The following is a 144,179-nucleotide window of genomic DNA, read 5'->3' on the forward strand; positions in this document are numbered from 1 at the left end:
TGTGGACTTCAGTTCCCAGAATTCCTCAGCCAGCTTTGCTGCAATTGAGCCCATGCTGGCTGAGGAATTCTGGGAGTTGAAGTCCACAAGTCTTAAAAGTTGCCAAGGTTGGAGATCCCTGCTCTAAAGGGTGCATTTGAGAGCCCATCATGTACAGGTAGTTCTCAAATTCAACCATTTGTTTAGGGACCATCTGAACTTACAACAGCACTGAAAAAAGTGACTTATGATTCTTTTTTCCACTTTTGACTGTTGAAGCATCCTCATGGGTCAGACACTTGGCAACTGATAGTTGCAGTATCCTGGGGTCATGTGATCACCTTTTATGATATGATGAGCAAAGTCAATGAAGAAGTGGGATTCCCTTAACCATTGCAGTGATTCACTTAACCGGCAAGAAAGGTTGTAAAATGGGCAAAACTCACTTAACAGCTGTCTTGGTTAGCAATGGAAATTTTGGGTTTAATTGGGGATCTAAGTTGAGGACTACCTATCCACACCCAACCCTGCTGACTGAAAAGTTTTACTCTTTTTTTCAAAAAGGGGATAGAATTAGAAGTTCAGGAAATAAGGTTTGTTGCGAGTGGGAGTTTTCCATTTCCCTGAATTTTCCAGAAGCTGGTAAAGTCCAAGTCATTCACAGAAGAACATTTAATTTAGGAAATCTTTATGCCTGTAGAAACAGTAAAAAAATATAGCAAGGGACGTGTGTTACATTTTTATTCCCATTTTTTATTTTGTGTTATTCTCAAGTTCTTTATTTTTGTACACAAGTGAGGTAACTGGATGTAATTTCAGCTTTTATTCATACTTCAGGATATGTAGCGTATAAGAAAATGGCTTTTCTTTAGAACCTGCTTGTGGTTTGTAATAATAATCCCCAGTGTGAGAGATTGTAGTAGGAGGATGGAAAGGAATAAGAGAGCAGATATAAACAATTAAAAAGAATGCATGAATCAGTTGATAGAATATTTTCCAGGTAGAAAACAGGTTTCAAATCATTCAGAGATACAGAAAAATTTTGCTTGATTGATATTCAGCAGAAAAACAGCCATCCTTTGTGTAAGATTTTCTTTTTTTTTTAATAAAAAAGTTTTATTTTTACAAATCTTTGTGTAAGATTTTCATGAACCAATTGCTGATTCAGAATTACTTCCAGATACAGAAAATTGAAGTTGATATATCATGGAATCAATAAGCTTCTGTATCAACTGTCACTACATCTGACTAAGAGAAAACAGTTTTAGCATCCATTTACTCAGAATAAAAAGTTAAATCTCTGTTCAGACTTCACCCTAAGGTCAAGAAAGAAGATGTATAGAAAAGAGTTCTTCCTTCTCCACGGAGAACTGCTTTGCAGTCTATCATCTTTAAGAGCTTTCCTTTTTGAAAAAAAGCCTGATAACAAAATATCCACCTTAATTTAATGCATACTAAAGAGCTTCCTTGGAAAAATTCAATTACAGTTTTAATTCTGTATGGCACAAATTTGTTTATCATTGTATCTGATTTTGAACAAGATTTTCGCACATGCTCTTTCTACAATAAAAGGAAAAAATAGATATGTAGATTGCATTTCCAGCTCCAAAACCAATTGTAAATGTCTAGAAGTATCTTCAATAAATGTAATCTTCAACATACACACTGAAAGTCCATAATGGAGTCTCAAACGTCTTTCAAAGGGATTAAAATGGCAACAACTACTCCTTTAATAAGTGAAAATCAGTCACGCACACAAAATCCACATACTGTTCCTGAGTAAAACATGCGCGTGAAAGTATATCAACAGAAAATTAATTTTTGTATTTTTTAATTGAAATCCATGAGCAAAGTATCATCTTACTGTTTTGCTAAGATTAGAAAACCCAATGCCAACACAGGTCATTAAGACTTTTTCACCTCCCTTTCGTTCATCTTCAAACGGTTTGGTTTCAATTTTAAACATAACCTGGAAATAACTTCTCAAATGTTGTAGGAATTCAATTCTAAAAGGAAAGGAAAAAACAACTATAAGTATACATCTTTTTTTCTAAACTGTAGTCAACACAAAGAACATCTGCATTTCAAAAGGTGTACCTATTCATGAAAAATGTCTACCTGATTATTTGCAAAATACATTACTTTGCCATTGTCAAATGTTATAAAAAGTAAAAATAAATAAATATATAGGTGAGCAAAACTGCTTATCTCCAAAGTAAAGTTTCCTATTCATTAAAAGACAGATGAAATTAAAAATCATTTATGAATAATATTTAGAGAATTTTTTAAAAAGTCTGCACGGAATTTTAACATTTCCAAAATATTACTCGGAGAAGTTGGCTTCATAAGCTTATTACCAGTTTAAAAAAGATTTTTTAATGACTAAGCCATGCAGAATGTTTGCACTTTCCTATATTACTAATGGACTATTATCCATCAATGAGGCATACAAGTTCTTCCTCTCCTTCTTCTATCTCAAAAACTCCTGATTGACTCTCAAAAGCATATAACAATGCCCGGCAGTAATTTCATAGTACAACCCATTTCATTGTGATGGCACGATCATTCTTCAGTTATCACAGTACTGTACCTTTCATACATACAGCACCGGTACCATGATAACCGAAAAAGGACAGTTCACAGTCTAGTACACCGAAATACGATAGTCACACTGCAGTAAGAAGAAAAACTTGATCCATATGAAGGCCAACACCAGCTAAAGAACTGGCAGCCGTAATTTCACATTGTTGTGCTTATAATAACTACTGTGCCTTTCTTTTATACAATTCAAGGCAATGTATTTAATTTTTATCTTGCCTTTATTATTTATTTTACAAGAAAAGTCAGCTTATACATATATATTATATATATATATACTACTCCTACCTGCTTATTTTCCCTTCAACTAAATTCCTGTAAGGCGAGCTGAGCTGTGAGGAAATGACTGGCTGAAAGTCACCCAGCTGGTTTCCATGCCTAAGGAAGGATTAGAACTCACAGACTCCCTGGTTCTATCTAGTCCAGTGTCCTTACCACTACACCAAACTGGCTCTCGGATCCAAACAGAATGGATCTGTTTCTCTTGAATACAGGTAGTCCTCAACTAATGACCATAATTGAGCCCAAAATTTCTATTAAGTTAGACATTTGTTAAGTGAGTTTTGCCCCATTTTAGGACCTTCCTTGCTGCAGTTGTTTCAAGTGAATCACTGCAGTTGATAAATTAGTAACCTGGTTGTTAAATGAGCCTGGCTTCTCCATTGACTTTGCTTGTGAGAAGGTTGCAAAGGGTGATCATATGGCCCTAAGACATAGCAATTGTTATACATATGAACCAATTGCCAAGCATCTGAATTTTGATCACATGATCATGGGCATACTCCAAAGGTGGTAACTGTGAAAAATGGTCATAAGTCACATTTTTCAGTGCCACTGTAACTTTGAACAGTCACTAAATGAACTGCTGTAAGTTTAGGACTACCTGTACTGGTAGTCCTGAAATTTGCTGAAATGCTGAAATTTGCTGCACAAATGCTGAAAGTTGTGACATGAACATCTGCTATTTCAAAATACCTCCTACTCAAAGTCATTGCTATCAAAATTGCAAGCCAGGGAGTTACTCCTGGTAACAGACACTTTACAAAGGAACATGTCACCATAGGTATATAATTCATGTTGGCCTTTGTCTATATAAGCAATTGCAATCTGTCCCTGCAAGCTTCATTAGCTTGATTCAGTGAATTGATAAGAAAGTTATTTGATGGCATTATATAAACAGTAATAACATATTGCATGGCATCTTCTAAACATTAGCGTAAGTAGTTCTTTTGGCAGCCATTAACTGTTCCAAGCAGCAGCTATTAAATGGCTTCCTGTCACTTCAGTTAACAAACTGAGCAAGAATAAGTAGTCATGGGTGTGGATGAGAAAACTTACGTGTAAGGTGATAATGGTCCTAGAAGAACTTTGGAGACATCTTGCTGCCCAAGAGTCATAAGAAGTAGAATGAGGCTTTGGTTTATGGAGTCCACGCAGCCTCCCTGCGAAGGAAATGCTTTAATCATTAAGCTTTGTGGTAGCCACAAACTATAGATAAAAGGGGAAAAGGAAATTGGGAGACAGCATAGGGGAACTCTGCTCTTACATTTCAAAAGTCAAAAGATAAACAATTATTTTCACAAATCCGATTGCACAGCAGTATATTCAAAATTATATCTGAGATGTCTGTATATCTTTAAATAATCCTACAACTGCTTCCCAAAATTGAAATTGTGACACACTGTTATCTCACACTGCAGTGCAATGGTGCAACAGAAGGCATATGGCAATCTGTTTCACAAGGACAGCTTGTTCCATGCAGCCCAACTCAGCCTGGGTGCATGTGAAATACAAAACAAACAAAATCAGAAACTGAAGCGCCCTCAGTCACATAATCAAAACTCTGGTGTTTGGCAGCAACCCAACAAGACAGACACAGATTTCAGAGGATAATTAGAACTGCATAAAAACAATTGCTACTAACTTGCCTTCCATTGAGAACCTGTATACTGCACGAGTCAAAAAGAGGGCTGTGAAAATATTTACAGACCCCTGTAAAGAAACTGTTTCAACTCCTACCCTCAAAACAACACTATAGAGCACTACACACCAGAACAACTAGACACAAGAACAGTTTTTCCCCGAACGCCATTACACTGCTAAACAAATAATACCCTCAACACTGTCAAACTATTTACTAAGTCTGCACTACTAGTAATCTTCTCATCATTCCCACCACCCATCCCCTTCCAATTATGACTGTAACTTTGTTGCTTGTATCCTTACGATTTATATTGATATTGTTTCCTGATTGCTAATTTGTAGCTTATGACTATCACTAAGTGTTGTACCTTATGATTCTTGATGAATGTATCTTTTCTTTTACGTACTCGGAGAGCATATGCACCAGGACAAATTCCTTGTGTGTCCAATAACACTTGGCCAATAAAAAATTCTATTCTATTTTCTATTCTATTCTATTCTATTCTATTCTATTCCATTCCATTCCATTCCATTCCATTCCATTCCATTCCATTCCATTCCATTCTATTCTTAACAACTGCAGGGGCACTTTGACTATCTCTCCCCCAACTTCCATCTCTGCCCATTTGGCCATCTTGGATCGTGCACAGTGACAGTGCCAGCATCAGAAGTATTAGGCCTTAAGTAGAGGCCTGGGTTCTTTTCCTATCTGGGCCCCTACCCCGGTCCCAGTGCCACTACCTCAAGCCCCACACTGTGGCTAGACTTCCCAGCTGCCACCACCACCTGCGTTCCTTAGGCCCTGTCACCTCCACCTGACCTTCAGCATTTTTTGCTGTTGAGAAGGCATACATGGCCTGGCTCTTTGCAAGACAGGTGCTGGCCATACCAGGCCTTCTTTCTGAGACTGCATGAACTTTCTCCAAATCACAAATGGCCTTCTTGCAATGCTTGCCAAAACATTCTGAGATGGATATATACAATTTGGGGAGGGATGGGCTTGGTTAGCAGCTGCTTTGCATAGAGTCAGGCTGGGCACGTCTTGTCAAAAGTGGGAGGAAGACAGTGAAAGTCAACTGGGCATAGCATGGCCCACTGCACACATCTCAGTGGCAGCTGGGGTACACTTTGGTGGCTGATCACAGCGCGGGGCTTGAGGTGGCTCTCCTTGGTCTGAAATAGAGGCCTGGGGTGGGAATGGCTGGCTGAGAAAGCTGAAGGCCTTAGTGTTGCTGGTGCCACTGCTGCTAAGGAGTGCCACTGTTCTGGGTAGCCAAAGGAGCAGATTTTGAGAGAAGGGGTGAAATAGGCCATAGACCAGTTGAAGGAATTCAAGAGGAGCAGTTCCTTATCTTACCAGGGCCCAGATTTGGGAGGGCCCAAGCTAGGAATGACTTTGATGGAGTGGATCCTTGCCCAATGACTGGTGGAACTTGGTTAATGGGGACTCCAGGGACTTCCTTCACTCCATGGCATGGGACCAGGTTACTTACGGGGCCGCCTACTGCCTCCAATAGCCTCCCATCGACCTGTGCGCTCTCACAGAGAGGGCCTTCTCAGGGTGCCGTCAGCCAAACAATGTTGGCTGGCGGCCCCCAGGGGAAGAGCCTTTTCTGTGGGAGCACCTACCCTGTGGAATGAATTACCTTTGGGACTACGCCTACTCCCTGACCTCTGGACCTTTAAGCGCGAGCTCAAGACCTTCTTGTTTCACCGAGCAGGGCTGGCCTAAGGGCAATTTTAATGGGTGGTTTTATTGATGGTTTTGGGTTTTATAGTTTTACTTGTTATTTTAATATTTTGGCCTATGGAATCAGATTTTTAATTGAAATATTGTGCTTTAATTTTTGTATATGTCTTTTTAACTTGGCTGTAAACCGCCCTGAGTCTTCGGAGAAGGGCGGTATAGAAATGCAAATAACAAATAAACAAATAAATAAATAAATAAGTCATGAATTCAGATGACATCACTCTTTACAACTGCCTCACGTAGCAATGGAAATTCCTCTCCCAATTACTATTGTAACCCTGAGGATCTTCTTTACAGACTTCTTCTAGTTGCTAACCAAAAGAAAGGTGCATTTTATTTGTTGTATTTGGAAAAAAAGCCTTTATATACAACTCTGCTGTTGCCGCTGCCTAGAAAATATAAAGCTTATATCATAATAAAATATGGGCAGAATTAAAATGATATAACTAAAATTACATAAACGTAAATATGCACAGAACAAAAATACATAGGATGATGAGGGAGGCATTAGCACAGGCTTCCTCAGCTTGGTGCCAGACTTTCCAACCAGCATGGAAGAACTCATGAACGAATGTGAGCTTCTAAAAGAGTCTTCCCATCTCTGATGCCTTCCTGATATTTGGGGATCACCACATCCGGATGGCCAGAATTCTGGAAGTTCAGATTTCAACATATATGGAGGGCACCAGGTGTGAGGATGGCCTAGCAATTATTCTTCAGAAGAGCCCTAGAATCAGCCACTTACTCGGTGGATCTCTTCAAGAAGTAACTTCGCACAGTTCACACCAAGGTCTTCTGGAAGTACAGCAGCACCCTGGCCCTGGGGATTAGAGGCCAGTTCAGCACTAAGGAAAGTCCCATTTGTAGTCTCAGCCACGAGAGACAGACCAAAGCCAGGAGACCTGAAAGAAAGATGGGTGCAGAGGAGAAGCTGAAGGGAAAGGTGTTTTTTAAAATGTATTTAAAAATACATTTTTTAAATGTAGTTACTCTTTGACATAAGGGTCCAAACCTTGACAGCCAAGGTGGTTTCTTAATCACACACAAGTATTTAAAAATAGACGATAGCCAATCCAAACATCGACCATAAATTTGATGTCATTCATTTTTCTTGTTATCTAGGAACATAACAAGCAGCCTACCACTGGGTCAAGCAATTGGCTCACTAAGCCAGCAATTGCTATTCTGACCAGCAACAGCTTTCCAAGAAGTCTAACAAGGGCATCTATTAGTCCCTGCTGCTAACTCTAACCCTTTTAAATCAGGATCAAATCAAAGACTTCTGTGGGCAATGCACCTGCTCGACCACTCAATGGTTCAGTTACAAATGATGAGGGAGTCAAAGGAAATCCTTTCCTATAAGTTTTGAAAACAGATGGGCTCTATCAGCTCTAATCAGAAGGTCTCTAAGTTGTCAGAAAGATGGGAGATAGCTTGCTAGCAGGTTCAAGAAAGAGAGGGCAAGCTCCTTCTCCAAAGAGGTTATCCTAGGTAGTTATTCCAAAATGAGGTTATATGATCTAATGGCTAAGTAATTAAAAGTCTATATTAAAATAGACTAAAACAGGCATAAGCCACCCTTGGTCTACATTAAGTTCCCCTTTGGCATCCACAAAGAATTCCTAGATTGTACTGCTGATAACCCTTGATAGCAATAGATACTGTTAAGACAGTATTGTGATTGCATGAAAATCTCTGAAGCCATAATATATACATTCAAAAGAATTATCTGAAAACTTACTTTCCAGAGCTGGTCCCTTTCATATGATCTGTATGAATGTAGATATCTGGTAGGAATTTATTCAAGATGCTCCTTGCAGAATCCACCATTCGGTTTGCTATCTGGGGAGACACCCTGACCGAATAGCTGGTTTAAGAAGCTAAGGAAATATTTCCGAATACATTTGAAAACAAAAAAAGGGTCAAGTACCAGAAGAGGGTGCCTGGGGCATTTCCTTCATGAATACATGCACATCTATGCACAATCCACATTTGAATATTTTGCAACCACGAAAAGCAAATTGTAAACCACACTATGCATGTACTATTTATAAGAATGCTTTTTCTGGTTCAAAAGTTCATACCAAATCCAATGACTATGATAGTAACCCTGTAGAAAGTCACTGTAGACAAACTCCAGACAAATTACCAACTTCAAAACAGCCAACTCAACATGGAAAAAGTGGTGGCAACACCTAACCTGGATTTGATGTTGAGGAGATGGCTCATGTGGCCTGATGTTAACCAATAATTTAATGTTAACAACAACAACGAGAAATCAGGTGGTAGTTACCCATCCCCTGCAAATAATATCTGAACTTAGCTCCAGTATAGTCATTATTTATGAGAGATAAAGTTGGAAGGATGAAGATCACACAGGAAAGTACTGTTCTCTATCTTCATGCATTCTTCTCTGGTGAGTTAACAACTGGATTATCTTTTTATTATTTTGTCACGCTATCTCATTGTGTTTTATTAGTAACAGATAACAGTAAAAAAGCTCAGCCATAGTTAATTTACTGATATTAATCCAATTAAACAAGGAATTTAGATATGAATGGACTCATGAGGAATTAAATGCTTGCATGATCAAGCATTGTTTTAGGACTTTGTTCCACAGCTCAGGAAAAATATTGTAATTGACCCATCTGAATTCCACCTGCTCACTATATCTTGTGAAAGTGAATATTTTGCTAGAAAGTTCAGGCTATTTATTCACAACTCAGTTATTGATGTTCTTGTACTTCACATCCGTCATGCGCAGAATCACATCTAATACTGCAAAGCATCCTGTTCTAACTTATCATTTGCTTAATTGTATAAACTATAATTGGTTGAACCTGAATAATATGCTAAACCATAAATCATGGCTCTTAAAAAGCTTAGGTTGGGCTCATATAACACAGTAAGCTAATCACATTTTTTAAATTGTGTTTTGATTCCATCTTTTCTGGGAAGCTTAATTTCTTCCCTAAGTCTATCCCACCATATCAGCAACCCAAAGAGAAGATTGATCCAAAGTCAGTCAGTGAGTTCCAGGGTAACCGATCACACTATATTGACCCAGTGTGACGTGTGAACTCAGTAATTGATCTCAACAGGGATTACTTATACGTTAAGCCAGGCATTCTGACTTTTGGGCTGCCTGGGTCACACTGGGAATTGTCTTGGGCCACACATAAAATATATAATATAGTTAATGTATATAAATAACAAACTTCTTTGATTTTTATTACAATCTTCTGGGGTTGCATTCTAGTTATCCAGGGCCACATGCAGCCCATGGGCCGCAGGTTAGACATGTCCGCATTAAGTGGATATTGAACTAAATCTTCGAATGAAAAGAGCATCTAGAATTCTCTTCAGATACGTTCAAAGAAGGATACGCCATACCTCTGATACGCTTAATTTTACCAGGGTCAATGTATTGAATAGGTTTTAATATTTTCTTCACAGGACAAGCAAATATCACTTCCCCTCCTCCTTTGGGGGGCATACCCCGCCTTATTATCTGTAAACAATAAAAAACAGCCTTGATTGTCTGTCAAAAATCCAGAGGATTGATAAGATTCTACTAAATTAATGCAGCTGCCAAAATGAAGAGGAAGAAGATGGGGCCACCAATACTATGGACAAATATGAACTCATAGAAATTTATTTTATAAAGACATTTCTTAAGTGCAGTGACGTCCTGACCAATAGCAAATTCTTACCTTCAATTCTAATTCTTCACCATCAATTCCAAATCTTTTCAACAAAGGTAGAGCAGTTGCCTTCAGAACATCCACCTGAAATATTCATTACAAAACCATTTTTTATTACGTGAGAACACTTTCAATATTGAGACAAGAAATCGAAAGTCCATGATGAAAAAAAAAATAAAGTTTGTATATTAACTGACAAGTTAAAAAAGACAAGATCACGTATTAGCAATCAATAAATTATATAAAGAATCTCTCTCAATCCTGATGCACAAATTAGCTACTAATCCATTCTTGTTTCACAGGCACTGAATGCCACAATAGTCCACCATTTCTATGAAAGAAAGTGAAGTTATTCTTGGAGTACATTCATATGTGTAGTCCTTGCTGCTCTCTGAGCTTGGTGGTTTTCTTGCAGGCATTTCTTTACCAACTAGGTAACATCATTAATGCTAAGAGGGAGAGGAATTTGCTATCTGTTTCTATAGTAGTGGCTTGCTCTGTCATGTTGGTGGGAGTATTGTTTTGTTCTGAATAGTTCCTTGGACAATTCTTCCCACCAACACTGACAGGGCAAGGCAGTGGGGATAATATTTTGGCATCCAGTTAGTCATTTTATCCAACAACACTGAACACTCCACTCTGCACAATCAGCTAACCAAGCCGATATTGGAAAGGGGAGGCAACTGGCCAAAAAGGAAAATGTTCGGTAATTGGAACTCATCCGTTTTTATAAACGGTTTAAAAGGAGAAGGATGCAGTTTGCACCACTTCTCTCCTTCTCGTCTGTTTTATCCGAAATGTAAGAAAAGGTAAAAGTGCAGAGGGTCCATCTGGTGGAGAGTCTCAGAACCTGTACATGTCTTTCCCTGGCTTGCATTTGTAGACTTGTAGATTCATTAAGGCGTTGGTGAAGACATACATGGAATCCTCAAAATGGATTGCCTTTTCAGTTATGTTTATGTTGGTCAAGATCAACTTATAAGGACCAATGCAGAGTATATCTGAGCTGATTGGGGCAAGCAAAGTACTCAGGGATTCTCCCTAATGCTGTTTTTCCTTGAGACTTACTGACATTGACATTTAAAAAGGAGAGTCACATAATACTGCATCCTGACCCCAAGGCCACCCCTTTACAGACTTTTTTCTATATAAATTACATTATACGGGAAGACAGAAAAAGAATCTGCAATAATGAAAATATACATTGGTCCGAGCAGGGGTGGGCTGCTGGGGGTTTGCAGAGGTTCGGGAGAACCTCTAGCTAAGATTCTGTGCAGTTCAGAGAACCCCCAAATCCCACATCTGGCTGGCTCCACCCACCCCGTCCGGCCCCGCCCACCCCACCCGGCCTCACCTCTCCCAAGAGTCCCCATACAGCCCATTTTGTATGCAGGGAAGTGCAGGGTGCGTGCAGAGGCTCCAGGATAGTGAAAAAATGGGCCTACCATCAGGAAGGCCGGAAACGGGCCCATTTGTGGCCTCCAGAGCCTGGGGAGGCTATTTTCGCCTTCCCGGAGGTTCAACGAAAGCCTACAGAGCCTGGGAAGGGCAAAAACGCACCCCCCATTGTGGTGCAGGAGGCCAAGGACTACTTGCACTGAAGTCCCACCTCATTTTTATATGCAATGTGACCCACACAGAAAAAGGATTCATTGATTCCACAGGCACAATTTTCTTGAATATGTAGCTCCCCTGTGGAATTCCCTTACGAAAACCCCACCTGCAAATGAGGCCACGCCCACTATGGCCACGCCCACCCAGCAACCAGGCAGAGAACCCCTTGCTAAAAAATTTTAAGCCCATCTCTGGGTCCGAGCATATGAAGAAATCTCACATTGTTCTTGGGAGCCATCATATAAAAAAACTGCATGGCTCCTTATCAATGGCCTATCCATCTTTCTTCTATGGCAAGGGTCCCCAAACTTGGCAGCTTTAAGACTTGTGGACTTCAACTCCAGCTATGCTGTTAGGAGAATTCTGGGAGTTGAAGTCCACAAATCTTAAAACTGCCAAGTTTGAAGATCTCTGTTCTATGGGCTTCTCTATGCACTCGATGGAGCACTGCAGCATTTGATAGTATGCTGCCTCTCTCTAATGCCCAAATCCTCATTTGCAGGTGGGGTTTTTGTAAGGGAATTCCACAGGGAGCTACATATTCAAGAAAATTGTGCCTGTGGAATCAATGAATCCTTTTTCTGTGTGGGTCACATTGCATATAAAAATGAGGTGGGACTTCAGTGCAAGTAGTCCTTGGCTTATGACTACAATTGGGACCATCATTTCCACCGCTAAGTAAAGTAGTTGTTTAGTGATTCATGGCTGAGTTATGACTTTTTTTGGTCACGATTGTGAAACGAATCACCCAGTTATTAAGTGAATCATGCAGTCATTAAGCAAATCCAGTTTTCTCCATTGACTTTGTCTTCAGAAGCTGGCTGAGAAGATCACAATTATGATCACAAGATCCCAGGATGCTGCAATCGTTGTAAATTCAAGCTGGCTGCCAAGCGTCTAAATTTTGATCATGTGAGAGTAGGGATGCTGCGCCGGTCGCAAATGTGAGGACCAATTATAAGTCACTTTTTTCAGGGCCAGTGTAACTCTGAATGGTTGCTAAACAAATGGTTGCAAGTTGAGAACTACTGTCCCTATAGTGTGGATGCATGCTATTTTGACTCCCACCCACCCCATTCCTACAAGATGTCCCTGACTCTATCCCATCCCCTTTCACAATTCTATGAAAGTACTGTATGAACAATGTGCTAGGAATAGGAAAAGATGAATTGGTAGACCTTCAACTTACTGATGGATCTATCTGATCATTGGTTATGCCTCTGAGGACAATTCTTAGTGCATGTTTCATGAATGGGGCTAAGCAGAGAAGACTCTCTAGATAATATCCAATGCTACGATTTTCGCTGCAATCATGTTCCAGTGAACCTCCGTGAAGCAGACCAGGCTGGTAGTACAAAGTTGTTCCTGTTAAAAAAAAACCAACAGGAATGTTATTGTAAAAGCTGTGCAATAGAGGCAAAAAGCAACACATATGTCTTGCCTGTCAATCAATCTCTATCATATGCGAACCTACAGAAGAGCTTTGTGGTAGTTAATTCTCACTATGCAACCAGGACATTATAGCAATGGGTGGGAAAGAAATTAAAGGTCAGGAATAGGAAAATGCACAGAAAGGAAGTGTTAGGTCTCTCTCTCTCTCTCTCACACACACACACACATACAAAATCACATATACACACCCACGACTTGCATTGTCCAGTAAGCAAATCAAAAATAAAAGAAAGCCTTAGAAAATAAGAAAATACATACTCCCTTAGTAGATATCATTTACAGAAATGGGAAAATTGATTTGCTTCAGTAGGGAAAAGATAATAACTATATTTGTTAGCAATTGGAAACCATTTATGGACCTTTTGCTGACAATACGAAAAAAAAACCTTGTGATTTATGGGCTCGATTATTAGAAAGGGTAGAACATGGAAAGAAGGGAGTCACAGTGTACCGCGAGAGAGAAAGGATAAAGTACAAATGCATTTGTAACTGCTGCAAAGAAAATTGGAAGTCACTTCTTTACATTTGTCTTTGTTTTTCTCCCCTTCCTCTTTTATTTCTTTTCTATTTACTTTTTATTGCTTAACTTTACTTTTGCTTTTTTTAAATTTTGTATTGTTTTTACTTTGCAAATGTTTCTATAATAAAAATGAATAATAATAATAATAATAAAAGAAAATACACATTCCCTTTCCCAGATCTTTAAATCTACAAGCTTAAGCACTTGCAACTGACATACTCACTTTTTTTTTCATCCACTGTATCAATTCTATATTTCCTCCCATAGCTACTTTCCTATTGAAAGGTGTAACTCTTCAATGGAAGCCCTCTTGTGCTCTGCAAAGTTAGGTTCCCAGTATGGTACATGATGACACAAATATGACTATGGGCACCTCCCTTAGCAGCCATCAAGTTCTGTGAGACATCTCTCTTTATGTTGCTTTAATTTTAAAAAATCAGAAGCTAGCCTAAGTGGACCCTTTTAACTTTTTTTAAAGAAAAAAATGATGTCGCTATATAATGCTTAGTCTGGCCACAGATCCAATTGCCTAGAAAAAGGACTACTTGAGAAGAAGTAGAAGGAAGGAAGATAACCATCAAAACAAATGGTAGGATAAAAGGAAAGACAGATAATGTATTAGTAAAATAGTGCTTTTCAAATGATTATCTTCTCTGAAGTTCCAAATATGCCACCAGCTCCAAAAGACTGGAGTTCCATTTATGCTGATAGCACCAAATATAAAAGAATTACCTGTTTGGTTTATTTCAATCCTAGAACCATTGGTTATCTTGTCAATCAGCCTGAGAAAGTTTGCCTCAAAATCTGTCAAGAGAAGCACACATCAGATTAGATTGCTAGTATTCATCAGCAATTCCAAGAATCTTTAGGGCAATCTTCACAAATCAAACAGCATGTAATTGTGGTCATATTACAGTTAAAATAGTTTGTTAATCATGTGATTAAAATAGCCAAAATGAATAAAATCTACTCCGATTTTAGGATAGAAATAATCAATAACAGTAAGATTATTTTCCCTCCAAAAATCTCCTATTTGCCATTCTATGCATACAGTCACACAACAAACCTCTCCTCCAAGAAAGTATTCAACGATTTCAGTTGGACTGGACTTCCCAATGTTGCAAAATAAAATATGCACTATTGTTCTAACCCAGTTCCATTTTTCTATTTAACCAGTTTCTGACTTTTTTAAAAAAAGAAGTAGATGAAAATAAAGAATGAAATAGAGGTAATTTATCTACCAGACACCTCTAACTCTTGTTCCTTATTTTAGGAAAAAGGGGAGAAAATAATGCCAGTGAAATCTATCACTTTTGTAATGAAACATCAGAAGCTTCTGGAAGGAAGGGAGGGTACTATCAAGTGTCAGTGCAGAGATGGACAATTATCATGCTTTTGTGCTTGGTTTTACTTAGAAAGATAATGTAAAGAGACCCATGCAACCACTGTAGCTGAAAATATTGCAACACCATAAGACCACCAAATAAGCAAAAATCATTAATTACTTATATTCTAGTTCCAAATCTTTTCGCTTTCATTCCTGCTGTCCTTATTTTTTCTCACCTGTTAGATTTGAATTTATACCTTACTGTAGTGAAAAAGCAAACTCACCATCCTCCTTTAAGAAATAAATTTGAGAAGCAGGTCAGTGCTACCAATGCCTGTTCTAATAGTCCTAAACTGGATATACAATATCCAATGCAATTCAGTACTCTTCTCATTCCATTATCTATTTCGTGACTTATTCAATCATAAATTAATTGAACTCAGTGTAAGCGATCATATTGACTTTCAAATGGACTCAGGACTTTGGTGTTAACCTCTTAAGGCAGAAGAGTGAAACTAGTGACTGAAGCACTACAGTCTTCACAGGGCTTATCAAGTCAAGGGCCTTTTTAAAGACAGGGTTTCAAGAAGGCTTTGCTTGTTAAAATCCCCTTATAACATTGACACTCACACTTTGTAGTCCACCCATTCCAGGAAAGGCACTGGGTCCTACAACAGGTACTGCCATGCCTCATTTTCTACAATCCTGATTTTGCAACAAGAGAAAACACTAGAGAACAAGTACCCAGAGTGCAGTCTCGCCTTACATTTGATTGTTTGCAATCATAAAATTGTAGAATGGCAATACTTCATTTAAAACATCCTTTAACTACTCTATATCTGCCCATATGACAATAAAAAGTAATAGGTTCTGGAGGTTTTGGACACTAATGTTTCTTTAGAGAACAACAGTGAGTTTAGTTAGTTATTGATATTGCAATGCTCAAAATGCAACTTCACTTCCTATGATGTGGGTCAGTGGTAGTCAACCTGGTCCCTACCGCCCACTAGTGGGCGTTCCAGCTTTCATGGTGGGCGGTAGGGGTTTTGTCCGATACTGAAGCATTTTCCTTTTTTTAAATTTAATTGACTTTTTAAAAAAAATTCAAAGCATTATTTGAAAACATTTTCATTAGGTTTTCATAAAATTCCCCGTGACAATTAAAATTTCTGAAAATATACTATTTGTATTGCCCACGCATAAGTTTAGTTCATGTTACATAAGTGAAACTAAATGGCATTACAGTGCGACTGCAAACAAAAGACCCTCGTCCCAGTATAGCTCACGCATCTCGCCCCACATCACCCAGCCGTAACAGACAAGCAGAGCTAGTAGCCGGCCCCCCCCCCAACCCAATCCACAATGCGCGAGAGGCATGCGCAGATGACGATACACGGCACATTACTGTGGAACCAGTGGGCAGTAAGAAAATTTTACTACTAACAGAGATACAAAAGTGGGCGGTAGGTATAAAAAGGTTGACTACCCCTGATATGGGTCATGCACTATACAGGTTTTGGGGAAGGAAGGAAGGAGAATAAAGGTTATTATATATAAATTATTTTAGAAGATTCATTGCTGTTGTAAATGTTCCTTTGATTTATTTCCAGTAGATAATAGAAGAGCAGGCTTTTATTGTTGCAAATAATCAGTGCAAGGTTGGAATCACACTCATTCTCTGTCAGTTATAAATAGTCTGAAAACCCCATCTGTCTCTCTACACTTAAATGGCCTTTCTACTGCTGAGAGTCTTATTCTGAAGACTATTCATAAATTTGGGGTTTGCATATATTGATACCCTTAATTTTCTTTCTTTCCGGTAAGTCACTTGGCTTAATAGTAATTAAAATTTCTGCTCATAAAGAAGTCATATGGAAGAAAAAGTAGCTCATTAAAAAAAAGAAATAACACATTTACAAAGCAGTGTTATCATTATACAATTATTTGGTGATAACAGTTGTTACACAATTGATTTCCATAATTAGCTGCACTTGAATGGGCTGATGATTAATTTGCATCAGACTCTAGGGTAATTATAACCTGTAGTTTGTATTGCTGCAGTTATTCCCTGTTTTGTTATCTGGAGTACCGATAGGAGAGAAAATGTTCTCTCTTATTCCACAATTGGGAATATGAGGGGGGAAAAAACCCCCATGAAATTTCAGGTTTTTTCCTCAGCTGGCAAAGAAGCAAGTATGAGTCATCTTCCATCTAGCCTGAGGAAGACTCATTAAGTGTTAAGTGATTTCCTTTCCACAGTTTAAGGGAAATAGGTTTCCCTGGTTATAAAAGGGATGTCTGCATGTCCAAATATCTATGGCTTACAGCATTTCCCCCTTCTGTTTGGCATTAGAAAAGCCATCAAAGAGCCCATCCAAAATATCTTCCACTGACTTGAAGGTACCTGATGGCGTTGTCACCAGTTTTCAGACGCTGCTATCAGCTTCAGTTGCCCTCCCACGTGCTCCCAGGATAGGAATTGCTGGGAAAATGAAAGTACCATGATTGGAGTACAGCACCCCAAAAAAATGGGGAGGACAAGCAGGATTTCTGAGTGTATTGAAAGAATCAGGAATTTAAGGAAGAAAAAAATAACAGAGGAAAATCTAAAAGAAACAAGGTGCAATGAGACTATCAGAGAGGACAAGAGGAAAAAAGAGAGGAAGAAAGGAAATACCAATAAAGTCATTAGGGGACGGAAAAGAATACAGGAAGTCCTTGACTTACAATCATTTGTTTAGTGACCATTCAAAGTTACGACAGCACTGAAAAAAGTGACCTAAGACTATTTTTCACACATACAATTGCTGCAGCATCCCCTGCAGTCATGTGATCAAAATTTGGATGGATGGCAATCGGCTCATATTTATGATGGTTTCAGTGTTCTGGGCTCAGGTGATCATCTTTTGCAACTTTCTGACAAGCAAAGTCAATGGGAGAAGCCAGATTCACTTTACAACCATATTAACTTAACAACCACAGCGATTCACTTAACAACTGTGGCAAGAAAGGTTGTAAAATGGGGCAAAATTCACTTCACAACTGTATTCTTCACTTCAGAACAGCAACTGAAATTTTGGGTTCAATTTTTGTCATAAGTCAAGGACTATCTGTATATCTCCTCTACAATATAAAGGAAAAAATGGCGGCAGCGTAATAGAATAAGGGGAACTATGGTTGCAAAAACAGGGAATATAAAAGAAAGACATTTGGGCAAGAAAGAAGGCTGAATTAACAGAAAGCAATACAGGTAGTCCTCGACTTATGACCACAATTGAGCCCAAAATGTATACTGTCTAATGAGACATCTGTTAAGTGAATTTTGCCCCATTTTACAACCTCTCTTGCCATAGTTGTTAAGTGAATCACTGCAGTTGATAAGTTAATCACCCAGTTGTTAAGTGACTCTGGCTTCTTCATTGATTTTACTTGTCAGAAGGTTGCAAAAAGTGATCACATGATCTTTGGATAGAGTAACGGTCATAAATATCAACCATTTGCCAAGAATCTGGACTTTGATCATGTGACCATCGGGATGCTGCAAAGGTCATAATTGTGAAAAATGGTCATAACTCACATTTTTCAGTGCCACTGTAACTTTGAATGGTCACTAAACAAACTGTTGTAAGTCAAGGACTACCCATATTCAGAGAAACTTTCACTAGAACAGAGACCGAAGAGAAAGCATGCTGTATCAGAAAAGAAAGAAGCAGGGAATTGTCAATAAAGGATTAATAAGGAAATGCAGTTAAAATGTTTTCCCAGTTTGATTTGGGATGGAAAAACTAAGCCAGACACACGGGAGGACAGAGGTACCACACAGCAAGCAAAAGTCAGGCACAGTAGGAATTTCCATATTTGCTTCTATCAATTTTCTTCCAAACATCATAGGATTAAAGGAGGCTATATATTTTCAAACCGTCAGTGTTTATTAAATTGGCTCCCACAAACACTTCATGTGGCTTATGAGTAGATCTTGAATGCCGACCTTAGCTCACATTTTGCACTAGTTGCTTTGGGGTCCCTGGCAATTTATTCCGCAGGCGTGCAAGCAGAAAATGTTTTACAGAAATGGTGAACGGCAACTACTAACATAAGGCCAGTAGAGAAAGAAAGAAAAATAGGACGCTAATTGAGAAAGGATTGGGGGGGGAAAAGGTGTGGAACTTGGGAATCCCAGGCCAACAAGGCTCCTCAAAGCAACTTTGGGTGCAGCACTATAGCCGCTGCCAATTTCTGTCAAATTGCAATGAAAATGTGATAGAAGGAGCACATTTGGTAAATAATTGAGTATAATATTCATTGCAGTTAATACCCTGGTTTCTCTTCAAATGACGCAAATCTTGTCGTTTATATCTTCTGCTGAATGCCGGATGCCTGCAATTTGGCAGTTCAAATCTCACCAGGTTCAAGGCTGACTCATCCTTCCAGAGGTGGGAAAAATGAGGGCCCAGATTGTTGGGGGCAATTCTGATTCTGCTGATTCTGTAAACCGCTTAGAGAGGGCTGTAAAGAACTGTGGAGCAGTATATAAGTCTAAGTGCTATTGCTATTGTTATTGAATATAAATAAGAGCCAAATCATCTTAATTCCACAATTGTGACTCAGATACAAAAAAGATGAAATGCAACCCTCAGGCAGAAAAAGTTTGTGTATTTTTCTATTAAATTGTGTTTATGTTTATATTCCTACAGAAGTTCAGCCTGCATGGATTCATTTCATTCTCAAGTCCAGTCTGCAGGTTAGATTTAAGACATATCAACTGGCCAAAGTGTCACTTCTTATAAATTTGAACTCAGGCGTCCCCCATCCATCACACCAAGCACTGGGTAGCCCCAGGTGGTCTCCATCCCTTCATAGCTCCTCCTGGCAGCTTGACAATCAATCATTAGTCTATTCTAGTTGTAAATCTCAATTGGGTTAGAAAAGCTACCATTGCCAATATTGGAGATTCTCCAGCCCAATAAAAGCTCTTACTTTCTTAATAAACAATAGTAACAGGAAGAATACAATCTACAGCAGGGGTCTTCAACTTTGGCAACTTTAAGACTTGTGGACTGGAGTTGAAATCCACAAGTCTTAAAGTTGCCAAGGTAGAAGACCCTCGATCTAGAGAAAGTTCAATGGAAGAAAAGATGAATCATCCTCTTTTTTTCTAGTAGTTAAGGCAGTTATGTTTGTATGGGCACACAACTCCTGATCTAGTAGATGTGGGCTTTTAGGCTGATAAATTGCCTACCAGTGTTACAAAGTAGTGATGTAAAAAAGGAGATAGCTACAATTCTGTCTAAAGTGCAAGGAAATACATTTCAGAACTAATTGCTATGTATTCAGAACATAGTACTGAAGTGTTTGGACCTTCATCAATTAACCAAGTCGCTGAGAACTATATTCTTCAGATTATGACAAAGCAATTAAGCAACAAAGTGATTGTAGAAGCAATTGATGAAGTTAAATACCAGCCTATCTAATAAGTGCTAAATTAAGGACACTCTAAAAAATTATGCAACTAAAACTTTTAAAAATATAAAATCAGGAATTGATTCCTACCAAAACATTTTAAAATTGATTTACCTCTAACCTTAGGAGTTGACTGGTTTACAATTTAATAAGAAACATTTGTAAGTGGAACAAATTTTGGCTGCAACACCACATATAATAACAAAGAAATATATTCCCAATAGAGTGGAACTAATGTCCAAGAAAGTACCGTATATACTCGAATATAAGCCGATCCGAGTATAAGCCGAGGTCCCCAATTTTACCCCAAAAACTGGGGTAAACTGGGGACTCGAGTATAAGCCGAGGGTGGGAAATGAGGCACCTACCGGTTGGGGAAAGCCTCCCTCCCTCAGCTGAGAAGGCTGGCGGCTCCCCCGCCCCGCCCTCTCACTGCACCGGCAGGGCTTCCGTCCGGTAAAATGTGAAAAAAAGAAGAAAAAAAAAACTCGAGTATAAGCCGTATATACTCGAGTATAAGCCGAGGGGCTTAAAAAAAAAAAAAAACCTAGAGTATAAGCCGTATAGACCCGAGTATAAGCCGAGGGGACGTTTTTCAGCACAAAAAACGTGCTGAAAAACTCGGCTTATACTCGAGTATATACGGTAAGTATAATTGCACTGAATATCTCATGTAAAAAATCTATATGCCAGATTTTTCATCGCATGAGGCAATATAGAAAATGATTAATTAATGGAAAAGGTCATTTATGGAATAATTCTTTTTGAATTCTGAATGTCTCAGCTGCATGCCCTAATGTGTTCTTAACCCAAACACCACACTGTGCCGAACAGATTCAGTCACATCATCACGCTAATTTATGGTTTGGTAATATTCTTTGCAGGAAGGGGTCTTTCCTGCCGCCTTGAAAGAGGCGGTGGTGAGACCCCTCCTCAAGAAGCCTTCCCTGGACCCAGCTATTTTGGGAAATTATCGTCCAGTCTCCAACCTTCGCTTTGTGGCGAAGGTTGTAGAGAGTGTGGTGGCATGGCAGCTTCCCCGATACCTGGATGAAGCTGTCTATCTAGACCCGTTCCAGTCCGGCTTGCGGCCCGGATATAGTAGGGAGACAGCTTTGGTCGCGTTGGTGGATGATCTCTGGAGGGCCAGAGACAGGGGTTGTTCCTCTGCCCTGGTCCTATTAGATCTCTCAGCGGCTTTCGATGCCATCGACCATGGTATCTTGCTGCACCGGTTGGAGGGGTTGGGAGTGGGAGGCACCGTTTATCGGTGGTTCTCCTCCTATCTCTCTGACCGGTCGCAGACGGTGTTGACAGGGGGGCAGAGATTGACCGCGAGGCGCCTCACTTGTGGGGTGCGGCAGGGATCGATTCTCTCGCCTCTCCTGTTCAACATCTATATGAAGCCACTGGGCGAGATCATCAGTGGCTTTGGGGTGAGATACCAACTGTACGCTGATGATACGCAGCTGTACTTCTCCACCCCAGGCCATCCCAACGAAGCTGTTGAAGTGCTGTCCCGGTGCTTGGAAGCCGTACGGGTCTGGATGGGGAAAAACAGGCTCAAGCTCAATCCCTCCAAGACGGAGTGGCTGTGGATGCCGGCACCCCGGTACAGTCAGCTGCAGTTGCAGCTGACTGTTGGGGGCGAGTCATTGGCCCCAGTGGAAAGGGTGCGCAACTTGGGTGTTCTCCTGGATGGACGGCTGTCGTTTGAAGATCATTTGACGGCCGTCTCCAGGAGAGCTTTTCACCAGGTTTGCCTGGTTCGCCAGTTGCGCCCCTTCCTCGACCGGGATGCCTTATGCACGGTCACTCATGCTCTTGTTACCTCTCGCTTGGATTATTGCAATGCTCTCTACATGGGGCTCCCCTTGAAGTGCACTCGGAGGCTTCAGTTAGTCCAGAATGCAGCTGCGCGGGTTATAGAGGAGCGCACGCGCGCCCGTGTAACACCACTCCTGCGCAGACTGCACTGGCTGCCTGTGGCCTTTCGGGTGCACTTTAAGGTGTTGGTTACTACCTTTAAAGCGCTCCATGGCTTAGGGCCTGGGTACTTACGGGACCGCCTGCTGTTACCTCATGCCTCCCACCGACCCGTACGCTCACACAAAGAGGGACTTCTCAGGGTGCCATCCGCCAAGCAATGTCAGCTGGTGGCCCCCAGGGGAAGAGCCTTCTCTGTAGGGGCCCCTACTCTCTGGAACGAACTTCCCCCTGGCTTGCGCCAATTGCCCGACCTTTGGACCTTTCGCCGCGAGCTGAAGACGTATTTATTTACATCGCGCGGGGATGGCTTAAATTTAAAATTAAAAATTTTTGGGATGTATTTTAATGGGTTTTAAATTTTAATATGTTTTAAATTTTGGCCAATTTTATAATAAGTTTTTTAATTGTTTATTTTAATTGTATTTTGTTACTGTTTTTATTTTGGCTGTACACCGCCCTGAGTCCTTCGGGAGAAGGGCGGTATAAAAATCTAATAAATAATAATAAAATAATAATAATAATATGTGTGAATTTAACATTACAGCTTCGTTAACAAACCATGGTTTGAGAAATTTTGGTTTAGCAAGATATATAGACAGTAAAAAGCAGCATTCTGAGTCCAAGTATTACTACCTTTTATTCTTAGGGAGGAATGGGGCAGTGGAAAGTTACAGCTCCTTTAAGTGATTGTGATTAAATATTTCCTTAATTACCTTGTTTGGTTCAGTGTATTAATTTTGGGCAGGTTGTTGTCTTAGGAACATCTCACCGAGATATGGCCTGCTGCTGCACAGATGGTTCAGGGAAGGATTGAAAAACCCATTGCCATATTCTACCGGTAGTCCTTAACATACAACCATAATTTCTGTTGCTAAGTGAGACATTCATTAAGAGAGTTTTGCCCCATTTTAGGACCTTTCTTGTCACATTTAAGTGTATCACTACAACCAGTAACACAGTTGTTAAGTGAATCCGGTTTCCCCCTTGATTTTCACTTGTCTGAAGATCGCAAAAAGTGATCACGTGACCCCAGGATTCTGCAACTGTCATATATGAGTCTGTTTCCAAGCCTCCAAATGTTGATCAGGTGACCATGGGATATTGTGAGGGACATAACTGTAAAAAATGGTCACAAGTCCCTTTTTTCAGTGCCGTTGTTACTTTGAACGGTCACTAAAGGAATCACTGTAAATCGAGGACTACCTGTAATCTGAAAGGAGGGAAAATCATTTGACATTCTCTAAAGCCCGATGTATGAACAGGGACATGGTGCCTAAGAATTGGTAGTGTGGGACTGGCGTATCACCCCACGGTCCTTTAAGCAGATCGCTAACCCAGTGGATCGAACCGAGCTCTTCTTTCACAGCAGCACACAATCTTGCGGATTCCACAGACTCTTTTTATCAACCGCCTGATAACTCGGGCTCTTCTCCCAGGCAAAACCGAAGAGTCGGCTCCGTCTTTTGCGCACCGATGTGAGGTGCGCACTTAGCCGCCTTCGCCTCCGCGGGAATTCAATCCACCCGCCGATCTCCTTTCAGCGGGGCGAGCCTCCAACAGGCACTCGCAGCAACCGCCCGCCCGCCTCCTTCCCACCAGGCTCAACACCCCCCCCGCACCCCAAATCGTCCCCAGGGATTCGCCTCGCAGCTCCCGCGCTAACCAACCTCTGAGGCCGGGGTTGTCATCCTTGGCCCTGATCTTGCGGATTTTCACCGGCCGGCCGCTCAGCGTGGAGAGCACCAGCCTCTGCCGCAAAAAGTTGCTCCCGACGTAGCTGAGGGAAGGAGCCTGGCTCGCCATTGTTAACTGGCCGGGCGCCGCTGGACACCGGTCGAACCCTTCCCAATCACCCCCCACCCACCCCCCACCCGCCGACCGTTCTGGATGCCGGCCGAGTCAACGGACGCCGAAGCTCGCCCCGTCCTTAGGATCCCCCCCCAGCGCCACCACGGTTTTGCCCCGCAGCGCCCAGCGCGCGTCCACGTGGTTTGGAACAGGAAGATGGAACGCGGAGACAGCGGCGGGGGTCAAAGGAGAGGGGGCGGGGTCTGCGGAAGCGCCGCCAGTGAGCGAGCTCAGGCGATTGGCTCGGCGGGAGGAGGAGGAGGAGCTAACGGGAGAAGGAGAAGGCGCCTTGCTTGGCGAGGCCACTGAGGGCTGGGAGGGTTTGGAGCGCTTTCTACCCGAGGACGGAACGGCCGCCAGCAGCATCTTTTCCCGGGCGAGTGGGAGTAGGTTGTGTGTGCACAGGAGACGGCCAAGCACGAACCAGCCAGTTGATATGACTGGTTGTTCTAGGGCAGTGATGAAATCCATTTTTTTTACTACCGGTTCTGTGGGCGTGGCTTGGTGGGCTGGCAGGGGAAGGATACTGCAAAATCCCCATTCCAACCCCACTCTTGGGCCAGCCGGAGGTGGTATTTGCCGGTTCTCTGAACTACTCAAAATGTCCGCTACCGGTTCTCCAGAACCAGCTGGATTTCAGCTCTGTTCTAGGGCCGATCTAGAGAAAAAAAGAACTAGGGGTGACATGATAGCGGTAATCCAGGATTTGAGGGGCTGCCACAAAGAAGAGGGGGGGGTCAACTTATTTTCCAAAGCACCAGAAAGCAAAACAATGGAGGGAAACGAATCAAGGACAGAAGCACCCTGGAATTAAAGAGAAACTTCCTAACAGTGAGGACAATTAACCAGTGGAGCAGCTTGCTTTCAAGAAGTGGTGGGTGCTTCATCACTGGAGATGTTTAAAGAAAAGACTGGACAGTTGCTTATCTGAAAGGGTATAGGCAGTGGTGAAATCCAAATTTTTTTACTACCAGTTCTATGGGCATGGCGTGGTGTGGCTTGGTGGGCGTGGCAGGGGAAGAATACTGCAAAATCTCCATTACCACCACACTCCAGGGGAAGGATACTGCAAAATCCCCATTCCCTCCCCACTCCTGAGAGAAGGATATTGCAAAATCTCTATTCCCACACCATTCTGGGGCCAGCCAGAGGTGGTATTTGCTGGTTCTCCGAACTGCTCAAAATTTCTGCTACCAGTTCTCCAGAACCTGTCAGAACCTGCTGGATTTCACCCGTAGTATAGGTTCTCCTGCTTCAGCGGGGGCGGCCACCAGAGGCCACTTGCCGCCTCCTGCATCTCAAAAAAATTAAGACACCCCCAAAAAGAAGCCCTAGCCATTTTCGGGGGTCAAAAGCAAATAAGCAAAAGCAAATAAGACCGGGTCTTATTTTCGAGGAAACACAGTATTAACCTACTGCATTGTGTTATCCTAAAAAATGTGATTGAGTAAATCTGGATAAGCTAGCTATTAGTATGTCCTGCAGAAATAGGCAGTATATTTCAAATCAAATTTTGAATCTTTTCTGCTCTTTTTTCCCCTTAAAAAGACAACATTGTACTTTCAGTATTGGAAGAATCACAGCAGGTAAGTGTATGCTGTATGCTCCAAACCAGGGATCTCCAACCTTGGCAACTTTAAGACTTGTGGACTTCAACTCCCAGCTCTGCTGGCTGAGGAATTCTGGGAGTTGAAGTCCACAAGTCTTAAAATTGCCAAGGTTGGAGGCCCCTGTTCCAAACAAACCAATCACATTATGGCTAAGTGCAATGATCTGTTTTGAAAAGAAATTGCAGATAATTGGAGCACACTCATTGCCATCCAAATGCCAGACTCTCTTTCTCATCTTTCTAGTCATCATTATAGCACTCTGGGGTCCTCTGAGAGGAAGAGCACTCTGTTATATAAACAGAATTAATTATACCATTATTAAATCATCATAATCTTCTACTTATAATCCACCCTTCTTCCTTAGTCTCTTCTATTTCCTTTCAATTAAAAATCATTTGAACGGGAAAAGACTTAATTTTTTCCACATAATACTAAGCCATGGTTTGTTTATTTCTATTTACAGGTAGTCCTCAATTTACAACCATTTATTTAGCGACTGTATAAAGTTACAATGGCACTGAAAAAAGTTACTTATGACCATTTTTTGCACTTATAACCATTGCAGCATCCCTGTGGTCATATGATCAAAATTTGGGCAACTGTTATGTACTTATGACAGTTGCAGTTTCATGTGATAACCATTTGTAACCTTCCCAGCCAACTTTTGAACAGTCACTAAACGAAGTGAATTACTTACATGCTTTTCCAGATTGATTCACCTGTTGTTTACTTTATTATTATTTATTGCATTGCAAATACCTTTTATATTCTCACTGGTTGTTATTTCCATTGCTAAATAAAATATTCTAAAATATTTTAATGTTCCGTTAAATAGTTTTATTTTCATGTCTTTGCTGGTTGCTTTGATTTATAGATGTTTTAAAGTTTTAAAATTGATTTTACTGTCTTGGCTTTTGACTTTATTTAAATATTACCTTAAAACTTTCATTTCTTGATTATTAATAATTATATGTATTAAACTTGTATGCCATTCCATTCTAACTAACATCAGAATATAAGGACAATTTTATTCCATAGAATTTGAATAGGATACTATAGAAAAATTGCTGGAGTCAAGTTGTCCATTCCAAAAATTAGTGACACCCACTGGTCAGTGATGGTTTTAACAATTAGATTTTTAAAAATTTAGTGTTGTTCACTTTATCAGCTGAGTAGTGTAAATGGGTGTACTCAGGTGACCCTGATGACACAAACAGAGGGGCCTCAACAACTCTCTAAAAGAATGCAAATGATTGCAAGGTGTATATATCCTTCTATTTCCCACCATCCAGTGGGAGCTGAAGAAGCTTCTTGGATGAGAAACAAAAAGTCTTCAAAGAAAAATCAGAAAGTCCAGTTGCCTCTTGAAAAACCATATTTGGGATAACCATGACCTGGATGACTGAGAATCTCCATAGACAACTAGAAGTCCAGTCTTAATGCAGAATTTAGCAAGTTTAAGATAATTGGGGCAGGACTTAATTAAGTCTTAATCTACAAAGCAGAAAATTTAGGTAAAAATTAAAATACTATATCCCTAAATATGCATCTGTGTATATTTGCAAAACATTCTGAGATTTTTAGATAGCAATGGCAGCATTGTATAATAAATATTCTAAATTCAATAGAGCAAGAGTAAAACATTTATGAACTCTAACTGAAATATTAGTGTCATTGGTTTTAATTTTTCCAAAGTCAAAAAGGAACCCCAGGCCCTTAAGTAATTCTTGAAATCAGTTATTGTACTACTTTTTAGGAGTAGTTTGATGTCACTTTTCTCTTTCATGCTTTGATTTTTCATGGTGAATTTGCAGCTATACAGAGGTACAGTAGTCCTTGACTTATGACCACAGTTGAGCCCAAAATTTCTGTTGTTAAGCAAGACAGATGGTGAGTTTTGCCCCATTCTGGCCACAGTTGTTAAGTGAATCACTGCAGTTAATCACATGGTTAAGTAAATTTGGCTTCCCCATTGACTTTGCTAGTCAGAAGGTCGCAAAAGGTGATCACATGACCATCATAAATTAATGCCAGTTGCCAGGCATCTGAATTTTGATCACATGACCATTGGAATACTACAACAATCATGTGAAAAATGGTCATGTCACATTTTTCACTGCCATTGTAACTTCAAACTGTCACTAAATAGTTATAACTCAAAGACTACCTGTATTTGAAATTTGTAACATTGAATGGTTATGATTTGGTCAGACATTATATTTAGTGATGATCAAAGATGTTTGGATAAGAGTAACTACTTTTTAATTACTCAGTATACCTTTAGCAATCTGCATAAGCTCAGGACATCCTTTAACAAGAGTTCACCATACATGAGAAAGTGACAGACATCTCTTCTCTACATTATTTTAAATGTTATATGTATATGTAACACCAGTTTACACTAATGTAATAATAAAGCTAATGCATGCACATACACAATGCTTTGTCAGATGAATGAAGGATTGTTTACAGCTCCGTATTAGAGTTGCATATAATGGTGAAATGTGATTTCTCTCACCAAAGTGAGAAGCAACTTCATCAATGTGGAATAAAAAGAAGAGTACGTTCATGAGGAAAATTTAAAAGTCACTATGGTATTTTAAAATGTTTGATAGCATAGTGGAAATATTTGTGTAATGCATTAAGTATGTGGAAAAAAAATCTCAAAATATGGCTATATGAGTAATGGTATAATTACGGTAATTATTTCTGCTAATCTTCCTGCTAAGGTCTTATTTTATAAAAAACCATCCATTTTTAAACTAGACCTTTCTTAAATCTATCAGAAGCTGAACAGAGCTGCTATTCATTGGAAAACAGAAGTACAAAACTCAAGCAGTCTCCGTACTTGAGGTAGCTTGGTGGGAACATATAAAAAGTAAAGGTTCCCCTTGCATATATGCACTAGTCATTCCTGACTCTAGGGGGCGGTGCTCATTTCTGTTTCAAAGCAGAAGAGCCAGCGCTGTTGGAAGATGTCTCTGTGGTCACGTGGCCGGCATGACTAAACACCAAAGGTGCATGGAACGCTGTTACCTTCCCACTAAAGTGGTCCCTATTTTTCTACTTGCATTTTTTTACGTGCGTATAGGAGGTTTAAGATAACTTATTTGATCAAAAGAAAAAATGGATGGCACAGTGGTTGTGTTGGATTACAGTGACATTAAAAGGTTGCATAACTTGCCGTGTGCATTAGACCCCTGATTAGAAGCATTGTCAAAAATAGAAACACGGAAAGACTGCTGCCAATTTCCCAGTATAATATGGAGCTTCGCCACAAGTTTGCTTGGCTTCAAATAATTGTAAAGTAAGACAGCAAAATGTATATCCCACAAAATGTTTTCCATTGTAAAGAATGTATTAGGGCTTATCCCTGGGAAGTCCACTTTTTCTCTCTTAACCTTTCTTTCTTTCTTTTTTACAAAATGGAAAGGAATTTTTAGTTTGTTCTTCTACATCTGCTCCCTCACAGCCTGGAGACTTCCAACCCAGAACACCCAGTGGAGTGCAACTGTTATCTGCACACTGATGACAATTGCTCCAAATTTATGTAAAATGACTTCATAAGTAAACAGAGGCTCCATGCAGAAGTTAAAAACATGGGAAACAACTTTGATAGAACTTTGTCTCATCCTAGATCAGCGGTGTTCAACCATGGCAACTTTTAAGATTTTTGGACTTCAATTCCCAGAATTCCCCAGCTGACATGGCTGGCTGCGGAATTCTGAGAGTTGAAGTCCACAGCAATAGCAATAGCACTTAGACTTAAATACTGCTTCATAATGATTTATAGCACTAAAGTTGCCAAGGTTGGACAAACCTAAATAACTGTAGAGCAGTGGTTTTTCCCCCAACTTTGGGCAACTTTAAGATGCAAGCGCTTTAACTCCCAGAATTCCCTAGCTAGGTTGCGGAGGTTGAAAAACATTATCTCCTTGGGTTAATCTGGTTCTACCAGTAACAATGAGAGATAGGAGACAGGCAATTATAGATGTTGTGTTGCATGCAAAAATATTTACAGCACTGAAATACATTATTTTGCAGACAACTTTTACAGGTGAAACACCCAAAGTGCTTACATCAAGTTTATGCTTATGGTTATAAAGTGGTGAGCCTTATACAGTATTTTAATTACCTTATTTCCACAACAAGCTGATTCATATGTTGTGAAAGGAGTGTACTGGAGGCAGACGTTCCCAAAGTGACCAATTGTACTGACTTCAAAGTTCAATCAAATTCCTGGAGAGTTAATAAGTTAGCTCTGTGAGGGAACTGAGCCGAGAAATTAAAACTCAGGCTCCAATAACGTTCAGCCAGATAAATACTGTTTCAAACATTCTGGATTATATTTATCTATTTACTTTATATTTTTCAAGCAACTACCCCCCTTTGCCATTCATTTTGGGTTGGCCAGAATGGACCCAATGCAATGAAATAAATAAACTTCTTGCTGCCCTATTGGTCACCCTGATTTTTTACAGCTCAGATCTAAGAATTCTGACTGATAGTGAATTACTGTACAAGTATTATATCTGTGTGGCATTCCTTTTCATATAGGGGAGAAAGGAAAAAATGGGAGGGAGGGAGGGAGAGGAAAGAAAGGAAGGAAGGAAGGAAGGAAGGAAGGAAGGGGGAGAAAGAAGGAAGGAAACCAGAAGGGAGGAGAGGAAAAGAAAGGAAAGGGAAAGACGGGAGGGGGGAGAGGAAAGAAAGAAAGAGAAGGAAGAGAGAGAGAGAAAAAGAAAAAAGGAAGGAAGGGGGAGAGAAAAAGGAAGGGGAGAAAGAAAGAAGGAAGGAAACCAGAAGGGAGGAGAGAAAAACAAAGGGAAAGAAGGGAGAGAAGGAAGGAAAGGAGGGAGGGAGAGGAAAGAAAAAAGGAAGGAAGAAAAAGAAAGGAAGGGGGAGAAAAAAGTGAAGGAAGGGGAAGAAAGGGAAGGGAGGAAATGAAGGAAGGGAGAGAGAGAGAGATTGCAGACATAAGCGGTGAAACGGGGACAAGAGAGCCCCGCTGACGCCTCCTTTGCAGGGAGGCCTGTTTGCAGCCGGGAGGCCGGGCTTGGGCCCGGGGGAGGAGTCATTCCGGGGCTGCCTCGTCAATCAGGCTGCGGAGACGCCCATTTTCTTGAGTTATTGGGCTGATACCTTTCGGGCCAAGGCCGGGCCCGGCGTAGCCCTCCGGAGGAGATGCTGTGGATTTAGCCGGCGCCGCTGCAAGCCGAGGGAGGGAGTGGGTGGACGCTGGGATTCTGCTTTCGTCCCAATCCGCCAAGCGGCTCGGCCATGGCGGTGCGGGCGGCGCTGATGCGGGCGCTGATCATGGGGGCCCCGGGCTCTGGGAAAGGCACCGTGTCTTCCCGCATCGTCCAGCACTTCGCCCTGAAGCATCTCTCCAGCGGGGACATCCTGAGGGAGAACATGAACAAGAAGACCGGTAAGGAAGGCGAGCGAGGCCGCCACTACATAAAGCGATCTATGTCAGAGACTGCAGAGTCGCTCTTATCTACAAAAGCACAGAAATCCAACGGTTACATTTGTTATTCTAGCAAAGATAAGAGTGGGAAATGAAAACATGCTTTGGGCAAGCCCGGAATTGAGGTGATTTGGTTCACCTATTGTGCTAAGCCAATACTCCACGATTTGCAGAATATGGGAAGCCAGGCGCTCAGCCCCTAGCCTAGTGAACAAAGCCCTGGTTGAGTCTAGATTTAAAATTCTGCATGGGAAGGGTTACAAAATAGTTGAAAATAGTTGCAAGACTTCCTAGAATGAAAAGCTTGCAACTATCATATAAAGCTTTGATCGGCAGGCCTCGTAACAGTATTCTCTTCATGTGGATTTGGGGTTTTTATTTCTCCAACATTTATTTAGTCCGTAGCATATGGTATCCCTGTATCCTGGGTGATATATGTAACTGCCATCAATCATTCTTTCCCAATTGTCACTAAAACACCAGTATTGAAATTAAATGGAGCTACAAGTGCTTTTATTAATGTACCAACTCTTCATTGGTGTCTGATTTATTTTCACTGTTTCACCTCATTGAAGAACTTGAACCAAGCTCAGGTGTTTAACAGACGAAGGACCACATCTGTGGCGCAGCAAACTGAAATTCACTGTAGTCCTCAGAGATCTACTTAGTTATGTTAAGCATAGCTTAGTTGTATTTTTCTGGTGTTTGTAATGCAAGCCATCATGCATCCCAAAGAAGCAACTTATGTGTGTACACTGTGGAGGTACATTTAGTACCTTTTCTAGCAAGCATGCAGTACCTTAATATATTTCAACCTGGTATGGAACACTGGCAGATTCCGTCATTGGGTGGGGAGAAGGCTTCTCTAATTGATTACACTATAATTTAAATAAGGGCTGTCCAATCTTGGCAACTTTAAGACTTGTGGACTTCACTTCCCAGAATTCCCCAGCCAGTATGGGAGTTGAAGTCCACAAGTCTTAAAGTTGCCAAGGTTGGAAACCACTGATCGCAAGGAATTTGACTTCCTTTATACACAATTTTTACCTATATAGTCGATCTGGTTTTGATAATCTTCCTAGTATCTCGGGGATAACAGCATTGGGTAACCTATTTCTGGAAATGGATCCAGTTGCTATCATGGCATTTGATCTGGGGCTGGAGCTAGTTTGTATTAGATGTATTTATCAGTTTAAAATGTCACAACTGTTCTAAAGTAGCATTGCAGTAATTGAAGGTTGTCCTGGAAACTGAACATTATCAAATGTAGTCACTCTAGTCTAGCCATTACTGTCTGCTCAAATACTAAAGAAGAGCAAACTCTGAAAGCAAAGATTGCCCCTCATTCCTGATTTAATAAGGAGTATCTAGGGCTAAGAATGAACTGATTATGTATTTTAAAACACCTAGCTTTATATACAAGATCTGGGGGGAAAAAACCCTAGGATAAATACCTGAGATTTCCCAACTACACTTAAGAGCAGCATCGAAAGCCAAATGTTAGCACCTAATAGCTTCCCATTCAATTAATAAGCTCCTTTCATTTCCTTACCTTATACCAGCCACAGAATAGGGAAACACTTTTAGGGCACTAAATTTGCCTGAATCTAAAATAGAACCTAATGTTAACCAGTTCCCTAGTTGGGCCTTTTCTTTCTTACATTAAATTGTGTCTGAAATTCTCAGAGACTTGCTGAACAAGTCTTAGCAAGGTGTTTTTTTTTTACAAGCTCTGAAATAAAAGGTCTCATAAAACAGTTCAAGCCTAATAAACCTCAGATAATGATTTTATTGCTGCCAAAGTCTTATGCCATAATTGGGAATAATGGGCCTCAGTATTTTTCTTCTCTGTTCATTTACATGGATTGTACCACACAAATGCCCAACAAAAGGGGTCTAACCATTATAGGGTGCTTGTTTATAAACAGGGTACTTCTGAACTGCCTGCTATCGACCCATCAGCCTCTAAGCATAATAAGAAAGCTCTGTGCTAAAGTCAGCACAACAAATTGGCTGCCTAGATTAACTGTTAGAGCATATGGAGGCGGATGTGCAAACTGGCTTTAGAGATGGACGTTATCCTCAACTATGTTCAAGTATGGCAACATTTGGCTGAAAAATATTCATCTAAGACAGACTCTGCCTCCCTTGTCTTAAGGTCTGCATTTGATTTTATTTCCCAGAGCAAAATTGTGGAATGAAGTGATAAATTCTTTTATGATAGATAGATGCCTGCTGCTGTTAATCCATAATCCTTGTGAGAATGCCAATATAAAGAAAGGTTCATTGCAGTATGCAAGGCTATTATGCTAAACAGATCCGAACCCAAAAAACTGTACTTTGCTTTTAACAGAGTAGTATGAAAGCTTTATTTGGCAAAAGTGCATGTGCAATTACTGTTTAGTGCTTAGATGGGACCTTACTGTTATTTTGTCCTATTGCAAAGGGTCTGCTCCGAATTGTTCCAAGTGGCCCCATGTGCTCCTAATATAGTATTAAGTTGGAAGGCAGGATTGACTGAAATTGAAATAGGTTTTGCTTTATTGCATTCTGGTTGAAGCTGTTGTTCTTTTCGGAAAGCTTCAGTTCTTTTTGCAAAGTTTTGTAAATTTTGAATCAACAAGGAATAGAACAATGTAGCAAAAATTGCAGTATTCTGTTTTTCTCCTAGGGAAAATTGTAAATTTCTAACTGATAATTTTCTAATTGTAAATTTCTAATTGATAAAACACTTATTGCATTCAAGCAATGTGCCCAAGATATGGAAACCTAACTGGATCCTTTTGCTCAGGGTCAGCAATACAACTGTCCCTAAACTGTCCCTAAACTCTGGAGAACACTAACCTTAGTAAGAAAGCTACACAGCTCTCCACAAGCTCTGGAGGACATTAACCTTAGCAACTTTTGTCTTCCTGTTTCCATCTGCTCAATTCACATCAATATTTCAATGGACAGTTAATGGATTTACAGACATAGCAGAGTATTACCCTAAGCTCTGGACGACACTAACCTTAGCAAGGTAGCTATGCATAGATAGCTATGCAGTTGACCTAAACTCTGGAGGATACTAACCTTAGCATGATTTAATACACGCTCTACAGGGGTTCTTGAGGGCAGATACAAAATAATTCCTGAACTAAGGCTGTGTCCTTATGAAGAATGGTCCATAAAAAACATAATCCGTGTTCTGCTATATTATGTTTTTTTTCCCTAAGGGTACAATGATCTTTTGATGAAGTGCCCAGGCAATTCTGAAATATTTTATATACAGTTATTACCAGACCAGTATGATTCCATTTCTGTGAATGTGGTTAAATTCTGTTACACTGTCAGTAAAACCAGTCCTTGATTTTATCCCTGATCTAGACATAAACTTTATTTTATTCCATCTGATTGTGGATTCTGATGAGTGACCATATTAAAGGTATGTATGTTTGTATGTATGTATGTATGTATTGGGGTGAAATCTAAATTTTTTTGCCACCGGTTCTGTGGGCATGGCTTGGTGGGCATGTGACTGGGTGGGTGTGGCCAACATGACATCACTGATGTCTTCCTTCCTTCCTTCCTTCCTTCCTTCCTTCCTTCCTTTCTCTCTCTCTCTCTCTCTCTCTCTCTCTCTCACACACACACACACACACACACACCTGAAAGTGTCCCCTGTCATGGGCTGGATGCAGGCAGCAGGACCCGAAGCGGCGGGTGAAGGCAAGGGGCCTGGGGGACCTTCCGGGAAGGCAGCGTGGAAGGCAGTCAAGCATGGCAGGGCTTCGGGGAAGGGAGTAAGCTGCCCCCCCCCGCTTTACCACTCAATCTCTTTCTCCATGCCAGCAGCACCCACTCGGCCAATCTTCCTGCAAACTCGGTCGACACTTCCACACCTTCGCACACTTCCTTTCTTCCCCCCCACCATGACCTCCCCATGCCTGTGCAGCATCTTCTTTGTGCAGTAAGGCAGCCGTGGGAAATTGCCAACCCATCGGCAGGCACCAGGAGCCCAGGCGGAGAAAGCCGCACTTACAAGAAGGGGGACGGTCCTCTCTTCTTTATGGAGCTCAACTTTGCCGGACTCTTCTCTTCTCTGCCCACTCTTAACACCACCAACGCCGATGCTGCTGGGAAAATGGCTGGATGTAGCTGAATGAGGCTTGCTGCCCTGCCACACTTACTAGAAAGTGCCTAAGATCCAGGCTACAATCAGGATTGCAATGGCATTAACCCACATCTGCCTCATTGCAGGACCTCCGGGCTGCCTGGGAGCTCTGAGTCAGCTGAAAAAAGGTTCAGTTCTTGGGGAGATGCTCTCTTTTCTTGTCTCCCCATTCTCCTCTCCTCCTCATTCAGCCACATCCAGCCGGTTTCCCAGCAGCGGTGTTAAGAGTGGGCAGAGAAGAGAAGAGTCTGGCAAAGTCGAGCTCCATAAAGAAGAGAGGACCGTCCCCCGTCTTGTAAGTGCAACTTTCCCCTCCTGCGCTCTTGGTGCCCGCTGATGGGTTAGCGATTCCCATGGCTGCCTTACTGCAAAAACAGATGCTGCACAGGTGTGGGGAGGTCATGGGGGGGGGGGTAGGAAAGGAAGCGTGCTGAGGTATGGAAGCATCGGTCAAGTCTGCAGGAAGATTGGCCAAGTGGATGCTGCTGGCGAGGAGGAAGAGATGGAGTGGTAAAGTGGGGGGGGGAGCTTACTCCCTTCCTCGAAGTCCTGTGTTAAGGGTAATCTGGGCTCACAACCAAGGTTGTGGACTATTGAGCAGAGTACCCTACGCATGAAAACGACTGAGACTGGTTGTGGACAGTAACAGTCACTACACAGACAAACTGGGGTTTGACATTACTTTACTTTTAGGGAAAAAACAAAATCATAGTCCAAGACAATCCAGGTCATACACATATAAAGCCAGTCCAGGGATATTACAAATACCAAGTCTTCTTACCAAATGTAGACCTGCACAACAAACCAGATCTTCTTTAGGAACACAGTTCAATACACAACAGTCAGTAAATATTGAGGAATCAGTAAATAGCCATGATCAAGCCATGATCATGCATAGAGCTCAAATATACAGTTGCAGCATATCAGCAGGTAACAATGCTGTAGAGTCCCCACAAGCCATCATTTAGCTTTCCTTATATACATTGGCTACAGAGCTCAGCCAGTCAGGATGCATGATGATGCAGCACAGCCTTAAAGCAATATAATACCTTTCTTACTGCAAACTTACATAGTTGGTTTATATATTGCCTGGCCAACTAGTTAGACAAATAACAATTTCCTAACACCCTGCCATGCTTGACTGCCTTCCACGGGGGCTTCCACTTGCCTGCCTTCATAAGCTGGCCCCCGGGACTGCAGCGTGGAAGGCAGGCAAGCTTGGCAGGACTGCAGGCCATGGATTGGTTCAGGGGTGTGGCCAGCGAGCCATTGGTCCCGGTTTGGCGAACCAGCCCCAGTCTTCGCTACCTTCTCGCCTGATCCAGTTTGATCCAGTAGCATTTCACCCCTGGTATGTATGTTTGTATGTATGTTCCCTTTTATTGCATCAGTGTAAGTATCCCCATATCCATCCTTTTTAATGCATCAATTTAGTATTTGGGTTAGGGATAGATTGTCCTGGAGAAAAGTTATATGGTTGCTAGGAGTCAAAAATAACTTGATGGCACATCTTAGATTAGCACTGGAAATGTGCAGAGAATAAAGAGCAGTTCCTGTTGAATTGGACCCAAATCCTGCCCTGTTCAAACTTTTCAAGAAAAACATGGTTTGGCAAGCCTTCTGAGACCCAAGGAGTATGTGGATATTGCTGATCTTTTAACTGCTTTTATGATTATTTTTAAGTGTTATCTGAATTGTTAGTTGATTGTAACCTGCTCTTTAATATATTGTAACACAGTGTTTTTTATTTGTACATTTCTAAGTGATGCTTAGAGAGCCAGATTGGTGTAGATCTTAAGGCATTAGGCTAGAAATTAGGAGACTGTGACTTCTAGACCTCCTTAGGCACAAAACTAGCTAGGTGACCTTGGGCCAGTCACTTTCTCTCAGCCCTAGGAAGGAGACAATGGCAAGCTACTTCTGAAATCTTGGCACGAAAACTGCAGGAAAGACTTATCCAGGCAGCCTTGGACATGACTGAAGATAAGAAAAAAAGTGAAGCTTAGAAATATGCTGTGTCTGAAAATCAGTTTACTTCATAATTGATTGGTGTTTGGTTGTTCTACTTTGTTTATAATTTTTCCAATTGAACAGATAGTAGAATCTGTTTAGCGTCTAAGCATCATTCTCTGACGTGTTTTGCATAACATGCCTAAATATATTATATTGCGCAGAACCAGGATATAAGAAGGCTAATGCATAACCTGCAAAGCCTAAGTTTTCTAAATTAACCATTATGATTACTCGCACTACAATAATCCATTAATCTATTAATCTATAATCCATAATCCATATTAGAAAGATGGGTTGCAGGAAAGTTGACAAATGACTCACATCTTGAATTGTGTTTACGAGAATAATTTCCATAATATTATAGCATGGTGAAACAGACTTTGATATTATTTTTAAATTCTACTTTAACCTCATTTTTCCACAGCAAATTTATAAGCAGTACATGTAGTCCTTGACCTACGTCCACAGTTAAGTCCAACACTTCTGTTGTTAAGTGAAACATTCGTTAAGTGAGCTTTGCCTCATTTTATGATTTTTCTTGCAACGGATGTTAGGTGAATCACTAAAATTGCTAAGTTAGTAACACAGTTGTTAAGTGAATTTGGCTTCTTCATTGATTTTGCTCATCAAAAGGACACAGAAGGTGATCAGCTGACTCCAGGACACTGCAACCGTCATAAATATGAATCAGTTGCCAATTTGGAACCCGATCCAAATTTTGATCACATGACCCCAGGGATGCTGTGAAGGTTGTGTGAAAAACGATCATAAATTACTTTTTTATCCTTGTAACAGTCACTAAATAAACTGTTGTAAGTCAAGGTCTACCTGTAATATAAATGGGGAGGAAAAAACAGCCCAAAATATGAATATGTGAAAAAACACAAAGTGTTTTGTAATGTACTGGATTACTTTTTAGATTTCTAAAGATTAGCATAAAGTCACTAAAAGATATTCCCTGTTATTTTGGTTGCAGAATTTCCTCTGCACGCCCTGAAGGCATCTAGCCAGTTTAAATAGTTTCAAGTTCATATAAGTTAAACATTTACTTGTACTGACACTTAAAGGTTAACATCAGTGACTTCGCTGCATTTAAAGTCTTGCTGTTCCTGGAGCATGTTAGCAGCTGCAAAAAGTGTGTTTAATAATAGAGAAGAGAGCACAGATTTAGACTTTTCTTCTTAGGACAGGAAAGATGTTATTTTTTTGAGCAATTCATGAGCTCTCCTTTCTCTATAACAGGGGTGCCAAACTCGATTTCATTGGGGGCCGGATCAGGGTTGTGTTTGACCTCATGGGGCCGGGGGGTGGGCGTAGCTGGGGTGGGCATGGCCCACTCGACGTCACTCATGTCAGGGGCACCTGTGGCGGCCCAAAAGCTCTGCCAGTGAAAACAGGCTTCCGACCTCAGTTTTTGGCTGCGACGTCCTCCTGCAACCCTCCTGCGATGGTGCGCTTCAGTGGTTAAGATGGCCTAGAGATTGGTAGTTGAACATAGATCTTTTTAACATTTCTATTATATTGTGCTCTACTAATCTAGATGAAATGTTTATATGTTGCTAGTCCATGTATGATATGCCATACACTAAATAATAATAAATTACTGTTCCTTTTCTTTGACAAAGTCTCTACTTTATACTAGGAGTTTGAATGGTACATGATGGCTTACATGCAAATTCCAAGGTTATATTTACATTTTGTTAAATTCAGTATATTTTAAAAATTAAACTTACACAGACAGTAAAAAACACTCCTGTGTTCAGGGAAATGTGGTCTCAAGAATTTATGTGTGAGATTATTGGGTGCATTTCCTGCTCTTTGCTATTGAAGCATCATACTAAGTTGCTGACTCCTTCTGTTGGTAGAAACAACTAAATACGCATGCAGCTTCCCCATTTTATAGTTCGTCTTACCTTTATCATTTGTTTAATGTTTCTTTCAGTTTGGAATCATTCTTGATTTCCTGAAAAACCAGAATCAGAAGCAAATGATAAAGTTAAATCTGAAATGACGCAGTTAAAAAAAAAACAGCGATAGTGTGGAAAGGCGTGTTATTTAAAAGGAAACAATTAATGTAAACATGTAATAGCTATTATTATGACAGCCAGTTTGCAAGTGTAGTTATATAGTCTAGGCTCTCTCTACAATTACTAAATGCAGAAGTAAACCACAATAATTCATTAGAACCCTATTTGATCTACCAGTGTTTGTTTAGAAGCTAAAATCATCCCATGTTGTGGAATACTTCCAAACCAAGCTGCATGGCCATAAACAACCTTAATAGCCTATTAAGTAGTTGATCTGGAAAATGTCCACTGAAACAAAATGGAAATTTAATAAAGTGACTTGAACGGGGCAGTAGATGGAATTGAACTGTCTGTAAATATAAAAGGAGAGGAAAGGAATGAATTAGCTATAGGAGCCAAAAAGCAAAGATTTCAGTTATGGAAGGAAAGAGAAACAAGAAGATATCTGTCATCCATAAATACTGAAACTCAAAGAAGAGTTAATATTTTGACGAATGCTTAATTTGAGCAAAGCACAGTTTGATTTTGGTTTAGCAAGAGGATATTTTTTTGGCCTGTATTTCTTTAACCTTTACTGAATGTGTGTCGTGTCCCACTCCTCCGCTGACGGCCGGGTCAGGGAAATCCAAATCAGGTGTGCCTCTGCAGCTCTGCCAAAGTCCTAGCAAAGTCCTCAGGGCAGGCAGGAGACCAGAAAGTGACTTCAGCAAGATATGTTTAGACTTTGCCTGACTCAGAGAATGCCAGAAAGCAGATCCTTTATATAGGCCATGGGGTGTGGCTCCATGACTCAGCACTTATCCAGGCCTGCCCCTCCCTTCCTTCTGTTGCCTCCGCCTATCAAGTCTTCTGACGCGAGGGTCACTCCAATCGGCAGCTGTTGGTAATTGACCTTCCTCAGGCTCACATGCTGTGGAGGAGGGGGAGGGGTCTAGTTGCTCCGTTTGCCTGGGCATGGAGTCAGAGCTGGGGGCTGGAGATACTTGCTCTTCTTCAGCCTGTCTGGGCATGGAGCCAGGGCTGGGGCCGGGAGATGCCCCCTCCTTAGCCTGTCTGGGCATGGAGCCAGGGCTGGGGCCGGGAGGACATTCTTCAGCGTTCGGAAGCAGATAAGCAGACCCCGGCTGCGGTGAGAGCGGGCAAGACACAACAATGTGCTCATCCTTAGTGCAATAGCAACCTTTAGGTGTAGTCTATAATAAGACCCGATTCTCTGGGAAAAATGTTTTTTTAATTGCTCATTTCCCCACCAATAAAAGATGAAAGTTTAGTGAGAGCAAAACAAAACTATATAACACAATTGCCTGCAAGATCCCACCTCATTAAGATTTTTCTGTTCATTCTTGCTTCCACAGAAATTGGCATACTGGCTAAGTCATATATTGAAAAGGGGCAATTGATTCCTGATGACGTCATGACCCAGCTGATGCTAAGTGAGCTGAAAACACTAGATCAGAACCATGTGCTGCTGGATGGTGAGAGCTTGCATTGTACCTTTTTGTAAATGAAAGGTAGTTTCCAGCTAGTGAACCCGATATGTTAAACATAGGATGTTGGTTGGTGATAATAATAATAATAATAATAATAATAATAATAATAATAATAATAATAATAATAATAATAATAATAATAATAATATTTTAATTTGTATACCGCCCTTCTCCCGAAGGACTCAGGGCGGTGAACAGGCAGATAAAATATAAATACACACAATAATTAAAAACATCCCTTAAAAAACTAATTTAAATGCCCAAAATGTTAAAAAACGTACTCCCCCGTAAAATAACAAAATTTTAAAAACCCATCCAATAAAAATAAAAATCAGGCTAGTCCAGCCATACGAAATAAATAAGTTTTAAGTTCGCGGCGAAAGGTCCTAAGGTCAGGTAATTGTCGAAGTCCGAGGGGAAGTTCGTTCCACAGGGTCGGAGCTCCCACAGAGAAGGCCCTCCCCCTGGGGGCCGCCAGTCGACACTGTTTGGCTGACGGCACCCTGAGGAGTCCCTCTCTGTGGGAGCGTACCGGACGATGGGAGATAGAAGCCGGCAGTAGGCGGTCCCGTAGATAGCCCGGTCCTAAGCCATGGAGCGCTTTAAAGGTGGTAACCAATACCTTGAAGCGCACCCGGAAAACAACAGGTAGCCAGTGCAGTCTGCGCAGGATAGGTGTTATGTGGGAGCTCCGAGACGCTCCCTCAATAACCCGCGCAGCCGCGTTCTGAACTAGCTGAAGTCTCCGGGTGCTCTTCAAGGGGAGCCCCATGTAGAGAGCATTGCAGTAGTCCAGGCGAGAGGTAACGAGAGCATGAGTGACTGTGCATAAGGCATCCCGGTCCAGGAAGGGACGCAACTGGCGGATCAGGCGAACCTGATAAAATGCTCTCCTGGAGACGGTCGCCAAATGGTCTTCAAAGGACAACCGACCATCCAGGAGCACGCCCAAGTTGCGTACCTTCTCCATCGGGGCCAATGATTCACCCCCGACAGACAGCTGCATCTGCAGCTGACTGTACCGAGGTGCCGGCATCCACAGCCACTCCGTCTTGGAGGGATTAAGTTTGAGCCTGTTCCTCCCCATCCAGACCCGTACGGCTTCCAGACACCGGGACAGCACTTTGTCAGCTTCACTGGGGTGGCCGGGGTGGAAAAGTACAGCTGGGTGTCATCAGCGTACAGTTGGTATCTCACCCCAAAGCCACTGATGATCTCACCCAGCGGCTTCATATAGATGTTGAACAGGAGGGGTGAGAGAATCGACCCCGCGGCACCCCACACATGAGGCACCTTGAGTCGATCTCTGCCCCCTGTCAACACCGTCTGCGTCCGATCAGAGAGGTAGGAGGAGAACCACCGATAAACGGTGCCTCCCACTCCCAACCCCTCCAACCGGCGCAGCAGGATACCATGGTCGATGGTATCAAAAGCCGCTGAGAGGTCTAATAGGACCAGGGCAGAGGAGTAACCCCTATCCCTGGCCCTCCAGAGATCATCCACCAGTGCGACCAAAGCTGTCTCCGTACTGTATCCGGGCCGGAAGCCGGACTGGAACGGGTCTAGATAGACAGCTTCATCCAGGTACTGGGGTAGCTGACATGCCACCACACTCTCTACAACCTTCGCCGTAAAGCGAAGATTGGAGACTGGCCGGTAGTTCCCTAAAACAGCTGGGTCCAGGGAAGGCTTCTTGAGGAGGGGTCTCACCACCGCCTCTTTCAAGGCCGTGGGAAAGACCCCCTCCCGCAAAGAAGCATTTGTAATCCCCTGGAGCCAGCCTCGTGTCACCTCCTGAGTAGCCAGTACTAACCAGGAGGGGCACGGATCCAGTAAACATGTGGTGGCGTTCAGCCTACCCAGCAACCTGTCCATGTCCTCGGGAGTCACAGGATCAAAGTCATCCCAAACCACCTCAACAAGACGGGCCTCAGAACCCTCGCCTGGATCTACCCAATTTTGATCCAATCCATCCTGAAGCTGAACGATTTTGTCGTACAGATAACCGTTAAACTCCTCGGCACGCCCTTGTAGGGGGTCCTCCCGCCCCTCCTGTTGAAGGAGCGAGCGGGTCACCCGAAACAGGGCGGCCGGGCGGTTATCTGCCGACGCAATGAGGGAGGAAACGTAGGAACGCTTCGCTACCCTCATTGCCACTAGGTAGGTCGTACTATAGGACCTAACTAGTGTCCGGTCAGCCTCAGAGCGGCTGGATCTCCAGGCACTCTCTAGGCGTCTTCTCCGGCGCTTCATCTCCCTCAGCTCCTCGGAGAACCAAGGAGCTGGTTGAGACCGACGCCGGGTCAGAGGCCGCAAAGGCACGACACGGTCCAAAGCTCCAGCCGCGGCCCGTTCCCAGGCCGCAACTAGCTCTTCAGTCGAGTCGTGGGCCAGGTGTTCGGGAAACAGCCCAAGCTCCGTCAGGAACCTCTCCGGGTCCATCAGGCGCCTGGGACGGAACCAACGCATTGGTTCCGTCTCCCTGCGGTGGTGGGTAGCGGTCAGAAAGTCTAGACGAAGGAGAAAATGATCTGACCATGACAAAGGTTCAACAACTAAATCATTTAAAACCAGATCATTAGACCACTGGCCAGAGATAAAAATCAGGTCTAGGGTACCTCCCCCGACGTGGGTAGGGCCGTCAATTAACTGAATCAGGTCCATGGCCGTCATGGAAGCCATGAACTCCTGAGCTGCCGAGGATGCTACGCCGGCTGATGGCAAATTGAAATCCCTCATGACCAACAGTCTGGGGGTTTCAACTGCCAACCCGGCCAGCAACTCCAACAGCTCAGGCAGGGCTGTAGTCACGCAGCAAGGAGCCAGGTACGTGATCAACAAGCCCACCTGAGTTCTACGACCCCACTTCACGAAGAGGGATTCACACCCAGCTATCTGAGGCACAGTGGTTTCCCTCGGCTCAAGACTCTCCTTAATGATAACCGCCACCCCTCCACCCCTACCCTGGGCCCTCGGCTGATGGAATGCTCGGAAGCCTGGTGGGCACATCTCCACTAGGGGGACCCCCCCTTCGGTGCCCAGCCAGGTCTCTGTAATGCCCATAACGTCCGCGGTCCCTTCCTGAATAAGATCTGAAATCAGGGGGGCTTTATTAACCGCGGACCTGGCATTACATAACATCAGCCGGAGGCCCAGGTCCCGATTACCCTGGCCACTCGGGTCACGGGAAATTTCTGGGGGGCCGGAGCACGCAATCGCTCGTAAACAGCGAGGGCGAGCCCCCGAGACCTGATGTGCCCCCCCCCTTCCGTCATATCTGCCTCTCCCACTTACCGTAGTAATAGCTCGACCCTGACAAACTGGAACGACACCCCTCGCCATAACCCCAGGACCTATTAAGTTACCGCCGCGAACACATGGTGGACCTAGCCCCCTCCCTGACGGTTTCCCCCACCCATCCACCCCTCCCAACCCGAACCCGTCAGTTCCCACCCTCCCCTTAAAATTCCCATTAAAACTCCCCTTAAAAAACCGATTAAAACAGTTAATTAAAAATCCCCTGAGTCTCCTATTTTTGGCATGCCACCTCTCGGGGTTCCAAAACCCGTCCTCAAGATGGGCCCTCGATAATGTGGAGGGCCAAACCCGCGAGAGAGGGGAATCTCGCAGGGCAAGAAGGTCGGCCGCTGTAAATGTTCGCATAACAATAATCTGGTAAACCAAAGGGTTGCGTCCACAAATATGTCATGTCATTGAAATCACGAGAAATGGTGGAAAAGCAGTCCTGGTCGGTCAAGTTGTTCAAGAAGATGGTGTAATACACGGGACAGAAATCGGCTGAAAGGAATCCTCGACGACAAAAGAGGTAGACAACGGCCCAAGTGATGGAGAAAGGGCCAGATGATTCAATGTTTATGTAAAAGTAGAGAGTCATCCCCGCTGTCGTCGCCCTCATTACGACGTCAACTGCCATCGGGAAACAATCACCCCCAGAAAGCTGTCCAAAGAGACCCGTGGACCGGCAAGCTATCTGTTCCGCCGACGAGGGGGCAATGACATCAAAATGCCCCCCCCCACCGGCTGCCGTCATCTGCTGGTCGCTTCTGGTCAGTTCTGCAGTTTCAGTTCAGCTAAAAAGCGGGCGAGAGGAGGGCGAGAGTGACAAACGCCCCCTCCAAAGACGAAAGGAGGGCGAGTGTGTCAAATGCCAAGGGGCGAGAAGAGGGCGAGAGTGACAAACGCCCCCTCCGCGGGCGAGAGGAGGGCAAGTGTGTCAAGCGCCAAGGGGCGAGAGGAGGGCGAGAGTGACAAACGCCCCCTCCGCCCCCACCGCAGGCAAGAGGAGGACGAGTGAGAGGAGGGCGAAAACGTCAAACGCCCCTTCCGCCCCCTCCGCCCCCGCCCCCTCCGCCGACCACCGCCGCCGCCGTCAAAAGCGGTGAAAGAAAACGCCGGAGGCCAGCCGCCACCCCAAACGAGCCGGCCGAGCTGGCAGAACATGCCGGCAGCATTTGGGCTCGTCCTGCCGGCCCAGCTCTTCCCGAGGGCAAAAAACCCTCTCCCTGGGTCGGCAGGAGATCAGTTCAACCAGGAAGGGGGGGCAGCGATGTCAAAACGCCCCTCCCTTCTGTCCAGACCGCCGGACAAGAGAGACCACCATCGCCCCGCGAAGTCAATGCGGCGCCATCTTGCGCATGCGTTCTAAATCTAAAACAATCAGGTGTTGGCATGAGTCAAGACGGCCTTGACGGCATACACACACGTATATCCAAGTTGGATTCTTTAAGCATGGACTATAAAAGAGCTTGGATCCAGTTGTAGAAAAAAGATACAAAAGAAAAGTGTCAACATTCATATTACCAGAGCTTTGTTAGACAAAGGATGTAAAAGTCTGTTCAAGCCCTTAATTCATTTTTGTCTGGATCATCTTGAAGGGCTTATTATAAAATCGTTATCTGATAGTAACCTTCTGAGCTATATAAATCAAGATGAAAAAATGCCAGATGAAGGCAATGGAAGGAAATGTTGTCTCGTGGGAATTCTAAAGCCTTTCTTCGATACAAGCAAGAGATAAAGCTTCATTGCCTAATTAAATGGCATAGGGCAGTGATGGCTAACCTTTTTGCCATTGCGTGCCAAAAGCAGGGGAAGCGCGAGGGGGTTGCACACATGTATGCCACACCCATAATTCTATGTGCCCTGCCCCCCCTCCACGCACGCACGTGCGACCCACCCCATGCTCCCCACGCTTTTGGCACCCGATGGCACGGTGGGCCTAGTAGGCCTGTTTTTCAGTCTTCCCAGGCTCCAGAGCCTTTCTAGGAGTCTGGGGTGGGCAAAAATGGCCTCCCCACCACCAGAGGCCCTCCAGAGGCTGGAAATGGCCCATTTGCTGACTTCAGGTGGGACTGGAAGGCCCGAAAATCAGCTGGCCAGCACACACATGTACCGGACCTGAGCTTGCGTGCCCACCAATATGGCTCCACATGCCACCTGTGGCATGCATGCCACAGGTGCACCATCACGGGTATAGGGACTGTCATTTAGATAGCCAAGATAAGCTTTCTGGTCTGACTTTTTCCAAGTTAGGAAGCCTTCCAGTTACATGGCCTTTGACTGTCACAATTTCTTAAACAGTGTGGTTATTATTGAGAATTCTGCAACACTTGGCAAAATAATCCGTGTGAGATTAGATGGCCCCCAAAAAGCACCTTCCGTTGAATTTTGAAGCATATGCTTAGTGAACATAATGGTTAAATATGAATATGGTCCCAATACACCAAGGAGGAGGTGGATTTTGAGATCTGGTTAGAACCAATGATGGTTTGATTGAGTTTTAGTTGAAATGAAGTGTTACATAGAAACTATCAGGGTACTGTATTTTAAATGAAAAGATGCAGCGCTATATGGGAATATTCCAAAATATATCCATTTTTGGCACGGGTGTAAATGTTTCCAATTAATAAGCAGGCCAAGCCATATTCAGTAAGAGAAAAGTGACGATATGTTAGCCATAATATGATATGTTACCAGATATGTAAGCCTGGTGTGCCTTGCCCAAAGAGAACCCAAGTCGGAAAGGTAGACTAAAAGTTTATTTTTTATTTATCTACACAAGCACAGAGGGCACCTCACACATTTGAAGAGCCCCCGCCTAATCAATAAAGGAGAATATCTGTAGCTCAGGGTTGAAATGTGAATGTGCTAGCCGTGATAGCTCAGGCTGTTAGGAGCCTGTTATTAGAACACAGCAGCCTGCAATTACTGCAGGTTCAAGCCCGGCCCGAGGTTGACTCAGCCTTCCATCTTTTATAAGGTAGGTAAAATGAGGACCCAGATTGTTGCGGGGGCAATAAGTTGACTTTGTAAATATACAAATAGAATGAGACTATTCCCTTATACACTGTAAGCCGCCCTGAGTCTTCGGAGAAGGGCGGGATATAAATGTAAATAAAAATAAAAAAATAAATAAAAAAAATAAAAAAAATGGGTGTGTGTGTGTCATTGGTTCTCTTCAAGATTGCTTGTTTTCTAGCAAATGTTTCATTACCCGAACTAGATAACATCATCAGATAACGTTACCTAGCTTGGGTAATGAAAAGTCTGTATAAGTCTGAACCGAAGCTCGGAGAGCACCAAGAACCCCTCATGTGGAGAATCATTTTAACTTTAATCACTTCAATCATAAAGGGTTTGGAGTGAGTTCTTTTGCTGGTTAATATCATTTGACGTATCTCTGATGCATGTAGCATGTAACATCTCATAACTTCTTAGTATGAACGTCTTACTGCTCATCTACATATTCAGGAGGTCTCACATTATAATGAGTTTGCAAGTTACTAAAGTTCAAGTCCATGTGCATGAAAAGAGAATCCTCGCCCTTGGCAAGTTTGAACCAGTTCTCTTATCAGGCTGTACTTGCGTAGCTTTCTTTGTTCCTTCAAGAACTAGCAACATTAATCAAAGAAACATTAAAGAACTAAAAACATTTTACTAAAGATTAAACATGAATGAACTAAAAACAAAGAACTAGAAAAATTAATCAGAGACAGCCAGTTTAGTTTAGGGGTTAAGGCACAAGGCTTGAAAGCAGAAGACTGTGAACAAGTACCACCTTAGTCAGGAAGGCCAGCTGGGGGACTTTGATCCAGTCATTCACTCTCAACCCAACCCACCTCACAGGGTTGTTGTTGTTGTTATGGAGTAAATAGGAGGAAGAAGCTGTGTTGAACATGGTTCACTGCCTTGAGTTGTTTATAAAAATAATGAAGGTAGGATATAAATGTAAATAAAAATAAAAAAATAAATAAAAAAAATAAAAAAAATGGGTGTGTGTGTGTCATTGGTTCTCTTCAAGATTGCTTGTTTTCTAGCAAATGTTTCATTACCCGAACTAGATAACATCATCAGATAACGTTACCTAGCTTGGGTAATGAAAAGTCTGTATAAGTCTGAACCGAAGCTCGGAGAGCACCAAGAACCCCTCATGTGGAGAATCATTTTAACTTTAATCACTTCAATCATAAAGGGTTTGGAGTGAGTTCTTTTGCTGGTTAATATCATTTGACGTATCTCTGATGCATGTAGCATGTAACATCTCATAACTTCTTAGTATGAACGTCTTACTGCTCATCTACATATTCAGGAGGTCTCACATTATAATGAGTTTGCAAGTTACTAAAGTTCAAGTCCATGTGCATGAAAAGAGAATCCTCGCCCTTGGCAAGTTTGAACCAGTTCTCTTATCAGGCTGTACTTGCGTAGCTTTCTTTGTTCTTTCAAGAACTAGCAACATTAATCAAAGAAACATTAAAGAACTAAAAACATTTTACTAAAGATTAAACATGAATGAACTAAAAACAAAGAACTAGAAAAATTAATCAGAGACAGCCAGTTTAGTTTAGGGGTTAAGGCACAAGGCTTGAAAGCAGAAGACTGTGAACAAGTACCACCTTAGTCAGGAAGGCCAGCTGGGGGACTTTGATCCAGTCATTCACTCTCAACCCAACCCAACCCACTTCACAGGGTTGTTGTTGTTGTTATGGAGTAAATAGGAGGAAGAAGCTGTGTTGAACATGGTTCACTGCCTTGAGTTGTTTATAAAAATAATGAAGGTGGGATATAAATAAACAAACAAAATTAATTACTAAAAACATTAATCAAAGAAATCCCCCTCAGTTGCTGCCATCAGTCTACTGACATCATACTGACAACTCGTTTCTGTGCCTTTAGCTATTTGCAGTGACATTTTGTTTTTTTCACAGGCTTCCCCAGGACTGTCCCACAGGCTGAATCGCTGGATAAGGTGTGCCCAATTGACACCGTGATTGTTTTAGATGTGCCTTTTGAGACCATCAAGCAACGTCTGACTGCACGCTGGATTCATCCTGCTAGTGGCAGGGTGTACAATCTTGAATTCAACCCTCCCAAAGTCTCTGTAAGTTGCGCCTATATCTAGGGCAGCCGTGCAAAACCAAATATTGAAAGCTATCTGCTGTTCATTAGTGTTCACCAATTTGTACATCGAATCCCATCGTTTCCAGTCAGCTGCTGAGCTTGGCAAATGTGTGCTAAATGTTGGCTGATCCCCTCTGTTGCTAACCCCTGAAAAAAGTTCATTGCGATTGTAATCAAAATAAAGTTGTGTTGTCTTTAAATAATTCTGTGAGGTAGGCTGGGATTAGAGTTAGAGTTGTTTCTCTTCTGTTGTGAACTATTAATCATAGCTGACATGATTTAACAATATCTGGACAACTATGTTTAGCAATAGCAATAGCCCTTAGACTTATATACTGCTTCACAGTGCTTTACAGCCCTCTCTAAGTGGTTTACAGAGTCAGCATATTGCCCCCAACAATCTGGGTCCTCATTTTACCCAGCTCGGAAGACTGGAAGGCTGAATCAGCCTTGAGCCTGGTGAGATTTGAATTGCCACACTGCTGGCAGCCGGTGATCAGTAGAAGCAGCCTTCAGTACTGCACTCTAACCATTGCGCCATCGTGGCTCATCCCAGTTTAGTTTGAAAATTGCTCATCTTTTGCAATGATCACAATGTAGGGACATAAATTGGCACTTTTCACTTCCAGAAACTGTATACTATTGGTAATTAAAAAAGAAATAGAAGTATCAGCCTGCTGGGTCGAGAAGCTTTTTATGCTGGGCTTCAGACTTAAAAATAAAAGTCATTTTAAAATGGCTGAAATAAACTAACATGAGATTTCAGTTATAATTTTTTTTAAACAATATTCCTTTGGGGATTTTGTGGAGATCTTCTTAAAATGTTGCAGATGCTACAGGAGAGCTTGCTGAGAGTGTCATATTATTTTTTAAATGTTTAATTAAAAGGCAGGGTAAGAATTGATAGTGATGACATTTGAGCAATATTTTCATTAAGAGTATTTTAATCAGACTGTTAATAGTTTTTGTATTTTTTCAAGTGACACAAAATCTAGAAACAGACAATTTACCTTATAGGTAGTAATGCCTCCATAAAGCCATTCTAGTTCATAAATCCGTAACTTGATATTTTTTTTACCAAGGTGCAGTTTTGTTTTTATATTCTTGTACATACAGTAATAATGTTTTATAGAAATGAGCAGTGATCAAACTTAGTAACAATGTTAGCATGCATAAAGAAAGATTGGACACATCTTTTTGAAAGCTCATGTCTTAGGATACAGCCTTTTAATTGCCATAGAAACGTCATTGTTTCCTGCCCAATATTTTAAACCTGTCTGTTAATTGCTCAAGAGATTTCTTGGACTATTGTGCGGGTGCTGAATATCATTTATTAAATATAAAGAATACTGCCTGTTACATGATGTGCTAACTTCTGTGATAAAAATGAGGGCAGGAGTAGCAGCTTATAGCATAACTCAAAAACCAGAGAGCAGACCGATTCCATAGAAGAAAACTTATAGGTGTATAAACTGCTATTGTTCATAGTAGGGAATTTTCCTTTTCCCATCAACAGGGCCGTGATGATCACACAGGGGAGCCTCTTGTTCAGCGTGATGATGATAAACCGGAAACTATCATGAAGAGATTGAAATCTTACGAAGCAGAAACCAAACCTGTCCTGGAGTATTACCGGTAAGCACATTTCAATGTGCAATATTTAGTCTTAATACTTCCTCTTTAACATCTCTGCAACAACATAGGAATGTTTCAAATGTGCTACGCAAGCTGTGAGAAAGGAAGCCGAAGCATTGATTTTGTCTTCTAACTCATGGGGTGGTCTAGGACAGGGATCTGCGAACTTGACTCTTTTAAGACTTGTGGACTTCAACTCCAAGAGCTTTGCTGGCTGAGGAACTCTGGGAGTTGAAATCCACAAGTCTTAAAAGAGCCAAGTTTGCAGACCCTTGGTCTAGGAGAAAAGAGAGAAGCTGTTATGGAGTCTGTGTTTACATCTGAATCTGTATAACTAAGAGCCAATTAAGCTGAGATTAAGTTTGCTCATAATCACACAGGTGTGTCTCATGACTATATATTGATTTTGCATCCTTGTAATCCCTTTTTAAGTCCTGCCTGCATGAAGACTACTACTACTGTCTCCTGTCTTTGCACTCTTTTACCTATAGCTCTTCCTCCATGCTCAGGTTTGATTATATCCATGCTTTCATATTTTCAGAGTGAGTCTTTTAATTTTATATTAGTAGAAAGAGAGGCATTTTGATATAGTGATTAAAGGCACTTGACTAGAAACCAGGAGACTCTGAGTTCTAGTCGTGCCTTAAGCATGAAGCCACCTGAATGGCTTGGGGCCAATAACTTTTTCTGAGCCTAGGAAGAACGCGATTGCAAACAAATTCTGAAAAAACGAGATGACTTTTCCATATATGACATCTGGAATCAAAATTGACTTGAAAACCCCAAAGGGGAAAAAGAGGAATAAGATATATCTTGCTTTCTCTCATTGATGCCTGTACAGGAAATCCTTGACTTATAACTGTAATGGAGACTCTCCGAATACCCATTAGTCACTATGCACTGTTTTTGCCAAAAAAAACCAGAAGTAAATGCCAGTTTTTAGCAAAAATGTCATAACATGTAGTCAGATGTAGTCGATTTCAACTCCCAGAGTTCCTCAACCAGCAAAGCTGTGAGCTGCTGCAAATGGCTGTCAAATCAGGCCAGTTGCCAAGTGCCCACCATGCAGTCGTATAACTATGGGGAAGGATGGCCATCAGAACTTCGGAATGGTACCTTTGAGGGAATCCATTGTAACTTTCTAAGGCCACTAAGTCATAAGTCAAGGAATTGTTGTGAATTTAGATATCTGTTCTTTTTTGTTGCTATGTGTCCATTCTGAGTGAGTTAGAATTAAAAGAGGAAAAGTGCCCAGTAGCCTAGAGGAGAAAGGATATTGAAAAGGGAACCAACATGACAAGACAGTACAATTATTCCTGTTGTTTCATAACTGGGATGAGAGAAGATACATTTAAGGAATGTGTCCTCCTTGCTGAGTTCTTCTGTATCATAGGAGCATGCTGTAGAAAAGGTACTTTAGAGCAGGGGTCTCTAACCTTTCCTGCTTGTGGACTGGCGGAGTGGTAGGGAGAGGGAATGGTTTCATGCAAGCAGTTCCATTAATGAATCTGCCACTCAGATAAATGGAGTTTCAAACGCGAGCACCGCCGCTTGCTCAAATGGAGCTTCCTGCACAAGTACCCGCCGCTCATGCAAATGGAACTGTGCATGTTCACCCAACACTTTCGAATGGGCCATAGCCCAGGGATTGGGGACCTCCACTTTAGAGTCAAATCAACTCTGTTATGGAGTCGCTTGCATTTGTGTAGCACCAAAACAATATTGCATAAATACTGTGTTCTGACAACCAATACAGGACTTGGCCAATGGTTATAATAACTTCCATCATTTCCTAACTAGCCCCTGCAAGACGATTGCTACTGAGAAATGGTCATCTATTATTATTTATTGGTTATCAACTGTTCACTGAGGCGATAACTTTATGACTGTATCCTGTATCTTTATCCTCCAGAGGTTGCTGGTTACGCCATCAGCAGGGCTGTTTTCAGTTGTGGTTATTATTTTACTGATGATTAAAGTTATACTTTGCCTTTTTGTTTGGATAAACAGTCAAAATGGTTTTCAGCCATTAAAATATATCTTAGAAAACACAATCATAAAATTGCTAGAAGTGAAATAAGAGTTAAGTGTTAAAACAGCATCATTAAAGTTTACAAAAGAGACACATTTTGGCCGTTTTCCTAAACCTTGGGAGAGAAGACTAAACACAGCTCTTAGGAAGGGAATCCACTCCGTGATCTGGAAGCTCTACAAGAGAAGAGTCTCTCACACATGCCAAATAATCCAGTTTCTGACTGCAAGGCCATCTTCAAATTTATGTCTCCTGCTGAGCCAAGTAACATGTCCTAAGTATAGACTTCAGGCACAGAATAAGAATTGATGCAAATTATATTAAGAAAGCAATGTAGTTGACAGGTCCACTATGAACGAAACAGTAGGCTTGAAGTAAGGGAAGGCCAAAAGAAAACATGGAAACAGCTTGTAAAGCTGAGGGAGGTTTTAAAGCTACTTAAACGAGTGCAAAAGCAAGTAAGGCAGTCCTCGGCTTACAACAGTTTGTTTAGTGACCATTTGAAGTGACAATAGCACTGAAAAAGTAAGTGACTTATTACTGTTTTTGACACTGCAGCTTCCCCATGATCTCATGATGAAATGCAGCTGCATGGCGACTGACTCATATTTATGACAGTTGCAGTGTCCCGGGTTCATGTGATCCCCTTTTGCGACCTTCTGACAAGAAAAGTCAATGGAGACGCCAGATTCACTTACTAACTTAACAACTGTTAGCAGTATTCCAGTATTTTAAGGGGCTGCCACAAAGAAGAGGGGGGTCAACTTATTTTCCAAAGCACCAGAAGGCAAGACAAGATACAATGGTGGGAAACTAATTAAGGAGAGAAGCAACCTGGAATTAAAGAGAAACTTTCTAACAGTGAGAACAATTAACCAGTGGAACAGCTTCGTTTCAGAAGTTGTAGGTGCTTCATCACTGGAGATTTTTAAGAAAAGACTGGACAATCACCTGTCTGAAGTGGTTTGAGGTCTCCTTTTGAGCAGGGGGCTGGAGTAGAAGACCTTTAAGGTCTTTTCCAGCTCTATTCTGATTAATTGCAGTGTTTCACTTAACAACTGTAGCAAGAAAGGTCATATGAGGCAAAACTCACTTAACAAGTGTCTCACTTAGCAACAGAGATTTTGGGCTCCATTGTGGTCGTAAATTGAATACTACCCATATGCATTTTATAAAACTTGGTATACACGTAGACATAGAATCTTAATTTTTTTGTGCAATTGATTTCTCATTCTGGACTCTCAGAATCGTGAAAAAAACTTTTAATTTGCAAATAACTAATATTACTCGTCTTCTCTCTAGCCGAAAAGGAGTGCTGGAATCTTTTTCTGGAACAGAGACCAACAAAATCTGGCCTCATGTTTATCATTTCCTCCAAACGAAGCTGCCTGAAGTGAGCCAGAAGGGGACTGCTACTCAAAGCTGAACATGTTTCGTTTTACTAATACATGGAAACTACTAATATGTGGCTAAATATCCAGTTTCTAGCAATCTTTGGAATCATAAAAAATTAGGAACGGACTGTGATGGAATTATGAGCTTGATATATAGCTGTCTGAAATTTCTAAAATAACCATGTTTTACTTCTGTGCCAAAGTCTGGTAGGATGATTGACTGCTAGTTTTTTGTACTGGATATACCTGGATTTTGTATAATGTATTTAATAATAAACTCATTTTTAGCAACTCTTAGTTAAAATATCCATGGAGTTTGTCGAGAAAAGGATAGCAGTTTAAAATCAGTCCATTTTGAGAATTTACACAAGACCCCTTAAACAGGATGTAAGGTAAAATCATAGTAAAAAGAATGAGGTAGTCTGTCTTGTACTATATACATGTGCTGGGCACGAGACTTCTATAAATGAATAGTAATTTTGAACATATCAGTTTACTATTTTGGATACTTCCCTGAAGCATCTATATTAAGAATTCAGGCTGAAAACTGTTTAGAACATTTTCAAATGTTTCAAATTTCTAGACTACTTTCATCAATATTTACCACAATGTTCCAATGCTTTGAGCTACTACAGCTGACAGATCTTATTGCTAGCAGTCCTGAAAGTAAACTTTGTACCATTATGGTGTTTATATCAGGGGTAAACACATTTTTTCCTGCCTGGGCATTCAGAATTTAACTTTTTTTTTTCAAATCTCCCAAAAGCTGTAGAGGGTTTTTTCTTTATGTTGATAGTAGTAGTGGAAGAAGATGCCTCTTTTTCTAGTATTCTGAATGGAATTAGTAATTTAAGATTAAAGCAGCCATTTTGCTTCTTCAAATGTACCATAATCTCTTGTTCTATCATAAACCCTTCGCTCCCTATCCCACCATCTTAGAAAAAAAGGAAGACAACCAATTCTATTCAGCCAAAACAGTTAAAACATCATAATGCACAGCTATAAAAAAAACCCCAAAAACATAATAATCAGTTGAGAGGAAAAAAACAACTACCCCCAACAAATGAAGGTAACCATTGCATGGGCTCTGCCATACAGCCACATCCTCAGCGGCAAAACCTTATGTTTTAAGAACTTATGAAAGGGTCCGGGTTGGGGAGAGGAGTGATATCTAAAGGGAGGATACTGTGGCAGCAAATGTCTTTTTGGTCCTGCCATGATGGCACTTTGAAATAGGACAGGGAGTGTCTCTTTTGCTGGATACTATGGCTCGTATAGACATAATTGGGGAGAAGCTTTATAGATCATTATCAGTACCATGAATTGAACCCAGAAGCATACTGGCATCAATGCAACTCCTGGAGCAAAGGTGTAATTGGGATGATGAGGAGAAACATAATTGCCTCTTTATAATGGGCAGAAGAAATAACCTTGAGGAACAGGAGGAAGAGCTGCAACTGAGATATTCGTCAGATGAAAGAAACCTTGAATCCTGGGCAGAAAGGTAATTTGGGAAAGTGTCTTAGGCATGACTCTCCCTAGTTTTCAAGAAGATAAAGGGAGAGAGAGGAGAGATATATTTAGGCTTCCAAAATTCTGTTACCGTAAATATGTAATACAAGTAGTATTCTTAAGTTCAGCTTCCTAGCCTGGTCTACATTACTGCATTCTGTATCACTTATTGATTTTGGATGCTCTTCAGGCCATCCCACCTAAAGCATATTTTGCAAAGGTAACCAAGGCTGATGAGTGATCATGAGCAGAGCCTACCAGTCGAGGAATGGGCAAAATTGGCACAAACAAGAAGTTGCACAAAGGGGCTCCTGGCCATGGCTGCTACCAGTTCTTCAAAAAGAAACCATGAGTCCAGGAGGATTGTACAGATTTTGTTTGGGGGTAGCACAACCCAGAGCAAATCCCTAGAACTAGAAAGCTCTAATATTCATAAGTACTCAATCTTGCTAGAATTGAAGTAAATCAGTTGTTTCCCTTTCAAACCTCACATCCTTGAGACACAAAGATTGAACTTCCACGTTATCATTTGGGCAGGCAGGTACGGTTAAACTGTGTAGCATATTATACTGATACCTCGCCTGTGTTGTGGGATGACCTCATCAATGGATTCATGCAGATTCTAAAAAGGAGTAGAGGCACTTTAAGCCCGGTGGAACAATGCACAGCATGGGAAAAGGGCCTGACTGTTCCCCACCACTCCTCACTGAGTAGAACTGGCTCCAGAGGAAGAAAGAGAATCAGCACTTATATTTTGAATCTGCAATTGAACTCAGAATTGCAGCCAATGGGTAATAATAAAAAACAAAGTACAGACCCCGCCCCCCCATTTGACACTCTTAAAAATGATCCAAAGCTAGTCTCTTAATAGACCTATTTTCCTCATATTAGAGGAAATATTTCTGAATATTTGCAACTTGCCCTTCCATTGTACTTTGGGATACAAGACAAAGTTGAGCTTCTTGTCTTTTGTTTTAGCAAAACACATCAGGCTGGAAGAAATTGAGCTAACATGGGTACACCAAGTTTCAGCTATATCCGAATTACCACATAGAAAAAGAATTTCTAAGCCATTATCAGTTATGTATCGGCCTGTTGCGAAGGGTACCTTGAATCCTTTTGTTCTCTGATCTAACAAAGATGTGAATGCAAGAAGGCGGCAGTAAACTGGGAAGAAATGGGGTTTTCCGTTTTGGAGTTTGGGCATGGGGTGAGGCAAGAGTTAAGGGTATACAGAAAACTAGAGCCTAGTAAGGGAGGTTAGATGAAGTGGCGACAACAGAGAAGATGCAGTCAGAATGATTTCTTTCCTTCCTCCACCATTTTTCTTCACCCTTTCTAAGTTGCTTGCCCCATGTTTCTGAAAGGACAAGTTTACGGCAATATTTTCCCACATAACCACCAGGCCAGGACTGGGCAAGTGAAAAGCCAAGTTTATACCTCAAGCCATCTTTTGTCACACTTTCTGAAAATTGGTGGCAGTTTGATGAAAACTGTAGATAGGAAACATGAACAAACAAACAACATAGAACATTAACATAGAATAGGTTTAACCTGGTTTAAAGAAAATGAAAATCCTCAAACTTTAGAAAGTCAAACGAAAAAAATCCGGAAGATCCCATGGTTTTCCTTCCCCCAACAATCAGCCGGGCCTTTGGCACTCAGTCACCCATTGCCTATCAGTATAACGGACATATAGATCACCTGATTTTTATTTAATGAGTAGGGGGCTGGACTAGAAGACTCCAGGATCCCTTCCAGTTTGTTGTGACCCAGGTTCCTGGACCCGGACTCCTAGACTCGGATGATTCAGAAAGTGAGGGAGAAGACCTGGCAAGCCCTGCTTCTCTTGAGCCCTTTCCCTCCCTGGCACCCATTCAAAGGGAGGAGGAGGGGCCGGCAAAGCCTGATTCCCTGGAGCCTTCTTCTGATTTGGCAACGCCCCAAGAACAGTTTTGGAGTGATGCAAGACTGTGCAGGCGTGACCGGCGCGCGCAGCAGAGGAAGCGTTGGGACAAAGCCAAGTCATAATTGTCATGCAGTGACATCTGCAGAGACTATAAATAGGAGGCGGGACTTCCTGGTTTTTTGTCTTGGACAAAGTAATGAATTTGCGCGGGCAAACTGTATCAATGGAGGGAAGAATATATTTGTGAGTAATTCTGGCCTTATCTGTAATTTCCTTGTTATCTCCAGAAACTTGGCAGGCCCGTGGGTAGACGTGGCCAGGACATTTATATATATGTAAATAAATCAGAAAAGGAGGCCTCTGACTGACTCTTTGCTGGGAGTATTGGGGGAAGGGAAACAGAACACAGCTCTTATTGTATTCTAATTACAAATGGTAAGCTCAAAGTACAACTCCTTAGCAGTTGGGAAAGGTCACAAAGATTTAAGGTAGGTTACAAGATCAAAACAACATGGGCCAGCCAGCCCATGTTGGCAGATATCAGTTAATGTGAAAAAGAAAGCAATGCATTCCCATGCCAACTGCCCTTTCATGAGATGGTTCTACACCATACATTCCTGAACAGAAATGCGCTTCCTTTATTAAAATCATGATTCTGGATAAAGTCTCAAGTCATGATTAAATCAAACACATTACAGCAAAAGTACAGTTATTTTATTAATTGAAACTTATATTTTAATTCCAAACTTCATATGGGGCAATCTTAAATGTACAATATATTTCACACCATGAAGCAAAATTTGCCACGTTGCCCTCTTCTTAAGGCTTTGGAAAAGTGCTCTGCAGCAGTAGAGAGAGGCAGATGTATGGATTTCAACACCCAGAATTCTCAGCAAGGGCCAGGATGGCTGGGTAATCACAAGAGTTGGCCTGCACACCTGGTAGTTTCCAAGATTTGGAGTCACTGCTTTAGAATCTAATGAAGTTACAAGGCAAATTGGCTAGAACTCGGATAAATCAGCAGTTCTCACTTTTCCCCTCAACCAAGTGCTTGAAATATACGGGGTGGCTATGAATCACTGAAAATGGTTTATTCTACAAATCAAAAGGACAAACATAACTCATATTTTAACAAATGTAATCTTGCCTTTAATGAATACACCTTTTTAATAAGCAAAGGACTATGGTGCCAGTATAATTGTTGTCAGTTTTAGCTTTGATCAGTGTCACTGTTCATATTCCTTCTGTATTTGACTTTGAAAACAGCAAAAAAATCAAAATCCCATCCCACACAGGTAAAAAGCCTTGCTTAAAACAGCCTCTGCTACGCTAAATGCCAGTCAAATGGAGGGAAAAATTCAGAATACAGGCCTGACGTCATCTGTCTCAGAACAGAACAAAGTTGCTCAGAGGCTTTAGTTTCAGAATCTTTGGATTATACAACAACTGTAAAAAAAAATTAGTGAAATGATCAACAAAACAAACATGATTGTGAATAAACAGATGTTAGGATGAGAGACAGAATGGAAAAAAATCACAGGCAAAACAATTGTCAGATAAAACACAATTCTTAACTTGTATCAGTTTAATTCTTTCTTTAGCTACGCCCAGAACAATCCAAAGATGAGTATTATTTCCCAACCCATTTTGCAAGCCAGCTAACTAGCAATTTTTAGTGCCCAGATTTTGTACTTGTTATTTTTTGCCTTTAAAAATTGAAATGTCTACACTCCTTGTCTTAATCACATTGCTAGAAAAATAGGTACAAAGCCACACTAGACAGCCATTGCTATTTTTCTATACTATGTGGATGGCCGAATGTTTACATAAAATGGAGCAAACTTCTCTTCTGCCAGATTACTCTCTTGCTTTAAGAATTTATTTCCAACTCAGTTACCATCTTAGAAATAAGCTGAGTTCAGAACATTCTTTCCAATAACAGAGTATTAACTACATAAAGTTGGATACTGCTTTCTCATGTACACTTTAATATTCTTGTGGCTCCCTTGTTTTTATAAATTTTGCCACTGATTCTGCAACATTAGGGTGGTTTTAAATACAGGTAGCTACAGTCATTTCACAAACTTGTTGCTGATTTACTGTGTTGGGATTGGTCTGAAATTCTAAACAATGCAACTCAACCTATCCACAAGAAACCAGATGGAGAATTCTTTTCTATTGCTTGCATTAAAACTGTAAAATAAAATTTAAATGTAACTATCTCAGCCCACTTGCATCTAAATTTGAATTCCATTGGAAAATTTCAGGAGACTGCTTTTGCCAATCTTGCAACACACTATATTTGCTATAGTTGATTTAAATAGAACCCCACCACTCCCATGCTCCAATGAAGTGAGATTTATTTTTGGAAAGAAATACTGATTAGTTTTGCTTCACCCCTCCTAATTTTGTTCTACTTGAATTTTACAAATGCCATTTTTTTTTGTTTTTCTGCTTAAATCATTAGGGGCTTTTTTCCTGCTTGCTCCAAATGACTATGCCAACAGATTAATTTTCCCAAGAGCAGACCTAATGGAAAAGAAATCCAGTTTTTATTCCCAACCATATTTTTCTATTCTCACAGAGCTGAAAACACGACCATGCAAAAGTACCTAGAAATACAGAAAGAGGCCACAAATTTGAAAAGTATAAAAAGTGATCTCTAAGAAAGTATATTACAATGTTACAATGTTAGCAACCATTTAAAATGTTAGCAACCGTATTGGCTGAACTAAAAAGAAGCGATGCTTCCATACAATTCTCCACTTCTCAAGACTTATTTCCTCCATTCCATTATTCTGTAAGCATAATCAACCATTATTTCTCACTCAGTTACAAATCAGAATCACACATAATTGTCTCAACCCAAAAGATCTGATTAAATTGCAATATATAATGTCTGCATAAATTAGGGTCTTAACTGGAATTTTCAGAATTGGTTTCTTGCAAATAAGATTCTCTATGTTACACAGTTAGTATCATCAAGGCCCATCTGATCTTTTGTCATCCGAACCAACTTGTTAAATCCAGACTTCATCATAATTAAACTAACCAAGACCCAAGACCCAGATCACTGGTGGCTTGTTAGCCAATTCTAACATGGATGTTCCCTTGCTACATTTAAAAAAAAGTATCCATGATACCAGGGAGTTGCTAGTGCATAAAATTATCTTCTCAATCAACCACTGAATATTAATTTTAAAATCAGTGTCTCATTTTGCCCTTTCTTTCTGGATTAGATTTTCAGAAATGTGAAATAACTAATCATGATTTACTCTTATGAATACCTCACTATTTGAAGCTATTCTGGGGAACATTCAGAATGATAGATCAGCCTCTACACTTATGACATTTAAAGAAGGAAGCACCCCCAAGTCATAGTACTAAGTGAGACCTAGAGAGATTATGGCTTGCTTTAATCAGAAAACAAACATGAAATTGCATTCAATACAAAAAAGTCAAGACCCAAAGGAACTTTGTCAATTCTTGGAAGATTGTGTGAATGAGTTGAAACTTGGTTATTTTTATTCAGTAGTTCCCACTGTCAAATTCCATTTAAAGGAGAGAAATTTAGGAGGCTAAAGAAAGCAACAAAGCCCTGGTCAATCACATGTCACTCTTACCTTGCATGTCAATACTGCTTCTTAGGGACTTTATCATAGGCAAGTATGTTTTTGGATAGAATCTATAAATCCTTCCTTACTCTAGAACTATGATGCTTCAAGACTACTCATTGAATGCAATTATGTACTGACAGCATTTACAAAGTTGTATTTTAACATACTGCTACATCAAGAGTGATTAATTCAGAAGCAGATGGATAGAATAGTAGAAAAATGTTTCTCATTATTTTGGGCTTTGTAAACGATTTATAATAAAAGGTTTACACAGTCTGATCTAGATGACAACATTTCAGTACCAAGTCTGTACATAAGTAATTTCATGGCTATTTGGGTTGTTTGGTTTTAAAATAGTCACTGATTATTTCTTTTGAGACATTCAAATGTCTCAAAATGTTTACCAAATAAAAGATTATTTATTAGAAGAATAATATTAAAAGAATATTAGATCTGAAGGGGGGGAATCAGAATTTGGCACTGATGAAACACTCAGCAGGGGCTGATGTTTGTCATATTGTTCTTATTTCCAAGATTAAGAAAAGTTAAACTTTCTATGATATATGCAGATCTATCTCCAGAATACTGGTTATAATTCCACTATGGCCACTTACACATCAAGATATGTAAGAATCAAAATAAAATACAGAAGGCTCTCATTCAGAAACAGTAAAAACATCCCTGTAGTATAAATGGCTAGTGCTTTTGTGTGAGCCATCCATAGATGCAACACCAGTAGCAATCATAGATTTATTGCTTTTTGTGATAAAATCAGATTTGAATGCCTAGGATGCAAGCAACAGAACACATTACAATGATCTTTAGTATCCACAGCAACTCTTGGGTAGTATCTAATAAGATTAAAGCAGATTCCTGAAGGAATCAATTGTAAACATTGCAACTGTGCAGATTTCTCATACTTTGATTTCTAAAATTAAAAGGCAAGATTTTAGCAATAGCAGAAAACGTAGTTTCACATTCAGCAACTTACAAGAACATCCCTTTCTTAGAAGTAAGAAACATAGGAAGAAAGATAGCAGCACATTTGTTTTTCAAAGAAAATGATGTGTGTTTCTGCGTTACTCTCTCTCCAAAAGCTCAAAACAAAACAATTCACCCCCCTCCATTCAAAATAAAGTGCAGCACCCATAAAAAGAAGTCTTAAGAAAATTGCCGTATTCTTCTCTTGGAAAGAAGTGTACTTGGCTTCAGTCTTAAGAGTACTATACTGTATCCATCATTTTAGCTTCTTCCTCCTCTCTGTGTACCACTAAACCTTGCAAACTGCAGCCTTGAAGCGATTCTGCGTTCTGCAACGAAGAACACACACAGGTCAGAAATCAATTTCTGAAAAACATTTAATTTAAATCTATGCTTTGTGTTGCTGCAGATTTGTATTTTCTTACACCATGGGTGGGACACGTGGCCACTTCACTCAAGATTCATTGTCATCACATCTCAAACTATACTGGATTAAGGGTAGATAAACTAATTTCCACAAGGAATGGAACCCTTCTGAGATTATGCTAACCAAATTCCTGCCTGTGATTTCCCACCAAAAGCCAACAGGCAATGAATGAAAATAACACTTAATGCTTCTGAATAGTTCTACCCATGTCTTCAATATTATAGTCCATCACAAAAAAAACTGGAAAAGGAGGAATAAGTAAAAATCTCAGAAAGAGAGGGCTATCACAGCATCATTCTCCTGCTGCCTTTAGTACTTCATAAGGGAAATTATATTCAAAAGTTGGCCTGTGTCGTTGACTTCGTGAATCAAGTATGAATTTCCTTCATGTATTACTTCATGTATTACTTCATGTATTACTAAGCAAGTAACTACTCTTTTAAAGTAGTTACTTTTAAAAACTACTCTTTTAAAAAATAATACAATTATTTTATTTTAGCACAGGAACTGGTTACTTAACAGGAACTGACACTCCAAGGAACTGACACTCCAAGAAACTATGTCAGGGAATGCAGAGTCCAAGCAGAGATTACAATGGCGTGCAGTAGACATATATTATGTGAGGAATTCCTCTGCCAGCTGTTCTGGAAATAATCCTGTTCAATACATACACATTAGTGAAGATGGCAGCTGGAGAGCTATAACTTAAATGAATCATCCAATGAACTAAACTGTGAAAAAATGCCCAGTTCACTCTAACGGTCAGAATGATTGGCTTCTTGCTATAATAGGCAACTTTGTAGTAGCCAGAAGCCACACCTAAAAAATAGTGGAAAATACTGCAACAGGGAGACCAGAGGTAGAGAGACAATAGACACCAAGGCAGGATATTTTTGTAATAAATAAATAAATAAATGTAAACATTAGCTTTTGTTCTTTTCATTCAACCTACTTGGTGAAATGATATATATTAATTACTTAACCTTCAAATGAGCCTTAGGTTTCTACCATGGGCTGTGAGAAGGAATGTAGGGAAGTAATACAAAGAAGACGATGGACAGTAAAGATTTTTTTTCTTGATACTCCAATAATAAATACAATTAAACAAAAGCTACCTGAGGTGCAAGTCCACCTATACAATTCAGATCATTGTGAAATAAAGGATTCTGAACAGGCATAGCTTGACAATTCTGGGATTGGGAACAAATCCTCACTCTTGATTTGAATGCTTCCAGTTCATTTTTAAAAGCTTCCGAATAGCCTTCATCCCCTGTCTGTCAAACAAACACAAAAGCAATTAGATAACCCTGCAATTTAATTTTCAATATTTTGTGCTAAAAAATAAGACATTCTAGCCAAGCAGACTAGAGTTAATCATGAAATCTATATCATTCATATAAGATTTTCACATTTTTTAATTTTGTTTTTGTTCTATGTAGGTTTTTTTTTTAGTTTGGCTAATCATAGTGGAGGATTAATCAGTGACAGGTGTTCAAATCCTGATGAAAGTTATTCAAACAATGTAGTTTATAACACAAGCATTCATTCTTCTTCCCCTCCACATCATTTATACCACAGTGCCCATAATTTTCATCAACATAGCCATTCTGGAGGATGTAAGAATGGGATAAATTGCCGCATGAAGAAAAACACCATATAATGACTCCTTTCTTTCTCAATCTTAGAATATACCATTAGACTTGCAAACTACGTAAAAACTTTGTTATACCAAATTTGATATAGAAATATTTTAAAATACTGAACTGTGCTCAGCTGTAATAGATACAATTAACCTCTCTCAATATTTCTTTTAACTTTTCTCTTTAAGGTGTAATTGTATATTGCAAGTGAAACCACTTGTCTAAAATGGTATAGGGTTTCTTGCTTCAGCAGGGCTGGACTAGAAGACCTCCAAGGTCCATTCCAACTCTGTTATTCTGTTATTCCTCTGCCCCTTAAGGAGGTGCCTGCAAAATGGGTTGAGGGGCCACCTCCACCTGATTACATTTGCCTGTCCCATCAGGTCTGGCAGAAAAACCTTTTCATAATCTTTTAAGTGTAAGGCCATCAGTAGATAACTATTTTAGCTATCAGTTTCCTACATTCAGCCCCAAAAGAGACTAAACTAAAAGTATATACTTAGAATGGCAGACTATACCCTAGAGCTATCTAAAGTCTTCTGGCAATTTACTCATATGCACTGAATTAAAAATGAGCTAATCTACAATTATAAAATTACCACTAATTTAAATAAGTGCTAGTAATTACATTTTAAACTTCCTGAAGTCTCAGAAGACATGTTACAGATTTATTCAGCCATTTTAAAGTTATGTCTCCAACGAATATTCTTAGTGGGGAATACATCCAATCTGACCATCCATAAATAGTAAAAGCGCTGCTTACAAAACAAATTTTCCCCCTCCTTATAATCTTTTCAACAGGATGTATGGACACTCACATTTTTGCCATTGTATGATTCATATGTGAATAGCATTCATATTTTCATACATAATTTAGGAAATAATCTTGCATTCACTTAGTCTGTTAAACACAAAACAGTATAAAAATGGGTCCCTATAAAGATGAAGAATCTTTAGAATAGTTTTGGATTGTGCTTGGGGAAGTGAAAAGAGATAAGGAGATACGGAGAATTTAAAGTCCATTTACGTATATAAATTTACTTGTGCGTCATTATGTAGAATCCATCATTCATATTAATGAATTTGCATTACAATGCCCTTTAAAACAGCTTACTCTCAACAGGTATTTGTTGAAAATTGTTACCACACTCACTGATCAAACAATACAACAAAAACCTATGGGATAACAATGTCCATGATTTGGTGAGAATGGTTTTTTTTTTTGTCTTAAAAAGTTTTATTTTGACATTCTTATCCAATAACATATCCAATAACATATTTAATGTACCCTCATATACAATTAATCGGATCTGCCTGGTCACCACCCCCTTCCTTTTCCTTTTACTCTCCTTCTTTACCTTCTTCTACTTTCCATAACCATCCTCCCCCTCTCTTATCTACATCCTCTCCTCTTTCCTCCCTATTCCTTTCTTCTCCCTCTTCCCTCTTCCTTCCTTCCTTTCCTCCTCCTCCTCTTCTCTTTCCTCCTTCTCTCTTCTACTCCTTCTTTCCTTCATTCTAAAGTAGTAACCAGGCAGGTCCGATCTTACATTAATTATACATCTTCAATCATCTTTGTACATTAACTATCAATCCATTTTCTACCCTCCCCTCCCTTCCCTTCCTCCCCACCCCCAGGACTTCCGAGAACCGAGTACAGGGTATAAAACTAACAACAAAATTAAAATCTAGCACAAATCATAATCCATAGTCGTTCCTTAAAACCTCCACTCCCCTTCCAAAGACAAAGAAGATACTTTTCTTCCACTCCATTATATATCAGACCATTCCACTCCTAGAATTCTCCAAAGTTTCCAATTGAGTTAGTGTTTATTCTTGAATAAAGTACGTAGTTTTTAATATCCAACCTTCATCAATCAATATCAAAACAACGTTCCATCTTCCAATATTCACCAAGGTTTCTTCTAAAATGTCTTTCTTACCTTAGCAATCTCTCAAAAATAGTTCATATTTCCAACTTAGTTTCTTTAATTTTTCTGTCCAACCTTCAGGGTAAGCCATAGTCCATCTTTTCACATCTTTAACATTTATATATACAACAAATAATATTACAAATATCCAAAGTGTCAATTGTAATAATTAAAATCTTCACTTTACCTTACTTATGTCAAATAACATTGTTAAAATTACACCTATAACATCCAAAATATATCTATTATAACAATTACATTCTAATTAACATTACATCCATCTCTTAAATATAATATTTAATCCAAGTCCCTAAATTTCACTATCTATCCTCCAAAATTAAACAATATTCCATCTTCCTATTCCTTTATACCTTTAATATATCATATAGTACCCCTAAAACTACACATTCATATCCACAATAAATCATTTACAAACATTAACCATAATCATATTTAATAAAATTAAACATTCTCCTCCTTCTTCTATCTTACACATTTTCAACCATCTATTCACCATTCAACTTAACATCTGTTAACAAAGAATTCCCAATCTTTAATACATTAGTATAAAAATCTCGTGCTTTACAAATTGTATTGAGAAAATACTTTTCTTCCTTTATAATTCAGTGTTAAACCTGCTGGAACCTCCCATCTAAAATATATCTGATGTTTCTTAAGCTCATCCACCAGAAAGGCAAATTCTTTTCTCTTTCTTAACATTTTAGGAGGAATTTCCTTCATCATTATTATATCTTGTCCTAATATTTGAAATTTATTTTTATAAAATGCTTGCAAAATTCCATACCTAATCCTCTTATTTGTAAAATAAATAACCACATCTCTCGGTAAACACTTCTGCCTTGCCCACCAGGAATTAACACGATAAATTTTTTCAATATTAACTTCAAAATCTTCTGGTTCCATTCCTCTATCTGGGCAAAGGCCTGAATAAAAATCTCTTTCAAATTTTCCTCTTTAAATTCTCTTAAACCCCTTACCCTTATAGCATATTCCATTAATTTATATTGTAATATAACCCTTTCTTCCTCTGCCTTATCAGCCTTAACCTGAATATCATCTATTTTATTTTCTAAATTCAAATTAATTTGAACTTCATCTATTTTCCTTTGCAAATCTAAATTAATTTGGTTAAATTCATTCAGTCTTTCTTCTGTCTGTGTACTAGATAACAATAATGGAGTAATTGATTCCTTTAATTTTTTCATCTCCTTACTCTGCTCTTCCACCAAATCTTTAAAATGCAGTATTTCTTTCTCCATTTCATTAAATTTTGATCTATTTCTGAAAGATGAGCCCATAAGCTCCTGTAAAAATTCCTTAGACTGTCTTTAATATCTTCTTTCAATTTCCGCATCTGAAGTGAAGATATTTCCAATAATTTAGAAGTGGTTAAATCTCTTTGCTTAAAAGCCATTTTTAAACTAAGTAATATCAAGAAGAAGAAGAAAAAAAAGGGGGGGAATAAAAAGAAAAAACCCAATAAATTTTTCTTCTTAAACACTGTAAAAAAAAAATAATAAAAAGAAATAGATTTTTTTAAAAAGAATTCCATTTAGAAAAAAAAATCTTGTTATTTTCTTCTTAGAGGTTCCACACCAGCAATTGTAATCAGCATTTCCTTAGCTTTCACTTTCAAAAAACAAAACGCCATCTTTCTTCATCTCCACTCTTCAAATAACTTCTCTGTCAGGGAGTTAAAATCATCTTACAAACAAATGCCAGCCCTCCTGCTTTCGATTCTTCCGTGTTGACAATTTATCAGTAATCCTCTTCAGTCACGGAGATGGACGCCATGCTTTGCTCTGCTTTTGCAGAGGCGTTCTGGACTCTGGAGCTTTTTTTGAACTATCGAAGGAGTGTTCCCATCAAACCACCAGAAATCATTCTGGGGCTTTTCTTGGGGGCTCAAACTTCAGTTCAAATGCTCATCTCCCCCTCTTTGCCCGAGGGCAGAGATTTACGAGCTGTTGACAGAAGATTAGCACTGTCTAAACAGCTCTCACAGAATCACAAAGAACGGGGGGACTGAAATCGCCGCCATTAACACAGCGGAGCCAAACCGGAAGCCGGTGAGAATGGTTTTTAATGGAAGATGATGGATAAAAACATAAGGTCCAACGGAAGAGGCATGATTTGGATTTAATCTATAAAGAAATAATACCTAGGAAGTGCTTTCTGTGGCTGCCATCACGCTTACTTATATGATTATGTTTTAAATTGATTTTTATTTTATCTTATTAGCTATCCAGAGTTACTGTTTTTAAGATGGGTGGCCATTGACTGAAATAATGACAATGAAAACAGTAATAGCAATAATCCCACCAAATTATTCTCTTGGCAAAGCACTTTAGCATCTAACAACCAAGGAGAAAGTCTGGTTAGGCTTCAAAGTGGATTCCTAAAAACTTTTTAAAATGGCCTCCCTCCCCCTCCCTCCATGTTGAACAGAAAGCACCCCTCCTCACCTTAGCTCTTTGGAAAAATAGGCGAAAACATCCTCGGGGATCCACATTACAGCTCTTGGCCATTTCTATAATGAACTGCATCACTACAGCTTGATGAGCTACTTGTTCCATTAGAGCTCCTTTCTATAAAAAAACAATTCAAACAATCTGTAAGAAACAATCAGCATACAAGTAGTCCTCAAACTTATGTCTACATTGGTGCCAGAACATCTGTGATTCAATAAATGGTCATTCAATGGGCCATGCCTGATGTTATGACCTTTTTTTTACTACCATTGTTAAACAAGTCAATGTGGTCATTAAATGAAGCCTTTAAGTTTCCCCTATTGACTTTGCTTGGCAGAAGATCTCAAATGATGATTATGTGAATCTGAGATAATGCAACCATTGTAAACACATGCTGGTCATCAAGCCTCTAATTCTGATTATGTGACTGACTGCTGGGATGCTGAAATGGCTGTGTAAGGACCAATTGTCATATTTTTCAGCAGCTTTATAACTTCAGTCACTAAGTAAATATGTACATTGAGGACTACTTGTACCACATTTGCAAGCTAGTAAAGCAACAATTCAAGAAGCCCATATTAAGTGGATCAAACTAAGTTATGCTCTAGAAAGCACTCCCCTTGATAATCAAAATATATTAGTTAACTGCCAAGAAAGTGTGATGTGAAATACAGGATTCCTGTTGTAATTCGTCCTCCCTCCTCTCCTCAGCTGGGCCCCTCCCGTCTCCAAACAGGCCTGTTATCAGACTCCGAGTCTGATAATGAAGATGAACGGCCTGTCATGCCACATGCCCGGAGAAGATTCCAGGAGTGAACAAACAAGCCCGATAACCCTCACTCCTACGGCGTGTGTTCCTTTGGCTCAGCCGTCAGAGCAAGAAGGCAGCCAGATGCTGGAATTACTCGGCCCTACTCCCTCTGACCCCTCCCTTTCCCAGAAGCTGCCAGCAGATCTAGAGTGGGAGGACCCTCGCTTCCGGAGAGCTGAGAGGCGACGCCAGCAGAAGGAGGGGTGGGGCAGGCCTGGATAAATGCTGAGTCATGGAGCCACACCGCACAGCCTATATAAAGGACCTGCTTGGCATTCCAACCTTGAGTCAAGCAAAGTCTTATCGAGTTTGCTGATACCGGACCCTATCACTGAAGTCACAACTTGGATTCCTGCCTGCCCTGATAAACCTCGAAGGGACTTGGCAAGCTGCAGAGGCTTCGTTGCCAAGTTTGCCACGGACTTCCTTGACTCGTTCATCAGAGTGGGGGGTGGGACACGACAATTCCTATAATTCTTAGAATTATAAGAATTCAATAGTTTTTAGTTTTACAAATAGTACTTGAAGATGTCCATACAATATTAGCTCACAGTATGTTTATAGAAAGACATGCTATAACTACACAGATCCATATGTAAATGTAATACTATAGATAAATCAATATTTCCAAATAACTTGCTGTACAGAAGTAGCTCAGTCTGATTCTGAAAATACATTAGACAATAGAATTATTATGACTGCAGTCATTAGTTTGCAGTTCAGAATAAAAAAATGTTCAAGGCTGATGCTTAATAAAAAGGGCCATTCAAAGCGTTTGGCTGAATGTTGTAACAATGGCCAATTATTAATGTAAACCAAACACTACCTTTCAAAATGTACAAATCTGTGGTTAAAAATCAATCTAGCAATGTTACAGAGTAAATGATTTTGAGATTTCAGTTTAAAAATTAATTGCATTATCCATCCAGAAACTAATTATTTATATAGAGATTATGTACAGTTGATGTGAGCTATTACTAAATAAATGACTTCAGAATTTGACTTTTATATAATTACTGGTTTTATGAAGATTTAGTCAACAAGTAAGAAATCATCTTAAACATGTGATAAACCATTGCAGAATATCTAATTCTCCGTGCTAAAATGAAATACAATTTTCCACTATGTTAGGAAGTTAAAATATTTAAGTCCAGAAGAAAATATGACACTGAAATTAGTAAATTTTCCAAATATGGACAACCTCAATGCAATTCAGGGTAAATAGAAAAACATCTTTGATCCAATTACAACATTGAAACACTGAAATTATACCTGTTCTGCTTCTAGATGAAAACACCATAAAAGGAGATATTTTGCTGTTTCTTCACAGACAAGATATGGGTGATCAGAGAGAAATCTCTGACTATCAAACCATCTGCTCAACATTCCTGAAAAACAATGAGATGCAACAAATAGTCTCCCTAAAACTGAAAAAATACTTGGTTATAACTGAGTCCCATTTATGCTAGACAGGAATAAATTAGGCATTTTGGTACTACCACCCATCCCATAGCAATGAGAAATTAATATTTTGTTTAGTTCAGTTACTCAGAAACAGTGTATCTCAAGGAGCCTACTATGGATTTTAGGCAAAATATTTCACTTGTTAAACTAGAAATAACATTATTACTGTACATGTAGGTCATGAAATGATTCATAAGGAAAAAACTTACCAAAATGTCTTATTTTCTCCTCATGTTTTTGCATGAATGATTTAGATGCATCTTCCTCGGTTTCTTTCCGGTTCTTCTGATTAATAAAACTCTGGCAAACAAAATATGCAATATACTAAAACGTCACATCTGACAGTTGTTAATTAATCATTGCTTACCGTATTTTTCAGAGTATAAGACGCACCTTTTTACCCCCAAAAAGAGGGTGAAAATCTGGGTGCGTCCTATACTCTGAATGTAGTCCCACCCACCCACTGGCCCCCACCTTTTGGACATTTTCGGGTAGTTCCAGGCAGCCGAGATCTGGGTCGGGCCACAGCCTGAGGAACAAACCTCTTTGGGACAGTTGGGGGGGTGGGGGGAATCTGCCCGGCAGCTTTGGTGAACAAGGCGGGCCCCACGGTTTGCAGCTGGTCACCCCTCTGGCTGCCAAGCGGGCAATTCAGGCCGCACAATGGTTGCAATGACTTCACTCCCCAGCAATGTGAGGAGCCACTGCTGCCGCCACCGCCTAAGCCCTCTACACGGCCAGGAGCCAATCCAAGCGGGAGCCCCTAAAGTGAAACATGCCTCCTTTCCAGCCACCACTGCCCATTGGCCCGATTCCCCAATGCAATTCTCAGAGCCGTGTTTCAGGTGGCGGCCAGTTCCCCTGCAATGTGCAGTGCTTAGATCTGGCCTACGGGACCACTATGGAAACAACAAAGGACCAGCCCACAGTGCCTCTGCCAGTGAAAACAGAGCTCGGGAGGGTGGCATGCAGCCCTCCTGAGCTCCGTTTTCACTGGCAGAGGGTTTCAGGAGGCTGTTGCAACCAAAAACAGAGCTCGGGAGCCCGTTTTCGCTGGCAGAGTGCTCAGGCCACTACAGGCCCATGAGTGATGTTGAGCTGGCCACGGCCCCCCTGCCCCCGAGGTCAAACACAACCCTGATGTGACCCTCAATGAAATCAAGTTTGACACCCCTGAGTTAGACCAACTGCACAATACTGCTGTCAATAGTATCAAAGCAGGAAGTGGAGAAAAATGGAATTTTGGTTTCAAAGGATTCATATATCTTGCTGATTTGGAATCAAGCTTTTCCCTCTAGAATATATTCTTCCTACTCTTTTTTTTTTTTTTTTTTTTTTGCAGAGTTGAAGAGAAGATCCAGTAAATCTTCTGGCTACTAGGAAGGCATTCTAGTTTTGCAATAAAGCATTATTAAAGAATCCAACTGTGGAAGCAAGCCTAAATTTAAATACTTTCGATTGCTAATGCCAACAGAAATAAGCCATGTTAACCACTGTAATTCATATATTCCTCTCATGTATCGTAATGTTTTGCTTCAGACCTCAAATTAGCATAGTAGTGCTCTACTATTACCATACTTATAGGATTCAGAAGAAACAAACTTTAGCGACCCAATTCTATGAAGACTTTAGGGATACCTGAAGTTGTTACTTCAGAAACTCAGAAACAAAGAAAACCTGAATACGTATTTTTTTATACAATCTGGATCATTCTATACCTTGTTAAATACCTCTTTGCTAACAAAATCCATATTCCATAAATTCTGTCTCTCTTTCTGTCTTAATACTTCCTCCTTCCGCCGCCATTCTTCTTCTCTCCATCTCAATTCATCAATTTCTGTCTGTGCTTTGGCATGTTCTTGGTCCAGCGATTCTGAATTGTGTAATGCTAAGCTTCCAAGTTTTTGCTGGGCTTCTGCTAAATTCCATTTGCATTCCACAGAACTCTTTACAAATTCTTTTTGCTGTTGGCAAGCCAGTTCGATTCCATCATTATAGGTCTGCAAATTAACGTCTCCATTATTATTTGGAAATAGGACAGGCAAAATTACATGAAACTTGGGGATAAATGAACCAATTTTTAAGATTTCTTAAGAAATTGCATATGAAACAGTTACATGGTATGAATGAGTGAGATGGATGTGCTTCAATTGATCCTGCCTCTGGCCATTCTGTGTGTGTGTGTATGTTTGTGTGTGTCAGAGGGGGGGAGGAATATACACACTGACACTATGATCAGATTTTATTACTTCAGTAGTGAATCTGAATGTCTCACTAAATGTACTTATTTACAATGCACATATGCTAATAACGGTACCATGTTACATTTTATCACATAATTAATGTCAATATAATAAATACTTTTGAACTTGTAGAATGATAGTCAGCAAAGGTTAAAATTTACTTCGTTTCCTTAAATCATTTGGCAAACTGAACTTATTCCACACAGGTTATCTTTGTTGAGAGGAAGGAATTATAACAATGTTCATTAAAAATATATAATCAAGGACTTCATACTCCATCTCATTTTAATACATATACTTGAACTATTTCTAAGTACAAGACAGCTAAAGACATAAAAATTAGTTCCTAGACATGAGTGAAAAAAGCTTAAATTGTCCTTAGGCTGTGTTAATAATAGTATTTTTCCCCTTATTCCAAAGATATCGGTACAATCTATAGAATTTGTTGGGCGTTAGCATTACTTTGAACGGAAATCAGATTACTTCAATGACTTGAAACAGAGACAATAGAGGCACAGAGATTGCCAATGGAGACAGCATATTTCACATCAATATAATTTTCCACCAATTCAAGAGAGACGGACTAACACTTAAAAGCAGCAGTAGGAAAGACCCTTGAATCACAATTGTGGCTTACTGTACTTACAACAAAGTTCAACAGGACTACCTTCTAATTGTGAAAATTAGATTACAGCCCTTAGAAGCAAATTTTCACTTATCTGAGCATAGCTCCAGCACAAATAAATACAGGTAGTTCTCAATTTACAACAATTCATTTAGTGACTGTTCAAAGTTACAATGGCACTGAAAAAAGTGACTTATGACCATTTTTCATACTTGCAACTGCTGCAGTGTTCCCATAATCACATAATCAAAATTCAGGGGACTTCCGCTGGCAACGCAGGCTTCGCGGACGTTCCTTTGGGATCGTCTGCCCTGGGTTTCGTCAAACCGTCCCTGACAGCGTAAATGGGCTGTCAAACGGTTTGGAATTCTCTCCCCCGGTTGAAGGGGGAGGGAAGAGGGGTCAGGTTTTGGGTAGAGCTCCCCGGGATCCCCTGGAATTTAACCAGGGGATCGAAGGGTGAGAGCTCCCCTTTAGCCTGACGAAACTCCGTGCCCAGGGTGCTTCTGTTTATACAGAACGAGAAGCCGCGACCATCTCTGTGTCAAGATTTATTCCTAAAAGAGAATTCAACACAGACAGAACAGAGCAGGAGGACTAGCAAGAATTTGCAAGTAATAAATCTTAACTTCAGTTCTTAAATAGCTTTCCTTTGAATTAACTTTCAACTTGAGTGGATCTAAAATGGCGTTTGCAATATACAAAGGAAAGCGAAACTATAAAGAAGAGCATAACAAGCTATTTTTTTTAAAATGGAATGAACAAGAACTGTTAATGATTTTTTCTCCTTTTACCTTTTCTTTATCACAATGTTTAAGAAGAAAAGTTTATTGATTTTTTTTAGATTTTACAGTTTATGAATGGCTCTTAAGCAAACAGAACTAACTATTAAAATCTTGCAAACTTCTTCATTTCAAATATGGAATTTTTTCCTTTATTTTTTTTTTAATAGAGAATTTGCAAGTAATAAATCTTAACTTCAGTTCTTAAATAGCTTTCCTTTGAACTAACTTTCAACTTGAGTGGATCTAAAATGGCGTTTGCAATATACAAAGGAAAGCGAAATTATAAAGAAGAAGAGCATAACAAGCTATTTTTTAAAATGGAATGAACAAGAATTGTTAATGATTTTTTTCTCCTTTTACCTTTTTCTTTATTACAATGTTTAAGAAGAAAAGTTTATTGGAATTTTTTTTTCTCTTTTTGGTAGATTTTACAGTTTAGGAATGATTCTTAAGCAAACAGAGCTAATTATTAAAATCTTGCAAACTTCTTCATTTCAAGTATGGATTTTTTTTTTTTATTATTATTATTACTTTTTGTTTTGTTTTTTAATAGGAACTTTTGGAGGCTTATCTTTTCTTAATAAGTTTTTAAACAAGAGATTTTTACACCAATATATTAAAGACTGGAAAGTCTTTATTGCTAGATGTTAAGTTGATTGATGAGCAGATGGTGGAAAAAGTGTAAGAAAATGTGTAAGGAAATGTGTAAGATAGAAGACAAGGGGAAGGAGAATGCTTAAGATGTGATTTTGATGGTACTTTCTTTTTTTAACATATATATATAGGGTTTAATTTTTACAACTGACTTATTTTGGGTATATCATTATTTGATATATGTGAGGTATAAAGGAATGGGAAGATGGAATATTGTTTAACCCTTGGAGGATAGAAAAATTTATGGATGTAATGTTGGTATCTGGCTAAATAGAATCTAATTGTTATAATTGATATATTTTGGATATAAGTTATAATCTTAATAATGTTATTTGATAGATGTAAGGTAAATTGAAGAAATATTAATATTTGCAATGTTATTTGATTTATGTAAGTGATATTTTTGGAGATTGAAAATGTGTAAGGAAATGTGTAAGATAGAAGACAAGGGGAAGGAGAATGCTTAAGATGTGATTTTGATGGTATTTATTTTTTTTTAATATATATATAGGGTTTAATTTTTACAACTGACTTATTTTGGGTATATCATTATTTGATATATGTGAGGTATAAAGGAATGGGAAGATGGAATATTGTTTAACCCTTGGAGGATAGAAAAATTTATGGATGTAATGTTGGTATCTGGTTAAATAGAATTTAATTGTTATAATTGATATATTTTGGATATAAGTTATAATCTTAATAATGTTATTTGATAGATGTAAGGTAAATTGAAGGAATATTAATATTTGCAATGTTATTTGATTTATGTAAGTGATATTTTGGAGATTGAAAATGTAAGGAAATGTAAGATAGAAGACAAGGGAAGGAGAATGCTTAAGATGTGATTTTGATGGTATTTTTTTTTCTTTAATATATATATATAGGGTCTAATTTTTATAACTGACATATTTTAGGTATATCACTATTTGATATATGTGAGGTATAAAGGAATGGGAAGATGGAATATTGTTTAACCCTTGGAGGATAGAAAAATTTATGGATGTAATGTTGGTATCTGGTTAAATAGAATTTGTTATAATTGATATATTTTGGATATAAGTTATAATTTTAATAATGTTATTTGATAGATGTAAGGTAAATTGAAGAAATATTAATATTTGCAATGTTATTTGATTTATGTAAGTGATATTTTGGAGATTGAAAATGTGTAAGGAAATGTAAGATAGAAGACAAGGGGAAGGAGAATGCTTAAGATGTGATTTTGATGGTATATATATTTTTTAATATATATATATAGGGTTTAATTTTATAACTGACATATTTTAGGTATATCACTATTTGATATATGTGAGGTATAAAGGAATGGGAAGATGGAATATTGTTTAACCCTTGGAGGATAGAAAAATTTATGGATGTAATGTTGGTATCTGGTTAAATAGAATTTGTTATAATTGATATATTTTGGTTATAAGTTATAATTTTAATAATGTTATCTGACAGATGTATGAAATATTAATATTAGCAATGATATTTGATTTATGTAAGTGATATTAAAGATATGAGAAGATAGAATATTGTTTACTTTTGGAGATTGGATAAAAATTTAAGAATTTAAGCTGGAAATATGAATTATATTTGGGATACTGTTTAAGGAAGAAAGGTATATTATAGAAGAATTTCTGATGAATACTGGAAGATGGAATATCGTTTTGGTCTTGATCGATGAAGATTGGAGATATATTTGGTCTTAATTGATGAAGATATTTTATTGATGAACTGGAAATACTAATTTAATTGGAAGATTCTGAAGATTTTAGGAGTGGAATGGACTGATATATAATGGACTGGAAGAAGAATGTACTTTTCTGTTTTTGGAAGGGGAGTTAAGGTCTTAGAGAGAGGAGTGACTATGGATTTGACTTATGTTGTATTTTAATTTATGATTGTTAATTTTATACCCTGTACTCTGTTCTGGGAAGTCTCGGGGGGTGGGAGGGGGGAAGGGGAGAGGGGGAGATGAAGGAACAATGTAAAGGAATGATTGAAGATATGTAATTAAGAAATAGAAATAATTTGAAATGAAAGCGGGCTGCTCAGCTGCCATTTCAGAAGGAATGAAGAGGAGAGGAGGAGTGAAGGAAGAAAGTAGGTAGGGAAGAGAGAGGTAGAAAAGGGGGAAAGGAGAGGAAGAAGAAAGGGGAAAGAGAGAGGGTTAGAAAGGGTGGAAGAGAAGAGTAGGGAAAGAGGAGAGGATGTAGAAAAGTGAAGGAGAGGAAGGATGAAGAAAGTAGAAGAAAGTAGAGAAGGGAGGAGGAAAGGTTTGTTAAGGAAGGAAGTGGTAGCTGGGCAGGTCCGAATAAGTAACAAATGAAAATTTAATGACTAATGTTGAATAAGAGACTGTATATTGAATAGGTTGTTGGAAAATGAAAATAAAACTTTAAAAAAAAAAAAAAAATTCAGATGCTTGGCAACTAATTCATACTTATGACGGTTGCGATATCCTGGGATCATGTGATCTGTGTTTGTGACCTTCTGACAAGCAAAGTCAATGGGGAAGCCAGATTCACTTAATAACCCTGTAACTTAAGTACAGTGATACAGTAAACAACTGTGGCAAGAAATATCATAAAATGGGGCAAAATTCAGTTAACAAATGTCTCACTTAGCAACAATTTTTGGGCTCAATTATCATAAACTGAGGACTACCCGTATAAGGATAGTTTGCATGATACTTACTAAATGTAGCCCTCACTGCCTGCATGAGTGGAGTATGCAAACAGGAATAGAATTGGATGACATGGTTCTTTTTAGGTGCATTTATTTCAATAGATTATAGGAAAATTAATACAGATGTTTATATATTAGCCATACACAACATATAGAGAGTTTTCTGTGAGCGGTGGATGCCTCACGAAATTAAGTTAATCTTAATCCCTCAAAAAAAAGAGGGTTTTTTTCATTAAACCAAGTCCATTAAGGACAATAGGTCAATACTGAAATGCCTGAGATTATGAGGGAGGGACAGAGGGAGGAAAGGAAGGCGGGAGGGAGGAGAGAAGGAAGAAGGGAGGAAGGGAGGAAAAAAAGGAAGGAGAGAAGGAGGAAGGAGAAAGAAGGGAGGGAAGGAGAGGAGGCAGGGAAGGAGGGAGGAGGAGGAGGGAGGGAGGAGGGAAAGAAGGAAGGAGGGAGGGAAGAAGGAAGGAGAAGGAAGGAGAGAAGGCAGGAGAGGAGAGAAGGAAGGAGGAAGAAAGGAGAGGAGGGAGGGAGAGAGGAGAAAGAGAGGAAGGAGGGAAGGAGAGGAGGGAGGGAGGAGACAGGGAGAAAGGAGGGAAGAAGGCGTCAGGAGAGAAGGAAGGAGAGGAAGGAGGAGGAGGAGAGGAGGAGGAGGAAGGAGGGAAGAAGGAAGGAGAGAAAGGAGGAGGAAGGAAGGAGAGAAGACAGGAGAGAGAAGAGAAGGCAGGAGGGAAGGAGGAAGGAGAAAAGAAGGAAGGAGGAAGAAGAGAAGGAAGAAAGGAGAGAAGGAGGAAGAAAGGTTTGTTAAGGAAGGAAGTGGTAACTGGGCAGGTCCGAATAAGTAACAAATGAAAGTTAATGACTAATATTGAATAAGAGACTGTATATTGAATAGGTTGTTGGAAAATGAAAATAAAACTTTAAAAAAAAAAAAAAAATTCAGATGCTTGGCAACTAATTCATACTTATGACGGTTGCGATATCCTGGGATCATGTGATCTGTGTTTGTGACCTTCTGACAAGCAAAGTCAATGGGGAAGCCAGATTCACTTAATAACCCTGTAACTTAAGTACAGTGATACAGTAAACAACTGTGGCAAGAAATATCATAAAATGGGGCAAAATTCAGTTAACAAATGTCTCACTTAGCAACAATTTTTGGGCTCAATTATCATAAACTGAGGACTACCCGTATAAGGATAGTTTGCATGATACTTACTAAATGTAGCCCTCACTGCCTGCATGAGTGGAGTATGCAAACAGGAATAGAATTGGATGACATGGTTCTTTTTAGGTGCATTTATTTCAATAGATTATAGGAAAATTAATACAGATGTTTATATATTAGCCATACACAACATATAGAGAGTTTTCTGTGAGCGGTGGATGCCTCACTAAATTAAGTTAATCTCAATCCCTCCAAAAAAAAAGGGTTTTTTTCATTAAACCAAGTCCATTAAGGACAATAGGTCAATACTGAAATGCCTGAGATTATGAGGGAGGGACAGAGGGAGGAAAGGAAGGCGGGAGGGAGGAGAGAAGGAAGAAGGGAGGAAGGGAGGAAAAAAAGGAAGGAGAGAAGGAGGAAGGAGAAAGAAGGGAGGGAAGGAGAGGAGGCAGGGAAGGAGGGAGGAGGAGGAGGAGGAGGAGGAGGAAGGAGGGAGGGAAGAAGGAAGGAGAAGGAAGGAGAGAAGGAGGAGGAAGGAGAAGGAAGGAGGAAGAAAGGAGAGGAGGGAGGAGAGGAGAAAGAGAGGAAGGAGGAAGGAGAGGAGGGAGGAGGAGACAGGGAGAAAGGAGGGAAGAAGGCGTCAGGAGAGAAGGAAGAAGAGAAAGCAGGGAGGGAGGAAGGAGAGGAGGGAGGAGAGAAGGAGGAGGAAGGAAGGAGGAGGAGAGAAGGAGGAGGAAGGAAGGAGAGAAGACAGGAGAGAGAAGAGAAGGCAGGAGGGAAGGAGGAAGGAGAAAGAAGGAAGGAGGAAGAAGAGAAGGAAGAAAGGAGAGAAGGAGGAGGAAGGAGAAAGAAAGGAAGGATGGAGAGAAGGAAGGAGAGAAGGAGGGAGGGAGGAGGAAGGAGAAGGAAGGAGAAGGAAGGAGAGAAGGAAGAAAGGAGAGAAGGAAGAAAGGAGAGGAAGAAGAGAAGGAAGGAGGAAGGAGGAAGGAGGAAGAAGAAAGGGGAAAGAGAGAGGGTTAGAAAGGGTGGAAGAGAAGAGTAGGGAAAGAGGAGAGGATGTAGAAAAGTGAAGGAGAGGAAGGATGAAGAAAGTAGAAGAAAGTAGAGAAGGGAGGAGGAAAGGTTTGTTAAGGAAGGAAGTGGTAGCTGGGCAGGTCCGAATAAGTAACAAATGAAAATTTAATGACTAATGTTGAATAAGAGACTGTATATTGAATAAGTTGTTGGAAAATGAAAATAAAACTTTAAAAAAAAAAAAAAAATTCAGATGCTTGGCAACTAATTCATACTTATGACGGTTGCGATGTCCTGGGATCATGTGATCTGTGTTTGTGACCTTCTGACAAGCAAAGTCAATGGGGAAGCCAGATAGTAACCCTGTTACTAACTTAAGTACAGTGATACAGTAAACAACTGTGGCAAGAAATATCATAAAATGGGGCAAAATTCAGTTAACAAATGTCTCACTTAGCAACAATTTTTGGGCTCAATTATCATAAACTGAGGACTACCCGTATAAGGATAGTTTGCATGATACTTACTAAATGTAGCCCTCACTGCCTGCATGAGTGGAGTATGCAAACAGGAATAGAATTGGATGACATGGTTCTTTTTAGGTGCATTTATTTCAATAGATTATAGGAAAATTAATACAGATGTTTATATATTAGCCATACACAACATATAGAGAGTTTTCTGTGAGCGGTGGATGCCTCACTAAATTAAGTTAATCTTAATCCCTCAAAAAAGAGGTTTTTCATTAAACCAAGTCCATTAAGGACAATAGGTCAATACTGAAATGCCTGAGATTATGAGGGAGGGACAGAGGAGGAAGAAGGAAGGAGGGAGGGAGGAGAGAAGGAGAGAAGGAGGAAGGAGGAAGAAGGAAGGAGAGAAGGAGGAAGGAGAAAAGAAGGAAGGAGGGAAGGAGAGGAGGGAGGAAGGAGGGAGGAGGAGGAGGAGGAGGAGGAAGGAGGGAGGAAGGAAGGAGAGAAGGGAGGAGGAGGAAGGAAGGAGAGAAGGCAGGAGAGGAGAGAAGGAAGGAGGAAGAAAGGAGAGGAGGGAGGGAGAGAGGAGAAAGAGAGGAAGGAGGGAAAGGAGAGGAGGGAGGGAGGAGACAGGGAGAAAGGAGGGAAAGAAGGCGTCAGGAGAGAAGGAAGAAGAGAAAGCAGGGAGGGAGGAGAGGTGAGGAGGGAGGAAGGAGGGAAAGAAGGAAGGAGAGAAAGGAGGGAGGAAGGAAGGAGAGAAGACAGGAGAGAGAAGAGAAGGCAGGAGGGAAGGAGGAAGGAGAAAAAGAAGGAAGGAGGAAGAAGAGAAGGAAGAAAGGAGAGAAGGGAGGGAGGAAGGGAGAAAGAAAGGAAGGATGGAGAGAAGGAGAGAGAAAGGAGGGAGGGAGGGAGGAAGGAAAGAGGGAGAGGGTTTAAAGGAAAGAAGGTTGGGGGGAGTAGTCAGAGCAGAATGCGCAGGATGAGGGAGATTCATGTTCCACCTGCAGACAAAGTCTTTTGAGGGGCCGTGAAAGAAGCGGCGTCGCTACGCAGAAAGTGAGCGTACCTGTGCATTTGGGTGAGAAAGGTCTTCAACCCGACCCGAAGGTGCCTCACGAGAACGCGGAGGCCAAAGCTCCATTCTCTCGCCGAAGCCCACCCAAAGGAGAGGACCTCCCCTTCTTCCTCCTCCTCCTCCTTCTGGCTTGAGCCGCTACCCGAAACCGTTGCGGACCCCACCGGAAGCGAGAGTGCAAGTCATTTCCGGCAACAACGAAGCGTCCCCTATTTATGATTTCACCGCGCTGCCTCCCTCCTCTGCCTGACTCGATCGTGACGGCCTCGGCATTGACGGGCGGGGAGGACGTTGCTAGGAGACCGGGGAAGCGCGCTACCACGGCGCGCGCTTGACCAATTTGTGAATTGTGCGCGGCTGCGGCGGATCCGCTGGCAGTCATTTGCCGGCGCAAACTAAGTTTTATCTCGCTTAAAATATAACAGCTATACAAGCGATCCCGCACGCCAGTGTTTCTACATAAGATCCACGGAGGGTTTTTTTTCTTCTTCTAAAGTCACTACACGGGATTGCTGATTTTGTTGCTGTTGCAATATATATATATATATATATACAAACATGTATGGCGCAACATCCATCGATCTGTCAGGTATTTGCGTTGCTGTTCTCCAGATAGGCTGAGCTCCCAGCAGCCCCAATTAGTAGCTGAGCCGACAAATTTAAAGGCTCCCGGTCGGGGAGCCTTGATGGTGCTCCCTTTTTCCTTTTGTTTTTTAGAAGAAATACACCCACACCCGAGACAGGGGAAGAAGAGGGAGAAAGAAAGGCACACGAAGAAAAAAGAAAAGAAAAGGGAAGTTCTCGGTTCATTATAAGACACTTGGAGTCTGGATTGGACCAAATTCGGAAGCGACGGGCCATATAATTCAAGCAACTTTCACAACTTGGTCAATACATCCACTCCCGAGAGAGAGGGAGAAAGGCAAACAAGGAAAAAAGAAAAGAGAAGGGAAGAGAAGAGAAGTTCTCAGTTCATTTTAAAACACCTGGAGTCTCGATTGCACCCAATTGGGAAGCGACGGGCCATTTAATTCAAACCACTTTCAAACAACTTGGTCCGCAATGTAACAGGCTGCACTGAAATCCCTGAACTGTCAATATTGGAAACCTGCTCCAACCACGACAAAGGGCTCGATCGGGGCTGGCGATCCCCTTTCCCGAAGGCTGGGCGAGGAGAAACTGAGCGCGCAAAAAGATCGGCCGCGATCTGCCAGTCTTGCCCAACCGAAGCCGCATCCCCAACGCGACCAGGGATCTTTCCAAACCTCCCCCACCCACCCACCCACGCCTAAAGTTGCGAGGCGACCCGGCCGCTCCTGGCCTGAAGCCTCCCCGAGGCCCCTCCCTTCCCCTCCGCCTAGCCGGGACTGCTGGAACGTTGGCGTCTCCAGGGTGACGCGACGCTTTTTCCTTCCACGGGACAGGTGTCGTGACCGAGCCCCCCTTTTTTGGCGCCGAGACCTCGGGTGGAGAGAGAGCGAGAGAGCTGGTGGGGATGCCACTGAAAGTAGTGGTGGAGCTGCAGATCCATGCGGTGAGAGGGGCACGGAGCCAGCAAGGGGGAATCTTGCAAAGGTAGCTGGAGCGGGAAATGTTTGCAGCCCCCCCCCCGAGAAATGTGCCTTTTCCACTTTCAGTGATTCATGGAAGGTGTGCGGGCGGGGTGGGTGGGGTGGGGTGGGATAGTTGATAGAAGGTCCGTGTCGTTAGATGCCCTGCTTATTCTGCAAAACGGTAGTGAAGTTGCAAAAGAGAATAATTGGAGAAGTTTGGCAATCCCCGAGCTCGGTGATCCAGCTCTGCTGTCCCTTTACATCCCACCCCAAGACATTTTTGCAATCATTATTATAGATTCAGGGTTTTTTTTCTAATCCAAAAATGCATTGAAGAGAAGCAAAAGTCACTTTTTGCTTTTTGTGTTATAGGCACTGCTAAAGTGAGCTCCTCCCGACTTAGGTTAATAGTGTTAAAAATTTTATCCTAACCCTAAACTCAATTTATTAACAAAATTCCGTCAAACATTGCCCTACTTATAAATCTTAATAAATTATAAAACTATAAAATTGCATCCTGATGCTAACCGTCTTGCTAACTTGCTTAACAGATTTCTAACTTCAACCTTTAGCCATTGGATTATTTTCCCAAAGGATTGTTGCAGCATTCAATTTAATTATAATATAAATTTAAAGGAATTCTATGCATTAAAACTGTCTATACCACTACCCCTGATGCTTACTATTGGCATATACTTTCTGCAATCTTTAACCCTAACTTCATCTAGACTCTAATCTTAACCCATAGATAAAAACATATTCACTCCAAAGTGAAACGAAAGAATAATTCTTAGTGGGGGAAATATACATAAAATTAACATGAAGCATAAGAAGTCATTCTAAAGCACAATACAAAATTTGAGCTAGGCCTCAACTAGTCCTAACCTGTACTGTAACTTCCTCCTAGAGCCAATTCAAATATTCACATTAACACTTATTCCAGCAGGCAATTCCCAATATAATAGAACATAAATAGCAAAGTTGGAAAGGACCCCAGAGGCCATCCAATCCAACCCCTTGCTTGAGCAGGAGAGTTTATACCATTTCAGACAAATGACTGTCCAATCTCTTCTTGAAAGCTTCCAGTGATGGGCGCACCCACAACTTCTGAAGGCAAGCCATTCCACTGGTTGATTGTTCTCACTGTTAGGAAATTTCTCCTTAGTTCTAGGTTGCTTCTCTCCTTGATTAGTTTCCATCCATTGTTTCTTGCCTTGCCTTCAGGTACTTTAGTAAATAGTTTGTCTCCCTCATCTTTGTGGCAGCACCTCAAATACTGGAACACTGCTATCATGTCTCCCCTAGTCCTTCTTTTCACTAGACTAGATATACCCAATTCCTGCAATCATTCTTCATATATTTTAGTCTCCAACTGCCTAATCATCTTTGTTGCTCTTCTCTGTACTCTTTCCAGATCTCAGCATCTTTTTTATATTGTGCTAATCAAAACTGGATGCAATATTCCAATTGGGGCCATACTAAGGCTTTGTAAAACAGTACTAATACGTCACATTATGTTTTTTTTATTTCTTTTGTCACAACAGTATACACAAACAATTGTTGATTCTATCCCTCTATTAATGTAACCTAGGATTGCATTTGCTTTTTTGGCTGCTGCCACACATTGTTGACTCATATTTAAGTGATTGTCCACTTGGACTCCAAGATCCCTCTCAAAGTTACTGGCATTGAGCCACGTTTGACCTCATCTGTACCTGTGCAGTTTGTTTTTCTTGCCTATGTAGAACCTTACTTCTACTTCTATTTCTACATTGAATTTCATTTATCAACATTAATCAATATTATTACTAATACTATTAATCAACAATCAATATTTATAATCACTATTTCCCATAAAAATGTATTCCAATCCCAGCCCTCATACTAAAGTTTAATTCATTTTTATTTATTTATTTATTTATTTTATTTTATTTATTTATTTGATTTCTATACCGCCCTTCTCCCGAAGGACTCAGGGCGGTGTACAGGCAAATTTTTAAGGTATCTTGACCCAAACTAGGATGCAGTGCAATTTTATTGTGTTTTAGATTTTTGTTAATGTAAGAACTGAATAATAGGACAATGGATAGGCAAAACTTTTATATGCATTCAATTTTCTTAAACTTAAAATCCATTAAACTATGATAGGATTTTAAAAATGTTTTAACTGCTTTTAATGTTGTAAAGTTGCCTGGAGTCACACAGCCATATAAGTTTGTTTATTTAATAAATAAATAAAATTGGGGAGCATTATACAGTATTTGTTAGGCTTAAAGAGAATCTGCTGGTCACATTTGGGTGAATAGAATCCCAACTCTAACCTAACCATTACTACCTTTACCTAGTTCAAGGAACACTAAACCTAGCTGTATCCTTATCCTTAGGTGTATAAATAATATGTACTTCAAATATTGCTTTAGCACTCTATCTTCCTCATAATATCAACCAAAAGATAGCACTATGCATAAACATTCATGTTCTATTCCCACACTCATTTTTATTATAGATTTCAAGGCAACTTAACCCAAATCTTAACTTAATATAACTTAATGTAATGTTAACTTAATGTAAAGGGTGTGCATAAGTGCACCAGCGTGCCTACCGTCCCTGTCCTAATGTTCCTTTTTATTTACTCTTTTCATGTATTTAAATTATATTTATACTTTTACCTGCTATCTTATATAAATAAATAAATAAATAAATAAATAAATAAATAAACTTCAACTTTAGTCTTTCAGAATATTTTCCCGAAGCATTGCCCCAGCATTCCAACTTAGCTTTAATGTCAATTTTTAAAGCACTGCTATATCCAAAATCTCACCCTAATGCTAATCCTCGGATTTATTTTTACGATAAAACATTTAGAACCCTAACTATGTTTATTCTACCCTTATGTCACACTGTTAAAAGCACTTTAAACAGAAGAGGAACATTCTCTTGCAGATGGAATGCTATGACCTCCAGCAGGTAGAACATCTATCATCCTCAGTCAGCCTAACGTTACATCCATGCAGTATCACACAGCCATGTGTAACACTTCCTGTGTCAGGTCACAGGAAGTCATGCGAAGTGTGGGATGGTTCCCCACCTATTTTATCTGACAGGTCTTCTTTTTCTACCATGGCAAACATTTTCAAGGAAATATCGAAGCCATCCTATGTCTGCGTTACTGTGTCTCATTAGAGCTATACATAATTTTGCAAATGGTAGAAGATGTAGCAATTAGATAATGCTAAATGTGGCAAATGTCCCATTTACAGGTAGTCCTCAACTTACGACCACAATTGAGCTCAAAATTTCTGTTGCTAGAAAGACATTTCTACCTAGTGAGACATTTATCAAGTGAATTTTATTTATTTATTTATTTATTTAGATTTTTATACTGCCCTTCTCCCGAAGGACTCAGGGCGGTGTACAGCCAAAGTATAAAAACAACACAATGTACAATTAAAACAAGAACTTAAAACAAACGTAATCCATAATGGCCCAAATTAAGACAATCAAATTTAAAAACCCTTAAAATTTATAAATAATAACCCCGATTAAAATTATTTAGAATTAATAGTTTAGAATTAAAAATTTAAGCCAGTCCCGCTTGAATAAACAAATGCGTTTTCAGCTCACGGTGAAAGGTCCGAAGGTCGGGTAATTGGCGCAAACCAGGGGGAAGTTCGTTCCAAAGGGTAGGAGCTCCTACAAAGAAGGCCCTTCCCCTGGGGGCCGCCAGCCGACATTGCTTGGCGGACGGCACCCTGAGAAGACCCTCTCTGTGTGAGCGGACAGGTCGGTGGGAGGCATAAGGTAACAGCAGGCGGTCCCGTAAGTACCCGGGCCCTAAGCCATGGAGCGCTTTAAAGGTGGTAACCAAAATCTTAACGCGCACCCGAAAGATCACAGGAAGCCAGTGCAGACTGCGCAGGAGCGGTGTTATGTGGGAGCAGCGTGGGGCTCCCTCAATCACCCGCGCAGCTGCATTCTGAACTAACTGAAGCCTCCGGGTGCACTTCAGGGGAAGCCCCATGTAGAGAGCATTGCAATAATCCAAACGAGAAGTGAAAAGAGTGTGAGTGATCGTGCATAAGGCAATTTTGCCCCATTGTATGACCTTTCTTGTCTCAGTTGTTAAGCGAATCACTGCAGTTGATGTTAGTGTTACTAACTAATGGGGAATTGGGCTTTCCCATTGACTTCACATGACCTTAGGACGCTGCAACCATCATAAATAAGAACCAGTTGCCAAGCATCTGAATTTTGATCACGTGATTATGGGGACCCCAAAGGTGCTTTTTCAAGAAGCACCTGGACTTTCTGGATTTGTCTTTGATGGGGATGCTACAATGGTTGTAAGTGTGAAAAACAGTCATAAATCACTTTTCTCAGTGCCGTTGTAACTTTGAATGGTCACTAAACGAACTGTTGTAAGTTGAGGACTACCTGTGTTTTACATTGAGCACTCTGACCACCTCTTGATGGTTGTGATCTCATCTCATTTTCATCAAAGGTATCTTGCCCTGGTGTGTATTTGACAGAGAAGAATGATGTTTATCTCACTGTTTGTATCCTGGGCCAGTGCAAGGAGACCGATTGCATTCCGCCAGTGTTTCCTCTCTTGTTCCATGAGAAAATGTGGTTTGAGAAGGTATGTTAAAAACAAACAGAAATGTCCAATGTCATGGCCTGGTTTCTTATTTAAGTGTAAGCTTTGATTGGACCCATAGGTATAGAAGGTCACAAGCAAGATAGTCTCTTTGTAAATCCCTAAGAGATCATCTGTCCCACTCAATCTCTTGCCAAGACAGCATCTGTAATGCAAAGGACAATGACAACACTCCTGGCAGATGCCCAGCTATGTCTTAAAAGAGTATCTCCTTCGTTCTAAGGCAGAATGATGAAATATTAAATAGCCCTCACATTAGGCTGTTTCTTTTAATGCTTGGTAGAAACCTGTTGTCTGCAGTTTACATTCACCTGTTATGATCCTGTGGGAGGTGTAAATATTTTGAAAGCCGTTTTGCACATCTAGTACGTAGGTAGTTTTTTTCTTCTTACGATACAAGCTTGGTTTGCAAAAATCAAAAAGACTAGAAAGGCGCAGGGAAGGGTATAGATATAAAAAGGATTAGATAGGATTTCCTTGGCTTTTCTTCTATTGTCTGCCTTTGATACCTTTTGTATCTTACTCTTTCTCTGCACTTCGTAAAAGTTAATTGCCAAGAAAGGGAATAACCATGGTGGGATCAACAGCTCACCCCAGTTTTATGTATGTTGCGTGTACAACATAAATAAAAAAGTGCTGGTACTTTGATCATGGATCATGGCTGCTATCTTGCATTTTTTGACCCATACCCCGTCTGCAGATGTCTTGGAGCCCTTTGTTGGAATCCAACATTTGAAATGTTTGTTCCAATCATTTCAAATAAGTGTTCTTCAAGATTCTGCTCACTGAATATAAATACCAGGCGAGACATTTACTGTAGAGCAGCTGCCATCCTAATACTCCATAATGTCTCTAAGCCTCAGAGGCTGCTTTGGGGGCTCTCTGATGCTGCTCTTTTCATCAGCCACTCAGTGGTTCCTGCAGTAATGCAGCAGCTGCTCCCCACAGCACCCCTTCCACTTCAGTTTTTCAGAGAGGCAGGATGGGAGCAGAAGGCAAACTGTGCCCTTTAAGCCAGTCCTTTTTTTAAGGTGAATAACTCTTCCTCTCTCTCTCTCTCTTGTTTTTTTAGCATGGCTTAGCTTTGGCCAATTACTTTCCACCCATCATGCAAATGTTGTCATATGCTATGGGTCTTATGTGAGTGCTTCTTTTAAGGATTGCTGGTGTGTTTTATTGGTGTGAATTAACCTTGCTTTATTTTAATAGTTAATGATAGTAAACTTCTACCGCAGTGTCTGCATGTCAGAATCCAACTTAGTAATTCAGACTGTTTTATTTAGCAATGGTTATTTTATCTGATGAATAACAGTAAAGGGTCTTTTAAATTTCCTTCATTAGAACAAAAACATCTATATTGACATTTTGATATTTTTGTGTATTTAACTTCCATTAATTGAATAAATTAAAATTTGAAAGGATGAATATTAATTAGATGAAAAATTCTTGAACAAATTGCTATTTCTAACAGATTTATTATTGTCCTTTTTTGTTTCTATTCTTGTAGGTATTTGAAAACGCTACAGATCCTATTACTGTTGTAGAACTGCTAGAAAGTAAGTCTCCCAAAAGTAAAAACTTCTCTCAGTGATCAGTGATCAGTGATCAATATTATACAAATTTTTAAAAAAGTTAAATACATGAATACACAAAATTAATTATTGAATTACAACAATAACCTTTAGACTAATTACTACACATTTAGTAAAAAAATGAGATAAAGAGATCCCAACATTCTAATTCATTAGTTCTTAAATGTACTTAGGCAATTACAGTAGGTATACAAGCCTCCATAAATGAGTAAATAGTATTTACTGTCAGTGATATTTAACACTGTAAAATTCTGCCCTGCAGGGGGCCTCCTGGTTATGTATTCACTTCTGTTTTTCAGTAACCGTGCCATAATTGGCCTGATAGCTGTTGCAATGCCACAAAACACATGTACAAAAAGGGCATAAGCTGTGAAGCTGCAACACTTGTATCAATAGTCACCTCCCCTGACCCCTTGAGAGTCCATTCTAACTCTGCTTTCAACTCAACATGTGTTGAGGGAAATACATAAGTCAATTCACCAAACTAGACCAGATTGAAGGTGCTGTAGGCATTATCACAAGATATAGCCAGAGATGTAACAGATGATCTGGTTCAGACATCATAAACAATCAATTTCCTATTGTGTGCCAAAACTTGAGTCATACAGAATCTTTTCCTTCTTTATGTTCTTGTCTGGCAGTGCATAGGATCAAAAGCAGAACCTTTAAAAAATTTTTTTAAATTAAATCAGGAACTGCTATCCCGATGCTTTGCTCAAACTCTTAGTAAATGAGATCAAACAAAGATCAAACCAAGCTTTCAGGGTTCAAGTGAAATCCCCCATAGTTTTTAAAAAATAGAATGTGAAGAAAAAAGATACGCAGTGTGCTGTTTCTTTGTATTTCCTTCTTTGTAATGTTCAGGAATATGTTTGAAAATCATGTGTGGTTTGGGAATATTTCAAGAAAGACTTTTTATCAGCAGTGAAATGTAAAATTTGTTACTACCGGTTATGTGGGTGTGGCTTGGTGTGGGGGGTGTAATTGACTTGGTGGGCATGGCCAACTTTTTTTTTTTGACTTTTAAAAGCATTTTTTCTACAACCTCTTTGGCGGAAGAGGTAGAAAAAATGCTTTTAAAAGGTTCTGATGATCCCAGCTAAGCCGTGCGATCATCAGAGGCTTTTTTTTTTTTACTTTTAAAAGCATTTTTCGGCCGAAGAAAAAATGCTTTTAAAAGTAAAAAAAACAACAACCTCTGATGATCGCACGGCTCAGCTGGGCATGGGTGGGGTGGGGGGATTTTTGCTATCAGTTCTCCGAACCATGTGCCGCCATCGCTACTGGATCAGGCGATCCGGTCTGAACAAGGAGCATTTCACCCCTGCTTTTTATTCCCCTCCCACCATAGATTAGAATATTACCGTATATACTCGAGTATAAGCCGAGTTTTTCGGCACGTTTTTTGTGCTGAAAAACGCCCCCTCGGCTTATACTCGAGTCTACCCTTGCAGAGCCGACCCAGGGAGAGGGTTTTTTGCCCTCGGGAACAGCTGGGCCGGCAGGACGAGCCCAAATGCTGCCGGCATGCTTTGCCAGCTCGGCCGGCTCGTTTTGGGGCGGCGGCTGGCCTCCGGCGTTTTCTTCCGCCGCTTTTTGATGGCGGCGGCGGCGGTGGTCGGCGGAGGGGGCGGGGGGCGGAGGGGGCGTTCGACATTTTCGCCCCCCTCTCACTCGTCCTCCTCTTGCCCGCGGTGGGGGCGGAGGGGGCGTTTGTCACCCTCGCCCTCCTCTCCGAAAAGCCGAAATTGAGTGCGAAGCGGCAGTGGGGGTGGGTGGCCGCCGTGAAGTGCCGGCTGGGGAGCCCGGAGCCAATCCCGGCTCCCCAGCCGGCACTTCACGGCGGCCTCCCCTGCCGCCGCACTCAATTTCGCCGGAGAGGAGGGCGAGGTGACAACGCCTCCGCTGGCGAGAGTGACAAACAAATAGAGTTCTTCGCCTTGGCGTTTGTCACCTCGCCCTCCTCTCGAAAGCCGAAATTGAGTGCGGCGGCAGTGGGGGTGGGGAGGCCGCCGTGAAGTGCCGGCTGGGGAGCCCGGAGCCAATCCCGGCTCCCCAGCCGGCACTTCACGGCGGCCTCCCCTGCCGCCGCACTCAATTTCGGCTTTCGGAGAGGAGGGCGAGGTGACAACGCCAAGGCGAGAAGAACTCTTTTATTTGTTTGTCACTCTCGCCTCGGAGGCGGAGGCGTTGTCACCTCGCCCTCCTCTCGGCCGAAATTGAGTGCGGCGGCAGTGGGGGTGGGTGGGTGGGGAGGCCGCCGTGAAGTGCCGGCTGGGGAGCCCGGAGCCAATCCCGGCCCCCAGCCGCACTTCACGGCGGCCTCCCCTGCCGCCGCACTCAATTTCGGCCGGAGAGGAGGGCGAGGTGACAACGCCTCCGCTGGCGAGAGTGACAAACAAATAGAGTTCTTCGCCTTGGCGTTTGTCACTCGCCCTCCTCTCGGCCGAAATTGAGTGCGGCGGCAGTGGGGGTGGGTGGGGAGGCCGCCGTGAAGTGCCGGCTGGGGAGCCGGGATTGGCTCCTGGGCTCCCCAGCCGCACTTCACGGCGGCCTCCCCTGCCGCCGCACTCAATTTCGCCGGAGAGGAGGGCGAGGTGACAACGCCAAGGCGAGAAGAACTCTTTTATTTGTTTGTCACTCTCGCCTCGGAGGCGGAGGCGTTGTCACTCGCCTCCTCTCCGGCCGAAATTGAGTGCGGCGGCAGTGGGGGTGGGTGGGTGGGGAGGCCGCCGTGAAGTGCCGGCTGGGGAGCCCGGAGCCAATCCCGGCTCCCCAGCCGGCACTTCACGGCGGCCTCCCCTGCCGCCGCACTCAATTTCGGCCGGAGAGGAGGCGAGTGACAACGCCTCCGCTGGCGAGAGTGACAAACAAATAGAGTTCTTCGCCTTGGCGTTTGTCACTCGCCCTCCTCTCGAAAGCCGAAATTGAGTGCGGCGGCAGTGGGGGTGGGGAGGCCGCCGTGAAGTGCCGGCTGGGGAGCCGGGATTGGCTCCTGGCCCCCAGCCGGCACTTCACGGCGGCCTCCCCTGCCGCCGCACTCAATTTCGGCCGGAGAGGAGGGCGAGGTGACAACGCCTCCGCCCCCACCGCGGGCAAGAGGAGGACGAGTGAGAGGGGCGAAATGTCGAACGCCCCTCCGCCTCCGCCGACCACCGCCGCCGCCGCCATCAAAAGCGGCGGAAGAAAACGCCGAGGCCAGCCGCCGCCCAAAACGAGCCGGCCGAGCTGGCAAAGCATGCCGGCACTTCAATCCCGGCTCCCCAGCCGGCACTTCACGGCGGCCTCCCCACCCACCCACCCACCCCACTGCCGCCGCACTCAATTTCGGCTTTTCGGAGAGGACGGCGAGTGTGTCAAACGCCAAGGCGAGAAGAACTCTCTTTTATTTGTTTGTCACTCGCCTCCTCTTACTGTCCTCCTCTCGCCTCGGAGGGGCGGAGGGGCGTTGTCACGAATACATCCCAATAAAATGCAAAGGTTTCAAAGCATGTTTTGGAAAAGCAGCGAGGATGGGGGAGAATGCTGCCTTGAATGTGAAAGAAACGTGGAAAACTCCAACTACAGTATAAAAAAAACATTTGCACTCAGTACTTTTTATTTTATTTTATTTTTGCCAAGTTTTCCTAGGGTTTTTTTCCCTATGGAAATTGGGGAGGTGGGGAGAAAGAGGTGAAAAGAAAAGCCTCTTGGAAAGCGGAGAAATACGGCAAGAACAAAACAATTTCTCCCCGAGAGGGGGCAGGAGGAGGAGGAGGAGGAGAGATGGGGCATTGCAAGCTAGGGTGGGAAGAAGGAGGAGGAAGAAGAAGGAGGCAAAAGAAACCGACCCTCGCGCAGATCAGCAAATTAGCTTTCCTTCTCCAAACCAATTTTTTAAAAACCCGTTCTACCCAGAGCAAATGGCAAATAAGCAGCCCGTTTTGAGTCTGATTATTGTTTCGGTGGTTGCCCTCTCTGATCTCCTTGTACATGACAAGGCACCTCTAACCCAGCGCTTTGTGTTTGTTATTGGTAATTCTCCTCTCCTTCTTCCATTGGAGTCCTCTCCTTCCTTTCCGAACGGGCGGGCGATTTACCTTCTCTGCCTCTTTTATTTTCCTGGAGGTGGAGGTGTATTCCTAAGGATGCCTTCAGTGCTGGGGAAGGAGCCGATCCATGGAGGGAGGGGGCGACGCTGCCGAGAAGCCGCTGCTTACAGAGAGCGAAAGAGCCAGGGAGACCTTGGCATAGGTGGGCGGCTGGTGTAAGGCAGGGCAGAACCTTCGACCCGCAAGGATCCCGGGAGGTGGGGGACGAAAGAGAGGCAGAGAAGGAGGGAGGGAGGGAAGGAAAAGAAAAGAAAAGGGGGAGTGAAAATAAGAGCAGTCCGAGCAATAAATAAATATTGCTGGGCTGCTTTCCAAAAATCCTCAGCACGGAACTAAAAGTTGCAAGTGTTTTGTGAGTTCAAACAGTCCCTTCCAGACTAACACGTTTCATTAAAAGATACAAAGTTTGGTAAACTGAAGCTCGCTCTGTCCAATGCAAAAAAATCATCATCATCATATAATAATAATAATAATAATGATAATAATAATAATAATAATAATGATGATGATAATGATAATAATGATAATGATAATGATAATAATAATAATAATAATAATAATAATAATAATAATAATAATGATAATGATAATAATGATAATGATAATAATAATAATAATAATAATAATAATAATAATAATAATAATGATAATAATAATAATAATAATAATGATGATGATAATGATAATAATGATAATGATAATGATAATGATAATAATGATAATAATAATAATAATAATAATAATAATAATAATAATAATAATAATAATAATAATAATAATAATAATAATATTCAGCCGTGCTTCGCTTTGATGGCAGCCTGACGTAAAATGGGGGGCAGGGGGATACATACACGGTTAGGGAAAAATAACAAAACAATGTTTTGGGCTCAATTGCAGTCTTAAATTGAGGACTACCGTACTTGCAATTTGAACCTTATTGGACACTTCATTCCTGGAGGGTTTTTAAAGAACAGACTGGACAATCCTTTGTCTGAAACAGTATAGGATCTCTTGCTTGAGGAGTGGGGACTGGACTAGAAGATCACTGTTAGTTTGGGATATGTTCAGAGCCCACACATCTGATGACATAAAAAAATTGGCAAAGTCATCTCAAGTCACTTTGGCCGTTATTCCAGGTGGGCTTACATCTGTATTGCAGCCCCTAGATGTCAGTTTAAATAAACCTTTCAAGGACCATGTGCGAAGGATGTGGCATGAATGGATGACATCTGGTCAAGCTCGTCTGACAAAAGTTGGAAATCTGAGAAAGCCAGACATAGAACTAATAGCACAGTGGGTTCGTGATGCATGGGAAGATATTCCAGAGGACATGGTGCAACGTGCCTTCAAGAAATGTGGCATTAGTAATGCTATGGATGGCAGTGAAGACAGCGCATTGTATGAGAGTGACAGCAGTGATGATGACGACTGTGAACTCAGTGATGACGACAACGTATATGCGGATAACATCACAGAAGCTGAAGTAGCTGAAGCTCTGTTTGGACAAACAGATGATGAGGAGGAGAACTCCAGTTTTGAGGGATTTTAGCTCTCGTTAGCTTGGTTGCTGTTACTTTTAAAGATACTGTATTTTTGATACCATATTCTTTTTGGGGACCCCCTTTTGCATTTTTATTGTTTTTCGTTCAAATAAATATTCATGTTATTTTACTTGGCTCTATCTTTATTTTTTACATTGACCAGTAGCTGCCTCATTTCCCACCCTCGGCTTATACTCGAGTCAATAGTTTTTCCCAGTTTTTGTGGTAAAATTAGGTACCTCGGCTTATATTCGGATCGGCTTATACTCGAGTATATACGGTAATAGTCTATCAGACTTTCTTTTTTCACCAAGCGGGGCTGGCCTGATTGATTTTAGTATGGGGATTTTAGTGGGTTTTTTATAGGGTTTTACCTAGGTTTTAGTTTTGATAAATTTTAGCTAATATTTTAATGTTACAGCGATTGAATCAGTTTTTTAAATTTGATAGTGTATTTTAAATTTTTGGGGATTTTTGTTGTTTTATTGGCTGTACACCGCCCTGAGTCTTCGGAGAAGGGCGGTATAAAAATATGAATAAATAAATAAATAAATAATAGATGGAAGTAATACTTGGGCATCTTAGTATGAAAGTTAACCAGGTGATCTTGGACCAGTCATTCTCTTTCAGCCCAACCCACCACACAGGGTTGTTGTTGTGAGGAAAATAGGAGGAGGAAGGTGTGTTGGATATATTGATCACCTTGAGTAACAATAATAAAGGCGGGAAACAAATAAATCAGTTAATGCTTTTTCAGTATCTATCTTGCATTAAAGTGAACTAAAATGAAAGGGAGACCCTAGAAGACTAAAATATGGTAATATCATATGAAGAGCTAAGAACATGTGCCTTGTAGGGTTTTGAGACTTCAGCACTTTTGCACGTAAGTGTTAAATTTGCTTAGCTCTCATGAATAATATGTTTTTTAACAAAAAGAACAAACAAACAAAAACAACAATACATAACATACATTGACATAAAAGATATATTCCTTCTTTACATCAGCTTCGTTTCCTTATTCTTCTCATATTTATATCCTTATTCCCCCTCTCGTTTCATTTAATTATACTTTTCTTTTTTGTCCCATTCTCCCTTGTTTCTATATATCTTCTATCCTATCTATCCTTCTAACTATTCATTTTCTTTCATACATTGCCATTTTATATACATGTATATATAAGCACCTTTTTCATCATTTAGTAATTCTAGTCTCTAGCCAATTATACAATTTGTTCCATACTATATAATATTCTGACTCTTCTTTTTCTTTTAACTCCTTCGTTAATTTATCCATCTCAGCACAGTCCAAGATTTTCTTTATCACTTCCTCCTCCATTGGTACATTCTCGTTTTTCCATTTCTGTGCATATGCTATTCTGGCAGCTGTTATTATATGTAGAATTAGGTATCCTATTTCTTTACTGTATTTCATGTTGAATATTCCCAGCAGGAAGGTCTCTGATCTCCAGTCTATATGTTGCTTAGTTATTTCTTCCAGCCACTTTTTAATTTTAACCCAGAATTTTTTTGCTGTTGAACGTGTCTGAATAATATGTTTGATCTCTCATTTTCAGGAAACATGGCAAAGTTTCGATTATCTGAACTGATACCTTCAGGTAAATTTGAGAAATATTTTTTCAATCTCATCTATCCTATAATGGAAGAGTTACTATTTAAGGAAACAATGAAGTGAGCTTTTTGATCTCTGATGTTGCCATATTTATCACTAGTATTAGTTATAAATGAGGTGATCTTGAACAGAAGTTATGTAGCTGAAGTTTCCCAGTATGAAACTTATATAGGTAGTCCCCGAATTAGGATCACAATCAATTCAAAATATATGTTGCTAACAAAACAGTTGTTAAGTAAGTTTTGCCTTATTTTCTGACCTTTCATGCCACATATATTAAATGTATCACTGCAATTGTTATGTTAGTAATACAGTTGTTAAGTGAATTTGGCTTCACCATTGTCTTTGCTTGTCAGAAATTTGCAAAAGGTGACCCTACAACACTGCAACCATCATAAATATGAGTCAGTTACCAAGCAGCTGAATTTTTGTTACATGAGCATGCGGATGCTTCAATGGTCATAAGTGGGAAATGCTCATAAGTCACTTTTTTCAGTGCTGTTGTAACTTTGAATGGTCACTAAATGAACGTAAGTAAAGGTAAGTCGAGGACTACCTGTACATGAAAAATATTATTTCCTCAGAAATCTGTGAAGTTCATTCTTTTTTTGTTAAAGTTTTTGTATGTAACAGTTATGCAGAAACAAGACAAATGCCAGTTCTTTAGCTCCAGTCCTTATTTCCTTAAGCTACTCCTAGCATCGTAGGAAATCAATAGTGTCTGGAGACCAGAATTGGCACTGAAATCCATTCTGGATCTCTGTTAAAACTAAGAGACAGAAAAGGAGCCTGAAACCTGAGGTCAGCATGAACGATAGGTTCTGGAATAACTCTGACAATTTTAGAGCAAGGGATATAATCATGGGGATTAAAGCAAGGGCATCACGAATTCTCCAGGAGCATGGCTGGTTGGAGAATTATGGGAGGTGAAATCCATAGGTCTTAAATTTGCCAAGATTGGACAGGCCTGTTTTAAAGGAAATAGTAACACGGCTGTGAAACGAGGGCTAGAATCCTGAGAAAATTGGAGAATAGGAATGGCAGAAGGATGGTGAGTTGGTTTTGTGAGGGAATAAATATTCTGAGTGCACTTTTGTGAGCTTGCTGTGTGTAGGATGTATATCTGTGTCTTTATTTTGTAGGTTCTGTTTGGAAAATTGTTTTAGGAGTGATCTTTTCATGAAGATACTGAGAATTGCTTTGAGTTTGAGAACTCGGATCTCCACATTTGTTTTATATTGAAACACTATGTTTTGTGATTGGTCATGTCTGTTCTCCTACAAAAACCATTTAGGGAATAGGCATTACCCACCATCCCTTACATGTTCTGAAAATTTCTATTGTATTCATTGGCCCACAAAATTGGAAATCATTTTGGGCAAAATAAATGCCCAGATAGCAGTGCATAATTGAAAGTTCAGGGAAGCCACTATGCTTGCTTGTGTTAAAACTTTCTCGGAAATGAACACAGGGTGGCAGAATCGGCCTTCTGAGTCTTTTTAGTCCTACTTTCTGCTTCTCTACTTCTTTTCAGTTTGGGTCAACCCGTACTGATACATCCTTCCTTCAACCACTTTCACAAAAATATTATTTTTATCAGTAACGTTTGAATATTATTATATTTTTAAATTTTGTTTATATGCCCTCATGAAATGAATCTCTGCAGAAGTAACCCAGCCAAAGTTTTACTGCATGGTACAAACAGCAAAGGTTGATCTTTCCTAGCAATGTTGAAATTGATGATAGCCAAAATTATTCATGCTGATCTTTTCTGGTCCTGCAATCTCCAGTTTTAATAACTGGACCCACTACAAGTTGTGGGTCAAGAAGGGAAAATATCCTTTTGGGGTGTCAATCTCCATCAATCTGATCCCACATCAACAGTAGTATATAAGTTGGAGTTTTACTATTGCCTTTGATTCCACTGCAGAATTTGTATCCAATGTGTTCATAAATCAATTCTACTGCTCTTTGTGTTATCTCATGTATACAGTATGTGTATACACACACACACCCTTCCACTGGGCCATTTCTTCTTAAGGCAGAAAGATACTTAATCAATATATTTACATCTTACTTTCTGTTCAACTAAAATCCAGGTTCTTTATTATGGCCTTCAGATGGTCACCAACTCATCAGTTCTTGAGTCAAACTCTGATCTGGGTCCTGCAAAAACATGTAAAGGAATGAAAGAAAGATGGTATAAATTAGATCCAGCTTTCTTGGTTTTCTTTGATTATTAGAATCTTGACAGCTGAATGTGCTTTTTCATTGTTCTGGGAATAAGCAGGTGAAGTAGTTTGAAACTATGATTTCTACTATGTCTGGAAAGCATTAAATTCCCCAAATATAAATTGCGACTTATTTTTCAAGACTGTTACATCAGCTAGCACACAGCGAGTGAAGCAACTCTTAACCTTAGGACCTGGTATTTGACAGTGAGTCTTTCTCCCTCAAATTAGAATAAAAATCCAATAAATTAGCTCAGTGATTTGCAAACGCTGTTTTCTACATTTTCATCTGGGTATTTATGACAGGCTAAGATTGTTATTGTGTTCTATCAGTACTTTTGTGGAAAATGTATTTCCTTTTAATTATGTCCAACTGCAAAGCCTGAAAGAGAATTGCCTCATTGCCCTGAACAAGGTGCCATCTTGGACACTAAGCCTCCATTGGTAGCTCATACATAGTCTGGCCACTCCTCCAGTGTCTGACCATCTATAAACTTCATCTTCATCTATGGTCTTCTGTATTCCCATTGCCTGTCAATAGTTTTAGAAAATTGTTAAGTACTGTAATCTTTATGGGTTCTGTGTCCTTCTCTATAAAATCCTCTTTGGATAGGATAGGATAGGATAGGATAGGATAGGATAGGATAGGATAGGATAGGATAGGATAGGATAGGATAGGATAGAATAGAATTTTTTATTGGCCAAGTGTGATAGGATACACAAGGAATTTGTCTTGGTGCATACGTTTTTGGAGTACATAAAAGAAAAGATACATTCATCAAGAATCATAAGGTGCAATACTTAATGATAGTCATAGGGAAACAGTCAATATAAATTGAAAGGATACAAGGTTACAGTCATACAGTTGTAAGTGGGAGGAGATGGGTGGTAGGAACGATGAGAATGTTAATAGTAATGCAGACTTAGTAACAAGTTTGACAGTGTTGAGGGAATTATTTGTTTAGCAGAGTGATGGTGTTCGGGGAAAAACTGTTCTTGTGTCTAGTTGTTCTGGTGTGCAGTGCCCTATAGTGTCATTTTGAGGGTAGTAGTTGAAACAGTTTATGTTCAGGATGCGAGTGGTCTGTAAGTATTTTCACAGCCCTCTTTTTGACTTGTGTAGTATACAAGTCCTCAATGGAAGGCAGGTTGGTAGCAATTGTTTTTTCTGCAGTTTATGGTTTATTCAGTTTTTGATGGTTTATAGAGGAATGTTCTGTATGAAGTTTCTCTCAGTGCAAGATGTTCTAGTGGAATTTTCATATATCAAATCATTGTAATTTTATTAAAACTTCTTGAAACTCTTCAGGGCACCTGGCAACACTTTCTACGCAATACATTTTCAAGGTTTGTGTTCTTATTGGGCCTGCACTGTTTGGCCAAACGAAAGCAAATGGAACTTCTCCATGTACAGGCAATAGTTCTTTCTCAATCTTTGTGTAACTCTGATCACTTTAAAAGAATGCTTGATTAGAATGTACCGTGTAGAGTTCCTAGCCATCTCTCTATTGCGTTGTTTTGCAGCATGAGCTGTTCTGCTGAACTTTAGTACAGGAGAATAGGGATTTGGGATAGATTTTAATTTTAAAAATAATACCAGCAAATCACTTTTGGATTATTCTCCCCCAACGTCCTTATTTTTTGAGTTGTGAGAGTGTTCCACAATAATCTCTGTGCAAAACTCTGCCAGGCTATGTATTATGCTGAAGAATTTCTGGATTCCTTTCTTTGGTCTTAATATCCTTTACATTGCTTTCCCAAGTCCAGCTTATGGACTTCACTTTCAGCAAGTGTCCAGTATAAAAGCACTTGTTTCAGACTTAGCTGGACTTCATTAGGATTCCATTTATTGTGCCACTCTAAGAAAACAAGAAGCCTTTTTTAAAATTAAGTCTTCTATTGTTTCTGTTTCAATATTTTCTTCTTCAATAATGAGGATGGCAGTTTTTAATTACTTTTCTGCCTGAAAATGCTCCTCTTCTTGATTTAGTTTTTAATGAAACCCAACAGGGCTTGGGTTGCTGATGCTTGTTTCTTTATTTACTTATTAGATTTTTATCCTGCTGTTATTATTTTATAAGTAATTCAAGGCAGAGAACATAAGTAATAATCTTTCCTCCTTTATTTTTCCCACAACAGCAACCTGGTGAAGTGGGTTGGGCTGAGAGAGAATGACTGGCCCAAGGCCTAAGGCAGCACTAGAACTCACTATTCTACACCAGGGGTCTCCAACCTTGGCAATTTTAAGACTTGTGGACTTCAACTCCCAGAATTTCTCAGCCATCTTTGAAGTCCACAAGTCTTAAAATTGCCAAGGTTGGAGAGCTCTGTTCTACACTATTGTTCAAACAGCAAAGTATCACAGATTCCAAGGGCATTTAAGATATGATGACCTGCACAACTCTGTTCCCTTGCAATGGTCTGAATACTGATCCTCCCCCCACCCGAAAAAAAAAACATTTATGAGTTCTTGTTTAAATCCGGAAATCTTAATTCTACCCTTGTCTGCTGCTTTTAGACTAGGCCTATTGTACATTAAAAAAAATACTTAATAGCATGCTATTTATAGGAACAGAAGACTACTTTGCAGGTGGATCCACAATCCAGTTAAAAGAGAATGGGTTGTTTGTACTGTTTGCTATCATGTTAATGAACAATGGGGATATATTCCATTCTCTCCGATATTATGCAGACATCTGCTAATGTGATTTGGAATTCCTGAGTTCAAGTTTGGATATCATCACAATGTTTATATTCCTCAATGTCTGCTTGTATCATCTTTACTTTCCAATTGTAAGGTTTCCTCAGTAGATTCAGATTTATCTTGCACACTGCAGAGTAACAAGTCAGCAACAACTGAAGCTGCAGGCCATCTAACAAAGGCACTTCCTGTGGAGTATACTGCAGAGGTCAAGAGGCAAGGTTATTATAGCATGAAGCACCATGTGTGGAAGTTCTGATCCAGAAAGCTCTGTAGTTAGCATTGAAAATAGGCATATGTAGTTGTTATACGCTGCAATGGTGGTTTTCATAAAGATTGTACAAACATACTTACAAGTATGTTGATGGTATTGATAACATACTGGAAAACAACCAATATTCTTACATTGCAATAGTTGTATCTTAACATTCATGTTATTGACAACTTTTTAGCCCCTCACAAGCTTCCTAAAATTGATGACCAAGAAACAGAGACTTTAAAAAGTGAATGGTGAACAGGATCTTAATATTATATGTTCTTTGCTGAGACGTGATTTTGAAAGTTGTCTACAAATTAACAGGGCAGTTTGACATTGAATTTTTATAGTCATCATCCATAAATAGAATGTGGTACTAAGGGCTAATCAGCCAAGAGCTTAATATAGCATCACACTCTAGTTTTGCAACATTACGCCAAGTTTTTATTACAGAAGAAAGCATAACTTCAGGGTTCCTCCTCTTCCCAGGTTATAAACATTAATTATTATACCATGGTAGCCAAATCGGTGGCCTAACAAATCAATTAATTCCAAGGCATGTTCTTGGATTTTGAGACAGAGTTTTCAGCTATTTTTCACCACAAACTCTAGAATAACCAATCCATAAGAAAGGGATTTTCACTGTTCGGATGGTACTTCCATTGCAATGACTGCTGAATGACCCACATTTAAGACCTCTTCATCTTTTTATTTAGACCATGGGTGTCCAAACTTGGCAACTTTAAGACTTGTGGACTTCAACTCTCAGAATTCCTCAGTGCTGAAGTCCACAAGTCTTAAAGTTGCCAAGTTTGGACACCCCTGATTTAGATCAATGAGATACAACAACACAAGCCACAAAGAGACTCTTGTGATAAGATAAACAAAAGATGAGTATTTGGAGTTCACAGACAGATGCACCCACATATCCAGTGTAGAATGATTATTTTCCTGCTTTCTCTCATGGCGTCTTGTATCATCACATGTGGCTATTTCTCAAGAGAACATGTAATTTTGTGTTATTATGAGGTGTAGGAATAATCACAATAAACCTTGTGTATCCTTGAAACCTTTGGGGTTTGATTAATGTTTTTACATTGGTGTATTTCAACCATTTGGATATGCAATTTTTTATATCATTAGGTGAATTCATTGGGATTTATTTTGAAGGAGATTTATATATGTTTTCATTGCGAAGTCTCCCTCTCCGGTAACTGGACATTGCTGTGAATCTTGCCATTTTAAAATGAAATGTCTTTGCTTTGCTATTGAAAGCTAAAAATAAACCCTTGCTGACAAAATGCATGAAAGCGAGCAGACAATACTTTCTGGTGATACCACATGCTTCAAGATAATGAAGGGTCAAATACAATTATATATAATAATGATGCATCCCGGAGGACAGGGAGAACAGAAAATTAAATCCCATGTCACTGAGAAAAATGACATATTTTACAATAAGAAACAGTTGCATGTGCTATATTTATCCATTTTTCCTATGGCTAGGTTTAAATTATATCAATGCAATTAGCAACTTGCTTCACTACAGCTGAAGCATGCGCTTGTGCATCTGAAGGGAAAAATCTTCTTTAATCTCTAGTGAAGAATGCTGTTTCATTGATAGCTAAGTGAATTTGCCTTGCTTCTAAATGTTTCATTTTTTGCAAATGACAAAACAAAATCTAGCTCCTTTTCTAACCAGTTATGCTGGGCTTCCTTTCAGCGTAAGGATTCTTATTTAGAGATTGTTGCAAAGGGAAGAGAAAGGTGGTTGGTCTTTGCAAAGATTCATCTGTGAGGGGCGGGTTTAAAAAAGTGAGAAGGGCAAATACGAATATACAGTCTGAAGTCCCACCTCCTTTTTCCATCATTGATCATGTGGGTGTAGCCCCCACCCTGAGTTTTTTTACTTCCGCCTCACAGGTCCTCCAAGGCCTCTTCCAACTCTATGTTACTGTGATGATCCCTCTGCCCTTACAGGATGTACAGGTAATCCTCGTTTAGCGACTGCCTCAGGTAGCAACCATATGACAGCAATGAAAAAAATAACTATGTAACCAATCCTTGCATTTTTCTCTCCCAGTCACGTGTTTGCCATTACAGTCGGTTAGTACAAAATCGTAAGCAAATGTGAGTCATGTGATTTTTCACTTAGAATAGAATAGAATAGAATAGAATTTTTTATTGGCCAAGTGTGATTGGACACACAAGGAATTTGTCTTGGTGCATATGCTCTCAGTGTACATAAAAGAAAAGATACCTTCATCAAGGTAGCAATTGCTTTGCTTAACAATCAAGTTGCCAATCCCAATTGCAGTCGCTAAATGAGGACTACCTGTGTAGAATAAATCCTGGAACTGCTTTAGACAGCTTTATTGTCCTAAACTATATTATAACTCGAGAGAAATATGGAAACTATTGTTCATGACCACCTGAGAACACTGAAGTAATTTCTTGCAAAAAAGGAAACGATCATCAGTGGAAGAATTCATTAAATTTTTATTGAATGACATTCTCATTCTCCCTCTCTCCCTCCCACCCCCCAAACACATGCATCCCAGCAGTGTTCCTAATATGGTTCAGCAGCACATTTCAGATATTATTGAAATCTTTAATTGGATGAATAATACGATATATCCTCTGATTTCAGTTAGAAAGGTCTCTATACAATTGGGGATTCTTGTATTTTTTAAAAGTGTTGTCATGATTCTTGGAATTTCAGCAACATTTTCTTCTCCATAAGGATTTAATGCAAAGCTTTTGCACGCAGCACATAAGCTAGGCATTCTTATAAATGAAACTATTGAGGTTATTAGCTGTCTGTGGGTACAAGCCCTTTTTCAAATTTTACCATGGTGTTTGAATAGGGGATTTGTATAGAGGTGGTATTTAGCAGGTTCTGACCAGTTCTGGAGAACCGGGAGCGAAAATTTTGAGTAGTTCAGAGAACTGGTAACTATCACCTCTGACTGGCTCCGCCCCCATCTATTCTCTGCCTCGTGAGTCCCAGCTGATCGGGAGCAAATGGGGATTTTGCAGTAACCTTCCCCTACCACGCCCACCAAGCCACAACTACCAAGCCATGCCCACAGAACCGGTAGTAAAATTTTTTGAATCCTACCACTGGATTTGGGGTTATGAAATCTAAACAAGCCACAGTTTGTAAGTCAGTAACAAACCCTTTCAAAACTGCTTTATATGTTTAACCCACCTGGGAATAATACAGGGTTTATTCATCATGCAGTGATCTCTCTGTTGGGTTAGTTTATCTGCTTGTGTAAAGAAAAAATAGCTGTACATGTGAACATACTGTATTTCTTGTTCCATTTGGCTGAAGACCCCAGGATCCAATGCTTACCATATGTATGAATTCTATTTGTTGTTCATCGTGGGATAGAATGTGTCGTAAATGTGTTCCTTGTGGGACTTGCCTTTCTGAAATATGGTACAATGTGATGAGATTGTATGTTTCATTGGTCAAACGTATTCATTGGCCACAATTCTCTATTTACTATTCAGATGGAAAAGAGCTGGCGTTTTATGAAACAAACACTCGGTATTTTCTGTTTCCTGAGCCAAAACTGACTCCTTCATATCCTGGAGTGGATCGAGAGCTATTAATGAACACTCATCCTTCTTTCCCGGTATGTTGGTATGAAATGAGATTTCATCTACCAAAGACAGAAATGTCTGCTCAGTAACCCGATCTTGATAGGAATTATTTGATCTGTCAACTTTTTGCTTTTTATTTGTGAACATTATGTAGTTAGAAAATCTCCAGAGCACAAACAGCATAAAGCCCTTTATAGTCAAATCATTTCTGATTATTCAAAGGGTAAAATATACTACAGTGATAGCCTCAGTTGACATCACAAAAACAGTAGTTAGTAAGTTAGTGATAAACCATTGCACTGTATGGGAAGAGCTTAATTTTTTACTTGGAATTTGGATGTCAAAAACCTGAAGCTTGATCCCAGGCCAGGGGCATGGCGGGGACTTTCAAAAAGCTATAATGGCAGTTATAGCTATCTACTTTTTGAGAGATCCCCTTCCCAAATTGTGTCATGATTTATCTGAAGTAGGCATTTATACAGGTAGTTCTTGACTTATGACCGGTCAAAGTTATAACAGACCCCCGAAAGATACTTAAGATCTGGACTTGAAGTTCTGATGGCTGCCTCCCCCTGCAATTATGAAATCACATTAGAGGCCATCGACAGCTGGCCCATGTTGCTCACCATTTACAATGTCCTGTAGTCACATGATCACAATTTACGATGGTTTTTTGCCAGAAACTGGCATCTATTTCTGATTTATGGCAAAAAAATACCCATTGCGGACAATTGACTTGCTTAATGACTACTGAAAAAAAAAGTAAAATCAAGTCAGTTGTGTGACTTGCTTATCGGCCAACATATACAACCATAATTTCAGGCTCAATTTTCACATAAGTCAAGGATTTCCTATAATAACTAAGTAGGTCTAGCAAACTCATTGGTCCCTTGTGCTGGAAGGAAATATAGTCTATATAAAGTTAGAAATCGATTCAGAATGATTTAAAATTAGAACACACATTTGTCAATCAAACTAAGCAATTTGCTAATCAACCCTTATGTTGCTGTTCCTTGAGATAACTGAAATGACATGATATCTTGGCATAAGTACTAGCTAGAATCTGAGTTGCAAATAAAAATATTACTTGGAAGCAATCGGTAAGTTTATGATGCAACCTTTACATGCTTATTTGAAGTAATTTGTAAGCACATGCAAATATTAGCTGTTAATTTAAATTCATTTCTGTTTTACCTGATGTTCTTCAAATTAATGAAAAATAAACAGTTGCAATCTCATGTAGTGCATTTATGTATTATCTTGTTCTGCATGCATTTATTTATATTAATTCCTCATGTTAAAATTGTTTAAAGGGCATTGCACCAAAATTAGAATTTTCAACAAGAACAACTATTACAGAGCTTCCACTTCTTCACAGCAAGTGGTATAGTGTAAGTAATTTTAATAAATGGTCATTTTTAGAGCCAATTGTATTTGCTCAAATCTATTTTTTCCTTTATCTCTACTCTTAATGCAGATAGTCCTCAACTTACAACCACAACTGAACCCAAATGTATGTTGCTAGCAAGAAATTTGTTAAGTGAGCTTTGCCCCATTTTATGACTTTTTTTGCCACATTTGTTAAGTGAATTAGTGCGGTCACACGGTTGTTAAGTGAATCTGGTTTCCCCATTGACTTTGCTTGTCCGAAGGTCGCAAAAGGGGGTCACATGACCCTGGGGCACTGCAAGCACCATAAATGTGAATCAATTATCAAGCATCTGAATGTAAATCATGTGACCATGGGAGTGCTGAAATGGTCATAAGTGTGAAAAACTGTCATAAGTCACTTTTTTCAGTGCCATTGTAACTTCAAATGGTCACTAAGTGAACTGTTGTAAGTCGAGGACTATCTGTATTGCCTTCCCAACTGATTCCTGAGATTACAAATCAGATATATTTTGCAGGATCGCAATAAAACCAAGTTACAAAGGGTGCCCTCAACATCACCCGAAAAAAGGAGCATCTCACCAGTGCAACATAAGACAGCAAAAAGTCGAAGCTGTAAGAGACTTTCGAGGTCATTTGAGTCCCGCTCCTCATCCCCCAGCTCAAGAAGGCGTCTCCATGAAGTCTGCAGAGATAAGCACCAGCCACAATCTTCCCTGAACCTGAGAGGTGTTCGGTTCAAAACGGAAGCAGACCACAGGCCGCCTTTTGTAGTTAGGCATGTAAGTCCCAAAAATACATTGGAAATGCTCAGTTCAATATTGGGGCAATTTTCTCAGTTTAAAGCTTCACGAACATAATGTTGTAGATAAACAACATGCATCTTCGTTTTGGGATGATTGGATAGAACTTATCATGGCTTCATTCCATAAAAATTAATTTTGATTGAATGGTAGGTTTCAGTTGGGACAATAAAGAACACTCCCCAGTGTAAACTGGAGCACAAAGAAGTGGAAAGTTAGAAGTTGGGCTGGGAAGTGGCTCACCAGGCTAATGTAGCCTGTTATTAACACACAGCTGCCTGCAGTTACAATTGCTGCAGGCTCGAGTCCCACCAGGCCCAAGGTTGACTCAGCCTTCCATCCTTTATAAGGTAGGTAAAATGAGGAGCCAGATTGTTGGGGGGGCAATAAGTTGACTTTGTATATAAATATACAAATAGGATGAGACTATTGCCTTACACAATGTAAACCGCCCTGAGTCTTCGGAGAAGGGCGGGATATAAATTCACATAAAATAAAATAAAAAGTTAAATATTTACCTATTCTATTTCGGAGGAAGGCATCTTTCCTTTTTCTCTTCCTTTGTAACATTTATAAGCAATAATAAAGTGCAGATGTTGGCTTTAAATTTAAATTATACTTGTTATATATCCTAAAAAACTAAATATATGCTGCTTGGTATCTTTTAACAATGTTATATTGATTGGCAGTTGTGTAAGTTCAGTAAGGATCTTTTTATCCATAGGTAATATCATTTTTAATGCACCTTTGCTTTACATAAAGCAAAAGGATGATAAGGTAAAGGTTCCCCTCGCACATATATGCTAGTCGTTACCAACTCTAGGGGGGCGGTGCTCATCTCCATTTCAAAGCTGAAGAGCCAGCGCTATCCGAAGACGTCTCCGTGGCATGTGGCTGGCATGACTAAACGCCAAAGGCACACGGAAAGCTGTTACCTTCCCACCAAAGGTGGTCCCTATTTTTCTACTTGCATTTTTTTAATGTGCTTTCAAACTGGTAGGTTGGCAGAAGCTGGGACAAGTAATGGGAGCTCACCATTAACCATGATAGCTTGGTCTGATGGGAGTTGATGGGAGTTGATGGGAGTTCTTCTCCCTGATGCTAAGCTCTCTCCAGCAACATGCAAATACCCTTAATTAGCCTCAACTTCCTGTGTGTGTTTTGTACTGTACAGAAAGTACTTGTGTAGGTATACAGATATGCATACATGTACATACACATATACAAACTATCAGTCAATTCCTTTTACATCTAGCATCTAGCTCTCCATACAAGTATCTAGCCATAAAATAAAGTTTTGACTGTCATTTTTTCCTCTGCTGTAATAAAAATTGGGGAACTACAGAATTTCTTACTGACTTAAGGATGTTTGCAAACATCTATAAGTGCTTCAAGTGTGCCTTTACTCAAATGTAAGATGTACATCTATTGGTGGGGATTCTTGCCTAATAAGAGTGTTTGGTCTAGATTTCTGATGAAGGATGTACATTGATTTCAAAGAGATTCCCACTGAGTTTAATCCAGGAAAGCACGTGTAGGCGTGTGGTGTAACCTACTACTGTCATCTTCAAGCGAAGCTGATTGTAATGTTTTCCAAGAAAACTGTCTGGTGCAATTTTCACTTTTCTTCCCTTCCCAAAATTACTCTTCCCTTTCTTGTCTCTTCCCTGCCCATACAGAGACAGTTAGATTGATTTCTTTCTGTATAACTAAAGAAAACATTTTCTTTAAGTGTTTTCATAAATACAGTATTTTAGTGTTCACAATATCACCCTTTTCCTCTGCAAATATAAAAAACAAATCAATACTATTCTTGGGATGTCATCAATCCCAGTTAGTATACCATTTCTCCTATTCTCAAGAAATTCCAGGATTTAATTAATAACAAGCTACATACTGTGATAGACTTAATACACTTGAGTTTATTTAAACAGTACAGGTTTAGATGTAACAAGAGAATGATCCTTCTCTACACTTGGTAATACAAAAGTCTGTATTACGCACTATTTGAGGGTAGGATAAAGTCAACGTTATGTGCATTGATTTATTATTTTCACAAATAAGGCAGTGAACACATCCTTTCTCCTCCTATTTTCCCCACAACAACTCAGTAAGGTGAGCATGCTGAGAGACTGAATGGCCCAAGGTTTTCATAGCTAAGGTGGACTAGAACTCATGATCTCTGGCATTCTAGCCTGGTGCCTTTACCACTAGACCAAACTGCCTCTCAGTAGATTTACCTACACCATTAATTCTGATCCCCCACCCCTATTTCGAAAGAGGCGAGACCAAAGCACTGATTCATTCAATGGCATTAGAACTTCAGTTGCTTCATTGAATTAATTTTGAATAAACAATGTAATCACAATCAATAGAGCAGGCTGACCCAAATAAATCAACTAGAACAGTAAGCAATAAGGAAACAGCCATAGTTGGGTTCTTGGGAGTGGAGATAAGTGGATCACAGTGTTTTCAGCTCATAATGTATGGTGCATTTTAAGCCAAGAAATGCATTGAAATTGGAAGCCTGAAAAATAAATAAATAAAATGGCATTCCTTCCTGTCTACACCACAGATGTGGACCATATAAAGACCTCAAATATCCCTGCATTTGACCTGTAGACATCTTAATGTCGGGTCTAAAAGCAGCGCACTTGTTAGGTAATTGTTTTTTGAAATATCTGCCCAACTTTTTGACCTTAATTTGAGTTTTTAAATAGCCAATTGTTTTAATATTTACCCTGCAATCATATTAAAGCTAATTATATTAAAGGATGTTATGGGCAAATGTGCATAAGTAGTAAGTGTACCACACACCCCTGAAACTTTATTTCAATTATTTCAATATTGTATAGGATTCCATTTTGAGACTATTTCCTCATTATTTTTAGGTGGATGCTTCTAAAGGATTTTCTGAAGAAGCTCGGTCTCCCTTATCATATCAAAATGCAAGACAGGGTACCATCACATCAAAAAATCCTCACAAATACCAGTTAAAACGAGGTACTTACTCATTTATTAGGCATTGGTTTAAAATGTTAATTGCTTTTATGTCTGCTTACATTTCAGGGTGCTGTTATAGTTTGATGCTATGGAGGCTGACTTTTGTCATCTTTATTTCTTTTGATGAACATATATATATATATATATATATACTGTATATATATACTGTATATATATATATATATATATAGTGTGTGTGTGTGTGTGTGTACACACACACACACACACACACACATATATATAAAGGTAAAGGTAAAGGTTCCCCTCGCACATACGTGCTAGTCGTTGCCGACTCTAGGGGGGAGTGCTCATCTCCGTTTCAAAGCCGAAGAGCCAGCGCTGTCCGAAGATGTCTCCGTGGTCATGTGGCCGGCATGACTCAACGCCAAAGGCGCACGGAACGCTGTTACCTTCCCACCAAGGTGGTCCCTATTTTTTCTACTTGTATTTTTACGTGCTTTCGAAACTGCTAGGTTGGCAGGAGCTGGGACAAGCAACGGGAGCTCACCCCGTTACACGGCAGCACTAGGGATTCGAACCGCCAAGCTGCCGACCTTTCGATCGACAAGCTCAACATCCTAGCCCCTGAGCCACCGCGTCCCTATATATATATATATATATATATATATATATATATATATATATATATATATATATATATATATATATATATATATATATATATATATATATATATATATATATACATATATACATATATATATATATAAAATAAAGTATATAAATCACATAATATGTTAAAATTTTATATCTTGTGGGGTGGCATTACAAACTGTCCAGAGCTGCATGTGGTCTACAGGCCTGATGCGCTTACTACTTAGATCTTAAATACATTAGGAGAGTTTATTTAGAGCAAAAGCAGAGCCTCTAATTTTATTTAGTAAATAAAAATCTGTTTCTGTAAATTACAACAAAGATCGCTATCAGTAATGTGCATTGGAGACCACAAACCACATGGCTGGACTAGTTGAGTAATTCTAGTGAATGACGCACAGTCTCTATGGCCCAGAAGATAACCCTGATCTGTGATTTAAGCAAAGTTGTGTATCCCATTAGTAATCCTGATTCTTTTCTATATCAGATGTTGTGTTGATACCTTTCTTAATAGCATAAAATTTAGATAGAACATGGCACATAAATACAAATCCTTCATAATGTTGTTCATGCTGAGGAAAAATGCTCCTCAGGCATCACGTTTTGTACCTGTATCTACTGAGCCTTCTTTCAGTAGATTCTTCTTGTAGTCATTGCTACATGCATTTGCTAGATAATATTATGTTGGAAATCTGGAATAGATTATCCGTGAAATAAAGGTGCTATTGTTACATAAGTTTGGAAGAGAGCCAAGTAGCTTTCATTAGAAGTCTTCTCGTAGAGAGATTTCCCACCCCCACTCCCCATCATAGATTTCTCTACCTGGGAAACTGCCATCTGTTTCTCTGCTCCTGACCCAAATCTGTCTTTAAAAAAATTATTGTAACTGAGATAAGCTGCTGTCCCAGATGCTTGTTAGATAGCCATGGATTTGCATTCTTCTTCCAACTTCACACCATTTTTGTAACAATTTAAAACATTAAATATTAATCAATTAGACACATTTACACATTTATATGTCTGGATAAATAAGTTTTGTAAATACTTAATCAGCATGTTACTGATGAAGGTGCTATCAGTGATGAAGACACTTCTGAGTTACTCAGTTGTGAATAAACTGGCATTTAGCCAGCTAGTAAATAATCATAAGCATCTATATTACATACAGTTCTTTCTCTGGTTTTCAAAGTAATGTATGACATGGGAGTTTGCTCTTCCTTGCCAAATCATTTTCTCAACTGCTAATAGAGGGAAACAAGTGAGGTTGTCTCTTTTCTTGAAAGCCCAATTGTGTGTTATCAAAATTCTGGCAAACAAAGGAGCAAAACCTTTCATGCATTAGTATTTTCTTTGTTGAGCTCAACATGTTTCTTTTTCTTGTTAATCAGGAAAAAAAAACTTTAGTCTAAATTTCAGAGAATCAGGGTATTTTGTCATTCTAAACCATTGCATATCACAGAGAAATAGACAACTTTTGTGCTCTCTGTCTGTCTGTCTGTACAATTTCTATACTTGCCCATCTCAGTCAATGACTCTGGATGGGATACAATTCAAAGAATATATTGCAATCAAAATATTAAAAACATTTTAAAACAATAAAAATAATAGAAATATGCAAAATATACCTATACCTAATTCAATCCAGATTACCCAGTTCCATGCTTTGATCTTCCCCAAATGGCTGTGTTCAATCTCTAGCTACACTCCAGACCGTTAGTTATGGATTGTTCCATTCTTAAACATTAATCAGAAGTTTTAATTCAGCAGGAAGCTGTAATCATGCCCTGTTTCCCAAATATAGCCAAGATCTATGCTGAAATTTCATATTGTACTTGAAAATTGATTAGAGCTGGATGACAAGTATTGCAGAAAATAGATCTAACCAGCCACGTTAAACTGTCCTGTGAGCTTTCATAAACTATCTTTTAACATACAAGGTCTGTGCAATATAAAAATTATTTGCATTAATCAGAATACTTGTTTTTGTTTCTTGTAGCAATTTCATTTGATAGCTGGAAAACAACATCTCCAGCTGCTAAGGTAAACATTTGGGGAGAGGTTTGTAAAAACATGGCTAATAAGTTAATTGATGAATTCAGAATTCTGGCCCGTTTAACAAACTTTTCCACTGTATAGTTAATAAATGCCTTTTGATGTATGAGCTCCACCACCACCCCACCCCACCCCACTCCAATGCTGCAATGGTCAGCTAGAATTCAGAATGGGAAACGGCTGAAGCATCAATGTACCTGGCGTTGTAAACTTGGCCTGTGTGAGACAAATGCTTATTCCACACAGGTGATGGTATATATATGAAAATCAGGAAGTTACATTTGCCCACTTCCTCCATGGAGATCTGTTTTGGGAGTCCATTGATTCCATTAATGCTCACCAGGTGGCAGCCATCTATGTCTTTCTTTTCACAATTAATTTTCCTTGTTCTGACTCCATCTCCTCCATCTTGTTTCCCTCTAGATGTGTTTGGAGTCTGTAATTGCCATAATGCTGGTTGGTACTTTGGGGAGTTGTAGTCTGAAAAATAGCATACAGCAGACTTCTCTAATTATTGGGAAATTCTTTCTTCTTCATAGGTTATCAGAGAACCAGCTGAAGACCAAAATTTGGATTATGAGTCAACGTTTCATGAAACAAGGCCATTTGCTGCCACTTATGCATGGAAGACCTCTGGTCTTTGCCACAGAAGTTCTTCCCCAAACCATTATGAGTCAACGAGTCCTAGTGGAAGATGGGTATCTCCCCAACACAGGTTATCACTCTTAGATAATTAAGTGTTAAATGTAGCACCAGTTCTCAATCTATCTAGTTTAGAGCATGTCCCCCGTCACCAGAAATAGTTGACAGCTGTAGTTGCTTCTTCTTGCCTTCGTTGGTATCGGTAACAGTCATACAATAATCAAGTTCCATCTCTCTGTCAAGGAAGCCTCAAATTCCCACTTGATGATAATCTCTGTTACCAGAAAAGAGATCTATTTTTCCCTCCCAGCATTGCATAGGCTATGGTAACAGTTGTTAAAGAACTATTGTAGTTGCAAATACAAATATCAGTTTTACGACATATGATTGCATTCCGATCTGGCTTTTTGTGTAGATGCCCGCTATTCTCTAGTCCCAAAACCCCTTTTCAGCAATTGGTTGATTTACTAGCAAAATCTCTAAGGCTTTTAAAATTTTATTCCATTTCTCTAAGCATCTTGTATTGTAGTCTCCCATTGATGCAGCTGCACAGCAGCTAAGATAGTACAGATAAAGACTTACGTAAGCAAGAAATTAAAACAAATGATTGCTTCAACAGAAGAAATAAGGTTGACTAGTAGTCTGCACTGCAGTAGAAGTACAGGAAGTGAAGGTTAAAATTAAAAGTAACATTCATGTTAGAGTCCTCCAGAATGCTGTAATTAGGGCTATTTTTGAAGTCGTCTTGGAAACATCAGCTAGCATGAAATTCAGCCACCAGATTTATTGTATGAGATTTAGAAGCTGCCTGACCTGTATAACCTACACTAAAAACAAAAAGAAAATTCTGTCTAGACATGCACACTGCCTGTAAGTAAACATAACTAACAGGATCCCACCAGGATCCTACCCCAAGGTCTGCAAGAACACTTAAGACTTGGCTCTCATCCTGATGTTCTGTATTTCTGACTGATATCATTCCGGGCAGGTGCCACTACAGAGAAAACAAATTTCCTGGATCCCAATAAATGGTGTGGTTGAGTGACAGGATCTGAAGTACACCAACTCTACTTGGTCTTATCAAACTATAAGAAATAGACAATCCTTCATCTGTTTTATCTTTTATCTGTTTGAATAGATTTGTCCATGCTGTTGCTAATGCTTAGCAAAATTCCTGCTTCCCGTCTGTTTCTAGACACAGTTCCATGACCTTTAAAGCTTTCAGAAAGGGGTCACCATTGACTTGATAGCCCTTTTTCACTCTGACTCATCTGTGAATCTCAGAGACAAGTTGGTGTGCCCTGGCAAAATGCCACTTTTTCTTAGGTGATTCCAGGACCAGAAACCTTTCATTTTAGCGTGTCCCGACTCTTACAATTTTAGAGATCAGCTAATAGATTTTATTCATCAAATCTTTAGTGATATCGGATGGATTTTTAATATTTTTATTTAGTGTGTCACAAATTGGGATAGTTATCTTTTAATACTCTCTGCAAATTTTAGATCAAAATTTTGTTGCAAGCTGCCTTAGAGAATTTTGTTAGGGGGAAACTGGGGGAAAAAGTGCCAATGACTAAATAAAATATATCTATGTACTTGGATGAAAGATGACGAGTAGTTGGCTATTGACAATTTAAAGTGAAAGTCCAAGTGAAAGTCTTCTGCATTTTCTTCCCTCCTGCTGACTAAAGGATACAATGCAGTGATGCTGATCAGCTTAGATTAATAAAAATATGAGCTAAAATCTAGGCAAGTCCCATAAACAATTCTGACCTTGTGGTATAAATAGCAAAAAAAAAAAAAGGAGAATTTCACACATTTGAATAGCTTGGTAAAAGAGGTTCTTTGGGTTCTTAGTCAGCACTTCAGCAAAAGTTTATCTCTGCAGCAAAACAGTGACATTTGCTGTTCAGATTGTGAGCCCAACTTGGAGAAAACGAAAGCTGAACATATTTTGCAGTCATATTTAGTAGTAAAGAACAAGGGAGATCTGTAACTAATGGGGAATCTGTGGAAATGCCAGCAGACAGAAGTACGTGTGTTATCTGATGGGACCATCTGCCTAGAACAGGGATGACCAACCGTGGCAAATTTAAGACCTATGGAGTTCAACTCTCAGAGTTCACCAGCCAGCCATGGCCTAGACAACAGCATGAGTATTGCATGTCGGATGTTTTTCAGGCTATACTCCAGCCCCAATTCCAGCTGGGAGGAGATTAATGAGAGAGTGAGGAATCTGCTTACCTCTCCTGAGGCCAGAGAAAGGCTTTCCATTGTGAGTATAACTTTCTTCACTGGGATACTTACTTATTATTTACATATTTTAATTTTTTAACTTATTGCAGGCCGCATGGAGTTACCACTTGGTGAGATGGGCAGCATACACATTAATTAATTAAATAAATACTCTTAGACATTTTACAGAGTAGCAAAATGGCATTCAAGTTACCAGTTTTAACTGTCCAAACGAAGGTGAAAAAGTCATGAAGAAAGCTCATCAATCTGCTTTGATTATGTTGTAATGCAAATCACCAGCACTATATTTCAGTTTTCCTCTCAAAAGTTAATCACTTGCTCCTTAGCAAGATTGGCCTTTGCTAAGAGGATAAATCTGTCTCTGGGACGGATCGCTTGGTATTGCAAGATAGAGGTGGCCTTCTATGTTGAATTCTATGGTAGTGGAATTGAATGAAAAGGAGAATGAAAAGGAGGAAAAAAATTTCCTTCCACATGGAAAATCAAAAGCATCCTGGTTTTATGGCTGTCATCATCATAATCATGAGCTGTGTGGCACAGTGGTTAGAATGCAGTATTGCAAGCTAATTCTTACCAACTGCCAGCAGTTCAGTTATCACTGGCTCAAGGTTGACTCAGCCTTCCATCCTTCCGAGATCAGTAAAATGAGGACCCAGATTATTGGAGGTAATATGCTGACCTTGTACACTCTTAAAGGGGGCTGTAAACCCTGTGAAGCGGTATGTGTGCTATTGCTATTCTCTCTCTATATCCTATATAAGTGCTATTGCTATCTCTTTATATGAGCAAAAACAGAGGAACATGTGATATATTTGATTCAGGCAGATGATGGTAGCTTTCAAGAGTCAGAACTGGACGTTTGTTCAGCTTAAATAAGGGGAAAGATGGGTCCTGATTTCCTATATCTATCATGTATTAAGCAGCTGTTTGTTAAGACTCTACAACTCTTTGGCTAGTGAATTCTATTTTTTTGTTGTTACATTTATATGCTAGCTTTTCTTCCATGGACCGAACTACTAGCAAACTGAATTCCTTGAATGTGGCTATTTGGTAGCCAAAATTGTAATAGCTATGTAGAGAGTCAGATAAAAGAGCTTTTGGGGAGAAATAAAAGGATCGTAGGAATTTAAAAATGAAGAGGAAAAAGTATCCTACCAATACCCCTTCTGCCATTCAGAAAAAAGCTCTTGTCTGTACATAAAAAGTTAACTCCCCCTTGCAGCAGGAAAACTAGAAAATCAGAAAAAAGAGAGAAAGAAGTATCCTAGAAAAGGATTTTCTTGGATTTCTGCCATTCTCACTTTGTATTGCAACTTTTTCTATTTGAATTGAATAAAACTCATTTGAGACAGATGACTTTGAATAACAGGCAGCAAAAGCAGCAGAATCTTGTTGCTCTATATTTTTTAGCAAGCTAATCTGTTTCCTGTTTCCTAGATGGATAGTTTGGAACATGATTATTTAGGTATTTAAATTTTGTCATAAATTGTTGCTAAAAACAACAACCCATAGTCAAATGACACCAGTACCCATCGTTGCAAAAAGGCTCATGAGTTGTTTGTCAACCAAGCCTACCTTTAATTTACTATGGTAAAGCCACTCACTGTAGATTAATGCACAGAATTTGTTTTATATTGTTCTTACAATATAAAAGAGATTGTTCTTCTTACTGGTGTGCCCACTCCTTTGCGCAGCTCATTTCTCTTCAGAAATCACATAGATGATTTTATCTCACCTCCATTATCCTCTTGTTATGCTCTGTTTAAATCAGAGAAGCTGTTTGCACTCATATCCAGTGCCCTATGTTGGAAGTGCAGATCCATGTGAGTTAACCTACAGTGACATTACTTGCTGTTGTCTCTCTAAAATGATACATACTTGTAATGAACATTAATAGAAAGTTACTCTGACCAACAATGTGCAGAGGACAGTGTCATCCATCAGTTCTTCCCGAACATGTAATGATAAGCTGTTTTAATTCTTCCTGTAACAGCTGATATATTTGTTTTTAGTTGGGAACATTTAGCATTGCTGATCACGATGAATGATCCAAGTTAATGGGACAAGTATTTTGCAGGGAGCCACTGATTTTGAGATTGATGATGTCCTTGAGAGAAGGTCCATCTCTTTGAGGAGTTCCCCACACTGTGACTCAACAGAACAGAGATACAGCTTGTAGTTATGGTTGGCAAGGTAGGTTTCTTAAGCAGTCTTGTCTTGGGGGTGGAAGCAATATCATATTTCAGGTAGTTTAAAAAAAAACTGAAGAAGGCTATAAAATCATGCACAAAAGCTATAAAATAAGCCATTATAGCAATATTATAGCCAGACATATTTCTAATGTACCCACAGTTGGAAAATAAGGAATCACTTCTATGGAGAAAAATGACATTACATGCCGGATTCTTAATATCATTGTTTTCCACAAGAGCATAGAAACATTATTTAGCACTGCAAGACAGTCTAAAGTCCAAATGCCAACTGAATGGTTAGCACTGCAGGTCAGTCTAAAGTCCAAATGAACTTGACCTTGGATGCTTAATTAATGGTTTTAACTTTCCTGGGTCCTGGCAGGTCATGCATTCCTGGAAAATATTAAGGTTGAGGGATAGATGGCTGGATTACTATGCTCTGATCCTAAGATAAAGTGGGTAAGATCCCTAAGTTCTAAATTACAACCAATAATGAAATATCTTACCTGTTTGTTTTGCTTTAAACATTTTTATCCTATAATTCATAGCCTGCAGCCTTTAAATTAGAATAATTCACAGCAATAATGTTACAGTCTTTTGGAAAATAAAATCTATTTTTGTTCAAAGTGGAGTGTTTCACATACTGCTTTTCTATTTTGTCCCCTCTAGTAGTGGTTAATAAATATCTCTTTTGCAGAAAGAATGCCATAGCTTTGAGATACAGCCTGGAAGATTTATTGCTGGCAAGGTCTTTGCTACAAAATGAAGATGATGGAAAGTTCATTATCAGCATGAAGTTATGTCAACATTGATTTGAACACAAGTCACCGCTGTATGGTTGTGATGATTAAACTGAGGATTTATACATTTTGAAAGGAGTGTAAATATATTGACTTACTAAGGTTGAAGGCATAATCATGCAGATACACATGCAGTTTGAATCATTGTTTCAGGAAGGTTGTGTATTGCTACCTTAAGATGGTACTTAGTGTATTTAAAATTAAATGCCTTACTGAGTTTACGATAGATAACCAGATATTTTTAATCAGGTTGGTTAAGGAAGTTACCACATAATAAAAATCCATCTCAAATATATTCAGATTTAGAAGGTAAATTGTACGTTTTTGGAGAAGGTGCTGGAAGTGCTCAGATATTTAAAGCAGATATAAGTCCATCGCTGGAAGCCTATTTATTATAATGATGGAAAAGCTGCCAGTGTCACTCCATGGTTGCTTTCCATGCTGTAGAAGATGATTGGGGAAGCCTTAAATTAAGTACGTTCGAAGTTCTTATGTTCCTACTCAACACACTGTTGACAAAAGAGAGACAGTACATCAGACCTAGAGCTGGAGTAATTATCTTTCCCAGTGATACCAGTCAGATCACACCAACTTTATAGACTTTGAAAGTGGTGGAGTCTTCTGCAGTGTTCCTAATATTTTTCTCTCTGGATACCATCTTATGTATGCTTAATTCAGAAATAATTTAGAATAATTTAAGTTTAATTGGAAGAGCAGCATGGTGGTCTTGCCTCCCACTCAAAAGGTTGAGAGTTCAATCCTAGGCAGTGGTGGATGTTTCTCTCTCTCAGGATTCAAATAGAAAATCATCCAAGAACTCCATGTAGGTGTCAGGAAGGGCATCTGGCCAGTAAACACTCAGCTCCATTCAGTTGCCCTGAATTAAGGGACCCGAATTAAGGGACTGCAGGGCCATAAAAAGAAAAAAAAAGTTGACTTTAGTTCTGAGTAGACATACAGTATGTACTATTAACCAGATGGAATAATAGGATAGACATTTATAATGTTTGAGTTTGTTTGTTCTCCTGTGCGCTGCTTGGAGAGTCCAAGCAGTGGGTTAACTTCATCTGATTGGCCAGAGATTGAGTTGGAATTTGTTTGGCCACGGCTCCTTCTCTCGGCTGAGCTCCAGTTTTTCAACTCAGTTGGTCTAGAGAGTCACAGTTTCCCATTGCTTGGACTTTCTAGTGCATAATTCAAAAAAAGAAAAAAAAGAAAAACAGAAGTCTTTTTACAGATCGGAGTCCTAGCTAACGTCAGGCCAATTGTATCGCTGCAAGTGTGGCTTGTTTAGCCACGCCGGGTGCGGTTTCTCTGTTCATGCCAAGAGAGAGGCCGGGGACATCGCTGAAAGGCCGAGGAGCTCGCCAGAGACAATAGCGGGTTGCTTCTTCAGCCATCTATGGCGCATGAATTTGTCACCTTTGGAGAGGATTTTCAAATGATCGAGGCTTCGGTTGTACATGAGTGGGCGGCCAGATTTAGTGCTGAGGAAACTGTGTTGCTGGTTTCACGCTGATTCAGGAATTGAGGCCTTGTGACTGTGTTGTCAGTCTTGTGCCATTCTCCCTCTGCTTACCTCTGCATTTGGCCTTGTGTTTTGAAACTGTGTTGTTGGCTTTGTGCCATTTTTGCCTCTGCCCCGACGCAATTCATTATTTGAGCCTTCAAACTGTCTTGTTGGTTTGGCGCCAAAACCCAGCTAGCTCTCCACTGTGAGATTTCGCCCTTTTGGCCGAATTATCACCTTACCAACGGTGAGCCGGTATCAATACTACAAGTGGGGGGGGGTCTTCCCAGGCTTGGGATTTGCCCCCATTCCATCCCTAATAACAGCTGCAGTATAATAGCAGTCTTTTCACCTTTCTAAGATGACGGACCATAGCTCCTCTCATTCCAGCAACTCTGCTGCTTCCTCCCCCAGACATCAGGGATCAGAGGCTTCTGATCCCAAGAGAGCAAAACTAACATCTAAAGGGCCAACTACCAGATCTAAGGCTACCATCTTACGATCAATTTCATCAGCATCTGAGAAGGATGCCCAAAGAACACAAAAGGCCTTAAAAAAACATTTTGCCAAGGCCCAAAAACAAGCAGAGGCATCTAGAGGCCCAGGAATTCTGGCGAGCACAAAAGAGGCATGCACTTCCTCGGGGAAGGAATTATCCTCTCAAACCCTGCAGGAGGATCAGTTAACCTGGTCTCCTGATGTCACTACTGAGCTGCAAGTAGTTCAAACATCAGCCTATACAGGGGATTTTGCTCCCTTATCCGGCTTGACTACTTTTGGATTGGAGGCTGCCTCGATTAACAGACCTTCTGGTTCTTCTGCCACCTTCACTCCTACCACAGCGGGGCTCCACCCGGAAGAGGATCAAGGGCCTGCCTTGTCTCAGGAGCTTTGCAGCATCATTGCGCAAACAATTTCTCAAGGCATTTACACAGCACTCCTTCAAAGGGGATTCATGGGCCCATTGCCATTGGCTTCTTCCAGTTCAATGGGTTTTCACCCTCAAGGACAGACAGGGGCTATCTCCAGGAGTCTCTCACTCCCCATCCCCTTCCCATTGCAGCGATATTTTGCTTCTGGGTGAGGAGGATCTGGGGGAATATGACCTTTCTGAGGATGAGGGGATCACTCCAAACAAACCAATATTCACTGGACTTTTTTGTCCCAGCTTGTTTAAGACCTTGTTATTCAAGGCCAAATCAACTGCCAACATGGGAGTTGCCGGGGGTCTATATGAGGGCTCCACAGATCCTCCGGATCTCTGTGCCCTACTTTTCACTGAACCAATCACAATGCAGGAGGTTATCCTTCCTCCTAAGCTTTTTGTCGATGTCATCCAAAGACAGTGGAATCAGCCTGGGTCCATTTCTGCTTCTAGTGGGATGGACAGAAGGATGTATATTGTAGAGCAGGATCTAGAGGAGCTCCTGAAATTGCCAGCTGTGGATGTTCCACTAGCCGATTTGGCCCCCTGCCACATTGGGATCTGTGGCCTTTTGGAGTCAGTAGCCGGCTGTGGACAGGCCTTTGGCCTGGAGCAGCTTGCTCTCAGAGCAGTTGGCGGAGGGGGCGACATGGCAGGCTTCGGAGGAGTAATTAATGACGGGCATCGATGGTGGGGATGGTAATGCCATCCATCTTGTACCCAATGGGTTTCTGGACTGGATTATGAACAGATTGACAGTATTTCCTTGACTTATTAAGATCTTTTACAAGGACTTTATTTATGGATTATTCACCATGGATGCTATCTGTCTATTTTCTCTTGTTATATCATCTTTGTCATCAGGTTCCAGCCCCTATTTGTCTCATCTGACAACTGGACATCCATTGGAGGTTTCATCATTTATTAATGTTCTACCACCTGGGATTTTATCATCTTATCATCTTTCGCCGATTCTCATTTTTTCTATGCGTTACTCTGCACATGAACTCTTGCGCCTGCAAGGTGCCCCTGCCTCGCAGGAATGGCCCGCTTCGTTACCGAGGGCCGGCCTCAATGACGGGTCTTGGGACCCACAGAGGTGCATGCATCGAGAAAGAGCCTTTGGGGATTTTTAGAGAGGGAATTTTTAAGGGGAGGGAGGGTTAGGGCGGGTGCTGGGAGGAACCCGTCGGGGGGGGGACCAGTTCCTGCATGTGCTTGCGGCAGTTGTTTAATAGGCTCGAAGGTTATGGGGGAGGATCGCATTCCTTTTAGTGAGGGTGGTCCTATCTGTACGGTTAGTGGGAGGGGCAGATATGGCGGAAGTGAGGGCTTGTATCGTTTTCTGTGGGCGCGTGTGAAGGCGATCACGCGCCCCGATCCCTCAGACTTTTCCCGTTCCCCGGATAGTCAAGACCCTCAGAGCCTGGGCCTCCGGTTGATGTTGTGCAACGCACGGTCCATGGCCAATAAGGCCCCCCTAATCTGTGATCTTATTCAGGGGGGTGCCGCGGACCTTATGGGCGTTACGGAAACCTGGTTGGGCACAGAGGGGGGCGTGCCCCTTGTTGAAATGTGCCCACCAGGTTTCCGAGCATTTCATCGACCAAGGGCCCAAGGTAGGGATGGGGGGGTGGCGGTTGTTATTAAAGAAAGTCTAGAGCCGAGGGAGACCACTGTGCCTCAGATTACCGGCTGTGAATCCCTCTTTGTGAGGTGGGGTCATAGGTGTCAGATGGGCTTGCTGGTCACGTACCTGGCTCCTTGCTGCGTGACAGCAGCCCTGCCCGAGCTTCTGGAGGTGCTTGCTGGAGTGGCAGTTGAGACCCCTAGACTTATGGTCATGGGGGACTTTAACTTGCCATCGGCCGGCATGTCATCGACAGTAGCTCGGGAGTTCATGGCTTCCATGACGGCCTTGGATCTGACTCAAGTAGTTGATGGTCCTACTCACATTGGGGGACGCATGCTGGATTTGATTTTTATCTCTGGACAGTGGTTGAAGGATCTGGACTTGAGAGATTTAGTCACTGAACCTTTGTCATGGTCAGATCACTCTCTCCTTCGTCTAGACTTTCGGACCGCCGCTCAACACCGCAGATAGACGAAACCAATACGATGGTTCTGTCCCAGGCGCCTGATGGACCCGGAGAGGTTCCGGACGGAGCTTGGGCCGTTTCCTGAGGGTCTGGCTCACGGCTTGGCTGAAGAACTAGTCGCGGCTTGGGAACTTGCCGTGGCTGGGGCTCTAGACCGTGTCGTGCCTTTGCGGCCACTGACCTGGCGCAGGTCTCAACCGGCCCCTTGGTTTTCCGAGGGGCTGAGGGAGATGAAACGCCGGAGAAGACGCCTAGAGAGTTCCTGGAGGTCCAGTCATTCCGAGGCTGATTGGACACTAGTTAGGTCATATAATAGGACCTACCTAGTGGCACTGAGGGAAGCGAGACGTTGCTACGTCTCCTCCCTCATTGCGTCGGCAGATAACCGCCCGGCCGCCCTGTTTCGGGTGACTCACTCTCTCCTTCAACAGGGGGAGCGGGATGACCCGTTGCAGGGACGTGCCGAGGAGTTTAGTGGTTATCTATACGATAAAATCGTTCAGCTTTGGGAGGGCTTGGATCAAAATTGGGTGGATCTAGACGAGAGGTCGGAGAGCTGTCTTGTTGAGACTGTTTGGGATGAGTTTGACCCTGTGGCTCCCGAGGACATGGACAGGTTATTGGGGAGGTTGAATGCCACCACATATTTACTGGACCCGTGCCCATCCTGGTTGGTGCTGGCCACACAGGAGGTGACACGAGGCTGGCTCCAGGGGATTACAAATGCTTCTTTGTTGGAGGGCGTTTTCCCTGCCGCCTTGAAAGAGGCGGTGGTGAGACCTCTCCTCAAGAAGCCTTCCCTGGACCCAGCTGTTTTAGGTAATTATCATCCAGTCTCCAACCTTCACTTTGTGGCGAAGGTTGTAGAGAGTGTGGTGGCACGTCAATTACCCCAGTACCTGGATGAAACTGTCTATCTAGACCCGTTCCAGTCCGGCTTTCGGCCCGGATACAGCACGGAGACGGCTTTGGTCGCGTTGGTTGATGATCTCTGGAGGGCCAGGGATAGGGGTTATTCCTCTGCCTTGGTCCTATTAGATCTCTCAGCGGCTTTTGATACCATCGACCATGGTATCCTGCTGCACCAGTTGGAGGGATTGGGAGTGGGAGGCACCGTTTTTCGGTGGTTCTCCTCCTATCTCTCTGATCGGTCGCAGACGGTGTTGACGGGAGGGCAGAAGTCGACCCCGAAGCACCTCACTTGTGGGGTGCCACAGGGGTCAATCCTCTTGCCCCTCCTGTTCAACATCTATATGAAGCCGCTGGGTGAGATCATCAGTGGTTTCGGTGTGAGTTACCAACTCTATGCTGATGACACTCAGCTCTACTTTTCCACACCGGGCCACCCCAATGAAGCTGTCGAAGTGCTGTCCCGGTGCCTGGAGGCCGTACGGGTCTGGATGGGGAGAAACAGGCTCAAACTCAATCCCTCCAAGACAGAGTGGCTGTGGATGCCGGCACCCCGGTACAGTCAGCTGCAATTGCGGCTGACTCTTGGGGGCGAGTTATTGGCCCCAATGGAAAGGGTGCGCAACTTGGGAATTCTCCTGGATGGACGGCTGTCTTTTGAAGACCATTTGATGGCCGTCTCCAGGAGAGCCTTTTACCAGGTTCGCCTGGTTCGCCAGTTGCGCCCCTTCCTGGACCGGGATGCCTTATGCACGGTCACTCATGCTCTCGTGACATCTCACCTGGATTACTGCAATGCTCTCTACATGGGGCTTCCCTTGAGGAGCACCCGGAGGCTCCAGTTAGTCCAGAATGCGGCTGCGCGGGTGATAGAGGGAGCCACGAGTGTGACACCACTCCTGCGCAGACTGCACTGGCTGCCTGTGGCCTTCCGGGTGCGCTTCAAGGTTTTGGTAACTATCTTCAAAGCGCTCCATGGCTTAGGGCCGGGTTACTTACGGGACCGTCTGCTGCCACCGATTGCCTCCCACCGACCCGTACGCTCTCACAGGGAGGGTCTCCTTAGGGTGCCGTCTGTCAGGCAGTGCCAACTGGCGACGCCCAGAGGAAGGGCCTTCTCTGTGTGGGCTCCCACCCTCTGGAATGAACTTCCCCCAGGATTTCGTCAACTTCCTGACCTTCGAACCTTCCGCCGCGAGCTTAAAACACATCTATTTATTTGTGCAGGACTGGACTAGAATTTCAATTTTAAATTTAATTTTAATGGGGTTTTATCATTTTAATTTTTAATTTTAAATTTTGGCCTATTTAAATAAGTTTTTTAATTAGTTTTTATTTTGTATTATATTTGTATTTTTATCGGGCTGTAAACCGCCCTGAGTCCTTCGGGAGATAGGGCGGTATAAAAATTTGATTAAATAAATAAATAAAAAAAAATAGCCAGTCTGGCAACTGCTAATATCCTTCCTTCTGACATGGCAGAGGGTTTAAAGACCGAGGACATCTCTGATCGTAAGACACACCAGGGGCTGCATGGGTGATTTGATCAGCCATGGCGGCATCCTTTTTCAATAGAACATCACTAACATGGTTATGGCAAATGCAGACCCAAGCATCTCCCAAGGACACCAGACTGCATGAGGATATTAATAAGCTGATGGCAGCTGCTGAATATTCGACAGATGCAACCCTCAATGCAGCTAAATTTGCCTCAAGGACATTGGCATCCAGATGTCTGTTATGACTTCACCATTGGCATCCAGATGTCTGTTATGACTTCACCATTGGCAAGTCAATATGAAATCTAAATGGAGGCTGGCGTCTGCTCCCTTTAAGGGAGGCAATCTCTTTGGGGAAGTGCTAGATCGTATCTTAGTGGAAGGCAAAGACAAGAGGAAAGCCCTTCCTCAGGTATACAGAAGAGCGGAAAGAAGGACTACCCACTTCTATCACAAGCAGTCCTTTTGGGCCACTGAGGCCGGGTTTAACGCCCTGACCTATTAGAGGTCTTATTTCCAGGGTACGGATCGCTCGCAGGTCAGACCATCCTTTTGAGAGAGGGCCAGACAGCCGCAGAATAGGCGTCCCTTCAGGGGAGCCAGCAACTAACCCTACCACCGGACAAAGTGACTTTCTCTACAATCTTCCCATTGGCGGCCGTTTAAGATTGTTTGCCAGCCGATGGCAGGAAACGACTACCGACGCTTGGGCATTACAAACAGTGAGGCTTGGGCTCACTTTAGAGTTCTGCTCCAATTCCCCAAGAAAGTTCATCAGATGCTTAGGGCCCAGGGAGGCCACCAAGAGGATCCTGATGGAGGCCGAGATCCAGCATCTGCTGGCCATTCAGGCCATAGAACTAGTATCAGTGCAGCAGCAGAATCTCGGTTTCTATTCAATCCTCTTTTTGGTCCAAAAGAAATTGGGGGGAAGCAGGGCCATTTTAGATTTAAAGAGGCTAAATATATACATAAAGTACAAACGCTTCAAAATGCAATCACTGAATTCCATCCTGGGCTGTATCAGGCAGGGAGAACTATTGACATCTATAGAGCTAAAGGAGGCTTACATCCATGTTCCCATCAGGCCATCCCACAGAAGGTTTCTCAGGTTCTGCTACGCAGGCCTTCACTTTTAATACAAAGCCCTTCCCTTTGGGCTCTCGTCAGCCCCCAGGACCTTCACCAAATTGTTTGAGGTGGTGGTGGCTCACCTTCAGGTGAGACCCATCAGAATACAATGTTACCTGGTGACATATTGGTTCAGTCGTCGTCCCCGTTCCAGGCCAGATAGGACCTTCAGATCACGGTCCAAACCTTACAGGATCATGGGTTTTTCATGAATTTGGAGAAAAGCCAAATGACAGCCTCTACCAGTCTGATCCATTTAGGAGCAAGGATCGATATTGAGAGCTGTCAGGTATTCCTTTCTCAAGACACTGCTGCAGCATAAGAGAAATAGTGGAACAGGTTAGCTCCCTATGATTAGTGCCATTGTCACTCCTTTCCCAGCTGTTAGGGAAAATGGTCTCCTGTCTGGCGATAGTCCCTTGGACACAATTACATGCCCGGCCCCTACAATGGCTCCTGTTACCGAGTCAAAGATCAGGGACCAGCAACTCCCACACTTGGATCAGGTTCCTCCAGAAGGTGCTCAGATTCTTGCAGTGGTGTAGGTCGGCAGCCATGAAGAAGGGCCGTCTATTCAAGGAGCCCGCATGTCTGGTTCTAACCATGGATGCCAGCCTTTTTGGCTGGGGCGCCCACCTGCAATCCCAATTGACCCAGGGTCGTTGGTCCCCAGAGGAACTTCACGACATCAATTGGTTGGAACTAAGAGCGGCGCTACATCACTTTCAAAAGTCATTGTTGGATCACCACTTGTTTTTATTGACTGACAATGTAACAGTCAAAGCACAGGTGAACCGACAGGGTGGCACACGGTGCAAGGTCCTGATGTGCGAAGCAGCAGACTTAGGCCTGTGGGCGGAGACACACCTGCTCTCCCTGCAAGCAGAGCACATCTCTGGGGTCTCCAACAAACAGGCAGATTGGTTAAGCAGGACAACCATCGATCAGTCCAAATGGCACCTGCACCCAGACCTATTTCCCCAAATGTCAGCCAAATTTGGCCATCATTGTGTAGACCTATTTGCCAGCCCGATGAACTCATAACTACCAAGGTTCTTTTCCAGATTCCGGATGCAGGTGGACGAGGGAACCAACGCCTTCTGCTGCCCGTGGCCCCCGGGCCTGCTATATGCCTTTCCTCCGACCCCTTTCATACCAAGAGTCATCAGGAAGATCTTGGAAGAGGAAGTGGAGATCCTCCTCGTGGCACCCCACTGGCCCAGGCAAGTGTGATTTGTGGATCTGGTGAACCTATCCATCTCTTGCCCCTGGAGGATACCCCCAGACAGGATCTCCCTCAGCCAGGGGACCATTCTTCACCGGAGCCTCAGTGGCTCCAGTTGGCCATTTAGCACTTGAAAGGGAGATCTTGAAGAGGGATCATTTTTCAGGTAGTCATCTCTACCATTCAAGCTTCTCGACGTCTGTCAACAAACAGGATATACAAAGTCATATGGACATCTTTTTGTTTCTGGTGCACCAAGACGAAGTTGGTACCCATATTGGCATCTGTTCCAAATATTTTGGACTTCCTCCAGGAGGGACTTGAGAAAGGACTGTCCACTAGCACCCTCCGCAGACAGGTGGCTGCCTTGGCAACTACCCTGCACTGCGATGGCACGAAAACCCTTTCCCAACACCCGAGGGTATGTAGCTTTCTGAAAGGGGTATCCAATCTAAGACCCCCAACTGTCCACAGATACCCCACTTGAGATCTGTCTCTAGTTTTGCAGGCACTTATGTCTCCTCCGTTCGAGCCACTAGGGTCTGCCAGCCTCAAACTAATGACCTTTCTTATTGCAATTACATCTTCTAGGCAAATTTTTGAGCTGGCGGCCCTCTCTGTGTGAAAGGAATTGTGCATTTTTCATCCAGACAGGGTCATTCTCAGAATGGACCCAACATTCATTCCCAAAATCAGCCTGGTTTCATCGGGCTCAGGAGGTCATTTTACCGGATTTTTGTCTGAATCCCAGACATCCTAGGTAACGACGATGGCACACCTTGGATGTTTGCAGAGCCCTTTGCAAATACATCAACAGAATGGAGTCATTCAGGAGGACTGAATTGTTGTTTGTTTCATTTCAACCCAGGTCCATAGGTAAGACGGTAACCCCAGCCACCATCAGTCGATGGCTAAAAATATGCATTGTGTTGGCCTATGAACAACAGGCCAGACCTGCATCAGGTCACATCACAGCACACTCAACCAGAAGCACAGCTACTACGGCCGCCTGGGTTATGCAGGCATCTATCCAAGAGATTTGCAGGGCGGCCACTTGGGCCTCCCCTACATCATTTATCAGGAATTACAAATTGGACAAGTTTGCCTCCACTGAAGCGGTATTTGGGAGAAGAGTCCTACAGCAAGTGCTTCCAGTCAAGGGGACCCTGGACTGCTCTGTTTCCTGTCCTAGGGATAATTAGCTTGGGTATATCCCATTGCTTGGACTCTCCAAGCAGTGTACAGGAGAATGAACGTTGGACTTACCTGAACGTTCATTCTAGGTGCGCTGCAGGAGAGTCCAACCCCACCCTGATTCCATCAGGGTCCAGGGTCCAGAGGTGGATGTTTCTGCATACTGGCTACATCATCTCCCAGGTCCAAGTCTTCATCGAAAAACTGGAGCTCAGCTGAGAGAAGGAGGCATGGACAAACAAATTCCAAGTCAGTCCCTGGCCAATCAGATGAAGTTAACCCATTGCTTGGACTCTCCTGCAGCACACATAGAACAAACGTTCAGGTAAGTCCAACATTCATTTTATTTTATTTTTATTTTTTTTATTTTTTTGTTTACATTTATACCCCGCCCTTCTCCGAAGACTCAGGGCGGCTTACAGTGTATAAGGCAATAGTCTCATTCTATTTGTATATTTTTACAAAGTCAACTTATTGCCCCCCCAACAATCTGGGTCCTCATTTTACCTACCTTATAAAGGATGGAAGGCTGAGTCAACCTTGGGCCGGGCTCGAACCTGCAGTAATTGCAGGCTTTGTGTTCTTAATAACAGGCCTTACCAGCCTGAGCTAAACCGGCCCTTTTTTTTACATCTGGCTTGTACCAGCGGGTGAAATACCCGCTTTACATCCCATGTTTTTTATTTTTATAATTAACTCAAAGAGGCTAACATACCTATTACTTCTTCCTCTTAATTTTCCCACAACAGCTTGTGGAGTGGTTTGGCTGTGAGAGAATGACTGATCCAAAGTCTCCCAGCTGGCTTTCATGGCTAAGGTGGGACTAGAACGTACAGTCTCCCAGTTTCTAGCCTGGTGCCTTTACCATTAAGCCAGACTGGCTCTCTGTTTTGTTTGGTTCCACCCACCCACCTCCCCCAGTTCATAAGAGTACTTTGGGCAGCAAAAACCAACATGAATTTTGGAAAGTTCAGAATTAGATTCAGGTTTCCTTTGGCTTTGCCAGATCCCTGGAGGAGATCTTGTCTCTACAAAGAAACAAGGCTTATACTACTGCTCACCCTACAACTTCAACTAATAAGTTAAGAGTCCGAAATTTCAGCAAGACATAAACATATATATAGAGCCGAGATGGCGCAGTGCAAGCTACTTCTGCTGATAGCCAGCTGCCAGCAGTTTGGCAGTTTGAATCTCACCAGGCTCAAGTGGTGACTTGATTCAGCCTTCCATCCTTCCGAGATTGGTAAAATGAGGACCCAGATTGTTGTGGGAAATACGTTGACTCTGTAAAACTGCTTAGAGAGGGCTGTAAAACACTGTGAAGCGATATATAAGTGCTATTGCTATCAGAGCATCAGACTAGACTAGACAGCTAACGTGTCCAAAGTAGGATAATTTGAGCCAGGTCATTTAGGCCTTGAGTGAGAATTCTGGGTTTATTTGTTTGAACATCAATTTGTTTCCTTGGCTCTTCACAGTATTCTCAGGAATCTTCACTAATCACAAAGTGCAAAAAAAAAAAAATGCTTTCTACCCTGCTTCTTCAGAATTTAACTTTTGCCTCTAAAGTATGTCAGTCACTCATTGCTCAACCAATCTTCCTTCAACCACCTGTTGCACATAACCCTCAATCAACTACCAATCAAAACTAGGTATGCACGCCCCTTACCTCTCCTACACCAAACACTACAGGTCTCAAATGTAAATTAATAAATGCAAGAAGTATTGTAAACAAATTACCTGAATTTAATGGTGGCTCAGGCTTTAAGATAGCCTGTTATTAAAACACAGCTGCTTGCAATTACTGCAGGCTCGAGTCCCACCAGGCCCAAGGTTGACTCAGCCTTCCATCCTTTATAAGTGGGTAAAATGAGGACCCAGATTGTTGGGGGGGGCAATGTTGACTTTGTAAATATACAAATAGAATGACACTATTGCCTTACGCAATGTAAGCCGCCCTGAGTCTTCGGAGAAGGGCGGGATGTAAATGTAAATTTTAAAAAAATTATCCTCTTATTAAACAATAGTACATTTGATATCATATTTGTTTGTGAAACATGGCTGAACTCATCCCTCACTGATTCCATTATTTCAAACAAAGAATATCAAGTCTTTCGATCAGATCGTGAACACTGCAGAAGTGGTAGAGTAGCTATCTTTTACAAAAAATTACTGAACTTAAAAAATATTCAAGTTGCACATAAACTTTCTCTTCCTGAAACTATTGAATGTGACCTGTCCACTAACACCACATTTAGATTCATACTATGCTACAGACCCCTTGACTACGACATCACGCATGCAAATACGTTAACCTCACTACTAACATGGGCTACCTCTTGCCCATATCCTCTCATCTTCCTGGGTGACCTAAATCTACCTTCTATAAACTGGATAACAAATGAATGTACAACCGAACCAATCCATACTACACTATACAATGCCGTTACAAACCTAGGTCTTGAACAACTAGTAACTAACAATACAAGACTCAAGAACTGCCTTGACCTCATCTTTTGTAATAACACGAACTCAATTTATGGACTACAAATAAAAGAACCCTTTTCCATCAGTGACCACTGCATGATAGACTTTTGTCTCAATATACGCCCTCACATAAATTGTCATAACAATAGTACTCCAAACTACAATTTTAAAAAAGCCAACTATGACCTTATAAACAACGATATCTCATTTCTTGACTGGCAAAATCTATTCTCAACCTGTATCACTGCAGAAGACCACTATAAAATATTCCTAATTGAAATCAATAAAATCATCAAACTATACATACCACAAATCACCACCAACTCAAAAAACAAAAACGAATTACCCATATCAATAAAAAAGCTTCAATCCAAAAAAAAAAATCCCTCTGGAGAAGAAACAAAAAGGGCTATGTAGCAAACTTCAAAAACCGCTACAGAAATATTTGCAACCAAATAAAAAATGAATGTAACATTTACCACACCAAGCAAGAAGAAGACCTTCTACGCACTAATTCCAATTGTGCTTTTTATAATTTTGTGAACAATAAACTTAAAGAAACAAGATCCATTCCACCACTAAAAGAATCTAACGGCAAAGAATGTACTGATGAAACAGTTAAAGCAAACCTCTTTAACACATTCTTCGGCTCAGTCTTTGTAAACAGCGATGGCTCATATCTGACATTCCCCAATCGTACTAAAAATGTTAACAACGACTTAACACATATAGACTTCACAGAAGATAATGTTGAAAAAGCTCTTCGTAACCTGAAACCATCATTATCTATTGGACCTGATGGACTATGTGCATATTTTTTTTAAAAACTTTCAATTAAAATAGCAGAACCCCTAAGCATAATCTTTAATAAAGCTTTCACGACTAGTTCCCTTCCCAAACTCTGGTCTCTAGCCACAGTCATCCCTATCTTCAAAAAAGGAGATCCCAGTCTAGTAGAAAATTACAGACCTATCTCTCTATGTTGTGTCTCATGCAAAGTAATGGAATCTATCATAAACCAATCCATTACACTCCACCTTGAAACAAACAACCTACTCTCTAATAAACAATTTGGTTTCAGAAAAAAATTATCATGTAACTTACAACTTCTCCACTGCAAAAACATATGGACTACTAACATTGATCAAGGAAAAGCAATAGATGCAATCTACACAGACTTCTGCAAAGCTTTTGACTCAGTAGTACATGATAAACTTCTCCTAAAACAAAAATCCTATGGCATTTCAGGACCTCTTCACAATTGGATAAACGCCTTCTGTCAAACAGACAAGTGGTCAAAATTGGCAACGCTCTATCAAATCCTGTTCCTGTCAAAAGGGGCGTTCCCCAAGGCAGCGTTCTTGGACCAACGCTCTTCATACTATACTTAAATGATCTCTGTGACCTTATCTCAAGTCATTGTGTTCTCTTTGCTGACGATGTCAAACTATTTAACACCACTAACAATACTTCTACCCTTCAAAAAGACCTTGACTTTGTATCCGATTGGTCTAAAACTTGGCAACTCCAAATCTCAACCAGCAAATGCTCAATCTTACATATTGAAAAAAAGAACCCCAACAATAAGTACAAGCTCGATGGACATTACCTTACAGATGACCCCTACCCTGTTAAAGACCTTGGAGTTTTCATATCAAATGACCTAAGTGCCAAAGCCTACTGCAACTACATAGCAAAAAAGCTCTAAGAGTTGTAAACCTAATTTTATGCAGCTTCTTTTCCAAAAACTCTACACTACTAACCAGAGCATACAAAATATTTGCCAGACCTATTCTTGAATACAGCTCACCTGTCTGGAACCCATATCACATCTCTGACATTAATACAATCGAACGCGTCCAGAAATATTTTACAAGAAGAGTTCTCCGCTCCTCTGAAAACAACAAAATGCCTTATACCACCAGACTTGAAATCCTGGGATTAGAAAATTTAGAACTCCACCGACTCCGACATGACCTGTGTTTAACACACAGAATCATTTATTGCAATATCCTTCCTGTAAAAGACTACTTCAGCTTCAATCGCAATAATACAAGAGCAAACAATAGATTCAAACTTAATGTCAACCGCTTCAAACTTGATTGCAGAAAATATGACTTCTGTAACAGAGTTGTTAACGCTTGGAACTCACTACCTGACTCTATAGTCTCTACTCATAATCCCAAAAACTTCAACCAAAAACTGTCTGCTATTGACCTCACCCCATTCCTAAGAGGACTATAAGGGGCGTGCATAAGAGCACAAAAGTGCCTACCGTTCCTGTCCTATTGTTCCCTTTCATTATATCAAATTAATATAGTTATTGCATACTTATATATATGTTTTTCTTTTATGATGTGTTGTTGTTTTATGTTGATGTTTACTTAAACTGTTGTGACAAAATAAAATGAAAAGAAAAGCATTTTAAAATTTAAAGAGAATCTTCATAGCATCTGAATGTCTCTTCCAGGACCCTAATTGCTACTCTACTAAGTAATATAGTCTGTGGTATATTTCTTGATTCCTGGTTCCTTTACTTCTGATAGTCAAGACAGAAACTGTTCATTATTACAATATTTTCAGTTCTAAGGTTGGTTGCTGCACTTGCGGTATTTAGTTTGGTCTTTACATTTAATATTGACTAACTGTGCCAGCTAAACTATTTTTTCTTTCTTATAAATAATAACAGGGACCTTGGAGGTATTCTAGTCCAACTTTCTGCTCAAGCAGGAGACCTTATACGATTCTGGACAAATGGCTGTCCAATCTCTTCTTAAAAACCAATGATGGAACACTCATAACTTCTGGAGGCAAGCTGTCCCACTGATTATTTTCATTGCCAGGAAATTTCTTAGTTCTAGGATGGATCTCTCTTTGATAGGTTTCCATCTGTTATTTCACGTCCTGCCCTCAGGTGCTCTGGAGAATAGGTTGACTCCCTCCCTTCTTTACGATAGTCCCTCAAATTTATTTATTTATTTATTTATTTATTTATTTATTTAATCATATTTATATACCGCCCTATCTCCTGAAGGACTCAGGGCGGTTTACAGGCACCTAAAAAACATATAAACACATAAATACAATATAAAAACAATTAAAAAACTTATTCTATAAGCCCGTTATTAAAATATAAAAATAAAACCCAATTAAAACCCATAAATTTAAAATCTAGCTCAGTCCTGCACAATTAAATAGGTATGTTTTAAGCCCGCAGCGGAAGGTCCGAAGGTCCGAAAGCTGACGAAGTCCGGGGGGTAGTTCGTTCCAGAGGGTGGGAGCCCCCACAGAGAAGGCCCTTCCCCTGGGCGTCGCCAGACGACATTGCCTCGCTGACGGCACCCTGAGGAGACCCTCTCTATGAGAGCGCACGGGTCGGTGAGAGGTATTCGGTAGCAGTAGGCGGTCCCGTAAATAACCCGGCCCAATGCCATGGGGCGCTTTAAAGGTGGTCACCAAAACCTTGAAGCGCACCCGGAAGGCCACAGGTAGCCAGTGCAGTCTGCGCAGGATGGGTGTCATCACGGGAGCCACGAGGGCTCCATCTATCCCCCGCGCAGCCGCATTCTGGACTAACTGTAGCCTCCGGATGCCCTTCAAGGGGAGCCCCATGTAGAGAGCATTGCAGTAATCCAGGCGAGACGTCACGAGTGCGTGGGTGACCGTGCATAGGGCATCCCGGTCCAGAAAGGGGCGCAACTGGCGTACCAGGCGAACCTGGTAGAACACTCTCCTGGAGACGGCCGTCAAATGATCTTCTAGAGACAGCCGTTCATCCAGGAGGACGCCTAAGTTGCGAACCCTCTCCATCGGGGCCACTGACTCGCCACCGATGGTCAGCCGCGGATTTAGCTGACTGTACCGGGATGCCGGCATCCACAGCCACTCTGTCTTGGCGGGATTGAGCTTGAGCCTGTTTCTCCCCATCCAGACCCGTACGGCCTCTAGACACCGGGACAGCACTTCGATAGCTTCGTTGGGGTGGTCCGGTGTAGAAAAGTACAGCTGGGTGTCATCCGCATACAGCTGGTACTTCACACCGAAACCACTGATGATCTCACCCAGCGGCTTCATGTAGATGTTAAACAGTAGGCGAGAGGATCGACCCTGCGGCACCCACAAGTGAGGCGCCTCGGGGCCGACCTCTGCCCCTGTCAACACCGACTGCGACGGTCGGAGAGATAGGAGGAGAACCACCGATAAACGGTGCCTCCACTCCCAATCCCTCAACCGGCGCAGCAGGATACCATGGTCGATGGTATCGAAAGCCGCTGAGAGGTCTAATAGGACCAGGGCAGAGGAACAACCCCTATCCTGGCCCTCCAGAGATCATCCACCAACGCGACCAAAGCCGTCTCCGTGCTGTAACCGGGCCGGAAACAGGACTGGAGCAGGTCTAGATAGACAGTTTCATCCAGGTGTAAGGAAACTGATATGCCACCATACTCTCTACAACCTTCGCCGCGAAGGTTGGAGACCGGACGATAATTACCTAAAACAGCGGGTCAGGAAGGCTTCTTGAGGAGGGCCTCACCACCGCCTCTTTCAAGGCGGCCGGGAAGACGCCCTCCACCAAAGAAGCGATCGTAATCGCCTGGAGCCAGCCTCGTGTCACCTCCCGAGTGGCCAGCACCAGCCAGGAGGGGCACGGGTCCAGTAAACACGTGGTGGCATTCAGCCTACCCAACAACCTGTCCATGTCCTCGGGAGCCACAGGGTCAAACTCATCCCAAACAATATCGCCAAGACCACCCTCGAGCATCTCACCCGCGTCACCGCAATCTTGGTCCAGACCATCCTGAAGCTGAACGATTTTATCGTATAGATAACCGTTAAACTCCTCAGCACGTCCCTGCAACGGGTCATCCCGCTCCCCCTGGTGTAGGAGGGAGCGAGTCACCCGAAACAGGGCGGCTGGGCGGTTATCTGCCGATGCAATGCCTCGCTTCCCTCAATGCCACTAGGTAAGTCCTAGTATAGGACTTCACTAGTGTCCGATCAGCTTCCGAACGGCTAGACCTCCAGGAACTCTCTAGGCGCCTTCTCCGCGCTTCATCCTCTCAGCTCCTCGGAGAACCAAGGAGCCGGTTGGGACCCGCGCCGGGTCAGAGGCCACAAAGGCACGACACGGTCTAAGCCGCCCGCTGCGGCCCGTTCCCAGGCCGCAACAAGTTCCTCAGCCGAGCCGTGAGCCAGACCCTCAGGAAATGGCCCAAGCTCTGTCCGGAACCCATCCGGGTCCATCAGGCGCCTGGGACGGAACCAACGTATCGGCTCCGCCTCCCCTGCGGTGGTGAATGGCGGTCAGAAAGTCCAGGCGAAGAAGAGAGTGATCTGACCATGACAAAGGTTCAGTGACTATTTCCTTTAAGTCCAGATCTCTCAACCACTGACCAGAGAAAAATCAGGTCCAGAGTGCCACCCCAATGTGAGTAGGGCCATCAACTACTTGGGTCAGGTCCAAGGCCGTCATGGAAGCCATGAACTCCCGAGCTGCCGTCGATGACGAGCCGGAAGATGGCAGTTAAAGTCCCCATGACTAAAAGTCTGGGGTCTCAACTGCCACCCCAGCCAGCACCTCCAGGAGCTCGGGCAGGCGGCTGTCACGCAGCAAGGAGCCAGGTACGTGACCAGCAAGCCCATCTGACACCTATGACCCCACCTCACAAAGAGGGATTCACACCGCAATCTGAGGTACAGTGGTCTCCTCGGCTCTAGACTCTCTTTAATAACAACCGCCACCCCACCCCTACCCTGGGCCTCGGCTGATGGAATGCACGGAAACCCGTGGGCACATCTCGACCAGGGGCACGCCCCCTTCAGTGCCCAACCAGGTCTCCGTAACGCCTATAATATCCGCGGCACCCCCCTGAATCAGATCATGTATTAGGGGGGCCTTATTGGCCACGGACCGTGCGTTGCATAACATCAGACGAAGGCCCAGGCTCTGAGGGTCTTGACCATCCGGGGAACGGGAGAAGGGAGGGGGATCGGGGCGCGCGATCGCCTGCAGACATCGAGCGCGCGCCCCCCCAGAACGATACGGTCCCCCCCTTCCGCCATATCTGCCCCTCCCACTTACCGTGCAAATGGAACCACCCTCACCAAAAGGAACGCAATCCCCCCCATAACCTCCGAACCCATTACTGAACCGCCACGAGCACGCGCAAGGACTGGCTCCCCACCCGGCGGGCTACTCCCAATACCCGCCTAACCTCCCACCCCCTCCCGACGGGTTCTCTCCCCTACCCGTGAATCCCTCCCCTCCCAACCCTTAAAATCCCCATTAAAACTCCCCTTAAAAAATCTCTTAAAACAACTAATTAAAAAGCCCCTAAGCCTCCTATTTTTAGCATGCCACCTCTCGGGGCTCCAAAGCCCGTCCTCAAGGTGGGCCCTCGATAGTATGGAGGGCCAAACCCGCGAGAGAGGGGCATCTCGCAGGGCAAGAAGGTCAGCCGCCGTAAACGTTCGCATCACCAAGAAAGTCCGGCAGGAGGCCCATCCTGGGCCGGTCAAGATGGTAACAGATGATACAGTGACCACAACCAGTCTGTCAGTCAGTCCTGATGGGAAGCAGTCAATAGTGATCCTCGTGGGGTAGAAAACAAAACCACTCATTCAGTCAGTTCACCACCCCCTATAAATAGTCAGGGGTGGACTAAGGAAGAAGGAGGGGGGGACGGACCGATGGTAGAGATGTTAAACAGGCCGTCCGCCGCCTTGAAGCGCCGAGGCAGGCCGCCGCCACCGGCCACCTCCGCCCGGCCGTCGCCACCAAAAGCGTCCCATCGCCGCCGCATGAGGCCACCGACATCCCCCCCATCTAGGAAGGGACGCCAGTCACTCCACCGACGCCAGCGCCAGACGAAGAAGCCAGGCCGCCACCGCCGCCAGAAAGCCAACAAGGCCGACGGGGGCCCAGTAGGCCCTCCAGATCTCCACTGGGCGCAACTCCTCCGGGGCTCCTCCCCTCGCCCCCGAAGTCGCCCATCATCCATCTTCCTCCACGACTGAAGCCTCCTCCATCAGGGCGGGGATCTAAGGGGGCCCAAGGTGTCAGAGGCCCCCGCCGCCGCCGCCGCTGCCGTCGCCGCCGCCGCCAGAATGCCAAAAAGGGCCGGCGGCAGCCCGGCAAGCCGCAGGCCGCCCAGTAAGCCGCCCGGCTAGCTGCCAGGGCCGCCACTACTTCCTCCCACGGGCGGGATCCAAGGGGGCCCTGAACATCAGAGACCCCCTGTCGCCGTCGCTGCCGCCGCCGCCAGACCGCCGAAAAGGCCGGCGGCAAGCCGCGGCCGCCCGGCAAGCCAGCAAGCCGCCCAGCAAGCCGCCATGATCACCGCTGCAGCAGGACGCTCCGGGGCTCCTCCCAACGCCCCCCGAAGTCGTCCTGCGCCAAGTCACCCCTCCTCCGGGTGACTGGATGTTCTTCCATCAGGGCGGGGGCCCAAGATGTCACCAAGGCCCCCCCCGAACCGGACAAGGCCCGAAAAGGCCCACCGCCGCTCCCCCGATCAGCAGGGCGGCGCCATCTTGGACATGCTCAGTCAGTTGAATATTGGAAGACTGATATCAAATCACCATAGTCCTTCTCTTTGTTAGACTACACATATTCAATTCCTGCAACCATTCATATGTTTTAGCTTCCAGTCCCCTAATTATCTTTATTCTTATCTATGCGCTGTTTCTAGAGTGTCAGCATCTTTTTTGTATCATGGTGATCAAAACTGATGCAGTATTTCAAGTGTAATCCTACCAGTGCAGTTAAAGCATTACTGACCCTTCACATTATTTTGATATTATCCCTCTGTAGGTGCAGTCTATAATTACATTGACTTCTTTGGTGGGTTGCAGCACATTGCTGGCTTATACTTAAATAGTTGTTTATTAGGACTTCTAGATCCTTCTCACAAATTTTGGCTGTTTAGCCAGATACCACTTATTCTATACCCATGAATATGATTTTTCTTGCCTCAGTGGTTTTTCAACCACTGAATTTCATTTTTATAGGGCCTAGAGTTAGTTTCATTTTTCCAGCTCATTGGCATTTTCAGCTGTCAAGAACAGTATGATCAGCACAGCACAAGTTATTGAGTTTCTTCCTTCAATTTTGAAACTAATCCTGCTCCATATATATGTTACACATGTAGTTTGAATAAATAAGGGGATAGTATATATTTAAGATCTGCTCACTACAATACAAAGAAAATTCTGAGGAAATTAGAAAGACTGCAGAGAAGAGCAACAAAGATGGTATGGGACTTGGGGGCTAAAGAGCGGTTAAAGAAACATGGTATGTTTAGCTTAAAGAAGAAAAGGGAAAAGGAAAACATGATAGCAGCCTTCCAATACACGAAGAGATGTCACGGAGCAGAAAATGTGGATTTATTCTCCCCAGCACCTGAGAGTAAGACAAGAGCAGTGAAACCTTTACAATGAGAGAGCCAAACATGAACTAAGGAGGGATTTCCTGAGTGTGAGAACTATTAAGCCATGGAACAGCCTTTTCCTATAGTTGAGGTTTTCATTACTAGAGGTTTTTAAAAAAAGATTAGACAGCCATTTGTCCACAATAAAATGAAGATTCATAAAGTTGGCAAGACCTTCTAGATCCCTTCCAACCCTATTATAGAATGGGATGGGACAGGACGGGACAGAACAGAATATTTTTTTATTGGTCAAGTATGATTGGACACACAACGAATTGGTTTCCGATGCATAAGCTCTCAATGTACATACAAAGAACAAGCATACCAATTTGAGTATGATGCTGGACCTTCCTGAGTTCAGAAATCTTTTAGATTTCCATTATTCTTTTATGTCTGTTTCCATCTTCAGTGTTCTTAAAGACTTCATTGTAATACTGTTTCCTTTTTCCCTTCTAACAGTTTTCTAAAAAAAAAAGTTGTTTTCCAAGATCTTTGATTTTCTTTGGCTTTGGCTTCTCTCTTAATCTTGGCAATTTCCACAATTGTTCTTTCATCTAGCTTCTTGGTCTTTGGCAGTTGCTTTTCATTTTCATTCTTTCCAGCTTCCTTTATTCCATTGTTCTCTTTGCCTATCAACCAGGTTCAGGACTTCAAAGCAATTTCTAATGTTCTCCTTGAAAATGGTAAGTGCATGATCAAGATCACATTATAAAAGCTGGTTGATTTGGTGGTTCTGCTTAGCTTTACTTGGAACTTGCACATAAGTAATTTTTGATCTGTTCCACAAACTTGAATTGAAAACCAAGCCTAATAACAATATTTATGTGGCCCATTTCAGTGTGCAGAAGGCAGTCAGTGCCCATTTTGACTACTACCCTGGTAGAATTTATTTTAAAAATAGATTTCTAGAGTTACTATAGTAGTCTCTAGAGTTGAGAAGGGAGATCAGAACACACCTTCTGTTGAAATTGTGCAGCTTGGGTAAAGCTAATTCTTCCAGACACTTTTCCACAGAACATACTCAAATGAATCTCTGCCCAACTGAGAAGGTCAAATGCAGAAATATTTTAAGAATCACAATTATGAATAAAAAGTATGTTCAAATAAAAAACACCTGAAAGTCTGCATTCTTCCCTGTCTTCATTCTTGAGAGTATCTCCTCTTATGTTTTAAACCAAGCACACAATGATAGGGTGACTTATGTGTTTATCAACTTACAGTTCATTTGAATGTATCTTGAAAAACAGATTACACACTGGTATTGTAATCCTGGGTTTTTCTAAAAAGATACATGAGTCACTTTTTCCCTTGGAAAACAAACCATGAGATCTTACAAAGTAGTCATTCTGACATCACTGATTTACAATTATAACCACTGCAGACTGAGATGTATATAAATCCTGTTGAAATTAACAGGTTTAAGCACATCTAGTGGCCTAACCTTGAGCTATGTATCATTCTCCTTCTATATCAGTGGTGTCCAACCTTGGCAACTTTAAAACTTGTGGACTTCAACTTCCTTGGCTGATTGAGACATTCTGGGAATTGAAGTCCACAAGTCTTCAAGTTGCCAAGGTTGAAGACCACTGGTCTAGACTATCAGCTATGTTTTCCTTTTGTGAGATGCACTGCCAGTGACAACTAATGTATACCACTGCCATGGAAAATGAATGCCATATCACTCTCAGCTGTGGCTCAGAGCCAAAGAAAGTTGAAAAAAGTGGTGGAAAGGAATAGGTTAGGTCCGCCCAGCTTAACAACAATATTTGTGTGGCCCACTATTTAGCACTCATCATTTTGCAGTTTTAGAAGAAAAATTAAAAGGAGGTTCACTAAAGCATTGGAGGACTTTTACTCTGCTTGAAAAGCTGCAACATATACATAATCTTTCTGATCTGACCTCTCTAAAGAAAGTATTCTAAACCTCTTCACAAAAGTATAGTTTCCAATGCACTTTGGGAATGAGAATTTTTTAAATTGAGTATAGGCATATTTTATGTATAAGTAGGGCATAAGTTAAAGTAACTGATTTTGCATCAATTGGCAGCTGCTATTTACAATTAAGAAATAATGGATTAACTACCATATCAAGGACAATAGTATCTTCTGAGATTTAGGCCACAGAGGGAAGAGTTCACTCAGAATTTTAATTCTATTTATTCAGCTTTACTCATGCCAGAAACATGATATTATAATAGTTTATCTCAATATCTAAAGAGGACTTTTAGCTTATTGCCAAGAATCCCTGGTTTACAACTGGGTTCATGTAGAACGATTTCTAGATTCAGAAAGTGCAACTTCTAGGTAGATTTTGTTTTTTGTTTTTGTTTTTTTGCAAACAAACAAACAATCTATCTCTGATTCTTTTTCGAAAGGCAGCACAATTATTTGAGGAGAATATTAAAGATTCTTTTTCAATTTTGGAATGTTTCTGCTCAGGAAACAAAAAAATTGACCTTGAACTACACAAATGTATTCTTCACAGCAAATTGCTAAGTCAAAATTACGTCTCAACAGTTGGAAGAAGATCAAAGTAATTTTCTCTTAAAATTGCTGTTTTAAACGATTGTTCACCCTTACCACCTTGTAAGAAAATGATTTATACAAATTGAAACTCTAATGGAATGGCAGGCCTCTTTCTTTCCGCTCCGATACTTCACAGTGCACAGACATTGCCATCCTCAATTCATTTCAATCAGCTGAGTTACTTAACCTTGGAAGGAGTAAAATTCCACATCCAAAACTGAACTCATGATGTACTCCCAGATTTTTAGAATATGCTCTGGGAAGAATTAGAATTATTTTCCTGCTTGCTAATATGAGAATGTTCTCGCACAAATAGGTGACATGTAGTTGAAGCAAAAAAAAAAAACACCACAAACAAACCCAGCAATGTAGACTTTCAAGACTAAACACCACATTGTATAAAAATATTTTTTTAAGGATGACTTGTTTTTAAGCAATATATATTCAATTAGAGCATTAGCAACTGATGATTCTGTTTTAATTTGTGAGGCTGTGGATTGGGATACAGATTTTATTTATTTGACCAAGTCACCATGAGTAATAACAGCCACAACAATGAAAGGAATACTGAAAGGAAAAAAATAATGATAGGAAAATCCATTTTAGTTCTTGCAAAATTGTTCATTAACCTATAGTTCAGTAACTGTTTGCATGGCTCATTCAATTGGACTATGAGGTTGGGAGAGAAATCTGTCTCATAAA

General features: G+C 41.2%; 4 protein-coding genes across 8 annotated transcripts; 2 read left to right on the top strand and 2 right to left on the bottom strand.

Moving 5' to 3' along the window:
- Positions 1–1,068: 1,068 nt before the first annotated feature.
- Positions 1,069–24,176, bottom strand: RCL1 (RNA terminal phosphate cyclase like 1). 2 transcript variants are annotated; one of them, XM_058171851.1, is made up of 9 exons: positions 23,984–24,176; positions 14,273–14,344; positions 12,758–12,933; positions 9,964–10,038; positions 9,637–9,761; positions 7,992–8,117; positions 6,996–7,152; positions 3,916–4,019; positions 1,069–1,985 (listed from the first exon to the last, which is right to left on the bottom strand). In XM_058171851.1, exons 1-9 carry the CDS (start codon positions 24,117–24,119, stop codon positions 1,835–1,837), a joined length of 1,122 nt encoding a protein of 373 aa, XP_058027834.1. In that variant the 5' UTR covers positions 24,120–24,176; the 3' UTR covers positions 1,069–1,834. The 2 variants fall into 2 exon arrangements, with proteins under 2 accessions (XP_058027834.1, XP_058027835.1); XM_058171852.1 differs by lacking the exons at positions 14,273–14,344; positions 23,984–24,176 and having other exon boundaries at positions 12,787–12,851.
- A 6,689-nt stretch (positions 24,177–30,865) lies between these two features.
- AK3 (adenylate kinase 3) lies at positions 30,866–54,710 on the top strand. Its single transcript, XM_058168307.1, has 5 exons — positions 30,866–31,205; positions 40,793–40,912; positions 49,153–49,325; positions 50,862–50,980; positions 54,315–54,710. The coding sequence occupies exons 1-5, from the start codon at positions 31,055–31,057 to the stop codon at positions 54,436–54,438; spliced, it is 687 nt and encodes a 228-aa protein (XP_058024290.1). The 5' UTR covers positions 30,866–31,054; the 3' UTR covers positions 54,439–54,710.
- Positions 54,711–58,953: 4,243 nt separating this feature from the next.
- Positions 58,954–82,127, bottom strand: CDC37L1 (cell division cycle 37 like 1, HSP90 cochaperone). 3 transcript variants are annotated; one of them, XM_058168304.1, is made up of 7 exons: positions 81,919–82,127; positions 72,921–73,190; positions 71,400–71,490; positions 70,999–71,114; positions 68,910–69,032; positions 63,968–64,126; positions 58,954–62,754 (listed from the first exon to the last, which is right to left on the bottom strand). In XM_058168304.1, exons 1-7 carry the CDS (start codon positions 81,991–81,993, stop codon positions 62,668–62,670), a joined length of 921 nt encoding a protein of 306 aa, XP_058024287.1. In that variant the 5' UTR covers positions 81,994–82,127; the 3' UTR covers positions 58,954–62,667. The 3 variants fall into 3 exon arrangements, with proteins under 3 accessions (XP_058024287.1, XP_058024288.1, XP_058024286.1); XM_058168305.1 differs by having other exon boundaries at positions 58,954–59,273; positions 72,909–73,190; XM_058168303.1 differs by having other exon boundaries at positions 72,909–73,190; positions 81,919–82,125.
- Positions 82,128–82,470: 343 nt separating this feature from the next.
- SPATA6L (spermatogenesis associated 6 like) lies at positions 82,471–119,618 on the top strand. Of its 2 annotated transcripts, XM_058168301.1 has the most exons (13): positions 82,476–83,461; positions 87,982–88,119; positions 89,645–89,693; positions 96,936–96,977; positions 105,699–105,823; positions 107,105–107,182; positions 107,699–107,962; positions 110,875–110,986; positions 113,598–113,641; positions 114,193–114,368; positions 116,477–116,570; positions 118,629–118,744; positions 119,441–119,618. In XM_058168301.1, the coding sequence occupies exons 1-12, from the start codon at positions 83,423–83,425 to the stop codon at positions 118,728–118,730; spliced, it is 1,263 nt and encodes a 420-aa protein (XP_058024284.1). In that variant the 5' UTR covers positions 82,476–83,422; the 3' UTR covers positions 118,731–118,744; positions 119,441–119,618. The 2 variants fall into 2 exon arrangements, with proteins under 2 accessions (XP_058024285.1, XP_058024284.1); XM_058168302.1 differs by lacking the exon at positions 118,629–118,744 and having other exon boundaries at positions 82,471–83,461.
- The last annotated feature ends 24,561 nt before the right edge of the window (positions 119,619–144,179 follow it).

The sequence above is a fragment of the Ahaetulla prasina genome, chromosome 2 (genome assembly GCF_028640845.1).
Source record: "Ahaetulla prasina isolate Xishuangbanna chromosome 2, ASM2864084v1, whole genome shotgun sequence".
NCBI lineage: Eukaryota > Metazoa > Chordata > Lepidosauria > Squamata > Colubridae > Ahaetulla > Ahaetulla prasina.

Coding starts and splice junctions, on each gene's coding strand:
- RCL1 (XM_058171851.1), bottom strand. CDS start 24,119: ATGGCGAGCCAGGCTCCTTCCCTCAGCTACGTCGGGAGCAACTTTTTG. Junction 10,039..12,757: donor ATGATCAGATAGATCCATCA/GTAAGTTGAAGG, acceptor TGAATATTTCAG/GTGGATGTTCTGAAGGCAAC. Junction 4,020..6,995: donor TTCTTGAAGAGATCCACCGA/GTAAGTGGCTGA, acceptor TTTCCTTCGCAG/GGAGGCTGCGTGGACTCCAT.
- AK3 (XM_058168307.1), top strand. CDS start 31,055: ATGGCGGTGCGGGCGGCGCTGATGCGGGCGCTGATCATGGGGGCCCCG. Junction 31,206..40,792: donor GAACATGAACAAGAAGACCG/GTAAGGAAGGCG, acceptor TTGCTTCCACAG/AAATTGGCATACTGGCTAAG. Junction 49,326..50,861: donor TCAACCCTCCCAAAGTCTCT/GTAAGTTGCGCC, acceptor TCCCATCAACAG/GGCCGTGATGATCACACAGG.
- CDC37L1 (XM_058168303.1), bottom strand. CDS start 81,993: ATGGAGCTTTGGCCTCCGCGTTCTCGTGAGGCACCTTCGGGTCGGGTT. Junction 71,491..72,908: donor GCAAAGAGGTATTTAACAAG/GTATAGAATGAT, acceptor TTTGTTTGCCAG/AGTTTTATTAATCAGAAGAA. Junction 62,755..63,967: donor TAGGTGGACTTGCACCTCAG/GTAGCTTTTGTT, acceptor TCTTCGTTGCAG/AACGCAGAATCGCTTCAAGG.
- SPATA6L (XM_058168301.1), top strand. CDS start 83,423: ATGCCACTGAAAGTAGTGGTGGAGCTGCAGATCCATGCG. Junction 105,824..107,104: donor ACACTCATCCTTCTTTCCCG/GTATGTTGGTAT, acceptor AATTGTTTAAAG/GGCATTGCACCAAAATTAGA. Junction 107,963..110,874: donor CGCCTTTTGTAGTTAGGCAT/GTAAGTCCCAAA, acceptor CATTATTTTTAG/GTGGATGCTTCTAAAGGATT.